At 42.0% G+C, this 144,179-nt stretch overlaps 1 protein-coding gene across 1 annotated transcript; it reads left to right on the plus strand.

Annotated features, from left to right (window-relative positions):
• Positions 1-1,508: 1,508 nt before the first annotated feature.
• On the plus strand, positions 1,509-103,879 carry SHQ1 (SHQ1, H/ACA ribonucleoprotein assembly factor). The gene is made up of 11 exons (XM_044253154.1): positions 1,509-1,757; positions 7,286-7,350; positions 10,831-10,953; positions 11,704-11,864; positions 21,190-21,302; positions 28,195-28,322; positions 37,947-38,101; positions 39,914-39,967; positions 42,356-42,479; positions 61,321-61,441; positions 102,460-103,879. Exons 1-11 carry the CDS (start codon positions 1,615-1,617, stop codon positions 103,037-103,039), a joined length of 1,767 nt encoding a protein of 588 aa, XP_044109089.1. The 5' UTR covers positions 1,509-1,614; the 3' UTR covers positions 103,040-103,879.
• Positions 103,880-144,179: the final 40,300 nt, after the last annotated feature.

Raw genomic sequence — 144,179 nt, forward strand, 5'->3', positions numbered from 1 at the left:
TGAAACAGTTGGGTGAGTGGTAATATTGGAGGGAATTAACCCTATAGTATTTTAGAGGCTGGGCCCAGGTATCAGATTCAGTTGGGTTTCAATTCCCACTGCACAACTCACTGCTGTGTGATCCTGTGCAATCCTGGGGAGGATCCTAGAGGCCTACTTCAAAGAGCTGTCAGGAGGCAAATAGGAAATCATTATAAAGGATTTGGCACAGTGCTGGCACAAGGTAAGTATTCAATTAATTCTATTAATCCTTCTGCTACCCAGGAAATTGATGAACGTTTAAAGAGTACTCTTTCAGTTGTTTCACATATAACCTCTTATTTTGTGTTAATCAAAACTCCCAGAGTTAAGCAGATTGCTTTTGATTTTGAGACTTTTGTTTTACTTGCTCCTGCTAATGTTTTCCTAAGTCCTAATTAATATTCCAGATTCATAAAACTTGAAGGTTGTAAAGGTTTTTGAAGTGATCTGGTCCACTCATTACCCCAGAGATGACTCTCACCCCTTTCCACTGACATTTCGAACCAGGAAGTAAACAGTATTTCCCGAATAGTCTCGTTTCTGGTGGAATAACAGGAAATACAACGAGAGGAAGGCAGGCTAAAGGAATAGGTAGGAAAAGAGGGAGAGGAGTGGGGCCGGCATTGGGAGAATCTGAGGAGCATGGACTAAAGGTTTATGGAGAAAAGTGACAAAAGGCAAGAAGGGATACAGAGGGACGGCAGGCACTAACAGGGCTCAAGGATCAGAAGTTCTGGGTTCTGATCATTTAAGGTGCGTGATTATAAGATACAGTACTGATCCTCTCTGAGTCGTGTTCTCTGGAGTTCATAGTGCAGGTTAGGATGAGGTTAGTGGAGTGGACGCTCCAAAAACGAGAATACTCAAATAAGGAATTCGGAAGGGGAGAGAAAGTAGCCGAAAAAGAGAGGGAGAGGGGAAGGGAGAGGAGGAGAAATGAGCAGAGAAACACGGAGAGGGAGGGAGAAAGGGGAGTTGGTGACCAGGCAGGTGAGGAGTAAGGGAAACCACAGTAACGACGCTGCTGTGGCTACTGCGGTGACTGCTTCCACACAAGGAGCGTTGACAACTCGCCAGGTGCGTTGTTAGAGCTTTACTTGCATAATTTCACGTTATCTTCACATCTCTAAGGGACTAGTATCACTGTCATTTTAAAGAAGCATTCTGTGAAACGTAGAGAGGGTTTGTAACTTTGCCAAGAACTCACAGCTGACAGGTGGCCGAGAAGGGATTCAAACGCAGGTCTTTCTACCTGCAAAGCTAATGCTTGTTAAAAATCATCTCTATGGCTCTCGAAACAGGCTTGATGGGTCTGAAGAGGATTCTTGTCCGGATTTCTCCAAGTTATATTCTTGGTTCAATTCCAGCGGTCGGATCCCCCGGCCCTTTCTCCGTTAACAGCGTCTAGTCTCCATGGAAAACGGCGTGGGGGCGGGACTTCCTGCCCCACGCAGGAGCACTTCCGTCTCGAGCCGGAAGCACCCTGGCTAGCCGGCTGGGTCCCGGCGTGTGGGGACTCGCTGCAGAGTTGGAGTGGCGGTAGCGCGGCGGCTGGGAGCGTGAGCAGCTCGGACGCCGGAGTCCAGCGCAGTCATGCTGACCCCGGCGTTCGACCTCAGCCAGGACCCCGACTTCCTGACCATCGCCATACGCGTGCCCTACGCCCGGGTCTCGGAGTTCGACGTCTACTTCGAGGGGGTCGACTTCAAGTTCTACGCCAAGCCGTACTTTCTCAGGCGAGTTCCCGCTGTCCGACCTCGGAAAGAGCGAATTTAGGGGATGGATTAGTTGATCGATTCATTCATTTTTTACTTACCCATTAGCTACTTAGCGAGGAAAGAGGAAAAGAGCGAGGGAGCACTTCTCGAATTACCGATTGCCCTTTTCCGAGATTTCCGCAGGTGCTCTTGGTGCTGACGAAGTGACTCCGTCAGATGTGCGTTCCAGATGCTGCAGAAGCTCGTTTCCGCCTTTAACTTTGTTAAATCCCCACCGCAAAGAGATTTCCAGCCGCTGTAAAACGTGGCGTTTGGAGCCTTATAACCTTTGCTGTTTCTGTCCCGTCAGCGTAGTTCCCGTACTTTTCCCCCGTTGTTTTCGTCCTGCGTTGGTCCTGCAGCCTCTCCCCTGCCCTGGGATGGTGCGCGCTGACCTCCCAGCTGACCCGTCCGTTCGACTTTTCTCCTTCCCCGTTCTCTTTAGAGTTGTGTCGACGTCTTGGCTGACCGCTCCCCACTTCTTGATATTCTCTCCTTCCTTTGCCTCGCGGACACCAAACGAGCCTCGTTCTCCTACCTTTTCCTCGTCTGCTACTTCTCTCATTTTGTCCTTTAATTGTGGCGGTTGTCCATTCTCAATGAGGGCCTTTCAGCACTTGTTTGCATTTTCTCCTTGCAAAACTGTAACAACCGTAGTAACAGCTAACTGTTCATTCAACTCACGAAGCAAATTCCGTATGCGTATTTATGTGTATCTCATTTCGTCTTGATAGCGCTTCTTGGAAATAGGCATTGATATTAGCATTTTTTTTTTAAGATTTTATTTATTTATTTGACAGACGGAGATCACAAGTAGACAGAGAGGCAGGCAGAGAGAGACAGAGAAGCAGGCTCCCTGCTGAGTAGAGAGCCAGATGCGGACTCCATCCTAGGACCCTGGGATCATGACCAGAGCTGAAGGCAGAGGCCTTAACCCAATGAGCCACCCAGGCGCCCGATATTAGCTTCTTTTTACAGGTGATGCTGTCGGGTTATTCTTTCTATCACCTTATCAGTCCCTTGTCCTTCCCTTGCTTGTTAGGTAAACTCCATTCTCCTAATCTTTCTCATTCAGGTGTAGCTGCAACTCCCTTTCCTGCCCCGTGCTTTCCTAATAAAAACTGCCTCTTGAGTCAAGCTGGTTCCTTCACTGAGCCTGAACCAGTGTTGCTCCGGTTTCCATTAGGCCCTGACTTAATGCACCTACTTGTGTATACTGTACTTTCCTATTTTTTAGTTCCTTTATTTTTTAATTTTGTTTCAAGATTTTATTTATTTACTTGACAGGCATAGATCACAAGTAGGCAGAGAGACAAGCAGAGAGAGAGAGAGGGAAGCAGGCTCCCCGAGAGCCCAATGCTGGTCTCGAACCCAGGACCCCGCAATTATTGCCTGAGCCGAAGGCAGATACTTTAACCCACTGAGCCACCCAGGTGCCCCTTTAGTTCATTTATTAACTTTGGTTTATTTATGTCAGGCTGGATTTTTGGTATCAGGGATATGGTGGTGTCTTGAGTAGTTTACATTCTAGTGGTGAAAGAACAATAAAGGAGCAAGTAAACATATAATTAAAAATTGTGGTAAGTGCTCTGAAGGGAGGAGTAAAGTGCAGTGATAGAAAATGAAAGGGAGCCTTTTAAATGTTTAAATGTTTAAATGTAATGTGGTCAGGGAAAGACTTTTCTGAAGAAGTGGTATTTAAGGCAAGACATGAAGAGTGGGAGTAAGGTGATGTGGGTGGTAGTGAACATTTACCGAATTTTTATTTCAGGTCTATACTTTATGTGGATTATTTCATTTGATTTTAGGACAGTACTACAAAGTAGTTTCTGTTACTTACATATGTTACAGATGAAGGATCAGAGGCCCAGAGAAAAAATCTTAAATGAGATAGGAATGTAAAATAAAAAATACAATAACAAATTTCAAAGTAGAAACCACTTTGCTTAAATTTGGGAGCTTTGATGAAGACCAAATAAAAGGTTATGTATGAAACAGTTTAAAGAGTGTTCTTGGAGCACCTGGGTGGCTAAGGGGGTTAAGCCTCTGCCTTTGGCTCAGGTTGTAATCTAAGGGTCCTGGGATCAAGCCACACGTCTGGCTTTCTGCACAGCGGGGAGCCTGCTTCTCCCCTCTCTCTCTGCCTGCCTCTCTGCCTACTTGTGATCTCTGCCCATTGAATAAAGAAATAAAAATCTTTATATAAAAAAAGTGTTCTTCACATGGGCTCATCTATTCCTTGGGTAGCAGGGGCTTGGGAGTTGGGCACCTGGGTCTCAGCACACTTAATAGTTCTGGGACTTACAGCAAGTTATTTGGTCTCAGTTTCCTAATTTGTAAAATGGGACTGATATTAGGGATCCTAAAGAGTTGATGTGAAGGTTAAGATAATACATGCATTGTTTTTATTACCATGCCTGGTGATTGCCCAGGCAATCAATTGTTCAATGAACAGTAGATATTTATTACAAGGGCCTACTGTTTCAGTTATCTGTTGCTGCATAACCAATCAAACTGAATGTTGTAAAACAATAATTATTTAACTCCCTTGTCCTGGTTGTGTGTCAGGGATTTGGTAAGGGCTTGGCTGGGCTGTTCTGACTTGAGATCTGTAAATCACTTGAGTCATGGTGGCTGGACCTGGAACAGCAAGGGCCAAAGCAGCTGTGGACTGGTGGAGTGGCTGGGGGAGGGCGCCTCTTTGTGTACTCTCAGGACCTCCCTATATGGTGTCTTTGCATGGTCTAGTTTGGGATTCCTTTGGGGAGGTTGAACTGAAGGTTTCAAAGCCAAGTATTCCAGGGGGCAAGGCAGGTTCATATCACCTTTATGACCTAACCTCAGAAATCACACTGTCACTTCTGCTTTATTGTATTGGTTAAAATATTTCGACAATGTGAATTAATTTTTTAAAAACAGTAATTATTTTTTATTTTAATTCCATATATTTAATATATAGTGTTGTATTAATTTCAGGTTTATAGTATATGTGATTCAGCAATTCTGTACATTACATAATACTCATAAATGTACTTTTTTTTCCAATTTATTTATTTTCAGAAAAACAGTATTCATTATTTTTTCACCACACCCAGTGCTCCATGCAAGCCATAAATGTACTTTTAATCCCCATCACTTATGTCATCCATCCCTTTACCCCCTTCCACTCTGGTAACCACCAGTTTGTTCTCTGCAGTTAAGAGTATGTTCTTTAAGAGTCTGGGTGGCTCAGTCCATTGGTTGGCTGGCTCTTGATTTTGGCTCAGGTCATGCTTCAGGGTTCTGCAAACTAGCCCTGCATCTGGCTCCCTGCTCTATGGGGAGTCTGATTGTCTCCCTCTCTCTCTGGCCCTGCCCTACCTTGCTCTTGCTCTCATGCTCTTATCTCTCAAATAAATAAATCTTTAAAAAAAAAAAGTCTGTTCTTTGGTTTGTCTCCTCCATTTGTTCTGTTTATTAAATTCCACATATGAGTGAAATAATGGTATTTGTCTTTCTCTGACTTCACATAACATGATACTCTAGATCCATCCATGTTGTTGCACGTGGCAAGATTTCATTCTTTTCTATGGCTGAAGTAATATTCCATCGTGTGTGTGTGTGTGTGTGTGTACACACCACATCTTTATCCATTCATTTATTGATGGACACTTGCAAGCTTGCTCAGTTTTAAGGGGAGAGGACCTAGACCCCACAGTTGGGAGGAGTGATGTGATACAGGCTATCTTTGAAAATAGAGTTCGCGGGGCGCCTGGGTGGCTCAGTGGGTTAAAGCCTCTGCCTTCGGCTCCGGTCATGATCCTGGGGTCCTGGGATTGAGCCCCACATCAGGCTCTCTGCTCAGTGGGGATCCTGCTTCCTCCTCTCTCTCTGCCTGCCTCTCTGCCTACTTGTGATCTCTGTCTGTCAAATAAATAAAATCTTTTAAAAAAATTAAAAAAAAAAAAAAGAAACTAGAGTTTGCTACAGTATACCAGAGGTGAATAAAACCTCGCTCATCTCCTTGAGAAGTTGGGTGACAGATCTGTGAACAGATAGGATTTCACTCTCACACAGTACGCCTGGGTGGCTCGGTTGGTTGGGCAGCTGCCTTCGGCTCAGGTCATGATCCCGGCGTCCTGGGATCGAGTCCCGCGTCGGGCTCCTTGCTCGGCGGGGAGCCTGCTTCTCTCTCTGCCTGCCTCTCTGCCTGCCTGTGCTCACTCTCTCTCCCTCTCTCTCTGACAAATAAATAAATAAAATCTAAAAAAAAAAAATAATAATTTAACTCTATACTTAGAGTTTAGGAAAAGAAAGTTGGTATTAATAGAGCATATCTTTGGAATGTTTACCTACTTCCACGCACTGGGCCCTTTGCATTATTCTTTCCTTCTCGCAGTAACCCTGGGGTAGAGTCTGTTATTTTTCTCTTTGTACAATATGAGCTTTGAAGCTGATTAACTTGTACAAAGAAAGTTGTAGAGGGGGTAAATGTCAGAGCTGGGATTCAATTCAAATTCCGACAGTAAAGTTAGTGTTTGTCATCATTATAACAAGCGAATTTATGCATTAAACTAACTCCTGTTGGGCTTAGAAGGGATTTTGGTTTGGAAATGCACTGTGGCTCCAGGAAGCATTAAGATCAGGGGTAACTAGGTTGTGAGGCCCTGGGCCTTTGGGACCTGCCAAGTTTTGATGGTGAGGATGGTGATGATGATGATGATGGTAGAATAGGGAGCAGAGGGCAGGGGGGAAAGGAAAGGAACCTCACATTTGAAGTTTGGAATGGAGTGAGAGCTGGTCTGATAGGTGGCATCAGTGAGTTTATTTAGCTGGTGTCGGGCACCAATAGAAGTTTTTTCAGAAGAAAAGCGATGGTCTGGTTTCCATTTTAGAAAAGTTCTTCCGGGGCCTCAGTGGAGGACTGAATGAAGAGAGTAAAACTGGAAACAGAGAAATCAGTTCATCTCTTTTAGTGTGAAAGAAGGGGAAATCTCTGTATAGTAATAATGAGACTTGAGAAACACACTTTTTTTTTTTTTTAAAGCAGTAGTTTGCCCAAAATAAACAATTGGTCTTGTTATTTCTTTATTGTTTTCCATTTTTAAAATTCTTTTTAGTGGAGGAAGGAGCCAGTTAGTCCATCTTTTTTGAGCCACTCCTGTGGCACCAGGTATATTAACAAGTTTCTATTCATTAGGAAGTTGAAAGTACTGTAACAATAGTGATAACTAGTATTTATTGTGGCTTTTTCTTAAGTATTACTTTTTTTTTTTTTTTTCCATTCAGTATTGCTTTTATTGGTGACTAGGGAGTTTCAAACAGAATGATGAGTCATCTGCGATTTCTTGTTTCTCAGCTTGGAAAGAGATGGAAGTTATTTTGTTTATAAAATATTAAAGAAATGCTGAGGAATTGCCTTTTAAAATGGTTGATAGATTTCAATGGCAAATGTATACTCTCATTGATGGTCACTTATTATACTTTGTGCTTTAAAGACTTAATGAAGTCTTAATTTTAAATCGCAGATTAACCCTTCCTGGAAGAGTTGTGGAAAATGGAATGGAACAAGGATCCTATGATACAGATAAAGGTATTGCTTTTGGAATTTTGTTAGCTTTTTTCTTTGGATTCTTCCTGTTAGAATAACTCGTTGTAATCCTTTGAGACTTGATGGTGACCTTTAGATGTATTGCAGATACAGTCTGTCCTGGTCATACTTTATTGTTTCTTAACAAGCGCAATGCCCATTACTCATGGATTTCTTAACAGGTACAATTTTCTCAGTCCTTTAAAGTACTTCGCAGTTTCTTTTAAAGTTACTTAAATACTCTGTTTCTTTTTTCTGGAAGTTTATTTTCTACTTCCCCTACTTTATTTTATTTTATTTTAAAAAAGATTTTATTTCTTTATTTGTCAGAAAGGGAGAGAGAGAGCACAAGCAGGGGGAGGGACTGAGGGTGAAACAGGCTCTCCACTGAACTGGGAGCCTGACCGCGTGGCTCAATCTTATGACCCTGCGATCATGATCTGAGCTGAAGGCAGAGGCTTAACAGACTGAGCCATCCAAGCGCTTCATCCACTTAAAAGTCAGATTATGTGAGGTGATTGGTTAAATAGATGTGGGTGATTTTTAAAATTAAATTTTTAAAATTAAAAAGAGGTGGGTATTTTTCTTGTGTGCTTTTTGAACTTAAAATCTAATAATGTGGAGGTAGGAGAGAAACTGTGCAAAGGTGGCATTTAAAGGCTGACTGAATTTTCTTTTCATGATTGATAGGTTCTTCATTTCAGCTAGCCTTGAAACCATTTATTTTGCTTTTGGAGAAACCACTGGATTTTCCTTTATCCATTGGATTTCATCAATAAGATACTTGTTTATTTATTAAGTGAATATTTGTTGATCTCAGTAAACTAGGGTAAGGGAGGAAGGATGGCATGAAAGAGTTAAATGACAAAGTTGTGACCCATAACACAGTAATTAATGTAATAATGAAATATGATGAAACTACCTTTCTAGGTAGGAAAAGTAGTATCTGCTTTTAATTGCAGGTAAGTTGCATATTGAAACAAATTTATAAAATTTTAAAAGTACCCAGGGGGGGGCGCCTGGGTGGCTCGGTGGGTTAAGCCGCTGCCTTCGGCTCCGGTCATGATCTCTTGGTCCGGGGATCGAGTCCCGCATCGGGCTCTCCGCTCAGCGGGAAGCCTGCTTCCTCCTCTCTCTCTCTGTCTGCCTCTCTGCCTACTTGTGATCTCTCTCTGTCAAATAAATAAATAAAATCTTTAAAAAAAAAAAAAAAAGTACCCAGGGGTTTAGGAGGGTTGTATTTGGGTTGAGTTGTATTTGATATACACTTGAACCCTAAATAACATGGGTTTGAACTGTGTAGGTCCACTTATATGCAGATTTTTTTCAATAAATATAATACCATTCTGTAAATGTATTTTCTCTTATGGTTTTCTTAATAGCATTTTTTCTTTTTTCTTTTACTATTTTTAAATTATATTTAAATTTAGTTAATTAACATATAGTATATCATTAGTTTCAGATGTAGAATTTAGTGATTCATCAGTTGCATATAACGCCCAATGCTCATTATATCACGTGCCCTCCCTAATGCCCATCATCCAGTTACCCCATCCTGGCACCCACCTTTCCTCCAGCAACCCTCAGTTTTGTTTCCTATGGTTAAGAGTCTCTTATGGTTTGTCTCCCTCTCTGTTTTTGTCTCATTTTATTTTTTCTTCCCTTCTCCTGTGCTTCCTCTGTTTTGTTTCTTAAATTCCATATTTGAATGAAATCATATGGTAATTGTCTTTCTCTGATTGATTTATTTTGCTTAGCATAATACCCTCTCATTCCATCCAGGTTGTTGCAAATGGTAAGATTTTATTTTTTTTGATGGCTGAGTAATATTCCATTGCACATATATATATACCACATCTTCTTTTTTTTTTTTTAATTTTATTTATTTATTTGACAGACAGAGATCACAAGTAGGCAGAGAGGCAGACAGAGACAGAGAGAGAAGAGTAAGCGGGCCCCCCGCTGAGCAGAGAGCCCGATGTGGGGCTTGATCCCAGGACCCTGGGATCATGACCTGAGCTGAAGGCAGAGGCTTTAACCCACTGAGCCACCCAGGCACCCCTACCACATCTTCTTTATCCTTTCATCTGTTGATAGACATGTGGCCTCTTTTCCATAGTTTGGTTAGTGTGGACATTGTTGCTATAAACATTGGGGAGCAAGTGACCCCTCCAATCACTACGTTTGTATCCTTTGGGTAAATACCTAGTAGTGCAATTGCTGGGTCATAGGGTAGCTCTATTTTTAACCTTTTTTTTTTTTTTTTTAAAGATTTTTTATTTATTTATTTGACAGAGAGAGAGATCACAAGTAGGCAGAGAGGCAGTCAGAGGGGGGGGGGAGCAGGCTCCCTGCTGAGCAGAGAGCCCGATGCGGGGCTCGATCCCAGAACACCGAGATCATGACCTGAGCTGAAGGCAGCGGCCTAATCCACTGAGCCACCCAGGCGCCCCTATTTTTAACTTTTTGAGGAACCTCCGTACTGTTTTCCAGAGTGGCTAGATCAGCTTACATTTTCCCAACAGTGTAAGAGGGCTCCCCTTTCTCTGCATCCTAGCCAACATCTGTTGTTTCCTGACTTGTTAATTTTAGCCATTCTGCCTGGTGTGAGGTGGTATCTCATCTTTTATCTTTATTGTAGCAAGAGAACAATATATAATACATACAGCATACAAAGTATGTGTTAATCAACTGTGTTATTGATAAGGCTTCCAGTCAACAGTAGGCTATTAGATGTTAACTTTTTGGGGAGTCAGGTTATACACAGATTTTTACCTGTACAGGGGGATAGGCCCTAAGCCCCATGTTGTTCAAGGATCAACTCTATTAGAGTATGGTTAAGTACAATGAAAAAGGTAAAATATTTTAAAATTCGGAGTAGTATATAATGTAATATAAGTTCATGGGGGGGAACCTGGAGGAAGCTGATAAGCCCAGTCAGGGAAAGAAGAAGTATATAGATAGAATTTGAGTATGCCTTAGACTTTGGGGCTATGTCTCTGGCGATATCAGAAAACTTTATTAGGCTATAATTCCTTTGAGATTTTGTGTGTTTTTGGAACTGCTCCTGTTCTTTGGATCAGATATTCAGATTTTTTTTTCCTTTAAGTCCAGAAGTAAATGTTATAAGTGGCTATGGGCTAATTCTAAGCTACTACCTTTTCAGGCAATGAAATTTTAGAGGTTTTGACTTAGACTTTAATATGATCAATAGGTTAAGGGAATACTGTGTAAGACTAAAGTATTCTGCAGCTTTCGCAGATTGATTTCTTGTAGAGGTCACAGCTGAATCAGTGATTCTGAAAAACCCTATTGAAGCCTTTTACTATCCTGGTTTTTATTCACTGACTGTGTAATAAGGGCATAATTTTGGAGCCCTATAAAATAGAATTATAATTTACCAAGATATGTATTTCTCAGATTTATTTGTGAAGTCTTTGAATTTTTAAATAGAGCTAAGTGTAAAATAAATTTATTTTTAAGGAATTTTTACCATTCGATTGCCCAAAGAAACTCCTGGCCAGCATTTTGAGGGGCTGAACATGCTAACTGCTCTTCTGGCACCAAGAAAATCCAGGACTGCGAAACCACTTGTGGAAGAGATAGGTATGTTTATTGCAGTTAAGAAATAAAGATAAATAGAATATTTGGAATGCTGTGTGTTTCTAGGGGGAAAAGAGATATAGCAGATAGGAAATTGGAGGAAAATCCTTCAGGTGATAAGGTAAGGACATCACATGAAAATGCAAAATAGCTCATTTGGTGACATATAATTTAAAAATGAAAAGAACCAGTATTTCAGTCATGTTTTTGGACCAGGCAAAACAGCATCTCAGTCTTTTGCAAAACCATGGCCTCTCAAGCTTAGATCAGAGGTTTCAATTCAGTGAGTTAAATAAAATGAATACCACCCAGGTCAAGAAATGGAACATTTTCAATACTTTGGAATCCTACCCAGAGCCTCCTTCTAGTCACTTCTCCCTCCCTCCTCTCAAGGTTACTACTACCTTCAGTTTGGCTTGCTTTTGAATTGTCTATAATTCAGATGGTATGTGTTCTTTTTTGTCTGGTTTCTTTCACTTCATATTTTTGTGAGATTTATCCATCTATAGCTAAAGTTTGTTTTCATTGCATTTGTCACTTATACATCCATCCTGCTATTGATGGGCCTTTGGGTTGGTTCTATTTTTTTTTTTTTTGCTATTAAAAATAGTGGGCTCCACATATTCTTACATGTCTCTTTTGGTACACGTGGGCAGGTATTTTTTTTCCCCAGTACTTTTTATCCCCCCCCCCCGCCCCAAGTTGTACCTAGGGAATCCAGTACTAAAACAAATTAATATTTAACACGTTCAGGTGCATCTGAGGTTTCTGAGGGAGGAGTAGAAGATGAGGATGAAGAATTCGACTGGGAAATTGAACAGTCCCCCTATGAAGAGGCGTCAGAAAGTGCTCTGAATCCTCAGTACTGCTATGGCTTTGGAAATTTACGCTCGGGAGTGTTTCAGCGGTTACAGGTATGTTGTCTTTCTAAAACACTTTGGCGCATAGGGTTTTACCATTTGGATATTTTAATTTCAGTTGTGCTCCTAGTTGGAGGTTTCTTATGAAGACTGTAGGAGGTAATGTATTTAGAGCACAAATCACAGCTTCTTGTATGTAGTGGTGACACAGATGTTTGTTCCTTTCCATTGCTCTGGCTGTTCTTCCCACTCATACTGTGCTTACAGATGTCAGATGTCCTGTTACTTTCTTTTTTCCCCACTTCATTCAGTATTCTAGACATGAAGTTTCCAAAATACAAAACGGAACTCCTCTCTCCTCATACTTCCTGGAAATCTTTGTTTTATACTTCTGAAAAATGAAAATTATTACATGATGTCTCTTCTGTTTTATAAATATAAACGAGACAGAATGTTCCCAGTGAGAGTGAATTTGTGTCTTTTGATCAAATTGTTTAGTTCTTGGTGTACAGTAGGCACTTTTGTCTATTTACTCTTGGTGGGGGTTGAATGTAATCTCTTGTTAAAACCCGATCATTTGTCAGTTAGGCTAAAAAGGAATGACATCACTCTCTCTTCCTCAAAACACATAGGAAATTCTACTTTATTTAAGACTATGCGGGGAGAATGAAATGGAGAGGAGATTTTGAACTATTTTGTCCCCATGTTTTTTACAGAAAATGCATCTTTACAATGTTATATAATGAAAGTGTGAACCATTAACTTGGGTTTTTTTTTCCTTAAGTGAAAGAAACCAAAATAAACAGCTTTTTTTTTTTTTTTCAACTTTATCCCTGCTTAGGGAGAGGATGTTAAATCTGTCTAGAGTATGGCTTATTGTAGTAAGATGTCTTTGAATATACTAAGAAATGGCTAACCTGTGTTTTAGTCCCACTCCTACTGTTGTTTAGGTTTGGGTTGATGGACCAGTTATTTGACTACAAACAAGTTTTATCTCCTCTTTGTCAAATAGGGATAAATTTGCTTACCTACTTTGTAAGGCCATTTAGAAAACTAAAGGAGATACTACTTTGTGAAAACTCTTTGATTAAAAAAAAAAGGAGTAAGACACTAGAAAGACTTCTGCCCTTGAAAAATATAAGATGTGCTTGAAACTCCTTAAAGAGAACAAAATTGGGATTTACTTGAGCAGATAATGCTGATTAGATACTCTCTTCGAAACCCTTTTCTGCTTTTTTGCTGAATTATGGTCTCTCCATATTCTCTCTCCCTAATCACATTCCCTGGTCATCTCTGAGGTAGTAAGAATAGAGTCTGTTTCGTCTATGCAGAAACTACAGTGAATGGACCTCAGTTGGTTAGCTGAAAGCCACTCTCTGGTCAGTCAGTTGTGGGCTTACCTTCTGTAGCTCTAAATGAATGATAATTCAAGTCATGCAGGCTAGGTACAGATTGTACATTCCAATGGAATGTCATTTCTGAGGCTGGGGAACTTGGTTTCTTGCCACTGCTGTTGAGGAAAGATCCTTTCAAGGGATATCTGCCAGTTTGATGAGAAGCTGCCAGAATGCTGTAAGTGAGTCTAGGCCAGGTCCTTTAAGTCACAGGTTCTGGTATCTGTTGAAGATGTTCAATAAGTAATTGGGGTTTATTTAAAAAAAATTATTTTGAAATACTCTTTATGTCTTTCTGAATGTCTTACCTAAGGCACTAAATCTCTAGGTACCTATCACCCAGCTTAAAAAGTAAAAACATTTCCATAGTTGGAGCCCCTCATTGCATCATGCTGTTTCCCCCTCAGAAGTGAACCACTGAATTTGATGTTTATTATTCCCAAGCACTTGATTATCTAAAGTCTTTTGACTGTTCAAATTTTAATTAAATGAACATTCCTATTCTAAACAGTTGGAGTGCATATTTTCCTTCACATAGGATAAAAAAGAGATCTTTGTGAGATCATGTGAGAACACTCTGAGGGATGACGTAACTAGTAATACTAGTACAGGCTTATAACTCATGTCTGTAGTATCGGGATCACAGAAAGTTCTGGAAATAAACATTATTATTATTTTTTAAAAGATTTTATGTATTTATTTGACAGAGAGAAATCACAAGTAGATGGAGAGGCAGGCAGAGAGAGAGAGGGAAGCAGGCTCCCTGCTGAGCAGAGAGCCCCAATGTGGGACTCGATCCCAGGACCCCAAGATCATGACCTGAGCCGAAGGCAGTGGCTCTACCCACTGAGCCACCCAGGCACCCCTAAACATTATTTTTAATATTCAGTTTGTTGGCAAAACCTGATCTGAACTGATGTCTTTGAGTAGTTTTAAAAATCCCACTTGGTAGGCATATTCACAGATTTTGCCATAGAAATAGTAATGCATTTGAATATGGGGTGCTGCCTCAGATTTAGAGGGGGTTAAATAAAATGTGGAATGTATGTATACCATGTTACTCTTTGAAACTCTTCAAAGAGTCTGAATCCTGAAGTCCTCTCCTGTCTGGGTAGGAAATGTGGACCTCCATTGTCCGTGTATCGACAGCTAACAGCTACTGATTATGTCCCTGTGTGAGGCACTGTGCGGGGCTCCACGTGACTGTTCCATGCTGGTATTGTTGCTCTTATTCATCTACCTTTTACCAATGGATGAACCAGTAGATACCTATAGGCTTTAAAGAATTAGCATATTTTCTTACCTGAATAAAATTAGAAGACTATGGCGTCCTTCATGACATTAGGAATGACTCATTTTTATTTATTTATTTGACAGAGAGACAGCGAGAGAGGGAACATAAGCAGGGGGAGTGGGGGAGGGTGAAGCAGGCTGCCCTGTGAGCAGAGAGCTCTATGTGGGGCTTGATCTCAGGACCCTGGGAACATAACCTGAGCCAAAGGCAGAGGTTTAATGACTGAGCCACCCAAGCACCTCTGTATTTTTTTTTTTAAAGATTTATTTATTTATTTACTTGACAGATAGAGATCACAAGTAGGCAGAGAGGCAGACAGAGAGAGAGAGAGAGGAGGAAGCAGGCTCCCTGCTGAGCAGAGAGCCCAATATGGGGCTCTATGCCAGGACCCTGAGATCATGACCTGAGCCATAGGCAGAGGCTTAACCCACTGAGCCACCCAGGCACCCCACCTCTGTATTTTTGAGAGAGGGAAAGAGCGCGTGTCAGGGGAGGGGCAGAGGGAGAGAGAGAATCTCAAGTAGGCTCCTCATTGAGCACAGAGCCCGACGTGGGGCAGGGCTTGATCCTACAACATGAGACCACAAGCAGAAGTTAAGAATTGGCTGCTTAACAGACTGAGCCATTCAGGCTCTCCCCCGTTCCCCCTGTGACATCAGGAAATATGAGAAGTTTCAAAAATTCTAGGTAAACCAGAGTGCACTGTCTCTTGGATATTAAGGTAGATGTGTTTATGAGTTAGTGGCACAAAAATCTCACGTACTTGGTATTTCTCACAGAACTCGTCTGCATTTGTGACTGCTCTATTTGTGACAGTCAAGCCATGTGGTTAAAAACTGAGTAATCATGTAAGGTTAGTGGTATCTCTTTCTGCTAGTGGAGCAGCTGGGAGAAACTGAAGTGACTGCTGCACTAAGAAATTTGAGAACAGCTCTTCTACTTTCAAATGACGTGTTTAAGAAACGTCACCATTTTCTCAAATACTGTTTTCTCACAAGTTTAAAGTTTCTCTCATTCTGCCTTTGGGTGAGACAGTATCCATGAAGTTTTGCTGATGGCTCATATTTTACTAATTTTTTTCACGGTCTGTTGTTCCCCCCTTAAATGAAAAATAGCTCTGTTTTCTCTGATGATAAAAGCTGTATAAATTCATTACGAAAATATAACAAAGAAAGAGAAGCATTCATAATTCCAAGACCCAGGTATCTTCTCTTAATTGAGAAATTTAGCCCTTTATGGGGAGGTTTAGTCCTTTATATATTTTCCTTCCAACCATTTACATTTGCTTGGAAACTTCTGTATTTCATACTGATAATAAGAAGAAGATTATTATTTTTTTTTTCTGAAACAAATTCTTTTTAACGTATCTCCTACTCTACCCCCTCCCCTTTTTCCTTTCCCTTCTGAAATTGCTGCCAGCCACCAGGGCGCCTTTGGAAAACCGCCCTGGCTGCTCAAAGTCAGGCCTTCACAACAAGCTTTAGGGTGGTAGTGGCTGCCAGGAGCAACAGTCCTAGAGTCTCCGGGCGCCAGCCCAGCAAGCTCCTGGGACTGCTGCTGCCAGCAGCCACAGGATGCTGGCTTGCTGGCCCTGTCCTTCCCTCAGCTGCACCAGGAGACCTATTGGCCAGATGTGCACACAGGTCTTCATTCTCTATCTGGAGATTCTCTGCCCTTGCTGTGCCAAAACTTAACATAAGCCTGGTTTAAATCCTGCATGACTTTTTCTTGGCAATAACCCTCTTCAAATGACTCTCGTAACAGGGGCCATAATGGTGCTTTAGAAAAGAGAGAGAATCACTTCTGTTCTGCTGTAGCTGAACAAGTCCCAACCTCTTATCTTTCTGCCTTTGGTTCATTTATGCCATAGATGGGTTGCTCTGCTCCAGGCTAACTTTGCTTTGTAGTTTGTTCTGGCTTTTCTTGAGGGTCCAGTTGGAACAGGGCGACTGTGTGTGACTGTGTATAAGACGAGCCTGGTGGGGCTTGTGCTGCCATGGACATTAGTGTTTCTTGGGGTACAGGCTACATAGCTACATGTGGAAGTCCTAAGTCTGGAAGCCAGAGGAGAGAGGAGGGAGAGGGAAAGGTTAGCTGCATTCTTACTGTCTAGTTTCCATTCCCCTGAGAGCAGGAACCTTGTCTTTGTGTTTCTTTCTGGATCTCTAGCACCCCAAGCAGGCCCTTGTACAGTATTTGCTGAATGAATGATTTAATACTGAAGGCCAGGAACAGTGCTAGGGATACAGTGAGGAAAAAGATTGACTAGACTCCTGTCCTCGTGGAAGCGTCTAGTGGGGGGATAGACAGTAACCATGTAAGCAATAAATAAGAATATTTCAGATACTGACAAGTGAAGGAAAGGAAAAAGTGATGTGAGAGCCTGGGGGGCCAGGGCAGGGCAGGGGGATAGGGTGACCACTTTGGCAAGGATGCCCAGAAAAGGCCCCTTGGAGGAGGTGGCATTTGCACAGAGTCTGAATGATGAAAAGTGTACTGTAAATGCTAAGACTCAGAATTCTAGAAATGGAAGATGTGCTATGTAGATTTGAGCTGGGGGATTTGAGCCAGAAGGAGAAGTTAGGTGAGGGTGAAGTGCAGGACAGGGGAGGGATTATGCAGAGCTGTGAGCTGTGGGGAAAGTCCATTTTTTTCCCTCAGTGCATTTAGTATTTTGAAATGACTATAGTTCTTTTAGTCCATTTATCCTTTGAAATGTAGAGATACCCACAGAAACTTCCAGGTTATACCCCATTTGTGACCTTATATCTTGTCTAGGTGAAATAATGAAGTGGCATTTTTTTTTTTAAAGATTTTATTTATTTATTTGACAGAGATCACAAGTAGACGGAGAGGCAGGCAGAGAGAGAGAGAGAGAGAGGGAAGCAGGCTTCCCGCTGTGCAGAGAGCCCAATGCGGGGCTCAATCCCAGAACCCTGAGATCATGACCCGAGCCGAAGGCAGCAGCGTAACCCACTGAGCCACCCAGGTGCCCCTGAAGCGGCACATTTTAATCTCTTTTTTCTTTTTATTGCTTTGGGAAGTAAGGAAATGGCAGGGGAGGGAGGTTAGGTAATCTCAGTAGGAAAGCAGCCAGGGAGTAACAAGGAACAGTAGTGGGACAGGCAGACAGAAAGAAAGGAAGCTAACTTTATTGAATCTGTATTTCATACTGATAATAATTGAATAATAATTGAATGTATCAAGCCCTGTACTTGATGCCTTACTCAGATTATTTCATTTAATCCTCATCATAGCTTGTGGTAGACAGAAGGATGCTCCTTTCCACCCCATTCCCTAAGATGTCTGTGTGCCAGTCCCCGGAGCATGGAACATGTCACATTATGAGGCGGAAGGGACTTTGCACATGTGATTAACTTAAGGATCTTGTGATGGGCAGGTGATTGAGCACGAACCAGGTGGGTCCTGTCTAATCATGGGGCCTTTGAAGAAGGAAGTAAGAGAGTCAAAGTGGAAAAAGATGGCCATGTGGCGATGGAAGCCGAGGGAGGAAGGGCATTGTCATGGAGGCCACCAGCCAAGGAATAAGAAAGCCACCCTCCAGGATGGAAGAGACAAAGCAAGTGATTCTCCCCTAGAACCTTGAGCAGGAACCAGCCTTGCCTTTCCCTTGTTTGAGCCTGGGGACACTGATTCTGGACCTCGGAGCTCCGGAACTAGAAGAGGATATGTTTGTGTTGTGACCACTACATTTGTAGTAACTTGTTACAGCAAGAGGAGAGTAGTACCCAGCCCCTCAATGGAGGTGTGACCAGACATGTTCAAAGAAAGGAAGCTGAGGTCTAGGGAAGTTGCACAGTTAGACTAGAGCAGTCTTTGTCTGACTGCAATCTCGGTTTCTCTGCTGCATCACGCTGCTTTCAGAAATGTATGTGTGTGTGTGTGCGCGCTGTACACGGGGGTACGTGCAGGGAGCTCCTTGGGGCAAGGAGGAAAGGGACTGGGTGACTCATGCGTACTGGGGAGGAGGACTTGGGGTTCGTGGGCAGGAAACGACTCTCGTAGTAGTTATCTAGCTGAGGTGAGTCCTATGTGTACAGTAGAACTGGGCTTCTTCCCCCAGGGCCTACGTCAGTACCTTTTCCAGCTCTGTGTCTGGGGGAGCTAATGGCAGGCGGGTGAGCAAGTAGGGAGGAGAGGAAGAGTCCAGATTATCCTGCTTGGAGAAGAGATGTTTCTGGTGGATTAAAATGGAGCTATGAAAGCATTTTCCCATGGAAACATTGCCACAGGGTTATTACACTGTTTGTATCTAGAGTACTCTATTTAAAGTTTATTGTGAATTGAATAAACTTGCGGGTTACCATGAGCATGTAACTACTATTTTTATAATAGTATTTCTATAGGAAAATACGGTCTTAATTTCCCAAAAGCGATTGTAAAGGAACTTTTGGAATGTAAAATTTTATTTGGGAACCATCAGTAATCAGGTTTTTGCCTAGAATGTTTGTAGTTAGAAGTATTAACATGTTCTGGTTGTGACTTCTATAAGTTCTGTGGACCCTTTTGTAGTATTAGTATGTGCTTTGATTAAATATTGATACTACTCGAGCTAAGTGGATTGTGGTAGGAATGAGTGAGGTTTTGTTTTTTATTTTTTATTTTATTTTATTTTATTTTAAATATTTATTTATTTGTTTGACTGAGAGAGATCACAAGTAGACAGAGAGGCAGGCAGAGAGAGAGAGAGAGAAAGAGAGAGAGAGAAGCAGGCTCCCTGCTGAGCAGAGAGCCTAATGTGGGACTCGATTCCAGGACCTTGAGACCATGACCTGAGCCGAAGGCAGCGGCTTAACCCACTGAGCCATCCAGGCGCCCCTGTTTTTTATTTTTTTAGGCACAAATTTTGATTGTGTGTATCCTAGTGTCTCCTTGGCTCCTTCAGTTTAGTTCATTTCTTTGCAGGTAATTTACCTTACAGCTCTCAACTCTGAACCTGGTTATCAGGCACTAACCTCTCTTCCATTTACAAATCTCGTTTTCAGTTTGACTTTACCACTCTGTCAAGTTATTTCCCTTGATTTCTTTTAGCTCATACAGTTGAAGGTTCTTCCAAATTCCATACTTCTCATTTAGGGTAACTGGAATGGGGAGGTTGAACAAAGAAAAAAAGGTATAGCTTTAGGAATATTTTGCATTGTGTAAGATTTCTTGGCTTCATCATTCCAACCAAAAGAAAAAAACTCCATGGTATCCCAGACAGTTTTCCTACTCTACCTGTTTTCTGTAGGATTTGGCCTAGGACACGTGCTACGTATCAATGTGTGTATATCCAGGTAAAGGTTTTTACAGTAAAGCTGAGTATTACTTAGGATTAGATTTTTAAATTTGAAAATAGTAAATCATATACATTTAAATTGCCCTTAAAAATTCTTAAGTCTGCTTATAAAGTAGAATGCACACAGTTTTATATATAAGTTTTATTTGGTAATCCTTATTGAGACCAGCTGACTTAGACCTTAGGAAGAAACAAAAGGGAAGTCTTTGTGTAGATGTTCAAACCATTGATATTCAAACTGTTTTGCCTATTGAAAGAAGATAATTTTCAGAGTGCCTGGGTGGCTCAGATGGATAAGTGACTGCCTTTGGCTCAGGTTATGATCTCCAGGTCTTGGGCTTGAACCCTGTGTTGGGCTCCCTGCTTATCGGAGAGTTAGCTTCTCTCTCTGCCTCTTCCCGCTGCTCGTGCTCTGTCTCTGTCTCTCTCAAATGAATAAACGAATTTTTTAAAAAGATTTTATTTATTTATTTGTCAGTGAGAGAGAGCGCATGAGCACAAGCAGGGTGAGCGGCAGGCAGAGGGAGAAGCAGACTCCCCACTGAGCCGGGAGCTTAATGTGGAACTCGATCCCAGGACCCCGGGATCATGACCTAAGCTTAAGGCAGACAGACGCTTAACCGGCTGAGCCATCCAGGTGTCCCTGAATAAATAAAGTCTTAAAAGAAAGAAAAAAAAAAAGAAGACAATTTGTAGTGATACAAACAGACTTTTATTTAACACTTCAGGAAGCAAAGGGTCTCCATTCAGAGAATTACAAAATGGGGCCAAAGGCGGAAAGCTTTTATAGGATAAAGAATAAAGAACAAGGAAGAGAAAGATAGGAAGTATCTGATTGGCCACACAGTCCACCTAGTTTGGGGGAGAATAAACAAGGAAGGAAGTATAGCGCCCAAGGTTGGCTTGGCCTCTGGAGATTGGCTGACTAGGTGTAGTGCATTTCTGGTCAAGCAGAGTTTTACAGGCATGTAAAAGTTATCTAAATTTTTTTTTTGCTGATGTGGCAGGAGCACCTCCATCTGACTGGCTAGAAATTTATTTAAACATGCTGTAAATAACTTTCAAATTTCTATGAGTAAATGGGGAAGATATGAATTAAATGTTTCTACTTGCTTACACAGGTTTATTGTTTGTTTTTTTTTTTAATGGTAGACTTTTATAGCTATAATATATATTGATCACTTTGTTGTAAGGATTAAATGAGATAATTTATGTGAAAGTGTCCAGCGGGGCCTGGCAAGCAATAGGTGTTTAACAAACATTTGCTGGATTTGAATTGAAATGTCACAGGTAATACGATCAGATGGTTCCTTTGTTTTGGCCTTTTGTGCGAAATTTTTCAGTGATGGCATGGGAGATAGCAATTATTCTTTCTTTTTTGTTTGTTCTTAGGATGAATTGAGTGACGTTATTGATATTAAGGATCCAGATTTCACTCCTGCAGCTGAACGAAGGCAGAAACGCCTGGCTGCTGAGCTGGCCAAATTTGATCCTGATCATTATCTGTGAGTACTGAGTTTTTTGAGGATTAAGGGTTTGACTTGACATTGACTTGAAAATTTTTGAATGACTTTTTAAGTATGCTAGGCATGTGGTTTTGGGATTCTAGAAATTAGTGATGGCTCAGAACCTTAACTGACATTTGAATTAACCTACAAACTTACGCTTCTGTGATCTTTGGAAGGTGTGCTTCTCAGGAGGTCATTCTGGCTATGGAGAACTCTAAATGTACTTCTTTATGTGTTTTCTCGTGAGGCTGCAAAGTAGAACACGGCATTCATGAGAGTATTTTTAGTTCTTTTCAGTAGACTTTTTGTTGCAATTAACGGTATATGGAAATGAAAAGATGTTTCAGTTTCTTTAAGAATTTGAATCTACATGTCCTGCATTTCTTGGCTGATCCAGGGTATTCCCAACACTTGATCTGCGAGCACTTGTAATTGAAGATCTGAGTCTAATTAACAAATAATTATTCATTGTGGTAGGGTATAAATAAAATCTAATTTTAAGTTTGCTGTATTTCCCATCTACTTTAATCACGTCTTTCACCACAGTGTGTCTCTGTCAGGCTTGTATTTGCCTAATAAGCTTATCTAGTTAATGGATAAGTAAATAATCACTTGAGACATTGTGATGTCTCTCATTGGCCATGAATAGTAGCACTTCTTCCAAGTAAGGGATTGTCACAGAGGATAGCCTCTGTAGATGCTAGACTCTCTAGGATGTGAGTCGTATGTTCATACAGGCCTCAATTATTATTCTTCTGAAGCTCTAGGCCAACAATTTCTAAACTGTTATATGTGCAGCTATAAGCATCATATTCCCTTATTTTGTATAGTGCTTTCAGCTTATCAGGTGCTCTCAAATGATTATTTAAATTCGTTTTCACAACAGTTGGGGAAAGAAGGTTAAGGGACTTGTCCAAGGTCATACCACTGCTAAGTTGCTAGGTCTGGAATCGAAAAGAATCTTTCCATTTGTCATTTTGTGTTTCCTTTTCATGTACACTATTTCAGTTTAACTGCTGTTGCTCTTGTGATTAACATTCTATCTCCTGTGACACAGTGGGAGACTAATTGGAATGGCAGAAGTATATCTTGTGATGTGCAAATGCATTGAGTGATGTGTAGTGATAAATGGTCGAACTATTCAACGTCCTGGGGGGAACTGGGTAAGAGCAGGGTATGTTATATTTTGGAGGACATCTGAGAGATTCAGCTGCATTTACATTGCCATTTCTAATTACCTTTATCTCTCCAATTGTGATTTTAAAGGTCCACTGAAGAGTAATTTGAAGAAACCTATTTAAAATCATGCTGAATATTTAAAGTGGGAAATTTCATTGTCAGCAAATTTCTCGGGCCAGCATGAAAACAGAATGAGCTTTACAAGACTAAAATTTCAAGTGGGAGGGAGCTTAATTAGAAGAACTGCCTATCTCTTCTCTTCTCAAACTGGAAGAATAACTGTATGGCCTGAGAGAATTAGGAAATTGGAATTTATACTTAGCAGTGTGATATTATATGCAGTCCTTATTTTTCTCCATCTTCTGTGTTTCTTTATCCAGAAACTCATTTTCTTTCATAATATGCATGAACTGTTCTTTCCGTTTCTCAAGGAGTGGTTTAAATTTAGTCACGGTCAGGTCGGAGAGTGGAAGCTGTGAGGTAAAGGTTCTTTGTGACTTTTCCAATAGCAGTAAGACTTTGGCTAATTGTCCTTTTTGTGTTATTTCTTACTCATTATTTTTATTAGCTGACTGACTCACCCAAATGTGTTAATAATAAATGAAGTGCAAGTAAAATTCTTTAAAATTTTCAATTAAAATTTTTTTGGCTCAGTGCTTTTTAAATTGTTCTTATTGGTTAATACAGTGGAAGAAAAGGTTTACTTCAGTTTTTACCTACCTTGCAGGCAATGCATCGCGTGTATTATAGTACACATTTAGGTATGTAAATGTAATGTACAAGATTAATGCATAATATATATTATGTGAGTGTGTACTATATGACACTTTCAAGTTGTTTGACATATCCTTACTGGTCATGATGTCTTTTCATGGTGTCAGGTTTTTTGGAAGCTTGGGAAACCAATTTTAAATCTGTCCTGAGGCAGAACACAGTGAGGTTAATTCATTATATAGAAAATTCATACATTTCAAAGGGATATATAAATGACTTAGAATAACTATTATTTTTTAAATCTTTTGTCGTAAATTCTAGATGCCATCATGTGATGTTTTTCCCCACTGTGTGACACATACTGTTTTTGATTATCTATATTTCTCCATTTGTAACTCCTTTTGGATATTATTTTTACGCTACAGTTTGTCGAAGGCTTCTTGAATTATTTAATAAGCTTTCCTGTTTTGCTTATCATAGCCAAGTTTTCATATTTCTCTTGCTGAGAGTGTTTTGTTTTTTGTTTTTTCCTTCCCCAGGCAAATTGTTTTTTAATTGTTGGCATCTCTTCTGCTTTAATCAATTCCTAAAATCTGCGTGTTTCCTTCTTTGGGAGAAAAATAGAAGAATTTAGTCAACACTCTAAATATTGTGAGATAAGAAAAGGTACAAAAATGATCGTAGCATTTGGGGTGCCATTTTAAATTGTAAGTTTTCAGTGCTGTGCATTTTTTAAAGAGTTTGGTATACTGATTAGGCTTTTGCATTGATTGAGGAGTCTCAAGACTGTAAGTAGTAGTGATGAAGCTGGGAAGAGGGCCACCTACTCCCAACATGGCTCTTTATTCAAAATGGCAAGCTTAGGAACAAGCATGAGAGTAAAATTTCACCTGTTCATTCTGTCACATGTGCCCTTACTTGTTCAAGTACGTGTTTGGATGAACTGCATGCTGGGTAGGTCACAGACCCTGAGGATTAGCATGAGTATAAAAAGGTCCCTGTGCTCATGGGGCTTCCGTTCTAGTGGGGAAGCAGATAATATTTCGAATGTGGTAAGTGCTCTGAAGAAAAGCCACATTATTAAGGGTTTGGAGAGCGACTCCTCTAGGTTGGACTCCAACCTGTCCAAAATCAAACCCATCATTTTTACCTGAAAAGTCTTCCTGAATTTTCTCTTTGGTGGAGTGTACCATTTTTCATGCCAGTCACCCAGGGTAGAAACCTGGGATTTATCTTTGACTGCTACCTCACCCCACACTTCTAATCTATCCTGAAGTGGTACTATTTATCTCTTTACTGTTTCCTTCACTCAGTGTCTCTCTGGTCCTCGTATATATCTGCCTTAGTGCAGCAGTCGTGTTTGGCATCTCCACCTCTAGACTTCCACAGAGCCATCAGCCATAAACCCGGCAGTATTATGTCTTGAATACTGACAGTGAACATCTGCTTAAAACCTTACTGGGTTCTCCATTGCTTAAGGCATAAACTTCTACCTCCTTAGCACGGCATAGAAAGTTCTTTGTGATCTGGACTGTGCCTGCCTCTGGAGCTTCCCTTTTGCCTCTCTGCCCATGTTTTACACTACAGCAGTAATGAATTTTAGTATTGCTCCTCTTGTACCCCACAACTTCTTGCACACTTGTTATTCACGATACTCCCCTGATAGCTTTTTCTCTCCTGCCCCACCTTGCTGAAATAACTTCTACTTATCTTTTAAGACTGAGTTCTATTGTCATCCGTTGGTGCCTCCCTCCCAGAGAGAGGAAGCCCTCCTCTGTGCTCCCAAGTTACAGCGCATCTTGATTGTACGTCATTCTGTGTTTGTCTCCATTCCTATTACATTCTGGAGCCCTGAATGGCCAGGAGCATCTTACTGATCTTCATCTCCCTGAAGCTGCTTGTGCACTGGGCACTCAGTAAATGCTCGTTGAATGAACAACACTTAAAAATTTGGAAATAAATTTATTTTGTAAAGTAGAACATTAGGTCAACCTCAGACCTCAGACCTTTTTCACGAAACTAACCATGGACAGAATAAGAAATAAACCATCACATTTTAAACTATTGGGACTCTATTTAAACACTTTGAAATTTTTGGAGAAAGGGCATGGAGGTGATAGAGATCTTTTACAAAGTCATGTTTTGTTTAATTCTCTTCCCCATCACTTGTTTCTTGGGGGAAATGCAGCATCTTTTCAGATGGGATCTTCTACTCTTGACTTAAATGTCATCAGCACTCCGGTGTCTGGATTACTTTTTTCTTATCCTCCAAGTTCTTGCTGGGCAATTCTGTCTTCTACCTTGGTCTCTGTCACTGTCTAAATGCTTGTGACTCCCACATGTCTCTCCTGAGCATCAGATTTGTATAGCTAGCTGCCTACTGCACCGGTCTCTGTATGTTATACAAGGACATTTCAAACTCATCTGTTCCAAGCAGAGGTCATAATGTCTCTATACAGCTCTGTTGGTGTCCTGTGTACCTGTCTCATCAGAAGGCACTGTCATCCACTGAATTGTCCAGGCTGGAATGCCAGGCATAAACCTTGACTCCTGGCTCCCTTTACTGCTGCATCCTACGGAATCTGGCTTCTGGCTCTAAGTCACATCCACCCACTTTGCTCTGTGTCCATGGCTGCTACCCTCTTTGAGGCCTCCATGATTTCTGTGCCTTGAGGCTTGTTCCTTTTGACCACTTTCCCGACTGCAGTGAGAATGATATTCCAAGACACACTGATGTCAGACCCATATGTAAAAGCGTTTAAGTGTTCAGTTGTTTTGAGGGATAAAAATCCAATAGAGTTTTTTGACGTGGCTTACAATGTTGTCACTACAACATAGTATTTTCAGCTGTTCTCAGCTCCCAACCCCCCTTAAATGTGCCTTCTTGTTTCCTAGCCTTTGCTAACTATTCTTTTCAGCTCAGGATATACCTTCCCACCCTTCTTAGTCTGGTTAACTGTTAATTACGATCAGCTCTTAGCTTAGATAGTCTCTTCTCCAGGGACCTGTCATCCCAATTTCCCTGTCATCCCAATTTCACTTTGCTGTAGATGCTTGTACTATTAGGTCATAGCAATTATATAGCATTTACTTGTGATTGTTGGACTCTCCCATGATGCTGTAAGTTCCATAAGGACCGTGACTGCCTGTGTCTTGTCAGCCATGTAATCTCACTGCCCCAAATGGAGTTGGAACAGGGTAAAGAGGGTGAAGAGTCAGTGCCTTTTTTTTTTTTTTTTACTTAGCATTTTAGCCATTTACTCATATTACTTATGTTTTTGAAATATCTCTCATGCATGTGACAAAATTGATACTGAGAATTACTGTTTCAAGATCATTGCTATTCAGTTTTGTCCAATATGGGCTTTTATTTCCTCAAGCATAAAAATGGAATGTTTATATTGGTTAATAATGTGGATTCTGGAGTTAGACTTAATTCGGCCCAGATCCTGGCCATATTTCTTTCTGGTTCTTTGACTTTGGCCATGATGTACAAATTTTCTGATCCTGAGTTTCCATTCGTGTAAAATGAGAGTATTAATAGTTCCCCCTGCGCCTGGGGGCGGTGTGAGGATTCAAGAAAATAATGGGTGAAAACAGTACAGTGCTTAGCACATACAGAGAATTCTGTAAGTTATCTATGATACTTCTTTTTAGAAAGATTTCACTGTCTCAGTTGAAAGAAAAAATATTTCAGATCATAAAACTTTCAGCTAGAAAATCAATTTATGATATCAACTATTTCCTTGAGTTTCTTTCTTTTTTTTTTTTTTTAAGATTTTATTTATTTACTTGACAGACAGAGATCACAAGTAGGCAGAGAGGCAGGCAGAGAGAGAGGAGGAAGCAGGCTCCCAGCTGAGCAGAGAGCTTGAGGCGGGGGCTTGATCCCAGGACCCTGGAATCATGACCCAAGCCAAAGGCAGAGGCTTTAACCCACTGAACTACCCAGGTGCCCCTTGAGTTTCTAATTAACTGAAATATAAATGGATTTTTCACCCAGAGTTATACCTTTTGTCACTCTCTTCCTGCATATACAGTTTTCAACTTTGAATGCAGGGTTGTAATTTCTGAATGAATGTCCTCCAGGGGTGTATTTTGAATGTAGCAGTTATTTTTCAAGTTAAAACTGAGAAAGTAGGGGCATCTGGGTGGCTTAGTCGGTTAAACATCTGCCTTCGACTCAGGTTGTGATCCTGGTGTCCTGGGTTGGAGCCCTGTGCTGGGCTCCCTGCTTGGAGGGAGTCTGCTTCTCCCTCTGCCCTTCCCCCCAACTTGTGCTCTCTGTCTTGCTCAGTCTCTCTCTCAGTTAAGTAAATAAAATGTTAAAAAAAAAAAAAACCTGAGAAAGTAAAGTATAGGAAAATAAATTTTCTGTTTTTTACAAAGGTTGCTTTTTTCTTTTTCAGTCATTTTAAGCAAAGGAACTATTAGGATTAGCAGAGTTATGAAAGAGAAATTGCCTCTGGGTAGAAAGTGTGAAGGCACATGCTAAAAAATGTGTATGTGTGTTTATGTGTATAGCCTTTTTGTGGGTATGCAGTATCCTGTGTTTCCTGTTGATATGTTTATTTTCCTTTGCTTGGTGGAGTTAAAAGTGTTTTCCTTTATTGTAACCTTACCAAAATACATGGTACTTACAAAACTAGCCCAGGTTCCATGCTTCAGTCAGTCCATTGTGTGTTCAGATTTGCTTCTTCGCCCCATGCCACGGCCGTGCAGGAGATGGGCTTTCAGGGGAGGACTGGTCTTCTGTGTACCTTGTTTCCGAAGAGAGCAGAAATGTCGGCTATGCCTTTAGTCAAATGCTTAGTTTTCACTTTATGGTGATGAGTGTGACCACAAAGAAAGTAAATACAGTGCTTGTTTCCTTGATCTGTACTTTGAATTAATAATTTGTATTTCTAGTACAAATGTGATGAGTTTAGATAAAATCTTAAAAAATGAAAACCAGCCCAGTTCTGTGTAACACACTCGTTCACTGTTTTCTTTCCAGAGCTGACTTTTTTGAAGACGAGGCTGTTGAACAGGTTTTGAAGTATAATCCTTGGTGGACTGATATATATTCAGAAATGATGGCCTCTTTGGGAAAGAGTCAGGAGCAAGAAAATCATGCTGCATTAGGTAAGAAACTCAAAATTAGACTCATTTGTTGACCATCTTCCCTGTTATTAAGCACACAATGCTAATTGCCTCATAGAGGGAAGATACTGTTTTGGTTTGCTAATTTTAAAGACTACATTTAGTCTTTACCCTGGATTGGAAAATGCCACTCAGTGATTAGACTTGTCTTGGAACAGTCTTTTGACATATGCTTTACTTTTGAATGATTGGGGTCCTTTTTAAAATTTTTTATATTTTAAGTAAAATTAGGCACATGAACACACAGGACATTTGTAATAGTTAAATAATCTGCTTGAAAGATCTGAACATTTAGGGATATCTGGTGGCTCAGTCGGTTGAGCATCTGACACTTCATGTAGGTTTGAGTCATGATCTCATGGGTTGTGGGGTAGAGCCCCCCTCACCTGGCTTCACATCCAGCAGGGAGTCTGCTTGGGGATTCTTTTCCTCTGCCCCTCCCCTCACTTGCATGCTTGCATGTGCATGCACACACACTCTCTCAAATAAATAAAAAATCTTAAAAAGAAAAAAAAGATCTGAACATTCCTCTCCAGTAGGGACATTTGAGTATTAGTAGTAGTGGAAAAGATCTCGTTTTCATTCCTTTTGTTTTTTTTTTTTTTTTTTTTTTTAAGATTTTTATTTTATTTATTTGAGAGAGAGAGACAGTGAGAGAGAATGAGCGAGGAGAAGGTCAGAGAGCGAAGCAGACTCCCCATGGAGCTGGGAGCCCGATGTGGGACTCGATCCCGGGACTCCAGGATCACGCCCTGAGCCGAAGGCAGTCGTCCAACCAACTGCGCCACCCAGGCGTCCCTTCATTCCTTTTGTTGAATGCATTTGATCTATCCTCCCCAATTTTTTCAGAATATTAATTATGTACGTTAGAATTTTAAGTTTCCAGTTAATCAAGAATAGAAGGCCCATGTGTTCTCTCATACTGATTTCACTTTTCTTTCTGTATTCAAAATGAAATTTCAATGTTTAAATGAAAGGAATACATATACATGATTTGGAATATAGAATCTCCTCACTCCAGATTCCTCTTCCTGAAAGTAATCACTGTTAGTAATTTTGGGGTGTTTTCAGTGCATATACCCACATCTGAATATTTGCTCTAAGAAATTCATACACGTAGACTCCTATGCACTCTGTTCTTCCCTTGCTTTCTCCAGTTCGTAGTCTATATTCTCTTCCGTATGGGTACTTAGGGCTCTACCTGAGCTTTAGTGCCTACCTAGCATACTGTTGTGTATACAGGTGCACATATAGCCCTTGACTACTGATGGACCTTTAGGTTATTTGCAGTTTTCTGCATTGGCCTTCTTTGGCCACTCAGGCTGAAGTTGCTACAGGGATGTTGCAGAGCGGTATTTTGATTCTCAGTGTAGTAATGCAGTAGTCTGTCATTTGCTCTGTTTCCATTGTTTAGCATAGTGCCTGTTATATAACAAGTACTCAGTAAATATTTAGAGAATAAATAAATGCTGCTGTCAATATTTTTGTAGTTCACTTTTGTTAAGAGTTTAGGTGATTTCTACCAAGTTTAAAAATTGCTACTTTAATCTTTTATAATTGACTCTACTGCAGAAGAGAAACTCATTTATAAATAATGACTCTTGTTACATTGTTTTCAACAAATCCTTGGTTTTATATTTGAGTTTAAGAATCTTTCAGAGACTTCCTACATTATATTGACAAATTTTCAGGTAGAGTCTTGCTAACACAATGTAGATAGGTAAGTATCTATGCCATGTAGATCTCTTTGGAAAGCTTGCTCACTCTGAAATCCTCAAGGTTATCTAGTGGTCTCAATCAGTTTCCCCAATTTCAGTGCAATATTTTAATGAAGTGGTGTGGGTGGATATTGGTGGTTGTGCAGTTGAGTTTTCTGCCCACAAGGGTGAGCTAGTTGCCCTAAAAATCAAGAAAAGGCTTTCCCTTTGATTTAAATTCTAACTCGCTTTACTTGCATCAATTGTAGCTTGTCCTTGGTCCTGTTTTCTGTGAGAGCCAACTTTTGAGTTAGGTTAGTTCTCTGTGTATATAATTTTCTCAGAAGATTAAGCCAGGTCATCACTTTAAAACCACTACCCCTCCCATTCCTTCATCTTCATCCAACCTAGGGCGTGTACCCCAAGTAGTGTTTAAGGAGCAGTCAGAATCGTTCTATGAAGCTAGTAATGGGGATTCATTTTTTAAAAATCACCTTTAAAAATAGCAAGGACCTGTGATGTAAAGTAGAAGAACTCGAGTTCTGTGTCGTTGTATAGAATGTACCTTTTCTACATCTGCCAAGTAGAGGGTTAAGGATGGGATAGAAGCTAAAGATGGCTCTTGGGCATTAATGCCTTGCTCCACTGCAGGCTAGTTTGTGATCTTGCATCTTTCCTGCGTTGCTGCCTACCTCATAGAGTTGGCTTGATGATCGAATGAGATGATGTACTTAAAGTCCCTAGCATGTTGTGAATATTAGAGATTATTATTGTAGAGTAGAAACAACAGCAGGAGAGCCAGGAATCGAATGGCTTCTCTGTAAAATTATAATTGTTTTACATTTATAAAACTTTGAGGGGAACTTTTTTGTTAATGAGATTTTTCTTCCTTCCTTCCTTCCTTTTTTTTCCCCCTTCCTTTGTTCAAGTATTTGAGACACCTAGAATTGGGAAAACAAGTTGAAGTGTGGTGGTGAACCAGATTATAATATGGGTGAAAGGGAATCAGCCAAGAAATAAATCTTGAAGTCCTCAGCCAATCAGCAAGTGTGCTACTGCTGGATTTTCCCCTCCACTTCCTCTTTGTTCTGTGCCTCCCAGGTCTCCTTCCTTTCTGTGTCACGGCAGTGGGGTATTTTCTCTTTTATGTTCCCTCATCAGCCATTGCCAGGCAGATAGAACAGTGCAGGTGAGGGCTTACCTTTGATTCCTCCCCGTCATAAAACAGTAAGCTAGATTGTTTTGAATTCCAGATAAGGCTTAGATGGTGAACTTTGCTGCCTGCCTTTGCCTCGGTTGTGATTTCTGTCATTTTCATTGTAGCCATGAGTTCCAACATGGAGACTTTTATTAACGTCTTCAGTAATGATCCCAGTCTTCCTCCCACAAAGGCTTGTGAATGGAAGTATTAAAACGCTGTGCTCCCCCTGAGCTCTGGTTTCATGAGGACGGACTTAACCACATTTCCCATGTTGTCTTTCAGCGGTTAATCCCAGCCCAAGAATCTTGGCACATGGTTGCTTGGTATGACACCACATAACATTTTTAGTCAATGAACTTCCTAGCAGGGACATCTGATTTGGCACCATTGAGGCGTTCAGTGTTTGTAGAGCTAACTGTCAGTGTCAGCTTTGAAAGTTGTAGCACTGCAGGGCTACCCGCTTAAGCAAAAGGTTTGAATGCAGCACATTTTCTTCTGGTTCCCTTGATCTCTTTCCAGAAAGTATACAATATAGTTGGCAGATTAGCATTCCTCTGAGAGGAGCCAGATCAAGGATTATTTAATTGTTGACCTGTGGAAGACAGAGATATTTGGGAGGGGGATTAAGAGAGAAGGAACGATTTAAAAGTAACAAAACTAGAAAATGTTCTGTAGGTGAAGTAAGAAGGTCACTTCCTGCTTTGATAGGAGCCCCTTTGCAGTCATCAGACACCTTGATTGGGGTTTTTAATGTTGGGATGTGGTCCTGGGCCATTTGTATCATGCTAGGGCACCAGTTTCTTCCCCAAATGAATTGAGCTTTCAGCTGCTTTGTTTGACTGTAGAGTATTTATAGAAGTATAATTAACCGAAATGTTGTGAACTATATAGCAGGGCTGCATTGTAGTGTAGCGAAGTCATACAAATGCTTGACAAATGTTACTCATGGTGGCAATCATCCAAGTATTGTTGGCGCTGCATCTGGACTTCTTCCCATTGCTGCTGCTTGGTTAGACCTGATTGTGGGCAAACTGCCCCAAGTTCCCCTTTGACTGATAGGATTTACAACTCCAATAAAAAAGGCCTTGGGGAGCTCAGACTTTTGGTTTCTCTAATGATTTTCCTTTTTGTTGATATTGTTATTTATCATCTCTGGTTTCTTTGCTTGAGCTTCGGAATTTAAATATATCTGTGTATTTATCAGTGAACTTTTTTGGCCAAAATGGGACTTGAAAACATCCAGAAAAAGGTGGTGTGTTTTAAGGAAGGCTGGGGGCACCTAGCTACAAGACTTTGGAAGAAGACATTCCAGTAAGCTTTTCTTACCTATACCCCCCGACAGTGACCTGTAATATGGGGAAGCCCTTACTTGTGGGTGATGGAACATCAGAACCTGCAATTCCCAGGTCAGCCTTTACAAATTATTCAGCCTACATACAGGTATGATTATTTAAGAATGAAGGAATAAACATTTAGATGAGTTAATGTGTTATTAAGTGGTTCTGGGCATGCTTACCTTATGATTTAGAATTATCTGGAAGCCTAGGATAAAGGCTTTTCTCAAGTGAGATAATATCATCATGAACACCTGGCACTTTCTTATTAGCTAAAGTAATGAGCATCTCAGAAACTATACCTCAGGGAATACTGTCTCAAACATTATGAAATACTAGGGGACTTAAAATATTTTGCTAGGTATACTTTCTTTGGCAGTGAATATGTTCCTTCTTAGATTTTCCTTACAGAAGATTGCTTTAATTGAACTGAGAGCTTCCATTTAAATTAAAGGATCTTTATATGAGCCCTTTAATGAGACAGGTAATACTTAAGGCTTCACTGGACACCTTCCTGCATTAAGTTTAAAAGTATCCACATTTCTGGGGCACCAGGGTGGCTCAGTCAGTTAAGGGTCCAGCTCTTGTTTTCAGCTTAGGTCATGATCTCAAGGTCATGAGATCGAGCCTGGCATCAGCCTCTGTGCTGGGTGTAAAGCTTGCTTGAGATTCTCTCTCTCCCCCTCCCTCTGCCCCTCTGCCCTTTCCCCTGCCCGCAGAAAGCCACATACGCATTTCCTTACGGCCAGCAAATTAAGTAAGTTCATTTTCATAGTTATTTCTCATTTATGTAAGCAATGCTTCTGCACATTTATTTCCTTTTTCTTATCATACTTTTTAATCATAGGATTTCTAACATCATGGAAAAAATGATTACATAAATATATTTAAGACCTATTTTTTTGCACTAAGTAAATTTTAATGAGTAAAGGAGTATTGCTTCTAGTAATTTCCAATAACTGTATTTAAGATTCTTTCCCCCAGAGGATGGACTGTAAAACAAGGAAGCCTTTAAACAGAAAGAATCCGTGTTAAAGCGAAGCCTCCTGAGAGAGGACTGAAGTGGGTTGGGGAACTCTGTGAGAAGGGGCCAGCATGTGTCAGTAATCATATTCTCCCTCTTCTGGCTTTTACCCAGTTGTGAGGAGCAGAAGGACAGTTTTTGTTGAGCAGAGAAAGAAAAGGATAGGGTAGCTAGCTAGCAAGAGTTTGATCTGGGAATATTAAAAAAGCAATTTAGGGATGCCTGACTGGCTCCATTGGTAGAATGTGTGACTCTTGATCCCTGGGTCATGGGTTTGAGCCTCATGTTGGGCATGGAGCCTACTTAAAATTTAAAAAAAAAAAAGCAATTTAATAATTTTGGCGTCCTAAGAGCATCTCAAACAGCCAGGTATCTTTTATTAGTCCCTCTCTGCTACGAGTCTTCTTGAGTTGGAGCTGGGCATAGGAGTGCTCAGCTAGTGACTGCCCTACTGACTACCTTTTTTTTTACTTCTTTGCCACTGGGGGTACTCATGGGACTGGATGAGAGATGAATGGAAGTGCTGTGTGCACTGGATCAGGTCTTTAGAAGGGAGGCGCTTGCCATCTTATTCTGCTTTCCCATTGCTTAGAAAATGGTACAGACCTGGAGCAGCTTTCTTAGATGCATAGATGGAAGTCGGATGATGGAGATGCTGATGCTTCACCAGTCCTGGATCATTCACTCAGAATAGTAGCGTGGGAGAGAAACTTCTATCTTATATAAGCCACTATATTTCAGGATCTTTTGGATTGCAGTTTAGCCTGTCCTTACCTAAATATAATGGGCAATTCTAAACCCTGGAGAAAGAACCTTTTAAAGTTATTTTGGAATTAGGTTGATAGGAAGCACTGGAACTGGAAACCGGACGCTTCTCTGTATCCGGCTTAAAAACTTTTGAAGTGAATTTGAAGGTGATTGTCTGATAGGGCATGGAAGAAAAATTAAGGATTACATTGTGAAGTAGGAGATCTGTAACATTTTTATTTAGAGGTAACTGAAAGTATGTATAATGGTTGAATTTCTGTAGAAATCTCTCTAAGATAAGTAGTAGGCCATGTTTTACTTCCACTAACTATGTACTTGTTTGTAGTTAGCTATTAGTTTTTCTGTAAATCTTGCTTTAAGACAAGCTGTATTTGGGCACGTGGGTGGCTCAGTTGGTTGGGTGACTGCCTTTGGCTCAGGTCATGATCCTGGAGTCCCAGGATTGAGTCCCGCATCAGGCTCCCTTCTTGGCAAGGAGTCTGCTTTTCCCTCTGACCCACCCCCTTCTCATGCTCTTTCTCTCTCTCTCTTTCTCTTTCATTCTCTCTCTCTCAAATGAATAAATGAAATCTTAAAAAAAAAAAAAAAAAGGCAAGTTGTATTTTACTTCGTATGTATGGTACCCAGTAGCACTCATGTTATAATGCTTGTTGGCTTGCCTGTATCGTAGACATCAAAGGAAACTTAGAAGGAATTTCAGTCTTACACTTGCTTACCTCACCAATGTAGACACAGAGTTTTCCTTTTTTTTAAATCATTAACGTTTGTTAAGTGCTCTAATTTGTTTGGTAGCCAAACAGTGCTTAAGATGGTGTGTGGAAAGAAATAGATTTTCTCTGTCCTCTCAGTAATTTACTGGAAATGGGGGAAAAAAAAATGTTTACAAGTCACAAAAGCTGAAAATGCTTGGAAGTAATTTTTAGCAAGAAAAGCAGCACATCTATTTCACAAAATTGGTGGTTCAGTACAGTGGGGAAAGATGGATTCTTGACCAGACTGTGTTGGCACAATTAACTATTCATCGGGAATTAACCGAAATCTTAAAACATGAAAAAGTAGCTTCCAGAAGGATTAAAGACTTACGTTTTAAAAAGGAAACCATAAATCTTAAATGAGAGGGACATCTGTGTGGCTCAGTCAGTTAAGCACCTGCCTTCAGCTCAGGTCATGGTCTCAGGCTCCTGGGATGGAGCCCATATCAGACCACTTGCTTAGCAGGGAGTCTGTTTCTCCCTCTCCCTCTGCCTGTCCCCCTCCTGCTCTTGTGCACATGCGCATTCTTGCTCTCTCAAATAAATAAATAAAATCTTTTAAAAAAGGAAAAAAAAGAAAAGCTAAGAGGCTTCATGCACAATTCAGGAGTTGGGGAAACCTTATCGAAGTCTGTAAATTCAAAATCTATTTTTCTTAAAAAAGATGCATTTATTTGGGTACATAATAAATCAGAAATTCATTGGCAAAAGATCCCATAGAGAAAGTCAGTGGAGATGTTGTAGATTTGGAGGTATGACAAGGGTTCATATCTATAACTGTGAGTTCTTAAAAATTTGACAAGACAAGCCATCCCATAGGAAAAAAATGGGCAAAACTCAATTAAATGGTTCATTCACAGGTTGCCAACAAACCTGTAAAGTAATGTCCAAGTTTAGCATTTGGAAAAATACTAACTGCAGTAAGAGTGATCTATCACTGTATTAGGTTTTTCTTCCTGTATAACAGATTACCACAAATTAGAAACTGTTCTAATTTGACTCAGTTTCCATGGCTTCAGATTGGGCTTGCTTAGCTGGGTCTTTGCTCAGGATCTTATAAGGCTGTGGATAAATTTGGGCTATCTTCTCCTTTTTTTTAATATGTTTTGGTAGCTAAGTTCTTTTCTGGAGCTCAGGGTCCTTTTCCAGGCTCACGTGATAGCTGGCAGAATTCGATTCCTGTGGCTGTAGAACTGAGGTCCCCATGTCCTTGCTGACTGTCAGCTGGGGGCCACTCTCCAATCACCCCCCTTCTCCTCCTGCCACAGTTTGCTGCCACACAACCATGTAAAAACATGGTGAGTTTTGGTCAAAACCAGTGGTGAGTCTCTGGCTCCAGTCTACTCTTAGTGGGATGTAGTCATGATAGTGACCGTGCCATCATCATTGCCATATTCTTTTGGATAGAGTAAGTCACAGCTTCTGCCCACATTGAAATGATGTGACTCAGTGGGTCTCATCTTAGAATTCTTCCTACCATAGTCACTTCCTGTCTGTTAAACTGGAAATGAGTAGGAGAGGCTCTAACATTATTGCTGGATGTGAGGGATGTGTGTAGGAAAGAGAACTTGTGTCCATGACCATTAAAAAGAAGGAGAGTTGTAGCCTTCTAATGAAGTATTTTTTTTAAGACTTTTTTTAAAGATTTTTATTTATTTATTTGACAGAGATCACAAGTAGGCAGAACAGCAGGCAGAGAGAGAGGAGGAAGCAGGCTCCTCGCTGACCAGAGAGCCCGATGTGGGGCTCAATCCCAGGACCCTGGGATCATAACCTGAGCCAAAGGCAGAGGCTTTAACCTACTGAGCCACCAAGGTACCCCAAAGTATTTTTTTTAAACAGGTGCATTTTTTAACCCAGTAAATCTACTTCTAGGAATCTATTTTATAGAAATCTTCAGTATCCAAGGGCATGTGGTTAGAGACACTTAAGCAGCGTTAATAACATGGCAGAAAACTGGAAGCATAGTGGATGCCCATCAGTAGGGGGAGTGGTTGGATAGAACATACTACACCATGGAATATTCTACTGCTTTACAAAAATTAGCTAAGTACCAAATGACTTGGAGAGATTTGCCAGAGATACTGAGTGAGGTAGGTTAGGTGGAGAAAAGTGATCTAATTCTTTGGTGGAGGTGGAGGGGGGAGATATAAATTACCTTGTATATGTTTGTGTGTCTGTATAGCATTATATGGTAATAGGTGAAAAATATGAAATGATATATACTAGATATTTAATGTAGAGAGGGCTGTCAGTGAAGATGGAGAAAGGGTGACAGGCCAAAGAAGAAGAGATCCACTATTGAAAAGAGCTATCCTCTTCCCTCAAGTGAAATATGTGTGCTATAACGCTTTGTTTTTGTGTATAAAGAATATCAATATACTTTGCCCTTAACATTGACTATTATATGAGAATAGTCCTATTTCTTTGTATAGACCTTTCACAATGAATGATGAATATTTTACAGAGTGCTTTACTTAGCTATTATGTTTTCTGTTCTTAAACTGTCTTATCATTATTTTAAAGGTAGTATCTCCAGCATTTAGATGTCTTGAATACAGGACAGTGTAGCAAAAAGGAGGCATCCTGGAAATAAGGAAAAGATATGGGTTAGACATTTCTCCTTTATTTAGCTCTACTAGGGTTTGAGCAGATGCACAGCCCTTAGTAAAACTGTGAAGTCTAGTTTAAGAGTTCTTTCTATATTCAGAGTTAAATAACTCCTATTTCAGTTTCTATAATCGAAGTTCTAATTTTGACAAATCCTCCTCACTGGGGGTTTTACAAAACTGAATGGAACATTTAGTTTTTAAATGCATTTTTTCCCTAGTGTGTTTTTCTGAAGAAGAGAAATACCAGCTGCGAAAATTTGTCAATAAATCTTACCTCCTGGACAAGAGGGCTCATCACCAGGTGTACTACAGTTTGATTGACATCCTTCTGGCGTATTGCTATGAAACTCGTGTCACTGAGGGAGAGAAGAATGTAAGTGCCTGTATGTCTCTGCATTGTGGCGTAAGTGACTGGACTAAATGAACTGTAAGGCATCCCTCCTCCTGTGGAGAGTAAGAGCTGTTGTGATTAGTTATTCAGGGGCTGCTCCTGGCAGAGCTGCACGTGCGTGTTGGTGGTGAATTCCAACATGAACGCATAATGCCTGCTTGGTCTTTTTTCTTCTCTCTGGGCATCAGTGTCTACCAAGTAGTGGATCGAGGCAATAAAGCTGAGGGTAGAGAAGGGTTATCCTGAGCTCTCATCTCTTTAGGAGATGACTTGGCCAGAGAAGAGAGCTGTTTCCGCATGACACTTGACATTGACAAGAGGTAAACTTTATCATTCCTGTTTACATCCTTTGTCTAAGCTGTCCATTAGCAGATGCAAGGTATAGCTTTTTACCAAAAAAAGGGAATCTGAGCGTTTACCTGCAGGTGTCCCTCAATTTATACAGTAGTTATGCTTCTGAAAATATTAAATGTAAATCACATTTTAAAAAAACTTGAATTGTATCTTTATTTGCTATTGAAAGAAATCTTGTAATAGTAAAACCTTTTATAAAGTACATTATTTCTTAAATGATCATTTTTAAGTAATATAAAATTTATTGTATCTCTTCTTAACTCACATTTGATTTTGTAAATGAAGAGGTAAGTAAGCTTCTTTCTTACCTATATCAGTGATTGTATATTTAAAAAAGACTGCATAAAAAAAGTCTTTCCAGTTAATGTGCCCCTGCAGCTGTTTATAATTATACTTGCTCAAGGGTTATTTTCCAGCTGAGCATATGCTTTCCTTTTTTACAAATTGCACAGATAATTTATATCAGTATAAAAGGAGAAATATACATATGAAGAAAATAATTAAAATTTCCTGTAATCTCAGCCAATCAGAAATAGCTAGTGTTAAGAGGGGATACATCTTTTCCAGTCTTTCATTGTGTACTTGTGTGTATGTGTATTTAAATTGGGTCATGATGCATATTATTTAATCTGCTTTTCTCAACATCATAGCGTTAGCATAGTATTAGAATTATAATTTGATATGTGCCAAATTTTCTCTTGTTATGATTCTGAAAATTTCAAAGGTGACTCTTGAGATTTGCATTTGACTCAAAAATGAATATTAATGAGTGTATCAGGAGTATAATATTGCTGGAAATGATTTTTGTTTCCACTCATCTTTTAAGGATACTGTAATTGAGGAAAATATTTTCTTTGACAAAGAAAGTACTTCACATTATTGCTGAAGAAGATGAGTGAGAGCATTTAGTTATGCTCAATGAAATTTACCATTTTTGATTCTTCACATATTTGACATCATGAAGTCTTGGCAACTTTAAGACCTCTAGAATGTGCTTATTCTCTCACAAGCATTTTCTGAAAGGCCAAATTCTTGAGCAGCTTTTTAAGTGTCACAGTCAGCACTTCAACATTATCTTTGAGTCCTTTGGCAGATTAGAATGTTTGGGAGGCAAGTAACTTAGTTGAGAAGGACAGAAATTGAGGAAGCATCGCTTTGCTTTAATTTTTAGTTTCAAAGCCCCTGCTTATTTGCTCTTATGTTCTGGTGCTCTTATCAGTGGAAGAGCTTTACTTTGTGAAATCCCAAGGAAAGTAGGCAGAAACTTGCCTTTGATAGCTTCTGCAAAGCAATTATTTTTTCCTCAGTCATGGCTGCTTCTTAGTTCTGCTGTATGTCAATGCTACTGAGATACTAGTTGAATAAATGGGTATGTTTGCTTTATTTTGGAATGACTTTACCTCTGAAATGACAGTATTCTTTTCTCCAAAACAAATAAAGGTTGAATCTGCATGGAATATTAGAAAACTGAGTCCCACACTGTGCTGGTTCGAGGTATGATTTTCAGTCACAATTTTTTAGATTTTGTTTTAAAAGTTATTTTTCTGTTACCATTCATTTTGGGTAATTCAAGGAATTCCTTGACTTTTTGAAAGTGGAAACTTTATTATGCAATTTATTTCCCATCTTTTTAGTAACATTCTCATTGCATTTGTAACTCTAATGCTAATCATAGTATAGGAATGAAGCTAGATAAGATGTTGCGGAATTTGGGAGAAGGAGAGCACATTTTGGAGGAAGAACCACACATGGTATGTTGGGGAGAACAGTTAGGGTGGAGTTAGAGCATATTTGTAAGTTGGCATATATTGGGGCTCAGAGCTCAAAATTGGGCAGCAAACCTAAGTCATAATTCTATTAGCTGCCATTTCCTGACCATCAAGGACCGTGTTAAGCGTTTTATATATATTATCTCCCCTGTTCCTTCCGATAAGTCTGTGAGATAAATATTATTGCTGTTTCACAGATGAGGAAACTCAGATCATGTAGTTTAACTTATCGTAGGCCCTACAGTTAATATGGTCAGAGCTGATAATCCTTTTATTATAGTAGTCATTGTTTTTATATCTGTTTCCTAGAAAATAGTTGTGTAAGTTTTATCAAAGGATGCTATTTTAAAATTTACTAGCTCTGAACGAATTGTTCAACATCAAAACCATAATTAAAAGTAGAAACTTGAAGAATGTGTCATGTTAGGGGCACCTGGCTAGCTCATTCAGTGGAGCATGTGACTCCTCATCTTGCAGTCATCTGTTCAAGCCCCGCGTTGGGTAGAGATTACTAAGAAAGAAAGAGAAAGAAAGAAACAAAAACTAGCATTAAAAAAAAGTGTCCGTTTAAATAGCTGATAATTGCATCAATTAAATCAACTAGGTTTTGGTTTTGGTTTTTTTTTTTAAAGTTTAAATCCTAGATACAATAGATTGTTAAGTTTTAAATCAAGGTTGTTTCATGGCAACACTTTGTTCAAATGATGGATAAGATGTCAAAAGGAATTTAGACATTCACCTTTGTCAGAGAATTTTGCTCCTCCAAAGAATGATCCATGAACCAGCGACTAGACCAGCATCCTCCGCTGGGAGCTGGTTAGAAAGACAGAATCTCAGTCCAGACCCACTGAAGCAGAAACTGTAGCAAGGTCTCCAGGGATTCGTATGCATCTTAAAGAAGGAGGAGCACTGCTCTCTAGACTTCACTTGAGTTCTCCTTATTGCCATGATCAGCATTGAATGGAGAAACCGGTTTTTGTGATGATTGCATTGGTTACTTAGGTTGAAAACAAAGTAGTTGGTGACTAAGTAATTTTGTAGTTGAAGTTATGAAAGGCTGCATGAGTAAATTCACCCACTTATGATTTTACTTTGAAATTTTTCTTGTTTTTGAGATAACTTAGAATTGCCAGAGATGTTAAGAGCTATTTTTGGCAGAATTTTTAGAAAGTTTGTAATTCTTTTTAGATATAAACTGTTTTTTGTCAGATACGCGGTATTCTTAATCAGAACTCTCACTCATTAAGGATTAATACACATGGAAATTCTTCTGCTTCCTTAGTTTTACTTTTTATATTCTAAGTTTTATATGTAGGTTGCATTTTTTTTATACAGTTTTAATCAAAATCCAATTAAAAAACAATTTTGCACAAAACTGCCTTTGTCTAGTGGTGTCAGTAAGTTTTGGGTTGCTGGTGGTTTCTGTTTGATACTTTTTAAGATAAAACACTTTTTTTCAAGGCGCTTTGGTGACTCAGTGGGTTAAGCTTCTGGTCTTCGGCTCAGGTCATGATCTTAGGGTCCTGGGATCAAGCCCTGCATTGGGCTGTCTGCTCAGTGGGGAGCCTGCTCCTCCCCCCACCCCACCTACTTGTGATTTCTGTCTGCCATGTATTTACCATGTATTACTCATGCCCAAAGCACCAAAAAAAAAAGAAGAAGAAGAAGAAGAGGGAGACCGTGAACATACTTTGCTGATGAGTTCCACATCTTTCATCTACACTATCTTGAATGGTCCTAGAGGACAAAAACATGAAACATACATCATTTAACAATGTCTTTTATGTGCATCTGCATTTTGTTAGTGCCATGTGTTTTAGATTCATATTTGTAATTCTTAAAAGACTTTTTAGAACTTTCCTGCTGCATATGTGATTTTTGAGAAGCATTGTGATACCTTGATAAAGTATGAGAAATTACAAAGACTTCAATTAAGTATTTTATTGTAAGGTATATAAAAAGAATCTCATTTCATGGTTTTGTATTTCTGTCTTGCATGGCTTCATGATGATCCAAACTTAAGAGTTTTTAATTGAGAGTAGTTTCGTATTTCGTTGTGTCCTTTAGTTTATGTAATATGGAAATGATTACTTATTTAAACTCTACTTCACAGACTTGGACTAATGTTCATGAAATCCTGGTATCTTTTGGAAGGCGAGTTTTGTGCTACCCACTTTATCGCCACTTCAAGTTGGTGATGAAGGCCTACAGAGACACTATAATGATCTTGCAACTAGGTAAGATAATCTGATGCCTGCAGATTCGAGAGTGGAAAAGTTACTAGTTTGTGACGATGTCGTGATTTTTGCTGTTCTATGCATAAATGAGCAGTGAAAATCATCACATTCAATCACTTCTCCTTCCAGGTATATAAAATAATAGTTCTCTCCAGATATACAATCACAGTGAAGTGTGGTACTCTTTCCTGAGAGGTGTTGGACGGGTCAGTGGATGAGATACACACAGTATTCCACACGATTTTGTGTGATAGTAGATTGCATCATTCAGTTTTGGGTGCCTGCAATTTTCTGGGCACTATATTAGGACTGTGGGTGTAATAATAATAAGGTATATTTCCTGTTTCTGTGCAGTTTACAGTTTTCCTAGGGGGACTGTTGACAAGCAATATCATTATAGAGTGAAAAGAGCTCTGCTGGGGGACATAGTGATCATTGGGCAGGGGCCCAGAACCTGGACTTGGGAAGTCAGGAAAAGCTTTCCAAAGAAAAGCACAGCCACTCTGAGGACTTTTGACTATTGCCAAATCTAACTTGAAAAGACAAATATTTGCTAGTTTTAAGAAAATGGAGAATTTTGAGTCTGAAACATATTTCAGAGTGACTGTAACAGCATCACTGGTTTAAGTATATAATTTCCAAGGTAATGACTTTGAAGGTAGCATCCATTTGTATGGATTATTTCAGGCACATTTATTTAGAAGTTGCTTTCCATCCTTTTTGGTTGTTTCTTATATTCCTTGGGGAGGTTTGGTCATTCCTTTGTCCTTAGATAAAGGTGCTTCTGAGGCTTAGTTTTCAGACTTTAGAGTAAGAAGAGGAAAGTAAGGAAGCTTTTTCCTTTACCACCCAGGTGACATCATTGGCTTAAAAGGAAGAATCCCATCTCTAATGTTTTGTCCCTCTTAAAGGTATACCTCTGTTTTTATTTGACTTTTGTGTAACCTATTGCCTTCTTATGCTGGGGGGAAAAGTCATGTTTGAAATAGATTCTTTTAAGGTAGATAATAATTCTAAAAATGAATTATAGTTAAATGAAAGTTACCTTTTTGTTAATCTACTTGGATTAGGTTAGCTCTGTTTTAGGATAGTTGTTCTAAAGATTGTAGAGCTACTACCTTTGAAAAATTGATCTTTCTTAACTTATTGATGGGAAAGAAACTGCTTTGTGTTTTCTCATGTTATTTCCTCTTGCCTTCTAAGATATTTCTTGAATTGCAAAAAATTACCTTGAAACATCAACCTACTATAAATGACTAGTTGTTGAACTAGAGTTATGTGTCACCATAATTAATTTCTTATTTAAGTCATGTTAGATGATCTGTGCATTATTCATAGGTTTAAACAATGAGAATGAGTTTGCGATTATCCTGTTACATCATGGTTTTCAGATGGAAAACTGGCAAAACCCCTATGTCTGTGTATGTGTTTACGTGTGTGTTCATGAGTGTGTACGCAAGCTTGTGCACACTCACATGATTGCTACCTTTTATTCTGGGAAGTAATCTAGTTCTCTGGACTTTTATTTGAAAAGTAATCAGTTCTGTGATTGCATAACCAGAAATAAATTTGATTGCATTGACTTACATGGTAATCAATTATTCAGACAGTTTTTGTAGGTGAGTTTTTGTAGGTGAGAATTGAAATTGAGATATTTTCATCATTGTCAGTCTGACAAGAAACAATCTTATCCGCTCTGTCTTGAGAGCTCCAGGAAACCTTAGGTAACACACAGGAGGTCTGTCTGTTGAAAATGCATCTTAAAACTCTGTTAATGGTACACAGCATGTTCTGTGGCTAATTTGGGTCATGGTTAGTGCTGAAACAGAGCTGAGTTGTCTAGAATTCACACCATCAGCTATGGGGAAGACAACTCTAGATGAGGGTTGTAACCTGTGTTTGTACAGGTGGATGGCACAAGGATGTCATTATTGCCATTGAAGAATCAAGTTTGTTTGGATACTCCATAATCGAAGCAGGGGGAGCTCTTCTGTGGCATTTAATATTTTCCAAGAATGAAATCGTGCCTGCTTATAATTCCAAGTGCAGTCACGGTGATCACACTTTTTATTAGGTCAGTTTAGTGCTTCCATTGTTTGAAAGTAACGAATAACTCTCCCCCTTAAGAAATATTGATATTAACTGGAATGAGCTCTCAAAACCAGTGTAGCAAGTCTTCAGAATCTGTAGAATATTTCATTATAATGGGTTGACTAAGGTCTAAGTTTTTTTTTGTTTGCTTTGTTTTTTTTTTAAGGTCTAAGTTTTTATTTCATTTTGTTTTTTAAGTTTTGAGTTTTTTAAAAAAACATGAATTTGCTTTTCCTGACTTCACAGTAGCCTTCGCAAGAATTCTTTTGTGGGCCCTGGGCTATTCTCAATGTTGTGTTCCTTCTCCCTCCTCTTCCTCACTTCCTAAAGACTGTACATTGATCTCTCGCTGTTGCTACATGTCTAATCCAAATTCCTTTAAGGGCAGAAAACCTGCTTTACCCCTTTAAGTACTGTTCTAGTGCTTAACACAGTACCTTGTGCATGGAGTTTCTGCCCCTGGACAGTGATCTTGGGCCGCATGATCATCCTCCCTTTTCTCTGTCTCATGTTTTGAGCACCTCTCACTTTCTCCCCCTAGTTCCATTCTTTTGGGAAGAAGCGGGTAGAGTCCTTGATGGAAGCATTGCTTAGCTGCGGTACCCACTGACAATAAATGAAAAAAGAGATAAAAATAGCAGCTTTTCTAATATGTCTTGAAATTTTACTCTGTTTAGAAGTGACATAGTTTAGGGGCGCGTGGGTGGCTCAGTGGGTTAAAGCCTCTGCCTTCAGCTCAGGTCATGATCCCAGGGTCCTGGGATCGAGCCCCACGTCAGGCTCTCTGCTCCACAGGGAGCCTGCTTCCTCCCCTCTCTCTCTCCCTGCCTCTCTGCCTACTTGTGATTTCTCTCTTTCTGTCAAATAAATAAAAAAACTTAAAAAAAAAAAGTGACATAGTTTAATATTTGATTATATACTTCATACAGTTTATTATTCCTACTGATATCTGCATTTACTGATATCTTTATGACGGCATTCCTCACTCTGCTATTGCTCAGCTTTTGAACATATAATGCAGCTATTATATTGAAGGTGCCGAACATCATGGGAAACAACTTCGTTTTTTCTCTCAGTTCTCTCTTTGAACTCATTCTGTCTGTTCTTTTATTGTTTCTGGATGGAATATATATCCTATAAATATCATACCACATACACACCTACCTGTCTTATATAATAGATATTCTGTAAATTTTTATATCACTTTAAATTACAAAAGTCTCTTTTAAGTACTTAAAATGTCCCCTTTGAACTTGATTAAAAAAGTAAATCTTCCTTTCCCCATCTCGGGCCTGCCTCAGGTTGGGAAGCCAGCCCTGGGGAGAGGGGGGCCCCACTTGGCTTTTGCAGGAAATACTGCTTGCTTCCAGAGTGGGCCTTCCTGCTTCTTGATGGGGAGCTTTTATCAGGTGTGGCTCAGACACTAGTCTCTGTACCCTACAATTTCTAGGGGTGGTTGCTTATACTTTCTATGGGCACCACTTAAAACTCCCTTTCTTTTGGTTTAGGGTAACAGGAAAGTAGCTCTCCCTGCGCCACCACCCCTTCCCGCCTGCCCAGGGTGGTTGAAACCCCATAGCACTACAGTTTTATCCAAAGAGCTCTTCTGGACCTCTTTTGCTTAAATTCCTAGGGGTCATAAATCATCAGATTTTTGTTGGTCTCTGTAAGTTTAACATAGAGAGGTTAGCGTCTTTTCTTAAAATATGCATATGCTTGTTATTTGCTTTGTCCTTTGTAGAGCTCATTGGAAACAAGGCCCCAAGAATCCTGTCTTACTTTGCTAGTACAGTCATAATCCCCACAGCTCCCACATTCACAATTTCCTGTGGGCCAGTGCTGGTCTCTATTCTTCAGATACCTTATCTCATTTTGTCCCGTGCATACTCTAATCCTGTGAAGTTAGGATTGCTTTCCCGGTTTTGTAGGTAGAAGACAGGCTTGAGAAGTTCAGTCACTTGCCCAGGGTCAGAAAGCCATTAGTTGGTAGAGCCTGGATTTGATGCCAGATCTGTTTGACTCAAAGTTTGTAGCTTTTGAAGTGTTGAAATGGTTATAAATGAAATTATATGAAGCCAGGAGTTTATTTTGGAGTAATGCACGGAAGTTTGGGGGTAAATGGGCAAGGTGCAGGTGAAACAAGGTTGACCACACCTTGGTACCTCCTTGAAGTTGGGTGATACATAGATGGCACTTCACCATCTTGTGGTCTCTTTTTGCACATGATTCTGCTTCATAAAAAGTTTTTTTTAAGTGTGGGCTCTTAACCACTATAATTCAGTGTTTTAAGTTTATTCACCATTTTGTGAAAAACATTGTAATTCTTGTTCAGACAGTTGTATAATTTTTTTTTTTTTTGGCTAATGAAAACACGTTTGAAATAAGTTTTTTTGGTTCTGTGTTTTTTGTTTTGTTTTATTTTTCAAAGATCTTATTTTTAAGTAGTCTGTCTGCCCAACATGGGTTCAATCTCAAACCCCTAGAGATCAACAGTCCCATGCCCTACTGACAAGAGCCAGCCAGGTGCTCTGGGTTCTGTTTTGTTTTTAAGGCTAACAGAAATCTACCTTTCTATAAACGTTTGGGGTCTGATGACTAGAAGCTGCATGACAGGCTGTAACCCAAGGAATAGCCTTCACAATATTAATTCTTGTTACCAACTAAAAGCTGGGTTTGTATCATATCATTAATATTGCTTACATATTAGACTTTATTGGGCTTAATAATCAGTTTTTTACAAATGACTGTCTTACTTGATATATCTGTCTACTTGCTGTAGGTAGATATAGCACAGTCAATGTGGAAGACAAGAAGAGCCGTAGCACAAGGCTTGGGTGCTCCTTTTCTTTAAGAAAAATAATTGTCCAGGGACGCCTGGGTGGCGCAGTTGGTTAAACGACTGCCTCCGGCTCAGGGCGTGATCCTGGAGTCCCGGGATCGAGTCCCACATCAGGCTCCCAGCTCCATGGGGAGTCTGCTTCTCCCTCTGACCTTCTCCTCGCTCATGCTCTCTCTCACTGTCTCTCTCTCTCAAATAAATAAAATAAAATCTTAAAAAAAAAAAATTTAAAAAAAGAAAAATAATTGTCCAGGAAATAGGGATATGGCAGGTGTGTTGTGTGAATTCTGAGTTCTCATGCAACCTTGGAGATGAATTGGTTTTCAGCATTTGAATTCTGTTTAGCCTAAAGTCAGTTTAGCAAGTTATTATTTTTTTAAAGATTTTATTTATTTGACAGAGAGAGAGAGATCACAAGTAGGCGGGGGGGGGCAGGGCAACAGGCTCCCACTGAGCAGAGAGCCCGATGCGGGGTGCAATTCCAGGACCCTGAGATCATGACCTGAGCCGAAGGCAGAGGCTTTAACCCACTGAGCTACTCAGGTGCCCCTAGCACGTTATTTGTATTGACTTGTAGAAATTACCCCCAATTTGAAAACTAAAACATGAAATCACTAAGATTTTCCAGTGTTGATATTTATCTGTATTTAGACGTTTATTTGTTTTTATTTGTTTTTAAGAGAGAGAGTGTGTGATCTCCTGCACTAGAGAGGGTTGGGGGAAGTTGGAGGGGGGCTGAGGGGGCCCGAGGGAGAGAATCTCAAAGCAGGCTCCACCCCCAGCACAGAGTCCAATATGAGGTTCTATCTCACAATCCTGAGATCCTGACCTGAGCTGAAATCAAGAGTTGGATGCTCAACCAACTGAGCAACCCAGGTGCTCCATCTGTATTTAATTTTTATGAGTTCCCTATTATGGATATTTTAAAGAACTGTTAGACCTTCTAATTTTTACTCCTTAAATACATTATGAAAAATTATTTTTCAAGTTATTCACCAGCGTTGAGTGCTTACTGTGTCAAGGTGCCAAGCTGGGTCTGGAGGTATACTCGTGAACAGGGGAGGTGCAACTCAGCTTAAATTCTCATGCAGGGGTGTGCAATTATATAATAGTTATATATATACATATGTACATATGTGTATATATATATTTTTTTTAAATTGCATTTGTTAGAAGTTCAGAGGAGAAATACATGGGATGAAACTATAAAGTTAAGGTAATGGACTAGCCTTCAAGTTGTTATTTCAAACATGTAACCTCATACAGAGGGGAGGCTCGGCTCTTTTGACTTTTGATTCCCAGTTCCTACTCCAGTTTCCTGTCATTCTAAAGTACTTGTTATTTGGTTGATGAGTTCATGTATTTATCCATTCAGTGGTGTTTTATCAGTACCCACTAAAACGTGATTTATTATGTGCAGAGTACCCCGTAAATAAGAGAGCTATGCAAAGAACGGTTAGACTTGTGTACTCTGCTCATAGGGGAGCTAAGATATCCGTCAAAAACAAAATACCTAGTAGACAATGGTGAGTACCATGTGCAAAATGTGGACAAAGTAGTTCAGAAAAGGAGAGGTGCTATTTCACCAGGAATTCGAGAAAGCTTCATTGAAGGCATGAGATTTGAATTGGGACTTGAAGGATGAGTGGTATTCTGGCACAGGAGGGTGGGGGGTTGTATTCTAAATACTATGAGTGAACAGCCTGAAGAAATTCATGGAACAGTGTGGTTTCATCAAAGACAATTTCGAGTAGATAGACTCTGATCCTGAGACCTACCCTACAGCTTCTGTATCTAGTTCCCTTTCCTATGTGTCTTAACTGGTTTCCCAGAATTTCTCTACTTCTTTGTTATTATCCTTTAATTCTCTGCTCCCTATCCAGGAGGAAATTCTTACTCTCTGTTCTCTTTCTGTCCTGAATTGTTCTTGAGCTTTTTATTTCCTAGTCAATTCCCCATTGCAGTTAAAATGTTTCTAAGAAGGGAGCAATCCTAGTGCTTTCAGGAAATTTAAATAGCACGAATTCAAATAAAATATTGAAGTGCCATTTGTGCCTGTTTCTGCTAACCACTTATATCCCAGCTAGGAAAGGAGCCCCAGAGCATGTGCGCTGCAGCTGAAGTGAGTAAGAGGAGGACAGGGCTCTGCCATGTGGTCATGACTGAGCCAGTCCTTGGCCTCTCTCTCCCTGGATTGTCCTGCCAGGTGGCAAAGTAAATTCCTTGTACTCTGTTCTCTTCCTCAGAGCCAAAATCTGTTTTACAGTTTCTTAAATTGTCAGCTTCTTTCTATTCATCTGTATTATTTGTCATTGGACCTTTGTGGATTTATACATACACTCCTGTATAGAAGGATATTGTATATGAGCATAAACATTAAGGTGAGGAAAATAAAATTTCAGTCATCCCCATAGAATTCCTTTTTCCTCTAATAATCCTGTGAACCACTAGAATTTTAAAAAGTTGCTCTCACGGTAATTTCTGGGTTACATTTGTATAAAACATTCTTTGTTCTTTTAAGATACTCTGTAGGGGGCAGCATTTCCTGTATAGTTTACAAATAATAAATTGCCTTTTAATTGCCAGAGGTGATTAAGAGCCTATGGTTATTCTGCTACCAAAAAAAATTACTTGAAATATTTGTGTTAGTGTTCTTTGGAAATTTGAGTTACATAGTAATGCTTATTGGTGGGTATAGCTCAAATTCAGCTGATCTGAAATATTTATTCATAGATAGTCATTTGAAATGTGCATTACATTTCCAATACTATTTAAGATAAGTTTTGTTAATTTCTGCAGTTTTGGAGCAGAGCAATCTGGAAAACCAGATTAGCTATGTGGTTTGATACTATGGCTTAAATATTTTTTTTCTATAGTTAGTGCCTCATTTAATAAATCTAAAGTTAGTTTTGAGATTGTTTTTACTGATCTGAATTTTTAAGGAAGTAACTTTAAGTTTACTTTTTACTTAAGGGGATAAAGGCAGAAAATTGTATATATTTAAGATAAATTTGGGAGAAAAAAGAGGAGAAGTTTTATTTGACTGTAATGAATCTAGATCCCGTTGCAGAGTAGTAGTGAAGGGCCTGGATGAAGTTCATTGAATAGTACTTCATATATTATCTGGAAAACATGGAAGAATTATATTCTTGCAATTTAGAGTTCCTTTAAATAGGAATTAATTCTGAAAAATCACAAGCTGGAGACATTTATGCAACATACATAAATCAAATTCCTTTTCTGTGTGGGTATCATAAAAGAATCAGCAAAGAGTTATAGGAATATATATGAGTTGGCCTTAGCTTTTAAGGAGTTTATTATATAACAGTAATGGTAAGACAAAGGAAAGATTCAAAATATGAATATAAGATACAAAGGAGGAAGTCCCTTAGGAAAATAACTGGACTCACAGGCCAAATCCAAATGCATCTGGTGTGACCTCTGAGCCAAAAATGCTTTTTACGTCTTTAAATGTTGAACAAAAAAAATCAAAATGGTGTTTGATGACACAATGTAAATTATATGAAATTCAGATTTTAATGCCCACAAATAAAGCTTTATTGGATTACATTCATGCTAGTTCACTTACATATTGTTTATGGCTACTTTTGGGATATGATGACTGAGTTGAGCAGTTGAATCATATTATATAGTCTGCAGAGCCGAAATACGTATTCTCTGGGTCTTTACAGAAAAAAATGTGTCTACCCTTGCTCTAGATGTATGTATCTAGAAGGTTGGAAGAGAGATTTTCAAGAGTGAGCAGAGGTCTTTTGCTGCCTTCTGTCCTAAATACTGGCCAGTGTTGAAGGGGATCATTTCAGCTTTTTCCTCTCCTCCCCATAGGGTGAAATGTAGCTGATCTAGCCGGTAGCCATAAGAGTGGGTCTCTCAGCATTAGGGGAAGTGAACTGAGATGCCTACTTTTCCAAATGGATGAGGGAGTGACAATGGCAGGGCTTAAGACAGTGGGGAGTAATGAGGCCTGTGTGAGCTGGAGACATACATGCCCCCCATCTGTAGCCTGTTGATGCCATGTGGATCTGTAGCATTGCCATTTTGGGGAATTGCAAAGAATGAGAAAGCAGTGATCTTTAAGAAAAAATTTTTCAAAAGTGGAAGAATTAACAATGAAGTAGAGGTTATAATTAAAACCCTAATAGCCATGGCATGGCTGAGTGCACAAGTCCACCTGTGTGGACCCTAAGTTTTTCCATTTCGACTCTCAAGCATTCCTAGTGCCAGCCGGTTTCTCTCGCACCCTCTTGCCCCTGCCAGTTTCCAGCTGCATTGAGCGCTTGCACCAGACCTCTGCTCTTTCAGTCCCAGCTTGAGGGTGAGTCTCAACCTTGTGTGTTCCAGGAGTAGCAGAAGGAGGTAGGACATATCTTGCATTACCTAAGTAACTATGCCCAGGAACCTTAAAAAACAAAAACAAGGTGGAACCCTTACTTTTCTTTCCACTTACCTGTGTTGCTCTTGTCAGCCAGAATCTGGTCAGGGTAGAGGGGATGAGGCACAGGATTCCAGTACCATACCTGTTTGTGACACCAGCAGGGTGCTTTTGAGTAGAAGGGAGGAGGGCTTGATATGGAAGAAGCAAACAGCACTGGCCTAATGAAGGAGGCTTCATGGTATTACTACTTAAAGAATGTGTAGGGCTTAGAAAAGAAAAGAAGGAAGGTATTCCATGAGAAAGTAGAAGGTAAGGAAAGCAGGTAGAGGAAAGTAAGAGGTCCAAGAAATGGCCAGTACTCTAGTTTGTCTGGAAGACTTGGGTTGTGGAGGGGGACTGTGGGGAAGAGGTATGAATGGTGTATTGGGGCAGGATTGTGGAGAGTCTGCAGTGCCTTGCTGAAGAGACTGGGCCTTATGCACTGAGGGACCACTGCAGAGCATGGTGTTGGTCTGTGATGGGCTCACAAAGTCAGATTTATCCAGCAGTAACACAGAGGATAGAGTCACTGAGGGGGGTGAGATTAGTGGCACAGACAAGAGAGGAGACTACGATTCTTACCTGAAGCCAAGTAGTTTAGGGGCAGATGATATGGTCTGAACAGGAGTGCTTGCAGTGGTGTGGAGAAGGAAGAAGTATGGGGGCAGATGTTTCTCAGGTAGCAAGGGAGAAGCACCTGGGACCCTTGATCCGGTCTCACTTCTTGTCCTTCTTCCCTTGTCATCTGTAAAGTTTACATGGTCATTGGTTCATTTCCTTCCCATAGCAGTTCTTAAGAATTCTCTCCTCTTTTGACACATGGAAACATATTCAGATTAAGTATCAAACACCAGGAGCAAGCAGACCCATGACCCCCATGACTGACCATGGGCTGTGTAACTGTTCCACACAGAACACTTGTATCCACACAGAACACTTGTTATCATTTTTACATTGCAGAGAAATTAACCAGAACTGCACAAAGATTATGTATATGTGACTTTTTTTACACTTGTTATCATTTTTACATTGCAGAGAAATTAACCAGAACTGCACAAAGATTATGTATATGTGACTTTTTAATGATCTTTCTTTATCCTTTTAGAAATTGGGATCAGGGGCACCTAGGAAGCTCAGTGGGTTAAGCCTCTGCCTTCAGCTTAGGTCATGGTCTCAGGGCCCTGGGATCGAGCCCCGCATCGGGCTCTCTGCTCAGCAGGGAGCCTGCTTCCTCCTTGTCTCTCTGCCTGTCTCTCTGCCTACTTGTGATCTCTCTCTTTGTCAAATAAATAAATAACCTTAAAAAAAAAAAAGAATTTGGGACCAGAATTCTAAGATCTTAATTTCATAATCAAAATTCTTAAGGCACCTGGGTGGCTCAATTGGTTAAGCGTCTACGTTCAGCTCAGGTCATATCTCAGGGTCCTGAGATTGAGCCCCACATCGGGCTCTCTCTCAGCAGGGAGTCTGCTTCTCTCTCCCACTCTACCTCTGTGTGCTCTCTCTCTCCCAAATAAAAAAATCTTTAAAAAAATTCTCATGTAATCTTTTAATGCACAATAAACTTCCATGTAGATATGGATATGCAATCATTTTTACTAAATTATATTTACTATGCATTGATTAAAATGTAAAGAAGCATAACTCCGTTTTATTGATGTGCACACCATTTAGCGGTGAATGTGCACTCACTGTAATACAGGGAGGGTTTTAAAAGGGCTGGTTGTTCTCCCTTGGCATCCTCATCAGTATATCAAAGCGCTGGAAGGGACTCATAAGGCTGTTTGGACTGGGTTGATTTTTTTCCTTTTATGAGCTGTTTGAGGAATCCAGTTGTCTTTCCTCCTATATATTTCTTCTTTCTGATTTCATATACAATTTTAGTTTGTCCAGTTTGAAACTAAACTAAATCCAAAGAATGATTCAGAACTGTGAATATTAAGTAATAACTATTGGAAAAACGGTCTCATAGTTTCAGTTAAAACAACATCAAGATAAATTTATTTGAAGTTGAGCTACCAGGTATTGAGATACAGGCTGTATTCATAGTGGAACAGTTGAAGTAAAATTTTACCTGTAGAATTACAAAATTTTAAACACGATTTTATTTATTTTATTTATTTATTTATTGTTTTTAAAAGTAGGCTCCACACCCAGCATAGAACCCAGTGTGAGGCTTGAATTTACAACCCCAAGATCAAGAGCTGAACTGACATCAAGAGTTGGATGCTTAACCAACTGAGCCACCCAGAAACCCGATCTTTTTTTTTTTTTCTTTCCACAATTTAGGTTTAGATTACAACTGTTTCCAGAGCTGTTTTCCATGACTCTTTAGTTTCTTAACCTTTCTACCTTTGTGCTTACTATATAGGTGGGTTTATCTTATTTTTTTTTAAATGTTCTGTCTTGAATTTAGATGCCCAGCTCTTCAAAAGAAATTGAAATTAGTTATGCTACCATTATGCAGTTTTGATGACATCCTGCGACATATTTCTAGACTGAAGGAACTACTACTTTGACAGGTAACTTTAAGGCAAATGGAGTTAATGTCAAGGCTCTCCTTCTGAACCAGCAAACCTTGCAGGAATTGCTAGAGCAGGAAAGGCAAAAGGCAGCCTTGGGTTAAATCCATTATTTGAACTTTTGATGGTATAGTATTGTAAGAAAGTTGGCATAATTGCATTCTTTCGTGTCAGGAAATAGACATAATAAGGAGGCACAAACAAATTGGATATTCCACATTTGTCTTGGCACAAGGTAAATCTATAGATCACATAGGTGTTATAACTAGACACTAACTGAGCAATTTGACCAAGTGTTTCTGAACTTAGACTTTATGTACTCCAGACTATATTAACAACCAGCCTTACAGAAAAGGGTCCTACAGTTTGCTAGATATTGTTCTAGATGAGGGAAGAAAGGTGAAAAGCTGCCATGTTCTCTCCTGTCCAGGAGTTTGCCACACCAGTGATAAATACTGACACAGTATTTATTATATAGTGACTGGGAGGCAGAAGGACTTATTTTCAAGTCCTGACTATTGCTCCATAGCTGTAATCTAGGCCAACTCCATATCCTTGAACCTCACTTTCCTCATTTATGAAACCAGGAAGTACCTAATTGATGGGGTTAAATGATTTAATGTGTGGAAGGTACTTGATGCAGAGCAAGTGAGTAACTGCTAACTCCTATATTAGACGGGTGTGCCTGGCATTGTGAAAGAACCCAAATTAGCGGGAGGGAATGTTGGAAGCCCGTTTCTAGAAGCAGTACTGCCTGATTTGAGACTTGATGGTGAATTAGGTTTGGACTTGGGATTATGCATTCCACGCAAAGGGAACATCTACAAAGTTTGTTTGGACTTGCAGTTATGCATTCCACACAAAGGGAACATCTACAAAGTTTATGTTTGCTTTGTGTTAATTTTGTTTGTGGCTATAATAATAAAGTATGTAATTCTAATAACTAAAAATGTTCAAAAATGGATACTGGATCATAAATTTGTGCTCAAAATAGCAATTCTTACTGCTTCATATGTGTTTAATATTATAACTCTGAAATGTAAGAGCCTAAATAACCATATGAGGAATTTGAGAATAAAACAGTGAAATATTTGTTCTTAAATACTTTGAGAAGTATTCATAAAGCCGAGCTTAATGTATGTTTGTGTTAATTGTTAGGGACTTGACTTTAAGCTACTTTCTAACAGGGCCTGGTATTGACTTTGATTTCTTAATTTTGATTAATTTGACACAATTACCCTTCCATTTTTATGGTCAGTAATCTATGAAAATTAATGTTAGAAGTAATTCAAGTTATCCCTTCTGATAATGTGGTCTCATCAGAATCCCAGAAATCTAACCAATATCTATCATCTTAAAATGATAGCAGTGTTGGCTTTTATTTTGAGTTGATTTTATAAATAAAGATCAAGCAGTGCTTTCTTTCAAGTATTCTAAATAACCACTTCTTTCTCCTTTACTCCTTTTGTCTTTTGTCTTACATAGCTCACAACTTTAAAGGGTAAAACTAGACACCCAGAAAACCACAGCCACATGGCAGCTATAATGTATCAGAACTTGAAAAGAAATTTAGCTCTTATTATATAGTTAGCAATTTATATTATTTTTCTTTTTGCTGGCCAAAAAATAAAATAAAATCAAATCCACCATTCTGATCATTTCTTAGTGAGGGGAGCTATTTTTTAAGTGCTTCCAACCATCAGCTGGTCTGTCAGTAAGACATTATAGCCAAACCTGACCTGCTAGGAAGATTTCAAATCGCCAGTGGATTCTGATTTACAGTAGCTCAGTCTTGTCTCTGTTTTGAGATCTATTAGCCTGAAATGCCACATCTGTCAGAACAGGACAGATGTGGTATTAGTTTTCCTTCTGTCACTCTCTTCTTTTTTTTTTTTTTTTGAAGATTTTATTTATTTATTTGATAGACAAGAGATCACAAGTAGGCAGAGAGGCAGGCAGAGAGAGAGAGGAGGAAGCAGGCTCCCTGCTGAGCAGAGAGCCCGATGTGGGGCTCAATCCCAAGACCCTGAGATCATGACCTGAGCCGAAGGCAGAGGCTTAACCCTCTGAGCCACCCAGGCACCCCTCTCTCTTTTTTTTAAAGTAGGGTCCATGCCTAGCATGGCACCCAATGTGGGCACTTGAACTCACAACCCTGAGATCAAGACGGGAGCTGAGATCAAAAGTTAGATGCTTAACTGACTGAGCCACCACATTCCCCAGTTTGCTTTCTCTTTAAAGGAAAGCTGGAGAAGGTGTAGCCCCAGAATGTGTTAAATACTGCTTACTGCCCACCTGCTTGTTGCCGGCATGCGTATTTTTCTTTATGTCGTCATTATGTTTCTCTGTGTTGTTATTGTACAGTCATTTTCCCTGAGGTAATACATTCATGGTGCTTGTCACTTATAATACCAGGATACTAATTTTAAACTGCCTTCATGAGTGAACAAGAGATCTGGGTCCCAGAAGCCTTTCTTCCATGGTTACAGTTGGCTTAAGTAAAGACTGCGTCGATCTGGAGAATCCCTAACTCTGGAGATTTAGCATCTTGGAGAGGCCTGTTGGGGCATTGCTGTAATGAAAACAGTTACCGTGGTTACTGTGCAAGCACCTTCTTTTTTCCTGCTTTGGACCAGGCAGTGAACTGGCTGAAAACGGTCACTTGCCTCCAGTGCCTTTGAGCAGGAAAAATGTCCTCTGATTTAGGCCTTTTTTTTAATACCTATGTGCTATGTGCTGAGCGCACAATCGGATAAAGGCCCACGGGAGCCAGGTGCTTTGTGTCCCGAAGGCTTCTGGCCACTGGCCACGTGACAGCTTGGAGCAAGGCCAGTTTTTTTTTTCTTTGCTGATAGCTGTTAGATAAGTGGTTGACAACCTGAGAGAAAGAGCAGTCAGTACAAAAGAGACTAAAAAAACCCGCCTGCCTCACAAGTCTCCTGGTTCTGTGGCTATAATCGTCTATGGTGATTTAGTGGGAACAAAAGAGACCCAAGTACGACCTTGGGGTAACAATACACATTGTTGGAAAAGGGTGATTTAAATGTACTTATTTTCCTCGATTGTCAACTGCCAGTAGCCTAGTTATCTCTTACCTTTTTTTGTCACATAGCATACTGTGAAAATAGTTTGAATGAGACATACCGTGAAAACACAGCTTTCCAAGAGCGCACAACTTTCCCTTTCAAAACTGCCTTGCATGTGATTTTCTAAAATTACCTGATCTAAATATTGCTTCTCAGTTGTTCAAAACTACAATTTAAAGAGAATTTAAATATGAATTAAAATTTTTTAGCATACTTTGCTGATATTTCAAGGGTTGGCTGTGTAGCTGTGTGTGTCTAACTTTTTGTTAAACAAATAAATGTTTGTTGTGGGGAAATCTTGAAAAGGAGAAAGTACAAAGAAGAGTAAGCAACTGTAATTTCACATGTAAAACAGTGGTGGGCACATGTCAGGCACTTAAGTGCCTTTTCAATGAATGCAGAGATACACATTAATATTGTTTGGGTGTAAATGTATTTAAATGGGTTTTTTCCTATGTGTATTTGTCTTCTTTTTTTTTTTTTTTTTGAGAAAATAGGAGTCAAAACATACCAATACAATGTAACTTCTCTTTAAATTAAAACAATTATTATTTTTGACATTTCTTATATTATTATTTTTCTTTGGTGATAGTGAAGATGTGAATTTGCCTGTGGCCTTTAGCAAGGGGTCAATCTTACACGAGGCATGTCTGCTAAGGGAAGCTATGTCATTTCATTAAGGTAGTGGTTGCCTTGTATTTTCATTAAACACATGAGTGACCTTACTTCCATACCCTTCTTAATAAAAATCCCTGGAGTTGGGCCTCTTATCCCTGCTGTCCACTACTGCATTCAGGCCTTCATACCTCATCTTTCATATATCTGTCACCCCAGCCCTTGATACGCTCTGACTTTCTCCCAACTCAACCTGCTTCCTCTTCCTCATTTCCCTGCTTGAACCACCTGCTCCAACCAAATGATCTTTTCCTGTTGTTCCCTAAACCCACCCCATTTTAAGTCTCCTTTTCACTCCTTTTCCCACTGTCCTTCAAGCCAGTATATCTCCCCTTTTTCTTCACTCCGTTATTTGCTGTGAGGTCTTGCTCCAAATCCTGCATTTTTGGTAAGGCATGACATCTCGAGGTGCAGGATTCTGGGCTGTCACACTGTACACAGGCTTGTGAAAATTTCAAGTAAATACTTCTGTGTGTGTGTTTTTTTCTTTTGTTTGTTTGGTGGTGGTGGTGGTTGTTGTTTTGTAGAGACCTAGGATTAACTTTTAAAACTTTAAGTTGGTGGTTATAAAAGTAAACTACTCCTTGAACCCTGTCCCCCAAAAAAGAGAGAGAGAGAAAGTAAGAAATTGGCATGTGCTTGCCTTGATATTTTCTTCTCTTGGCAATTAAAACTGTTAAAGAAATTCTACACTTTAGTTAGTTTTTTTTTTTTTTTTTCCTCTTGGGATAACATGGCTAACTTGGTTTCATCACTTCTGTGAGTTTTGATTGTATTTCCTGCCTCCTGTCATCAAACTCTGCCTTCAACATTACATACTTCGTGATGAAAATAGGCGTGCCGTGGGGAGAGTCCACACTAGTAATTTGATACAGTTAACCTGGGCCACACTGATAGTCACAGTTCTGGTCTTAACTTAACCAAATGTAGTTTTAGGCCTTCTAAGTATTTGTTTCTCTAACCCATTGAGCAATGGGGTTTTTATTGGCATTCTTCCCATCTGCATGTGAAGAAGCCGCATAGTTAAAATTTTTGAAAAAGGCATGGCCCCTGCTTTGAACTTAATTTCTAACTCTGGAATAATAAAATGTGTTGGTGACAGAATGGGCCAAGAACGTATGGGTAGCCACAAGCTGGTCAGTTTAGAATTTGGGTCCTGTGAGTATCTTACTACCTTGAACCTTAGCTTCTGCTGCTGTGAAATGAGCAGGGAAGTCTCTGAGGAGGATCACCTATTTTGTTTCCATGTTTCTTTGCAGCAGTCAATAGAGAGGTCCAAAGATAAGGAGGTGAGCCCAGGCTTCCTAAAGTGTGAAGTCTTAGGCTAAGCCGTGAAGGCAGGGTAAGATGCCATTAAGTTGAGTGGAGAAGAAAAGGCAGCTCTGGGTATGGGAGCCAATTGAGGAGAGGACCTTGAAAGCATGTGCAGCTGCAGGGACTTGAGGAAAGCAGTCTGTACAGAAGGGTGTCAGGGGATTAGAAGGAGATTCTGCAATATGAGGAAATAGGAAGATCTTACAATCAAGGCATGAAATGATGAGAGTACAGGTGAGGATAGTGTACCAGGAGTGGAGGGGAAAGGACAACAGTGAGGGATGTTTCCAGGAGGAATCCTCAGGGCTACCGTTTAAGGTCCTGGGATGAAAGGAAGTGCGAGAGTGTGAAGTAGACGATCACTATGTCATTCATTCATTCATTCATTCTTTTTTTTTTTTTTTTTAAAGATTTTATTTATTTATTTGACAGAGAAAGAGATCACAAATAGGCAGAGAGGCAGGCAGAGGGAGAGGGGAAAGCAGGCTCCCCACTGAGCAGAGAGCCTGATGTGGGGCTCGATCTCAGGATCCTGAGATCATGACCTGAGCTGAAGGCAGAGGCTTAACCCACTGAGCCACCCAGGTGCCCCCATTCATTCTTAAAATAATGAAATTATAAATTTGATGCTGCAAGGTTCTGTTCTAAAACATGGGGCGCCAGGATGGCTCGGCTGGTTAAGCGTCTGCCTTGAGCTCAAGTCACGATCCCAGGGTCCTGGGATCGAGTTCCAAGTCAGGCTCTCTGCTTATCAGGGAGTCTGCTTCTCCCTCTGCCCTCTCCCTCTGTGCTTGCTCTCTCAAATAAATAAATAAAATCTTTTTTAAAAAAAAATCAATAAAACAGAAGTCCCTGCTCTTTTGAAATGTATTTTCTAGTGTTAATTGTGTTAAAATTTTAGTGGCAACAGTTTTGGCACCTTGCAATGTCATTATCTAGCTCGTGATTCTTTTATCCTGTTTAAAAGTCAAGTGGGAAATGTCGATGAAAGCACATCCAGGATCTTCAGGAAAGTGATATACAGTATTTTTATGTTTGGGGACTGTAAAGATAAGAATGCAACTGTTAAACTGAGAATGCTGTGTTTTACTGATCAAAGGAAGTGACAATACTCTAGATTTAGTAGTAATTTGCCTTAAGAGTCAGTACATTTCAGGGAATGTCCTGAAGTTCGGGACACCTAGGGAATTGTTGAGTTGTCCAAGGTTTCTTTTGGAGGCTTTTGTTGGGATTAAAATTGGGTTCATTTAACAACCAGGAGGAAGTAATTAGATTCAAGGAGAGTTTAGTACTTGATGGCTTTTTTCCCAGTGATTTTGTCAGCTTATTTTTGAGTGAGTGCTGTGATATTTTAGTTTTCAGTCTTGTGTTTTCTTCAGTTCTTTAAGGTGCAAACACTTAAGTTAGTACCAGATAATTGTTTAACAAAAAATGTTGACATAAAAAATAAAGAAGTTTAAAAACCAGAATATAATTTTTTCATGGTGTTTTGAAAGCTTAAATTAGAAGAATATTTTATAATTAAAACTGTGGTGGATTTAAATATTCATTTCATGAGGAAAAGTTTCCTCTTATTTGCTTAATGTACTTAGTTGTGTTTTATACTGTTTTTATAGTAACCACAATTAATTAGCTATAGAAGTAGAGCATAAGATTTATTCATAATTCATAATGGAAGAAATAAAGAGCTTTGGGCTTTATAGGACTGATAAGATTTCATGCAATAAAAGAATGTTAAAAATATTTTAAAATCATGGTTAAGATTTTGACCTGCTACAAATGTATTACCTTGCAATATCTGAATTTTTCAGTTTAAGATAATCAGATGTGTTTTTTTTTTTCAAGAATGATTTCTTTTTTTTTTTTTAATCGTCTTTAGGTAAAAGTGCAGTTTTAAAATGTCTACTGGATGTTCACAAAATTTTTCAGGAAAACGACCCCGCTTATATTCTGAATGATCTCTACATCTCAGACTACTGTGTGTGGATTCAGAAAGCCAAGTAAGTTTTGAGTTACTTATGAATTTTACATGCTCATATTTCTGGAATGCCTCTTGACCCAGGAGGAAGCAAATGAAGTAGCCTGGGAGGTAAGTTGTAATGAAAAAGAAACCCCATCTAGCTACCAAACATTTTAAAGAAGATCAACATGGGGAGCTTTGCAAATTTGCTTCAGGAGGAGGTACAGATGGTGAAAAGTTAATTTTATTGGGAAACATGGTTCTAGCCTAGAAAACAGGCATGCAGACAGAGGGTTGTGAGTATTCATTGCTGTGTTTTTGGCTATCCAATATGAAATCTCAAGGTTCCATCCTTGAGTATCCAAACTTGTGCCTGCAGATTACTTACAGTGGGGGATGTGAGTGAGTGTGTGTGTATGTATGTGTGTGCATGTGGGCATCTCTGCAAACTTCACGGGACACAGACCTAATCAGCTGTCATCCCATTGGCTAACTGCTAGCTTACAGAATCTATTCTTCAGAGTATAAAAAAAGACAACATTCAAAGCTTCATGACATGATTCTTGGTAACTAACACACGCATCTAAGGGACCGAATACTCACCAATGTGGTATAGGTAAGGTTTGCCCAAAGTATTTACCATCGCCTCCTCTGTCAGGGAACCCTATGGAGTTTAAAAAGGCAGTGAACTTTCATTTTGTGAAGAGGTTCAACAGCTCTGCCCACATTATCCATTTCGGTAGCAGAAAACGATTCATTGAGAGCACACAAATAGAGCTCCGGATGTCGGTGTCTCTTAGGTGCTCTGGAAAATGATGGCACGGTGTCATTCTGGACTTAGAAGAGCAACAGTCGTGGTCATTGTCGCATTGCTGCGATTGGTCAGTGAGTGCATTAGTTTACCTCTAGTGCCTGTTCTGAGTGAGCCACTGTGTAGAATTTATTTTTGTTTTCTGTTGGGAAGCAATTACATACAGAGTGAAATAAGACACAACTTAGGGCTCTGTGTGTTGTATGGAGGAACCAGTGGTCTGCTCACATAATGCCTACCACCATGCAGCAGGTGGCAGCGGTGTTTGTGGTGGTAATCTCTGTGTCGCCAGATGGAAAACTGCATCTTTAACCCCTGAGGTCATCATGGCACGTCATCAATTCATTTCATCCTCCTGCTAATTGAGCTTATCAAGTACCCTGCTGCCATTTCCTGTTGTTTTCATAATAAAATTAAATTGAAATAGACTATTTGTATGGGTTTTTCTTGTTCCCTTCAGGGTGAGGATTTTATAAACATGTAATGAGCATTGAGGTTTGTGTGAGGATCCCATTTCTGTGAGCACCTCTTTTCTCTGTGGCATTCCTTATTAACTAGAGAGAAGATCGTGTTGCATTAAAGTGGAAGGGTGTGTGTCCTCGTGTCTTTGTGGGGATTAGCACACCTCCTTGCACATAAAATCCTTTTTCCCTTGGTTTTAAGTGGCAGGAAATGAAATGCAATTCCTAGGTCCCTAATAATTGTTATAATAACAGTCGTTTTTTTCAAAGAGATGTAGTGTATTAGGAAGTGAGACAGGACAGGGAAACCAGCAAGAACTCTTCTAATTACTTTAGAAAAATTGTTTCGACTTTACCGATTTGTTCACAACTTTCTTTTCCCTAAATAGGCTATCTTATTTTCGTTTTGTGTGTTATATTTTAACTGTGGTGGAGCCTGGCTATTTTTTTCTGTCCTTGAAATAACATATTTGTTCATTTCCCTGAATTTTATTAAATTTTCTAATTTAATTTTTAATTTTTCAAACACAACACATTTGAGCTTTCCAGTATCATGTTTACCAAACTGTCTTGGTTGTAAATTAATTATACAGCAGTGAATGTTCTTGATTTTCATTATGAATTTCTTCCTCACGTTTCACCTGGTGTCTTTCTTTCCCAGTTAGTTTATCAGTGAAATCTAGCTTCTTATTTTTATGTTTTCAAATAGTTCTGTATTTTCCTTCATCTCTACTTGATGTTTTTTATTAGAATAATAAAGACCAAAATTGTATTTAAAATAGCAGACAAGTACTAAATTATAATGAGCACGAAACAGCGTTTCCTTTTTACAGTCAGACGTTCACTTGAGCAAAAATTTGCTGGAATGTGGATAGCAAAGTCATTCTTACTTTGAGTTAATGAAATTCAGGCTATAGTTAAATCCCAAGTTGTACTCTATACTGTGTAGTTATTTTTCCTTGTGATACCGGTGTCTCATAGAACATATTCGCAGATTTTCAAAATGGAAGGTCCTGTATTCTTATTCTGAGTGACAGATGGCAAATTATTTCTCTGGAGAGAAACGCTCCCTGCCATCCTTCACTGTAAGCTTCCCTGGAAATTTCGAGTGTGGTGGTCAGGGCCGCAGATGCTCCCTGGGTGGCCGCCGGAGAAAGGGATTTGCTTGAGGTCATGTAGCCTCTAAGAGGTAGGTGTGTGACAGTCTCCGGGTTTCTGGGTCTGGATTTTATGTTTTCCCAGACAGGCCACCTAGACCACCAGTTTTCTTTACCCATGCCATGTGGGAAAACACACACACACACACACACACACAGAAAGAAAGAAAGAAAAGAAAAGAAAAAAGCCCTTCCTTTAGGGAGCTTTTTCTATAGGAAGAAGAATTAATGACTCACTCATCTTCCTCCTGGATGTTCCCATAGCACTTGGTTTAAGAACATATGGGCACATCTCATGTCTGCCTCTTTTGTAATAATTGAAGTGCTTAATCTCTTTCCCCCTCTGAAGTTTTGGGTCCCTGTGAATAAGCACCTGTGTGGCCCCATCACAGTCCCTTAGGAACACAGTTTTCATTAAATTCAAAGTTACCTAGTAGAGCCAACTGAAAGAGCATTTTTCATCATTGAAAACAAACAAACATAGCACTTTAAAAACTATGCATTGGCTCTTACTTTTTTTTTTCCTCTTATTTTAATTGACATTTTCAGCTACATTCAGTAGATTTTGCCCTTCCCTGATTTCTTTCCCGGTGAGCTGCACTTACCAGTAACAGAGATAGTTCGGACCCTCTGAAAGTTCACAACCTTTTATGTAAGTGGGGAGAGAAAAGCATGAGCTGTAAAATAGGTTCCATGTTTTCCTCCCATCGGCTGTAAGACTTTAGAAGTCACTTCATCTCTTTATTCAGTGCAGCCCACATTAGTATTTTAATGTTTCCTCTACTTGTTTTCCAGTGCATTTTTTAAACCAGTGAAAATAATACTGCACTTAATCATTCTGTAACTTGTCTTATCCTTGTAATAGCACCCTGGAAATCATTTTCCTTTATAACATAGTATCTATAGCATAGCATTTTTTAAAAAAATAACTAATATTTTTCTCATTATAAAAGAAGTATCTGCCCACTGAAGAAAATTTGAGACCTTGTGGTTTTAATGCATTGTGTATTTTGAAACACGAGAGATCAAATAGGGAATGACATTGTTTTTTGCTACATGGAAAAATTTTGGTTGTTTCTTTTTAAAAAAATGAAAATTAAAATCTAAAATACTGGCTGTCTTTAGTCTAAGTTTGAGCTAGTCATGAAGGTGTTAAATCACACCTTTTCTCCTTCGTACAGTTTTTTAAAGGTAGTAGGTTATAGGGAAAAGAACAAAAATGTCTTTGATGTGCTTAGCCATTTTACGTTGAACTGATAGTTTACCCTGATTAATACATTGGGTGCATTTATTATTTTCACTGCTTTTTAGCGTATTTTGCTCCACTCAGTCTTAGTTTGTGGTCCTTTGGATACAGAGGTGCAAAGTCAGTGGAGGGAAGCCATTCTATCACTGAATAATTCTAATTTGATAAATCCTGCACCTTAGTTTCCTCAGTTGTGAGTGACCATAAAGCCATTTCAGCTCTGGAATCTTAAAGTTTTAGAAAACTTGGGACCTCATCTTTGCTTTATACTGTTTCTGTTGCTTTCTCTGTGTATGTGCTTTTGTAGAGGAAAGGGTCATGTGCCTGGGAACAGCATAAATCTCTTCCATTGGGCCCTCTCTTTTTCCTGACTTCTCTGCCAAAAGTCGTGGGTGTGGCAGTAACTCAGGTGCCAAGGTAGAACATCAGCATTGAGTGTAGAAGCATAATTATTTACGTCTTCAACCACTGACTGTGAAGCCTTACGCTATGTGCTAGGTACTGAGATGGGTGATAGGGACACTCAGGTGGGCGGGAGACACCCCATGTTCCAGCTGCTCTTGTAGGGGGGAGTACAGATGGAAGGGGAGCACAGTGCTGTAGCCTGGGAGCGGCTGCAGTAGGGAAGCGTGGATGCTGTGGAGGCACTTAGGAAACCACACTTCTGGCCTTGGGATAGAGGAAACAGCTTCTGGAACGAACAGTTGAAGCTGAGAGTTAAAAGAGGAGTTAAGAGTTGGTCAGATGCAGATGGGAAAGCAGGAGCAAAGTGTCTTTCACAGTAGGGACAGAAGCATAAGGTTCTTTTAAAGAGTTCAAGAGCTCAGGATGGATGGATCATAGGTATAGGCATGGAAGAAAGAAATGAGGCCAAGGAGTTTATGTAGAGCTTTGGCCACTTAAAGATGGTTGGCCTTCTGTCTGGAAGAGTATGGAGCAACTGAAGAGGTTAAGCCGTGCAGTTTCTGGGTGAGTGATGTGATGAGATTCAGATTCTGTGAAGAGCCAACAGGTCCCCTTACAGGGAATGAATTGAGTGGGGCAGAGCTCAGACTTAACCCAGAAAGCCTCACCAGCTTGCAGGTGATGCGGGCAGAAGGCTTAGACTGAGCCAGCGGGGTGAGCAGAGAAGGAGACTGGTCAGATTTGAGGGGCTCATGGGCCAGAACTTAGTAATGACAGGATGTCAAGGAGAGTGAGAAGGGGAAACGTCAAAGAGGAGATCCACATTTTGACTTGGCCAGTTAACATACTTGGTGAAAGTACACAAGAGTGGAGAGAGGGCATAGGTTGGAAGAGAAGACAGAGGGAGGGAAGATGAGTTTTAGAAATGTCAATTTGGGGTCTCTAAGGAATGTCCATAAAGAAGTAGTCAGGAACATTTGGATCACAGCTGGAAAAGATGTATGGAAGAGAGTTTGGACGAAGAAGGGAAATAAATTAATAGCAAAACATAAGCAATGGTATCTGGTTGCATAGTACTGTTATACATATGAATATCGGAATAATTGGGAATGGATGCATTCCATGCTGGGACAAAACCATCATGCAGAGGAGTAGAAGAATGAAACATGTAAGCATCATGATGAACAGATTTCCTGGTTGTAGCTGTGGAGTGTTGGGGGTGGTGAGAATGGGTGTGAGGCTTTTTTCATTTAGATAAGTTTTATCTATCCTTGTAGTATCCCTTTATTATGAATAAGAGAGAGTTCACAGTTAGCTTGGGGTCATGATGTTTTGGTAAGAGGACCACATATTTCTCCATTTGGGTACACAAAGCAAATGCACTCGGACTTTTATAGTAAAAAATAGGAGATTAATTAGGAGGTTATAGGTCATCTTCTGGAAGCCAGGATTGGGGAGGGCAGCTGGGCCTCATGAGCTCAAGTCCTGAAGAAGTGAAGCAGTCAGCTTTTATGTCTGGTGACATGTGGTCACTCGTGTTGCTCCTTCCTGCAAGTCCCTGCCACCCTTCTCTCCTGATGCATGTGGAGAGTTTCTTGCTGTCTTGTAGCTGAGTTCACGTGCACCTGGTTTCAGGAGAGAGAAACTCTGAAACCCCTTGCTTGTAATTCCCAGAGGAAGAATGTGATTGACCTGGCCATAGGTCCATGTCTTTTCCTGGTCCAGTTGCCTCGATCCCAGTGGGGATGCTAAGGTGGCACACACATGGTGCCAGGGCCCACTCTGTCACGAGTGAGTGGCCTTCTCAGAGAAGGGGACATGGAGGGCATGCAGGTACCTTAAGAGGTCACTGCTGTAATTCTGTGATGCTATTTTGAGCCATAGCTGAGGAAGAACCTTGACACTGCTACCATTCCTCATGGCACCGATACTCAGAGTAAAGACACAGTACTGAAGGTGATTTCAGGTGTACCAGATAATAAAACCACCTAGAGGGCTAGGTTTTACTTTTGTATGAGAAATTGCTTCTGCAATAAATGGCAAAACGTTCAAGCGTTACATTAGCTGCTAATGATTAGCATATAGAAATTTCAAGAAACAATTGTGCATAATTTCAAGCAAGTTAAACCTCTCTTGAATTGAAATCATTCTTGGTAAGGTGCTTATTCTGGCATGTCAAGTTGCTCTTTGGTTTTACTGTTTATTTTTAATTAAATCCACAAATTCATCCTGGATGGGAGTGGGTTTTATCTCCCTAAGAAAAGATTAGTGCATGCCAATATTCATTCATTTGTATCCCTTCCGTGGGGTTTCATATAGAAAGGATTTACTTAATGGTTCTTTACCTTTATCACCAGTAGTTCAGCAGTGCCCACTGGGGACCGCTGCTCTTCATTAGGCTTCTCTTACAAGAAATGTGCCAATAAATCATAGGATTATGAATGTTCCCACAGATTTCAGGCTAAAATAACTCTTTGTAAAGATGTGAATGCTCCCTGTAACTATGTATTGAGAAAACTAGCAAAAGAATTCTGTATCTGAATGTTAAAATTTCGTGGGGGGTTTTTATTGTGTGTGTGTGGTTTTTTTTGTTTTTTGGCTTATTATGTTTTCTTTATTTGTGATTTTCCTCCTACTGTTTTTTTGAAGGTAAGCTTTTTATTTTAGAATAGTTTTATTATTTCTAAAAAAAAAAAGAAAATGATGAACGTGGTACAGAATTCCCAAATAACCCACACGCAGTTCTCCTGTGATTAACATCTTACATTGGTAGGTGTATTTGTCACCATTAACGAGCCATTATTGATATGTTATTATAAACAAAAGCCCATAGTTTATTTAGGTTTTCCTAGTTTTTACCTAACAGCTTTTACTATTCCAGGATAGCATGTTTTGTTTTGTTTTTACTAAGAACTAGAACTCAGTAATGTTCAGTGTCTTGCACATTTTTTGATTATCCAAGAGTTTGAAAGGTATTGAAGGGTAGTGAACTATTACTGAGATGATGAGCTCCCTCTGGAGCTTGATACATACAGATACTCGAATCGTCAAGAATCCAGACCTTGACAACAAAAGGTTTGGCATATTTGAGAATTTTTAGAAATTTGGAAACTTAATTCATGTATCATTTTTACTTGTACTTGTGCTGTGGCCATCATGATTATGATATTTTAATAAAAAAAAAAAAAACCAGAAGTGTGTAAATACAGTTGGCAAGGCTTTATATTTTTCCATTAATTTTCTTAAGGTAGAGATTAGAAGAGAAAGCATACCTGTGAGTTCTGGTAAAAAAAAAAGATGGAAAGTTTCAGAGGTGAAATAGGCAGGTCCTGAACTGGAAAACGCATTGCATATATGGTACAAGGAGGTCTGCCTGCATCAAGCCCATTCTGGAGCTGTGATTGGGTATTGGTGTTAGGTTTGTCTCTGTCCTTACTCATTTTTGGTCCCGGATACTTGGCTCTAGTCTTCTCAGATCCTTGGTTTTGGCTTGCTGGAGCCAGGGCTTTATAGATTAGCTACTATGCGAGCAGACTGGTACTTTCCTTTGCCTCCTTGTTTGGAGGCGTGTTCACCCACCAGGGGTCTTTGGAGGATGCTCACAGGATCAGGTGAGTTTGGGTGGGCTTGATGTAGTCTGGTTTTGTAAACCAGTACTCTCTGCTTCATGTAGAATTTTCAGTGCTCGGATTGTCTTCATGTCTCATTCAGAGAAGAGGCTTACATTGATTAATGGGGCGTACGTGTGGTTATCACACTTGGAAAGTGCTCTGTTTAAGGAGAGCTTTGTCAAGAGCGTCCTTTGAATGGAGTCACAAGAAAGCTTTTAAAAAAAAACTGTCAACTTCAAGTACAATTTCCTTTTTCTTCTGTGTATTATGATTGAAACCCAATCCTTGTTATAACATAATTATCCCCACCGAAGCCAGCAGGGAGTCGCTGCCTTAATGTAAGGGGTGTGAAGTCCCCTAAATAAACAGAGGATTAATTACACTCACAGCATGTTGTGAAGGTGATGAGATTGATTGTGATCATTTGACTTGTCCCATTTCCTGCTCTGACTACTTTTCTGAATAAATAGAAGCTGGGAAAATAATAAATAGAGCTTACAGGGTGTGTTGTCGGGACTGGGGTGGGGGACAGGCCTGCTTGAGGTATGGTTCCAGATTTTAAGTGATACATGATATTTATTTTAGATAGTTTTATCAGTGATTATTCGCTTACTATTCTCAATTTAAACAGCTTTCTAGGAAATGGTTTTTATCTTAAAAAAAATAGTAACAGAATGTTGAAAGAATTTGACAGACTGTATTTTAAATCGGTGGATGTCAACAAATTTCTGATTCATTTTTAAATGTTTTTACTTAGTGTGGCCTTTTGAGAGGTTTAAACTGAAGAAAATGGTAGCTGTTAAGTGTATTTTCTTTTCCTTATAGAAGCTCTGTGCTTTGCTTAAAGTTAATGATTAATTGGTACTGTCATAAAGCACATCATGTTTTCTGTTTTCATTTTTTTTTAAAGATTTTATTTACTTATTTGAGAGAAAGAGTGAGAGGGAGAGAGCGTTAGTGCGTGAGGGGCAGAGGGGGAAGCAGGCTCCCCAATGAGCAGGGAGCCCAATGCGGCTTGATCCTGGGACTCCAAGATCATAACCTGAGCCGAATGCAGAGGCTTAATCCACTGAGCCATTCAGCACCCCTTATGTTTTTATTTTATGTTTCTCTTACTTCCTTTTCCTGGAGAGTTTTATAATGTAAAATTGTGATTTCAATTTTTACATTCATTCTCCAAATCTTTTATTGCATTGGCCTCCAAAGTGAATTGCACTTACCCCATGGAGCACAGAGAACCATCTTCTTGTAGTGGAGGGAGACTGTAATAGGCATATCTGTTTGTTTTAAAAGGAAGAAATTAAAGTCATTAGTATTTAACATACAATTGTTTGCAAAAATCATGTTTGATGGCTACCAAACATTTTTTAGTGATAGGATACTTGATCAGAAGTTTGGAGGAACAACCATCCTTATTTCCAAAGAGAAGCACATATGTTTCTTCTGAATGATGGCAAAGGAGGAGGTGTCTTGCCTAGGCACATGGGAGTTGGGCTTTAGGAACTCTAGTTGGTCTGTGCCAGCTGCTTGAACTGAGTTGAAGGCATAGAAACCCATGTGCTGGAGCTTTAGATGTGTGTGCCCACGGTGAAGTGCTCACTCCCTGTTTCAGTTGTCTTTTCTGTTTGCCCAGTGAAGAAAAGGAAGCCTAACTTCTCATCGCAGGGCCTTTGTCAGGATGGCAACAGGTACTTTCCTGAGCACAAACAACTGGGCCTTATGCAGTCTTTGCTTTGGGGATTCTTGTATTAATTTAAAACAGTGAAGAACAGAAACCCAGCTGTCATTTTGAGGTTAAAAAAGAATGAAATTTGAAATAATCATGTGTCTAGGAGTGGGGTGTGGTAGAGGTTTATTCTTAAGACATATGATTCCATAAGGAATGATTTTGTGCTTTGGTTGTTAATTACTGACTCAGGGACAGAGGACTCAGAGAAGTCTGGACTGTGAATGTTCTAAAGGGCAAAGGTCATGTTCAACTTGGTACCCTAGCACCTTAGTCAAATGCATGCTGCTTATTAATGACACTCAGTAAATGGTCATTGGGCTGAAAATTTCTGTTCTAATTCAGTTAAAAGCTTCAGTGAAAAGAAGCAGCTTTACCTTCTCTTTACACAATACTAAACCTGTCTCTTCTAGGACCTGCAGTGTGTGTCCTATTTTTCATATCCTAGCATAAAACAAGGATATATGCTCTTTACTTACAGAGATGTTATGTATGGGGATAAATGATAAAGGAAATCTGTAACTTCATGCTTGTTTACTTTAGGTTGGAATTCAGAATGAGTTGAAGGTTATAAGAGAGAGCGTGTGGGTGTTTGGATGGGCAGTTTGGATGGGTGGATGTTTAAATCTGTATGCCACCTGTTTGTTGGTGTGCAGCATTGGCTCAGAGTGTGTTGTTGGGAAAGTCATAAATCATCCCTGAGGAGTCGGGCTCAAGGGATCTCTGCCATCCCAGGATCTGTACCCACCTGTTGTCCCTGAGTCTGGAGACAGTGTGTAAGCTGGTTGAGAAGGAAGAAGGTATTTCAACTGTCAGTTCCAAGATGTTCCCCAGACTGTCATCCCCAATTACACACATGACCAGGAGACATGTTGAGTGATCTGTGACATGACTTAAGGAAACAGGCACAGCCATTTGATTTATTCCTTTTTCTCATGGGGAGATACACCTATGAAAAAAGTTTTGTAGATCATACCACATCTATCTGAAATATTTATAAGTCTTTGTTAACTATCCATACCTTATTTATAATTATCAGTTATTTAATTATTAAATATAATTATTTATAATTATAAATGTTTCCCTTCTGTGTGGCTCATTTGTTTTAAATGTGGTTAGAGTCCAATTGAACCCCACATTTATTGAGCACCTGCTTGGCCGGCATTGTACTCTGTACTGGAGGTAAGATCAAGGTCAAGATTTCTTCATCAAGGAGCCCACTGTCCAGGGGGTTTAGTGATGTTCTGCTGTCATGAAAAATCATAACCGGAAAGCTAGATGGGAAAAAGCAGTATGTATAAAGCTGTGTGAGCTGAAGTGGTGCAGTCACACTAAAACATAGGTTCACAGAGCAAAAATCCCAGAAGGAAGCTTATTCATGCTGGTAAAAGATTATCTTTATTCATGGGCACCTTTTCTGTTTTATACTTACTAGTAAACATATATTTTTTTCTTCCAGATGTACATTTTAAGAAATTACAGAGGTAATAAAAATGCTTGTTAAATATTTTTTTTCATCAAGTGTAACAGAATATTAGAGAACTAAATTAAGTAGTGGCACCTGGGTGGCTCAGTCGGTTGAGCATCTGACCCGTGATTTCAGCTCAGGTCATGATCTCACTGGTTGTGGAATTGAGCTCTACGTTGAACACGCTACGTTGAACAGGTTCCCTGTTCAGTAGGGAGTATATGTAGGATTCTGTCTCTTCCTCTCTATCTCCCGCCTCTGGCACATGTGCATGTGTGTGCTCTCTCTCTGTCTCTTGAATAAATCTGGGGGAAAAAAAAAAGAAAAGAACTAAATAAAGTAAAAAGTGCAGTGGTCTGCATGCAAGGCTCAACTAAATAAAGGAATGAAAAAAGAAAGCCCTTGTGCCCTGAGTGACATGAAATAAACAGAATAATTAGATAATCCATCAGTGCTGGTTTGCGATCTCGCAGATATGAACTTTGCATTTAACTCAAGTGGTAATTTGACATTATTTCAAATGTGGAGTTTCTCTCAGTGTTTTTATGCTCCATTTTATTATTTATATGAACTTGCACAGCAGGAAAACGACCACCATTAGAAGTCTACTGTGCATCTGTTCTTAGTCTTATAAGAACATGTCAAGGAATAGAATACACTTCTATTATAACATATTTGCCCTTTGTTTAATTATACTTTTGTTAGTCTTGCAGTGGATATGTTACATCATAGATCTAAAATTCTGTGGTGGTCTTTAAAAGACAAGAGTGCTGTGTGAAAGTGATGTCTGCTTTGACCACCTTATTTTCTCCAGACTTGTTTTGCCTATAACCCCAAGCCACATACATACCCAGAATTCTTCTTTGGGGATGTCATTTTTTGATATCCTACTAGAACCCAGAGATGTTCTTTGGAGCAAAGAATAAAATACCTTTGCACGTGTAGTATTAAGTATCCTCGTGTCATTTCAAGTAAGCTCACCAGCCAATTTAGATTTTATTTCTATCCTTGGAGTATCCTAATGATTCAGGAAAACAAGGGTTTAGTTCTTACTGGGAGAAATTGCCTTCATTTTCTACTTGATATTTTAAATTACAGTTGTCAGCATATGTCCTATATTCTTGTTTTAATGGACACAGCAGTTAAAAGGATTTCGCTTATGAGCTGTGTAAGCTAAAGCTATCTGAATAGAACTATTGGCAAAGGCTCTCCACTCTATTAAATAGTGGATTAATTATAAGAACCAAGCTTTAAAAAACTGAAGAAGCTGCAAAGCTTGTGTTCTGAAGACAGCAGCACTACACGTATTTGTGTTTCAGAAGCTTTATTATAATCCATGATTTCAGGTAGAATTTCAAACCTAAAATGTTCAGAAGATATATACTGAGTTTATCTTACTGTATTATCAGAAAGATCCAGTCTTGCTCCAGGTTTGTAAGAGAATGTTTTGTTTTTGTTTTTAAATGAGAGTTACACGGATCTTCTCATCATCTGTGTAGGGCGGTGTAACATTGTTCCACGGATCATGTTGTTTTTTCAAGGATCCTCTACCAGTCTAAGATGGGCTCTCCCCCTGAGGCTTGGGAGTGAGAGAAGAGGCCATGAATCTACTTTGTTTCACATCTTTCAGGATCCGGTTATCCTGCTATCCTGCAGTGCTGGCCAGGGGGGTTGTGACTGCTTTAGGCCTGAATATCTTTTCTTCCAAACATTCATTCATTCATTCAATACATTGTTATGAGGTCCTACTATTTGCAGCATTCCCTGCCAAGTTTCTGAGCCTAGGATGGTAAGCAAAAAACAGACATGCCCCCCTCTTCGAGGAACTTACAGTCTAAGGGAAGAGAATTGTTAATCAAATAATCACCAGTCCAAAAAGTGAAATCCAAACCTTGAGAAGTGCTGCAAAAGAAAAGATGGGTGGCTGAAACAAAGAATGTGTGCGTGTATGGGAGGTGGGGTAGGAGAGGTCACGGCCCAGACTGTACGATCCCTTTTAGGTAGTGTTTGGAAGTGTAATGTTTCTCCTTGGAGCAGTGGTCAGCCAGAGAGAGAAGTGGGTCGTATGGTGGGGGAAGGTGCCTGGGATAGTAGTGTGAATTGCTTGCCGCCTGAGTGTAGTTTGCCTGGGGAAGTAGCATGAAACTCTAGCACGGTTCTGGGGAGAGAGGGAGAGGACAATGGAGAGCGTGATGCCTGGTTTATGGCCGCACAGCTGCATGGATGAAGAGCCCTAATCAGTGTAAAGTAATTCTCTCAATTTTCTGTTAGCTTTTCTTAGATTCCTCTGTATACAGAACTTAGCCTCTTTGTGGGTGAGCTTTACTTTAGTTCCTAATTCAGGGTAAGGGTTAGTTTTTTTCTTTGTCTACGTTATTGTTTATTTAAAGGAACTATTGGCTCAGATGTCTGTTGAAGGTTACCTTTTGTGTGCCTTTTTGTGTGTTGGTAGAGTTTAGTTATTTTTTTAAAATATTTTCTGATGATATATAAAGTAATACAGGAATATATAAAATATATATGTACACTCTAAAGAAGAATAAGAAACTGAACATGCATGTAGCCACCACTAACCTGAAGAAATAGATTACTAGGGACACCTGACTGCCTCAGTCAAAGGAGTATGTGACTCTTGATCTCGAGGTTATGAGTTCAAGTCCCATGTTGGGTGTAGAGATTACTAAAAAAAAAAAAATAAACTTTTTATTTATTTATTTGACACAGGGAGAGCACAAGCAGGGGGAGAAGCAGAGGGAGAGGAAGAAGAAGGCTCTCCAATGAGTAGGAACCCAATGTGGGGCTCCATCCCAGGACCTTGGGATCATGACCCGAGCTAAAGGAAGACACTTAATGGACTGAGCCATCCAGGTGCCCCTAAAATAAATAAGCTTTAAAAAAAAAAAAAAAAAAGAGTAGAGAAAAGAAATAGTTACCTGGAAGCTCCTATGGGACCAATCCCATTCATGCCCGCCCCCCAACCTTGTAACTACACCCTGAATTTTGTGTTAATCATTACCTTGCTTTTCCTTATGGTTTTACAATCTCTGGGTATACCCCAGGTTAGTTTTAGTTTTCCTTGCTTCTCAGCTATGTAAGTGGAATCCTATAGTGTGTGTGTTTTTCTATTACTTGCCTATTTCACATAACACTGTTTTCTTTTTCTTAGATTTATCCATGATGATGTACAGTGGTGTAGCTTATTTATTTTTTTTTCCCCTACTGTGTCCTTTCTCCTTGTCTGGATACATTGCAGTTTATTAATCCATTCTCTAGATGGTTTGTTCTGAATGGTTTCTTTCCCGTTTGGGTTGTTAGGAAAACACTGCTCTGATCATCTTTGTGCATTCTTCGTGGTGCACTTTTATATACTTTTTTAGTAAGCTCTGTACCTGAGAATCGAATGCTAGGAGTTAGGGGATGGTTGGCAGGGTGATGTCAAACTGTTTTCCGAAGTGGTGGTACCAATTTATTTTAATTTATTCACGCCCCCAGCAGTGTATAAGAACTTCCCTAGTTCAACCTTAATGCCAGTACTTGTTCGGATTTTAAGATTCGATAATCTGCAAGGGTGTTGAAAGAGTTCCTTTTGTCATTTCCATTTTCAGTTTTTTTGATAACTAATGAAGTTATCCGTTATCTTTTCATGTGTTTATGAGCCATTCGTGTTCCCTCTTCTGTAAGACGTCTGTCTCTGGTATTGCCTCTTGCTCATTAGTGCTTTCTTTCTCTTCTTGATTTTTAGGATTCTTCTGGTATTCTGGATACTAGTCGTTTATTGGTTAAATATGTTGCAAACATTTTCTCTCAGTTTGTAGTTTATCTTTTAGGTTCCTTGTAGTGCCTTCCTAAACAGAAGTTTTTAATTTTAATGTTGTAGAATTTATCAGTATGTTCCTTTAGAGGCATGCTTTTTGTTTCTCATTTAAGAAACTTTTTATGATATGGATGTCATAAAGATACTCTCATACAGTATCTTCTGAAATTTTTATTCTTTTGCATCTAGCATCTAAGCCTTTAGTCCACCTGGAACTGATTTGGTGTATTTTATGAGACAGGGGATCCAGTTTCATTTTTTCTCATATGGATCACCTTACCCCAGCTTCGTTTATTAAATAGTCCATCCTTGCCTCATGCATCCTGCAGTGTTCATTCTGCCGTCCATCAAGTTTACGTATATACGTGGATCTGTTTCTGGGTTGTCTGTTCAGTTCCACTGCTTGACTTGTCTGTCATGTGCAGATACCATACATTCTTAATTACTCTGGCTTTATATCTTAGAATCGGCTTGTCAAGTTCCATGAAAAACATTTTGATTAGAATTGCTTTGAGTCTGTTAATATGTTTGGGGAGACCGAAACACTGAGTCTGTTTCCATAACATGATATGACTCTGTATTTAAGTTGTCTTTGGTGTCTTTCAGTAAAATTTTATCATATTTTCCTTAAAATCTTTGTACATCTTTGGGATTATTGCTTTAGATTTTTTGTTGCTGTTGTAAATGATAATTTTTAAATGACTTCCAAACTGTTTAAGGCATATAGAAATGTTAATTTCACATTTTTATATTGATTTCATAATTGACTATTATGTATAAGTTCCCTTCAGTTTTCTATATAGGCCGTAGCAGTACACATAGTGACAGTTCGGTTTCTTCTTTTCCAATCTTTTTTTTTTTTTTTTTTAATAAAGATTTTCTTTATTCATGAGAAACAGAGGGAGAAAACAGGATCCCTTGGGACAGGGAGCCAGATGTGGGACTTGATCCCAGGACTTGGGGAGATGACCTGAGTCAAAGGCAGACACCCAACAGACTGAGCCACCCAGGCACCTTTTTTTCCCCAATCTTTATATTCTTTCTTTTTCTTTATTCTTCATCTTACAGTAGTGGCAACACTCTCCAGCACAATGCAGAATAGGTAATGGTGGTAATGTACTTCGCTATCTTGTTCTTTGTCTTTAAGAAAATGCTTTTGATGTTTGTTGCAGGCTTTTGTAAATGGCTTTTATCAAGTTAAGGAAAGTTCCCATTATTCTTACTTTCCAAAGAGTTTTTGATCCTAAATGGTCATTGAATTTCACTGCATATTCTCCCTCCTCTTTTGAGATGCATCTTAAGGTTTTTCTTCTTTAATTTGTTAATGTAATGGATGGTATTTATAAAATTTCTAACTTGGGCCTTGGATTCCTGGGATAAACCCATCTTGATTGTGATGTATTATTTAAATATGATTCTGGATTTGATTTGCTGACTGTGATTGTGTATTGTGCACACCAAGAAACATAGGGATGGAAAGAGAAGGAGGGCTGCGAGAGGAAGAAAGAAGATGGAAGGAAGAGAAAGAAATTAGGATCATAATTTTCCATTCTTGTACTCAGCTTTTTTGTTCTCTGAGATTATTTCTGTAAAAATTCACCAAAAAAGGCATCTTGACTTTTTTCTTTCTGAGAAGATTTCTAACTATTCAATCAAATTTTCCAGTTTTTTTAAGAACTGTTCTAGTTCGTTTCTTTTGAGTTGGTTTTGATAGGTTGTATTTTTCTAGAAATTTTTCCACTTCTTCCAAATTTTGAAAACTCTCTGACTTACAGTTATTCTTATTTTCTCTCACCTGTTTTCTCTATAGTAGCTGTACATTATTTTATTGTAATGATTGTATTATTGTCTTATTGTAATACTTGTGTTTGCACTCTTTTCTATTAATCTTGCAAGAGAGTGTATTTGATTAGTTTATTAAAGAACCAATAATTGTTCTTTTGATCTTCTAGTTTTGTTTGTCTTCTTTTGCATTACTTTTTGCCATTATCTATATCATTTTATTCCTCCTATTTTGGGGCATTTATTAGGCTATTATCCCCCTCTGACTTCTTATCTGGATGCTTAATTCCTTAACTTTGAGCCTTCATTTAAGCCTATACATTTTCCTACAGGTGTCTGCTTTGTGTGCACTCGCAAGTTTTGAAATAAACTGCATTTTTATTATTATTCCATTGCAGATATTTTCTGATTTTACTCATGAATTGTGGAGAAGTGTTTCTCCTTTCCACATGTATGGGTTTTTAATAGTGATACCTTTGTTACTGATTTCTTTATATTTGTGTCAGAATTTTACTATTCTTTTGAAACTTGTTGAGATTAATTTTATGTCTTCTATGCAGTCATTTTCATAAATTTTAAAGCTTGAAAATAATGTGTGTCCTTTAGTTGTTAGTGGCTGTGTTCTGTGTCCATTGGATGAAACTTGTCTGTTGAGCTATTCAGACGTTCTATATCCTTGTTGATTTGTTTTGTCTGTTTCATGTATCAGTTTTTGCACTGGAAGAGTTCTTTCAAAGTCTCCTACTAAGTTGGTGATCATGTCATTTTCCTTTAGACCAATAGTCAATATTTACTTTATATTTTGAGGCATATAATTCATTGTTATTAGTTTATAATTGTTATAATCTCCCTGGCTAGTTGAAATGTTTATTATATAGTGGCTTTCTTTATCCTTAATAATGTTATTTTTCCTTAGTTTATTTTGTCTAATATTAATATGGAGATCCCAGCTCTCTTTTGGTTAGTATTCGCCTATCTCCTTTCCGTTCTTAGAGGAGTTAATTTTTCTAGACATGCTTCAGTAAACTTTTGGTGACTAGTTCAAATTCTGACATAATTATGAAATCTTATATTTTTTGTATGTGAAAAATATACTCTCAGCATCTGATATAAAGCTGTGATGGGTCAGTAATTTGGGAACCATTTGTGACTTCAGATGTCTTGGGGGTTTGGGTCTTATTGTTAGGCACATTGATATGTCTGGGTTTCCTGATTCAAGTGTGTCTGTCTTTGACTCCCCACTCCACACTCAGTCAGTCATGAAGTCCTTTTAATTCTTCTGTATGGTGTCTTTCATTTAAATTCCTCTTTTTGGTCCTACTTCCTTTCCTTTAATTCAGGCCTATATTTTCTTATTGTTGCCAGAGAGTTCTGTCTCTTCTCCTTGCCACCAGAATCTCATTCCCCCTCTTGCTTTTTTCTGTAATAATGCCAGTCTGGTCATTCTGAAATGCCATTTTGATCATGGCTGTCCTCAGAAGTTCTCAGTGGTTTCCCCTTGCAACAAGGGGAGTGCCTGAGCTAGGTTTAGAGCCCCAGCTTTATATCCTCTTCCTCGTCTTTTATGCTTCATCCCTTACTCCTGCTGACTGGGCTCCCTGTCTCTGTCCCGCCAAACAGATAAACTCACCATTTCCCAAGTTTGCCATAAACTTTAGCTTTTCCTTGCCTTTGTGTATTCTGTTTTCTCTATTGGAAGTATGACATTTTGCCTGAACCTCTTTCTCCTGACCCCGGCAAAGTCATCTCTCCACTGGAAGGCTTTTCTTGGTGATGATCATCTTTAATTCTGTCACTTATAGAATTGAAATTCCTGGCACAGTCTTCTCATTTGCAAGGCTTTATTTGAGGATCAGTTCCCCCTGGACTGTTGCCGCCATGTGATTGCTTGACCTTGCCACAAAGAGTTCCAGTGCCTAGAAACCCACTGATGAGTGAGGGAGCCTGTTCTATTCTGAAGCACCTTAGATGGGTTAAAAGTCCTCCTTTAAGTTGGACTGATATCCACTTCCACCATGTTAGTTTTAATTCTGAACCCATATAGAGTAAGTCCCATTCTCTTTGCATATGTGCTCTATCCCTTCTAAGGCTTCCAGATCAACCTTTTTTTTTGTCTTGAAGTTACTCTTCTAGGTCCAGACTTCAAGTCTTTGGCCTTCCTGGTCTCTTTTTAGACAAACTACTTTTTCAGTACTGCCCTCGCCCCCCCTTTTTGGTCATTGTCCTTTTTAAGTATCCTTCAGGCTAAACAAAATACTCCATGTCTGGCCAGAAAGTAGAGGGGAGCCTTTGAGCTGTTGTTTTCAGGGGGATTGTGGACATTACTGTGTTCGTGTAGTGTGGGAGCTCATCTACTCATCGCTGGAAACCCCAGCACACTATTCTTAGTTTGCCATTAGCCAAAACCCTTAACATTTTAGCAGACGTTGTTTAACTGTAATTCTGCTTCTGGGCTAGTGGTTGAAGAACTTTGCTTTTGTCCTTGTTTATTTACACCTTTGTGGATTTGGTTTATTCCATTCTCCTGTTGAATCTTTTTGGAACTGGAATCTGCCATTTGCTGTAATACTGTTTGTAAACTTGACTCTTGAAAATCCCTTCAAAAAAAAAAAAAGAAAAGAAAAGAAAATCCCTTCAGTAATCCTTTTCCGAGCACTTACGATGTGCCACGCACAAGGCAAGGCCCTGGGGGATTGAAAAGGGGTTAGATAAGGCTTCTGCCCTTAAGGAATTAGAACACACATTCTCTGCTTTCACCTCTGACAGTGAATGAAATGCTCCACGAGGAAGTCTGTCACCACAACTTTGTGCTCTTCCGCCAGGTACTTTCTTTCGGCTTGAAATTGATCTTCCCTCTTGAGGTCAGATGTGAATCCCATCAGCTTTATAACCTTATCCCCGCTATGTTCTATGTTCTGCCTGTAGAGGGGCCATGGGAGATTTTGATGTGTCATCCTGAAACCCAGGCACCTTCTCTGTACACGTCTCCCAGGCTCAGGCCAGTCGGGGAGAGGGTGTCGGTTCTCATGCACCCATGTCATTTCCTGAGCCTACCATTTTACCTCTTAACTGCCTGCTGTTCATGAATTTGGGGTTCACTGTCTTTGGATTCATTGCTTTTCCTTTTTCACCTTTTGGAAGTTAAGCAGGATATACTTGCATTTTTTCTGTCTTCTCTGTGGATGTTAAAGGCTAGAAACATCATTCTTATTCCGTCAGTATGTATTTTTTCTGTGATCAGCAAACTGTCTTTTTATTCTTATAATCAGTGTCCCAGGATTTGCCTTCCATAATAACAGCTCTCAATTTATAGTTCTTCCTGAACATTTTTCTCTTCTCTTTAGTCTCAAGTTTACTGAACAGACCAACAGCCCTTGGTCAGACAGAGAAGCAGACTCCTTGGAACTTCTCAGATACAGTCTGGCCCAGGCCAGGCCCTGATCTTCTTAAGCCACAGTCCACAAAGCCAAATCCTGCTTTTAATTTGAGACGGTTGAGGTCACAAAGTTGAGCCTGGCCATTAGAAATGTAGAGAGACTGTAGAGTACCATGGTTGAGAGTATGGGAGCCAGCTGGCTGACTTCACCTCTCTGCCTGTATGGCCTTGGACAACTCCTTTAAACTCTGTCTGCTTCAGCTCTTCGCCGAGTAGGGCAAGTCAGATGAGGAGACTCGTGCAGTGTGATCAGAGCATGTTCACACAGAGTAAGTAGTCGATGAATGGTTTGTAAACAAAGTGCCGGTGATGCAATGCTTGCTTACCAATCTCACGGGCTGGATTAGGCAATCAGTCTGTAGTAATAGTAGCTGACCGCACGTCAGGCATTGTGCCGAGCACTTTACAGTCATTATCTCTCTTCATTTCACGGGTGTCATGTGAATCTGGGCTCTGTCCCCATTTTATGATTGCCCTGGGTCACATAGATGGAAACTGAAGCTCAGAGAGATGAGATGAGCCAAGCCTGTTTGTCTTCAGAGCCTGGGCTCCTAGCTACCTTGCTGTGGTCAGTCAGTTCCCTGTCATCTTCCAGAGCAGGTGACACCACCCTAGCCCCCATAACACTGTACATGCTGTTGAAGTTCCATTCCCAGCAGTGCGCTCATAAGAAAGATCAGGATTCGGGGACGGGGGACTGGTGTGCTCTGTGAGGCTCAGGGCGTAGAATATTATGCTGGGAACTAAGGACGGACGTGTGGAGTCTAGCGGGGCACAGAGAGAAAGGAGGGGGTGAACTAGGCAGGGGCCCAACTGGAGGCAGATCCCCATGGTCACAGTGATGTGCTAGGTGTGGGGGCGGAGAGAAACTGGTCACACTGGTGTGGCAGATATGGGTGGGGTGTACAGAATATGTTAGAGAGTTAAGTCTGCAGAATGGGAACATTCACTCCAGCGGCCCTTGGGTCACATGTGGCTCTCAGTGAGTTTTTGAAACTTTGAATGGGTTGTCAGCACTTAAAAATTGGATGATGTGATGTAAAAGTCTGGATTTACAGCTGCTCTGGAAATACCGGAAGTTCTGGCAGTTGCTGGGCCCACATCCCCACATGGTAACAATTGGCTGGAGCTGAGGCCAGCTGCCTCCATTATGTGGAACAAGTGCTCTCTGCTGTGGCATAGACCAGCCCCCCTCTCCAACTCCCATCTGCACGGATATGAGGGCTGCGGAACTGGTGACCTCCGTGGAATGGACAAGGGGTCTGATACTGCATCAGAAGTTCGTTGTGCTTGCCCCCTGCCAGATTGCAAGCTCCGTGCGAGCAGGAGCCACGCTAATGCTTGTGCCCCGCTTCATTGCCGGGGCTCACCAGATGCTCCACCGATGCCAGGCACTCAGGAACCAGGGTGTCTGGGTGGCAGCAGTGACCATGTTAGCGTGGGATGCATTTGGAAGCTGGGACAGGCCCCTAGAATGCTGAGGAGGAAACACACTATACAGTTCATTTTGATCCCCATTTTTAAGGCAAACTTTGGATGACCACAAAATAGCAAATAGGCGGCTTAAAAAGGAGAGGGTGGTGTGTGCACCTGTCCGGGGAACACTGCTGGTTGTGCAGTGCTGTGACCAGTGCCTCTCCTGCTCATGGACAGCTACTCTGCTGTTTTCTTCTGCCGACACAGATCAATAGGAACGCATAAGGAGGGTTTGTGGCACGTGCTCGATTGCCTCGATCAGCAGGACCACAGCACTACGGAGATCACAGCCTGAGCTCGGGGCTCTATACGGTTTTGCAAAAACCGGTAAAACCGAATTGCTTTTAACCAGGGATATGATCTTTCTCCTGGCTGCTCGTGGTACCCCTCACTGCAGTTTAGCCTGTGTTCTTGTTTTGTTTATTTATTTACTTGCCTTTCTTCTGCACTTGGCATCCCTTGGGGCTCTGCATGAATGCACCTTGCCATAGGGAGCACTGGGAAAGAAGAAAGTCAGACTGCCTCTCCCCTCGGGCTCCAGCTCCAGAAAATCAAAGCCAAGCCGAGGCCGCTCTTTGCTGCCTGCAGCAGGGTCAGCGGTTTGTGTAATGTTTTGCCCATCAGCTTAGCTCTGCTGATTTCTGATGTTTTTGAGCAGGGGGATGAAGAGCGGCCTTTTTCAGCAGGTGGGACCTGCAGCTGGGATCAAAGCTCCCCGTCCGGGCTCCCGCTGACAGCAGCCCCTGCTTTCCTGTAAACCGCTCATGGTGCGGCAGGATTTGTCTCTGTGGAGTGGGGTCGCTCCAAGAAAAACTGGCGCAGATGCCCTGAGAAGGAATGGAAGGAGAGAAGCACTTCTGTCTCGCCCCGTGCAGGGAGCATTTGATAACATCATTTGAATCAAACCATAATTGGGTTTTTGCAACCAGTTCGTGTAGGAACATGAAACACTGTTCAGCCAACAGGTTTGGTTCTAACAACCGTCTTAACTAGAGGTTTAAGTTGTACTGTGTATCCCTATATTTAGTCAAATAATATCTTTGAGTCACTTTTTCATTCTTATTTTTAGTAATCAGTAATTTTTCTAGGTAATAATTTGGGTCTGATTGGGACTTTTTGGCAGTTCTTCAGTTCTAATTATAGAAGACTTTTTGCTTGTATGTCTCGATGATAAAGTGAATGCAGGATTTTAAAGAGCTGGCCAACAAACTGGTTGAGTCCTAATTTTTGAGAATCATGGCTACCACCTAAAAATATGGAACAAATTACAGTTCCCGTCCTGACAAAACTACCCCAGGAGATTTAATTTGCATAACTCTTTTGACAGGAATCGGATCCCACGCCATAGGAAAGATTCTCCAGCGGTTTTACTGGCAAATGTCCTCTTCTAGCATCTTGTTTTATGTCATAAATAAGCTCTAATTACCCAGATGGTATCACTGCTTCAGTGTGAGCCAGGACCTGGTGGGTCTGCACCGCAGAGGCTCTGGCCTTCCTTGGGGCTAACCCTCTGTCATGAGGCACATGTTCGCTTTTGAGCGCCGGTGAAAATAGGGACAGCTGTACAGTCCTGTTTAGCTCATGAGGCCAAGGAGAGGATCAGATGGACTCCTGCATCTCAAAGCCATTTGAAAACCCTCCAGTCTGGTGCCAGTATGGAAGGTTAGCACTCAAGACCGTGGTCAGCCCTGTGACCTGAGCTATGTCTGGGCCTCATCTTTGTCAAAGAAAATTAGGGCTTCCGATTAGATCTGTGTGGTCCCATTTTGTGCACATAGTTACACAAGGCTATTTTAATTTAATTAATTGAAATTAAATAAAATTGAAGATCTAGTTTCTCAGTCACATTGGCAGCATTTCAAGTGCTCCGTAGCCATGCGTGGCTAGTGGCTCCTGTGTTGGACAGCACAGAGAGAGAGCTCTTCCTGATTATGTAAAGCTGGCCTGGACAGCCCTGGACTCCTCTATCTCTCAGATATCTTCCAATCTGGGATTGTGGAGATCGCAGCAAGGTGGCTTGCTTGGTCCTTACGGGAGAATGAATTGCGCCTTTAATGTCATCCCTGCCACCCAGACATAGCAGGGGCTGAAATGTTGTAATCTATACTCCTCGTTGCCTTGGTGGCTGAACAGGAGGTCTTCCTGTGGCATCTTTTACATTTTCTTAGATGAGAGAAATTAGCTGTAGAATGATAGGTTTCTGAGCCATCATATAGTTACATCTAGCTTAAATTTGTAATATGAAGTGTTACAAACTTTGGGCAAGCCAGAATTTTTGCTACATCTCTGGGTCTTCTTTTTAGAAACAAGGTGAAGGTGACCTGTTGTTATTTCCCCTGAGCACGGGACAGTGTAGGTTGGGTCTCAGGTGGATAAACGTACAAGAAGGAGTAGCTGAGGCATGCGTACATAATATGGAGATTAGAAACAGCCACGTGGCAGTTGCTATCCACGGGGCTTTTAGGACAAGGGGCAGGGGTAGATGGGAGTGTTGTAGTGAGCTTAATAGCTCAATAGACTAGAGATTCAAGCCCAGAGAAATGAAATAGGTAAAAAGCAAGAAAAAGCTAGGTCCCCCAGTTCAGGCTATTCAAATATATTGGATCCCTTTTGTCACCTTTCAGTGAAGCCTTCCTGAAGCACTCAGAAAAATTGAACATCGCCTGTCCCTAGTACTTCTGCGCCACCTTTTTAGCTGTTTTTTCCTGTGGCACTTATACTCTCTGGCACATCATGTATTTTACTTACTTTGTGTTTATTGTCTGTCTTTTCCTAAGAAAGAGTGTAAGTTCCAAGGATCCAAGGATTCTTGTCTGTTTTGCTCAGTGCTTGGGCACATTAGCATTTTCCATGAATACTGAGTGAATGAATGAATGAGAAAAGCAGATTGAGAAAGAAAACGTTTCTGAGAATGAGCCTTATGATCAAGAGAGGCCATGGTGATGAGCCAAAAGGTCCATCAGAGCAGGGCTCCTTGCACTGTTTTACCTGGAACCATCACTGGTGAATGAATGCAGTTTAGAGGTTATATTTGTGCTTTATGACAGAGGCCTGGCTCATAATCAGGCTGCCCTTAACAGAATGTGTGAAATGAAAGCAAATGCTTAGCTCTCCAGAGCTGACTCAGGAATAAGACAATCTTACACTACTCCCTTCCCTTTTAGGGGTTTGATCAGATTGAGTGAGCAATTTTTTACACAAAAAAGTAAGGTGGTGATAATAATAATCACTTTGACACAGTCACAACCCTCTGGAATAGTTGTATCCATCAGACTTCTGTGTATCCAGATCCCCTGTAGAGCCTGGTAAAATGCTGTCTGATGACGAGGTCCATGGTGGGGCCCGAGACCTGCTGCTGTGACAGGTGCTGAATACTGCTGCTCTGCTGGTCCAGGGGTTACCCTTGGAGCAGCAAAGCTTTATTAAGGAGAGAAATTAAATCTTAGTCATGGCATCAGTTGCCTTCATTAAAAATAGTTCTAAATTCCCCTCGAATAGGCTAGGGACTGTCATTTCAGGATGCTCTGATAGATGCTTTCCACTTTCGTTCAAGTAGTTATTGAGGTAGCATAAGCAAGCATCAAGAAAATCAACCTTCCCCAGTTTTGGTTTTTCTGTAGTTGAGCACTTGCCAGCACTCTTGTCAGGACAGCTTTCAGTTCCAAGGCTTCTAAGGCAGTTGTTGAATACCCTAAGTCTTAGCAGACTTACACTGGTTCCTTACATGTGAGATGTGGTTGTACCCAGTAGGGGGGTGTGTGTATGTTAAGCCATGGATCTAGCTGCTTCCAGAGGAGCCTGGATGGGAATTAGAAGTCTGTTTTTATGGTGCAGAGAAGCTCGCAGTACGTGACTCTCTCTCACTGTGAGACTCACTATGCCTTTAAAAGAATTACTGTCCTGGAGGATTTAGTTTTTTAAGATTTATTTGTTTATTTTAGGAAGAGAGGTACAGGGAGGGGTGGCGGTGGAAGGATAAAAATCCTCAAGCAGACTCCTGGCTGACTGTGGAACCCCACTCGGGGCTTGGTCCCAGGACCCTGAGTACGAAATCTGAGGCGAAATCAAGAGTCGGATGCTTAACTGACTGAGCCACCTAGGTGCCCCTGCCCTGGAAGAATTAATGAGGGGAAAAAGGAGCATCCAAAACCATGGACATTTCAGAATTTGAGCCTGAGACTCAAACTCCCTTGTAAATCAACGATTTTATCTTTTGTGCATCTCTCTTTTCCTGCCACATTCCAAGATAGAGTACAGTTGACCTTTGAACAACGTGGGGGTTAGGGCTGTGGAGCCTGCCCCCCTGAGCCCTTGCCTCCATCTTCATGTAGTCAAAAATCTACATATAACTCTTAACTCTACCAAAACTTAACTACTAATAGCCTACTGTTGACCAGAAGCCTTACTCTTAACGTAAGCAGTCAACTAAACATATTTTGTATGTATATGTATTACACACTGTATTCTTACAATAAAGTGAGCTAGAGAAAAGAAAATGTTACTAAGAAAATGAGAAGGGAAAATACCCTTACAGCTCTCTATTGTGTCGGTGGGCCTGCACAGTTCAAAGCCATGTCGTTCAAGGGTCATTTGTGTTTATTGTTTGTGGAATGTTGTCCTTCTGTCCTGTAGTCCAGGGATGTAGCCATGGACCTATCAGTGCTGTTGGTTTGTACCATGATTCTGTGGTTCCCATGTCACCAAAACCATCCCACTTTTCTCTCTTGGGTTGCTCTCATGGGCTTTAAGAGTGTTTGCATGTAGATTACCCTTTGTGTAGGAAACCTTCTCTGCTCTTGCCCCCCCTCTCTTCACCATTCCACCCTGAAATGGCTGTCCTTCCTCTGTGGCCTCAGGCTAGGACTGGATTATAGTCAATTTTCGTCATTCGCTTAGTTATGTTCTATAAAGTTGCCACAAACCCTGACTTCCCAATCTCAACCTTTGCTCCTAGGGGAAATACAGGGTTAGGTTCCTGTGGGCTTCTGGTCACAGCATTTTCATCAAACAACAAACAAAGGTACCTTTGTTCTATCTATGTTTCTGTTTACGGGTACCTTTTATATTGCAGATTCGTTAACAGTGACCCTCATGGCCAACAGCAAGGTAACTCAAGCTGGAACAAAGCTTATCTAAGACAAATATTTTCTTTCATTAGACACATTAGAGCCTTTCAGCACTGAAGAATACTAAAGGGGTGCCTGGGTGGCTCAGTTGGTTGAGCATCCAACTCTTGGTTTCGGCTCAGGTCTCAATCTCAGGGTCGTGAAATTGAGTCCTGCATTGCACTCTACGATCAGCATGGAGTCTGCTTGGGATCTGCTCTCTCCCTCTCCTTCTCCCTCCCTCCATGCTCTCTCTCTCTCTCTCTCTCAAATAAATAAATAAATAAAAAAAATTTTTTTAAAAAGAATACTAGATAGTAATTTGGCAGTATGTTCAGGGACCATTTTTAAAGAGTGAAATTATCATAAAAAATCCTAAAATGCAAACAGTGTGTCACTTGCTAGACTGTGAAAAGGACACTTTTTTGACAGTCTGAGAGCTGAAACAAGAAGTCTGGGAAGGTGCTCTTTGGCAACTAAAATGTTCACCCTCTGCGCATATTTGTGAATGAGCATAAAAATGCTCATTGCCTTTGAGGTTACAAATAAATTTTAGCGAGTAGGCAAATTCACAAATAAGGAATCAGTGAATAATGAGAATCTACTGTACCTTATAGATAGACTAAACTTTGGTATAGGGAACAGCACAATAGGGATAGAAAAGAAAAAATACATGTCTTTCTTGCCTTAAAGAATTTAATATTTGGAATTTCAAGAAAAGCATTGAAGTCATCAATCTGGGCTTAGAATTAGGACTTTGGACTTCTTGCCCCCATTTTAAAATACAGAATGGTTTTTGCATAGAATTCTCTTGTGGGAAGAGACTGTGCTCAAAACTCTCAAAGCCTTGGGGCGCCTGGGTGGCTCAGTGGGTTAAGTCTTCGGCTTGGGTCATGGTCCCAGAGTCCTGGGATCGAGCCCTGCATCTGGCTCTCTGCTCAGCAGGGAGCCTGCTTCCCCCACCCCTTCTGCCTGTCTCTCTGCCTACTTTTGATTTCTGTCAAATAAATAAATAAACTCTTAAAAAAAAAAAAAAAAACCTCTCAAAGCCTCTGAGCCAGACATTCCCAGGGCATCCTGTGCCAATCATTCTCCTTACTTCACTATGATGTGATGGCTTGTTTCTTGCCTTCCACAGACTGAGATGATCTGATCTTCAGATCAGAGGCTGCATTTTGTATTCACCATTCTATGCACCAAACCTGGCATATAGCAGGTACTCAATAAATATTTGTCAAAGACTGACCTTGAACCCGGGCAGTTGAACTGAAAAACTGTAGCCCCATCTCCTTGCTTCTAGTTCTGGTCCTCAACCCCTTGTGCACAATTCTGAAACCCAGAAAGTTCTGAAAGTACACGTATTTTGGGGGCAATTGACAGCAAAACCTGACTGACCTGAACTTACCTGCCGTGAGACTATAATCTTTACTTAGTCCACTTGGAGAGACTAACCATACATTTTACGGCAGAAAGATATGAGTGTATTTGATTACAGGTTGTTGCAGGGAGTGTTAGGTCGTATATGGCATAGTAGTAGAGATCCAGAATTACTTTTCTGAATTGGAAAACAAACAGAAATTTTAAAACTCATATAGGTCCAAGGGTTTTAGATAAAGCATTGTTGACCTGTGGTGGAATTTAGGGATTTTTCTGTAGAAGTTTTATTTGAGGAAATGGATCATTTATTTAGAAGCAAATTAGCCAGAGGCAGAAATGGTTAGTCTCTGACTGATGAGAGGAGAATGAAGTGCCACGATCTGAAGGCATAACTCCTGAGGGGACAGCACTTGGTGTAAAGTCAAGCCCCAGGGTTAGTTTAAAGAGTGCTCAGTAGTTCTTTTTGTCAAGAGGAAGCTTACAGAATGAAAGCCGAGGAGTTGATTTCTCTTACGACCTTAACATCAATACAGGAAATATTTACTTGGAGTGTTAATCTACAGGTGCATGTGGGGCGCCTGGGTGGCTCAGTGGGTTAAGCCGCTGCCTTCGGCTCGGGTCATGATCTCAGGGTCCTGGGATCGAGTCCCACATCTGGCTCTCTGCTCAGCTGGGAGCCTGCTTCCCTCTCTCTCTCTCTGCCTGCCCCTCTGTCTACTGTGATCTCTCTCTGTCAAATAAATAAATAAAATCTTTAAAAAAAAAAAAATCTACAGGTGCATGTAATCTACACATGGGCAAAGTTGATTAGAAAAAGAAATCCCTTGACTTTGAGAAATGATTTGAAAAATCTGACCATGATGTCCAGTTCTATTATTTCATGGAGAAATGTGTTGGTAAACTTACTCTCCTGGTAAAAAAAAAAAAAAAAAAGAAAAGAAAATGTTAGCATTGAGGTAGAAGATCCGCAAGCAACTGAAGTCAGCCAGAAATACCTGTTCAGTTTCCTGATCATAGTAATAATAAAAGAAGGATCTGAAGACTTAGTCTTGTTGTTTCCCGCCACCCCAGGTGGGAAGTTTTCTCTTGTTACTGCATAAATGCAGGTACAGAATGAAGTCTTCTAAGACTTTTATGCGCATTTTTTTAAAGAAACATCTGTTTTAAGAAAATAAGCTTTATACTACTCAAATTAAGTAAAATCGCTCACTTGGAATAAAATATTCATCCAACTGGTATAAAGACTTTCGGGGGTTCATCTTCAGGTTTCTGATAGGTATGAAGCAGTTTTAGGGGGTTGGAGGCAGAACTAAAAGGAAAATTAGTAGAAATTATTACTTTTTATTTCAGAAAGTACCAGGATTGGTCTGTAGATCAAATGTCTGGGGAGGTGGGATGGGGGAAATGCCTTTAAAGATGTGATTTTAAATGCCCCACAGACTGGCTTTCACCACTACCTGGGGAATAACCCCCATAGCAGTGAGCTACGTACTTCTGCAGAGAACAACTTTCTGTGTGTAGTTCGCACGTTGAAAGAGATGACTAATGGATCTTTCTCTAGGCATATTTTGAGATTCTCTTTGTATTTGGTAGAACGTGCCATGCCTTTTAAAAAGACATTTGCAATGAGGAGTGTTGCATTAGAGGCCTGCCAGTTTGCCCGGAGGAAACAGGATCTGGCCCCGTGATCTGACCCCCCATTAGGACACACTCCTTCTCGCGGAGGCTCCGTCTACTTTTCCAGAGCAAATGTCAGAAGCCTGTGACTTTTTTTTACCGGGACACATATTTGTTGTTGTTGCTGTTGTTGTTTTAAGCTAATTTTTGTTGAAGTACACACAGATTATAAGTAGATAAAGAATGAACTCAGCTGTGGTAAAATACCAGTGTAACTAGCACCCAAATGAAAAATCGTGCTTGAGGGGCCCTCGATGCCCCTTAGTGCACTGTCATTCTCTGGCCCCTGCCCTGTAACCACCGTCCTGATGTCACCATCTGTTGGTTTTGCCTGTTATAGAAACTGGGTAGGGTGAAATGATATAAGAGTGTATACTCTTCTGTGTGTGGCTTCATTCTTTCATGAAGCGGTTTTGTTTTTGAGGTTTATTTAGTTTAGAGAGAGGGAGTGAGGAAAGAGTGGAGGGGAGGGTCAGATGGACAGGGAGAGAGTCTTAAGCAGACTCTGCACTGACTGTGGAGCCTGACTCAGGGCTCGATCACAGGACCGTGAGACCTGAGCTAAAACCAAGAGTCAGAGGCTTAACCAACTGCGTTATCCAGGTGCCCCTCTTTCAGCGTAATTTTTGTGAGTGTTCTGACTCAGCATTAATCTTAAAGGTCTCTTTGGGGCAACTTTAAAAAAATCCAGCAGATTGGTCTGAGGACATCAAGTCTAAGAAGGTGTGCAGCTAGTTGTGTAGTCCTGTAATTGTGTAAGGAGTATGAAGCAGGGGCATTGGGGAGGTTGAGCATTGAGTAAGCTCTAGGTGGCATATTTCTGAGCACTTTCCTCTTTGCCTTTGATATGCCAGAGGGACTTCTTCCCTGCAGGGCACAGCTTTCCAGGTCCAACAAGGAGCAAACCTAGTGGGTCTGCATTTAGGAAGGAGCTCGGTGCTTCAGCTCTGTCTTCCCTGCAGAGGGGTGACAGGTTCATTCACTGCCCTTACTCCTGTCAGTGAGCTGTTCTGATGGGCACAGCATGGAGTGGTTTTGTGGAAGAGCGGAGGAGGGTACTGCAGGCCTGCCCCAGAGGTGGCCATTTAGCGCTGTGCCTGATCCTTGGGAGGAGTGGTCTGTCCCAGAGCTGTGTCCCGTCCTGTTGTTCCTGTTTTCTCCCCAGGAAATCAAAGGTTCCAGACTTCCTTCAGAGGGCCTTTTAACCATGGTTCCCAGCAAGTGGGAAGAGGCAGTGCTGATGTGATATGTCAGACAATTAATAATTCTGGAAGAGCCGAACCAGGGAGCAGGCAGTGTACCACTGTCATTCATTTTATAGAACAGGCTTGTCATTAAGAAACCACAGAATGGTTTAAGATTAACTGCTTCATGCCATGGCGATGTGTATTTAAGAAGACATTCCACCGTGTATCATACCAGTGAGTGGATAAATATTTTGAATTTTCAAAGTTTTTGACTCCTGTCATAATTTGGAGAGCTGCATGCTTCAGCCTGTGGATGTGGTCAACGTACCAGCACTTAAGTTATTTTCCTGTCTCAGTATTGTCAAAGCGGCAGAGCTTACTAACTTTATATTTTGTAACCAAGGAAAATTTTAGCATTTAGAACAAGCACACAAAGAAATAAACACATTAAATCACTTAACCCGACCTTTCCTTCTCAGAGCATGCCAGGAAATTTGGAAGCAGTCATTTTCATTCTGCTTTCAAGATGGGAAAAGGGAGACAAAAAGGACATGTTTGAAAAACTCTATCAAAACTTCCACTTCTGTAGACCTTAAAACTTGTCCTGTTTCACCAAGTTCAATAGTAGATCTGAGTATAAGTAGTGGAGGGCAAAGGGCAGAGCATACTACTCGGTGTTCTGTGGCATCATGAGTGGGTGTCAGGGGAATGAAGGTACTGGCTTCTCAGCCCTCAGGCTGGCGGGGATGCAGACCCTGTGTCACGCCAGGCAGATGGCATCATCTGTGTGTCTCATGACGTGAAATTGTTTCTGGAGTGCTGCTTTACACAGACCGCTTTTCTAAGACTGAGGTGGGATTTTAGCTGAGTACTAAATAAGACCCCCGCATGGGAAGACCTAAGGGAGAAGTGTACCAGAAGAAGGGTACAACAAGTGCAAGGGCCTTGAGGCACGAATGCATTAACAAATCCTCAGGATGGAGAAAGGGCAGCGAGTGGAACACAGTGACTGGGACACTAATGGCGGGGTGACCTCACTGAGAGGCGGGCACGACCCAGGGGCCAGATCTCTGGGGCTTTGTCCTCACTGGGGAGTTTGGATTTTATTCTGTTTTGGGAAGCCACTGTAGGTTTTTACACTGGGAAACATCATGATCATAACAGAGAAATATAAAACCATGGTGTTTGGATTCAGAGGGGAATTAGAAACAGATTCAACCCATTCTCTGCATCTTACTGGCGAAGGAAACTTTTCTGTGCCTTGCTGCTGTTGATATTTTTGGTGGTGTCATTTTTTCATCTGTAAAACCAAGAGGTTATATATGATGCTTTCTGATTTCCGTTCAGCTCTAAAGATCTTGATCCCAACATACCCTTCTCTATTAGTGTCCTAGGACCACTGTAACAAATGACCACAAACCAGATGGCTTAAAACAACAGAAAGCTGTTCTGTCAAAGTTCTGGAGGCCGGAAGTCCTCCACAGGGTTGGTTCCTTCTGGAGGTTTCAGGGGAGTGTCTGTTCTATGCCTCTTTCCTAGCTTCTGGTGGTAGTGAGCAATCTTTGACATGTCATGGCCTGTAGATACGTCACTCCAGTCTCTGCCACCATTATCACGTGGCCTTCTCTGTCTGCCTCTTCATTCAGTACTATGGTAAGGACACCAGTCCCCCTGGAGTCATTGGATTGCGGACCTGCCCAAACCTGGGATAACCTCATCTTGATTTGATTATATCTGCAAAGATCCTATTTCCAACTAAGGTCATATTGACAGGTTCTGGGGGATAGGACTTGAACATATCTTTGTGGGGGACACATTTCCACCCATAATACCTTTGTTCCACCACCTTCATAGTAATGCTTTTTCCATCTTGTTGACTGACCTCTACTTAGTTTAATGGAATCTGAACAGCCATTTCACCTGAACAGCTAAGCGGTCAAAATACTGCACCTCTGTTACTAAACAACACTGTCTGCCCTTTTCACATAGATGAAATGTAGAAATACTGTCAGAATTGTTCAAATCTGACATACCCAAAATGTCTTGCTTCATGGAATCATCAGCCTCAGACCCATAATCCTCACTTTCCCATATTCTTTTCTGTCCAACAGAAGTGGGGTTTTTTTGGTTGTTGTTGTTTGTTTTGTTTTCATTTTTGTGTATTTTTTACTTAACCGGCTATTTGGTTTCATTCAAATTGCATATTTATTCTTTGCCTTGTACCAGAAATTATTTAAAGTGCGTGTGTATGCGTGCGCACGTGTGTGTGTGTGTGTGTGTGTGTATAAAACAACATGGTGTTAATTAAAGGTGTGGTCAAAGAAGGAAAAAAGCAACAAAATGAAAAGGGAGGCAAGACAGAGCTTTGGATACATTACATCATGCCAGGCAGGTCACAGATTTTACTTTCCTAATAGCCAGTATGGAGAGGGGGGCCTTTGAGTTTCACACTGCCCAGAGTTTTGTGGGGCCAGTTTTGAAATAGACTCTGAACATCAGTTTGGAGGATTGCATTGAAGCATTTCAGCGAAAGCAGTTCTGCTGGGAGGCAGGGGGAGTAGAGGGAAAGGTGGCAAGTTGATGGGACTCACATTTCCATCTCTGCTAATCTGATTCGGTCTGGCATAAATGCAAAACCATTTCGGGGAGAGATTGAGTCAGTTTCTTTCAAACAGTTCTTCCCTTCCCCCGGCCAAAGATTTTATTTATTTTAAAGACAGAGATCACAAGTAGGCAGAGAGGCAGGCGGGAGGGGGGTGGGAGTGGGGAAAGCAGGCTCCCCGCTGAGCAGAGAGTCTGATGCTATGTGGGGCTTTATCTCAGGACCCTGAGATCATGAGCTGAAGGCAGAGGCTTAACCCACTGAGCCACCCAGGCACCCCTCAGACAGTTCTTTATGAACATTGTACCTTTCTTAATCTGTTTATCATCTTCACCCTTCCACTTCTTAGATGGGTATCAATGAAGAAGTCAATAGTAACCTCTCTGGATTTGGGTAAGCCTTCATTCACCTTCCTGGGGCATGCTCTAACGTATGTGGGATTACCATAGCAATTTTTTTTATATGGAGTCATTTACTTTGCTCTAAAGTGTGTGCACATTTGTGTATCTAGTGCAGCTACATAGGTGTGTCAATGCCTTATTTCTGAATATTCATTCAAATTTCTGTACTTAACAGAGTTACAAAGAGAAGTGATGATAGTCAAAACGCAGAAATAGTCACTAATGATCAAACCACTCAGTTTAGTCCCCATTCTAGCATATTATTTCCTTCCTAGCATCCTACCCACCCATCCAGCCAGTGTTTTTTTGTTCGACTTCTTGTTGGTTGCTGATACTGTACAGTGCAAATAAATTGCAGATTGGGCAGAAGAGCAAGGGCTTCACAAGGGCAGTGAAAGTGATACAGGAGTTGTACTTGAGGGAAGCACACAACCACTGACGTTGAGGCTTGGAAGCGTGGGATTAGTTAATAGTTGAAGAAGGAAATTCTACAGTAATAGGGACATTAGTGGGAAGTCTTTAAATGCCAAAGGAACCGTTTGAATATCACATGATTGGAAGACCCTTGAGAAAACTGTTGATGCCTTGGTGATTATTTGTTCTCAGATTTGCTCTTAAAAGGCTGACCTAAAGTGATGAATGTCATATAGCACTACACTGGAATTTTGTTAGAACAAAATTATTAAAAACAATATTTGGTTCACTCTTTGTTCATTGGGGGAAATGGCACATAGTTGCAGTTATAACCTACATATTAATCATTAAGTATTTTATGAACTTGTTGGTGTAATTTGTAATTTTTTTTTGAAGGTGAAATCGTAACCTTTTTTTTGGTTACTATTTACTATTAAATTTTGGTCTTTTATGTTGATCTACCTTAAGTGACCTTTTTTGGTCTTAATTTATCTTCCATTAGTGAGCATCTCTCCATTCTTTGCTTCAGCCATAAGGGGTGTAGTATGTTGGAGAGTATCCCCTCAAAATTCCCAGAACCCGAATATATGACCTTATGTCGAAATAGGGTTATTGTAGATTTTAAGTGATAGTAAAATGAGGTCATGCTGGAGTTTGGTGGCCCCTTAATCCAGTATGACTGGTATCCTTTCAGGGAGAGGAGAAGAGACACAGAGATACTTCCAGAGGGAAGATAGCATGTAAAGAAACAGACACAGCAGAAAGAGTGCCTTGTGATGGCAGAATTTGGAGTGATGGGTCTACAAACCAAGGAATACCCAGGGTTTCCAGCAACATGAGAAGCCAGAGGCGTGGGACAGGTTCTCCCTCAGAGCCTTAGAAGGGACTTCTAGCTTATAGAACTGTAAGAAAAGAAATTTCTGTTGTTTTAAGCCCCAGTTTGTGGTAGTTTATTAAGCCCTAGGAAACTAATATAGGGCGTTTTTCAGAAAATTATTCTGCTATTTCTTGGACTATGTGTTAATCTTCATAGTCCGGCCCAGAAAGGTATTACGTCAGGTTGGAAATAGGTAGAAAGTGATTTCACTGCCTCAAACTCAATATGGCTTAAATAACTTGCAGTATTTTTGGTATTCAATATGTAGCTTCTTGTTTAAAGAAATGGATTTTTTCTGTTAATAACCGAGCTGGGAGCAGTTTTCACTAATATAGTGTAACAGCATACACTTCTCTCTTCACCTGTGCATCAGTCGTACTTGTGTTTCATGGTAGCTTTCAAGAGAAGACTGTCACTAGCAACTTCTACTTAAAACTAAGGCATTATCTTTTACATCGGGCTCCATAAGTGTGTTTTGTACAGAGGATTTCTGAAGTTTGAAACTGGTTCTTTTCAATAGACTGGGATTATGATTATATGCCATTTAAAAGGTATTGCCAGCAATACCTTTTAAAAAGAAAGTTGTAGTACTGTTTGTCCCCAGACAGAACCTGGGGTGCGTGTGTGTGTGTGTGTGTATGTGTCCTTTAAAATTCAAAGGCCAAGTCAGTGTATTCCATCATCCGGTATGAAATGTTTGTTGAATTGCCTCACTGGCACCCTGTCTTACATTATCAGTTGCTGGCTCTAGTGTCAGTCTGTCATGCCTGGCAGGTTAGTGGGTTTTGGCAGAGGAAATGAAACCTAGTCAGTTACTCCGAGATTTATAGTAGATCTGCTATTGCAGGAAGTGGTGAAAAGTTGATTGATAGTTGGAGACAAAATTCTACAACAAGAAGCAGGATGTATGCTTTCTATTTATACCCAGGTTTCCCTACATTTTAGGGCTCCTTTTGTACTTTGTTTTGGTTCTTTCATAAGGCCATGCAGTCCCCTACCCTTTAACACAGTCACCAAGATATGAAATAATTTGAGGGGATTCTCTGTTAGCTTAGCCATGGTAAAGGCATGTACTTCCCGCTGTGACTGTTACTCTGTTGTGGTACTTGTATTCACTGGAACTTGTCAAAGAGCCATTTTTTATTTAAAAAAAAAAAAATCCTCCAAGTAAGGTATTATTTCACATCTACAAACAGAATGAACGTGTTTTTTTTACAAGTTACATGGTAGCGTTACATTTCCAAAAACTTTCTAAGGAAAACTTGTTTTGAGTATTTTATTAAAATATGACATCACTGTGATCCAATCATCATGTCTCTTTTAAAAGATGAATCTCTTCACTCCTGGAGGAATACATCCTTAACCAGTATGTGCTCTTCACTTAGATATAGAACATATACTGTAAGTACAATAGTAACTCAGCGTATTCATGACTTTGTATCCTAATGTACCTGGTCTTTGTAAGCATTCTGATTAACTAATGGTGTCACTCAACTGCCAGAGCTTTTTGACATGAACTAGCTGGTCTGTTTTGAGTGTGACAGTGGAAAAACCACTAACTACGTTATTGTGGTGCTTTCTGAAATGGAAAGGGACATTGTGGAGTTAGGTTCTAGAATTTACAAGGAGTGGCAGACTTAGAACCAACTCTAATTGTACCAGTGGTTGAAAGAACAAAAAGTCTCCTCTTTCATGGCTTGATTTTTTTTTCTCCAAATGAATAGTTTTTTTTTAATTGCAAACAATGATTGCTATAATAATTCTATTCAAAATAATTGAATAGAAACAAACCCAACTTTCATTCCTTGAGCTGTTTGGTCACATTCTACATCAGTGATGTTTTGAAATTTTTAATTCCTTATTATTCTAGCATTCTTTAGGTGGTGAATTCAGAATGCTCGTCCATAAACTTAAGGTTTCTGTCACAACTTTAATATTAATTTAGGAAACTAGCCAGCTTGAGGTAGTAGTAAAAGTGGGATTAATAAATAGAGATGAGTCTGGGTGAAGAATCATAAATGAACACAGCATTCATTTTTTACATACTTTATTTTTTCAAAAAAAGATTTATTTATTTCAGAAAGAGAGAAAGAGAGCATTAGTTGGAGGGACAGAGAGAGAGAGAGTATCTTGAGCAGACTCTGTGCTGACCATGGAGCCCAATGTGGGGCTTAATCACATGACCCTGAGATTATGACCTGAGCTGAAACCAAGAGTTGTATGCTTAATGTACTATACTGTCAAGGTGCTCCCATTGTTTTTCTTTTTTTTTTTCTTTCTCTCTCTTTTTTTTTTTTTTTTTTTACAATTTTATGTAAACCGGTCGCTTTAAATGTGATACAGCACTTAAAATGAGAAACAAACTGCAGGAGAAAAATTCACATTACCCAGTAACAGGCACGGGTCCTGTTAGGATCACATGGCTCATCTGAGCCTCTTTCCTGCCTGTCAGAGTGGATCCTTTTTAGTCTCACATTTGTGGGGTAGGCTGGGTCTGAAAAGAGCCAGGATTACAGGTGAGAGGCTTTGAAATTCCAAATTTGTTCTGTTACACACGACAGATACAGTAAAGTAGACAATAGCAAAGATCCAGATAGTTTCATCTTGAGAGTTGACACCTCTGCTCTCTTCACTGTTTCCACAAAAATTATCCAGATGTTTTCTTCCAGTTCTAAGCCTCTGTCATTCAGGCTCAGATGTGTACTTCACTGAAGCTTGCTAAGCTAAACCATCAATGTTTGCAGACTTCTGTGCCTGTACCTGTCAGAACTTGCTCATTTGGAAGATGTTGAATAAAGCTCCAGCTGGGGAGAAGTGAAGAATGTGGTCTTGGGACTGGAAACTTCAGAGCCCGGCGATTTGTGGGAGGCCCTGTGGCAGAGGAGGGAGTGCCCTGGGGCTCTAAGGCACGGGTTTCTGATCTTGACTGTGCCTCATTAGCTGGGTGAACTTCAGCAGGTCTCTTACTCCTCCAACCTTCTCTTATGTCATCTGTAATGTGGACAGAGATGAAACTGACCGAGAGGTTGTCATTTGGAGCAGATGTTTTTGGATCATCATCTTTTGTATATTGTTGGAAGTATTTGTTGTGGCTTGTAGGAATGTGAGATGTATGGTCACTGAAGTAAGAGCTTTTATTTCAAAATTTTATTTCTAATATTATGATTTAGTGAGAGGCATGGTCTTCTTTCCCAGATTCCTTGCTCTTTCTCTCTTCAAGCTGCAGGTTGTCACCCTGAGAAGATCTGCTTCAGTGAAAAAGATGGCAGTGAACTAGCTCCTGGGCTGACAGGGCCGTAGGGCAGAGACGTCTCAGACTAGTCCACTACCTGGACCAGATTCTTTACCAGTGGTCATCAGGGTTTCAAAACAGATGGTGGGTAAACACCATCGACACCCTCCTTGGACGTGGATGTAAATTACATTGTAACCATCTTACTCCATAACTGTGCTCCTCGAGATGTCTCAAACTGGTGGGAGCATCCAGAGTTTATAACCCTCTGGTGAATCATAAGCTGATGTCAGCTGATCTTATCCTAGTTTTTCTCTTTACCCTAGAGAGGTAAGCTTCCTTTTCCTAAGCTCTGGGGATTCCAGCCCTGACACTTGGGGGTTTCCTTGCATACGAGAAAGTTGCCCTCCATGATCGCTGTTGCCTGTGGCCATGCCCCTCACTCACTGCGCCTTGCACCTGTCCGTGGATGCTGCCTGCGCTCACGGAGGGCCAGCAGTGGGGATGGAGCTACTTTGCACCAAGTTTCATTATCACGGCACATATTCTGAGACCAAAGGGTCTCAGATACATCAAGGCACTTAGGTGAAAAATACCACCTTTTTTCACTCGTTTCCATTGCCCCACCAGTCACTTCAGCTCCAGTGAAATGAAGCTTCATTTTCTCAATGTTATGGGATGGACAGCTCTTTCAGGAGTGAACTTGCCTTGTGAACTCACCCTCCTCCAGTGTGTCTCAAAGCTGCTAAAGTTCTGTATGCTCATTTCTCCTTCGAATGTAGAGACGCGTAGAAGCCATGTCAGTGTGCTGACCACTTTCACTCACTGCCACCCATTTTCATCATCACTTCCGATTTTCCTCTCTGGGAGAGTGAAGACAGGGTTTTTGGACTCGGAGTATGCTTTTCGTTGCTTCTTTCAAAACAAAAGGAAAAAAATTAATTCATCCAAGTTAAAAAGTTTATATTTAGTATAAGGTAACATTACAAATTTAGAAAAATACTCTCTGATATAACACAAAACGGTGTTCCGATAAAAATAAAAACACTTATTTGTGGAGCATAACAAATAGCATGGAGGACATGGGGAGTTAGAGAGGAGAAGGGAGTTGGGGGAAATTGGAAGGGGAGGTAAACCATGAGAGACTATGGACTCTGAAAAACAATCTGAAGGGTTTGAAGTGGTGGGGGGGTGGGAGGTTGGGGTACCAGGTGGTGGGTATTATAGAGGGCACGGATTGCATGGAGCATTGGGCGTGGTGAAAAAATAATGAATACTGTTATGCTGAAAATAAATAAAAAATAAATTTTTTAAAAAGTACACTACATCAAAAAAATAAAAAGTACTTCATGCTGCTCTCTATAGTACTGCATTTTATTTTTCATATATTTAAAACTTTTGAATAGGAATTAACGTTCACAGAGGTTTAAAAATAATATGCAGTGAAAAGCCTCCCTTGTGCCATCATCATCCTCCACCTTTCTAGTCCCTGCCCCTTCCCCCCACGTAAGCTAGTGTTTTCTGTAGCTTTCCAGGTTTATTGATAAGTATACAAGCAAATAGATGTGTTTATATTTCTTTCTCGTTTTTTAACATAATAGATAGCATATACATACGGCATGCCTTTTGCTGTTGCTGTGAAACAGGATATCTGGGTTAGCCCATGAACAGCTTTGTTCCTTACACAGCCGTAGACTCTTCCTTTGCTCAGAGAGGAGAGTCCGTAACTTGATTAACCAGTCCCATATCGGGGTATGAAAAGCAATGATGGAGTATATAACCTTGGCCTCTGTCCTGTAGCATATGTGTTTAATTTCCAGATGTGGTATTGCTGGGTCAAGGGTGTGTACATTTTCAGTTTTGTAAGTTATTGCCAACGTCTCCTTCACAGGGGTCAGACCTGTTTAATTTCTCATCAGCAGTATAGGGAGGTGCCGTTTTCACAGTTTGGCTAGTCATGCTAGGCTAGTGTTTGGATGTTTGCCACTGTGATAAATGAAAAATGTATCTCAGTGTGACTTTAGTTTGTACTTCTCTTATTTGACTGGAGTTGATCATCTTTTCATATGTTTTACAAGCATTTATATTTATATTTCCTTTTGTGGGAATTATCTGCTTATGTCTTTTGTCCATTTTTCTGATGAACTGTTATAGCTCATTTTTAGGAACTTTTTGGGGGAGATTAGGCCTTGCCCTGTGACATGAGTTGCCAGTATTTTTCTCAATTTTATATTAGCCTTTTGACTTGATAATGTTTTGTTTTGTTGTTGGTGGTGGTGGTTTTGATCTTACAGAACTTTGGTGTTTGTTTTTTTTTTAATTGAATTTGTCAGTCTTTGTTTTTCTTTTGTGACTTCTGGATTTTTTTTTTTCTTTTAAGATTTTATTTATTTATTTGACAGAGAAAGAGAGCACAAGCAGAGGGAGTGGCAGAAGGAGAGGGAGAAAAAGGCTCCCCACTGAACAGGAAGCTCTATGTGGGTGTCGATCCCAGGACCCTGGGATCATAACCTGAGCCAAAGGCAGATACTTAACCGACTGAGGTGCCCCGTGGCTTCTGGATTTTAAGTTGTAGTTAGAAAGGGCTTCCTCATTCTAGGGGCATAGAGGGAATCTCCTGCATTTCCTTGTAATACTATATTTGCTTCATTTTTTTTTTTTTTTTTTACATTTATAGCTTTGATCTATTTTGGGATTTATCTCAGTGTCACGTGAAGTATGGATCTAACTTTATTTTGTTTTTCCTGGGCCAATTAATCAGTAGTCCTAATATTTCTTCAAATGGCTTTGAAGGTCCAAAAAGTTAGCAGCTCTAGCAGAAGCCTTAAAGGAAGAATCCCTGACAAAGGCCCAGCTGGGCCTAGACCTGGAAGAGCTGGAAGCCGCAGCACTTCTTGTGCAGGAGGAGGAAACAGCATTAAAAGCAGCCCACCCCATGTCCAGGCAGCAGACCCCTTCCTCCAGTCCTGAGGCCAGTGATTCCGAGGAATCAGACAGCACCACGTCGTCTGAGACTGAAGGTTCAGACTCCGAACAAGGGGAGCTCACAGGCAGTGAATCTGAGACAGCAGATCCCTTGCAAGTTTCCTCTCCGGAGGGAAGAAGCGCCCTGCTTATTGTTGCCGGTGGGGTGTGCAGAAACTCAGCCACCGAGACATCAGATGGCAGTCCTGGAAAGCCACCTGCCTCTTCCCAGGCTCTTAGAGGGTGCCGGCCGCTGATAGAGGAGCTTGGAGAGCACCTGAACTCGACTGTTCAAGTTTCTGAACCTGAGGACTCAGCTGCTGGAAGGCACAGCACCATGCAGGACAGAGTTGACCGGCAAACACCGAGTGATGGACGCCAAGCGGTTTTCCCCACCATTGAGAAATAGATAAGATTGGTTTCCTTTACTGAATGATAATGCTTCATTTTCACTTTGTCCTTTTTCTTAGTGTGTACAGCAGTGTTTTTCGGTGAGCTGATGTTGATAGCTGTTGGTTTCCTTGGTACAACTTTAAAAATAAAGTTTTAAAGTATTTTTGCCGAAGTATAATTAATATGGAAGATGAAATAATAGTTGGGCCAGAATCTCTAGAATGCAGAGCCCATTAACATGGTTTTCTTCAAGATTTTATTTTTAAGTAACCTCTATACCCAATGTGGGGCTTGAAGTCACAACCCTGAGATCAGAAGTCATAAGTTCTAACAGCCAGCCAGGCACCCCCATTAATATTTTTGGTAGCCTCACCAAGCGATATTTGACATACAATAAACTGCACGTATTTAAAATGTACAGTGTGTAAGTGTTGACATATATATGTGCACAAAATGAAATCATCACTGCTGCCAAGATTCTGTTGTTACCCATCATTCCCAAGTGTCCTCATCTCCCTTTGTTACCCCTCTCCCCTACCCCCACCTACCACCCACCCCTCCAAATCAAAGCACTGATTTGCTGTGACACCGAACATTAGTTTGCGTCTCCTAGGATTTAATGTAAATTGAATTTATAGTAATATGTACTCTCCCAAAAATTAGGCTTATTTCACTCACTGTAATTATTTTCAGATTTGTTGGTGTAGCATGTATTCAAAAGGGCATTTTTAAAAAGGTTTTTCTTTTTTCCCGTATCTGAGAAATATTTCATTGGATAGATTTTTCCATTCACCTACTGACAGACATTTGGTTTGTTTCCAGCTTTGGGTTGTTACAAATAAAGCTGTTATGAACATTTGTGTGCAAGTCTTTGTGCGGACATATGCTTGCATTTCTCTTAGGTAAATATCCAGTGGTGGAATGGCTGAGCCGTATGGTAGGTATATATTTAACAGTTTAAGAAACTGCCAGACTGTGTCCCAACATGGCGGCACCGGTTCTCGTTTCCACCGGTAAAGTAGACTTCCAGGTCCTGCACATTCTTGTCATCACTGAATGTGATCCGTTTTTACCATTTTAATAAGAGTGAGGGGTATCTCACTGTGGTTTTAATTTGCATTTTTTAAGACTTCTGTTGGTGAGCCTCTTTTCAGATGCTTATTTGTCACCCACAAATCTTTGTCTGTTCAAATCTCTTGCCATTTTTTTTTTTTTTTTAAGGCTGGGATGCTTATTTTCTTAGTTTTGAGTTTTGAGAGTTCTTTATAAATTCTGGATACATATCCTCATTATGACACCTTGTAACCTTCAACTGGGTGCCACACATTGTAAATTTCACCTTGCTGAACATGTAGTCTTATCTTCTTCAGCTTTGTTTGAGGATGCAGTTACTTGGAAATAGTTTGATCTTCGTGCGTCTTGCTTGCGTAATTTGTTAGGCAGGTATGGAAGTGTTCAGTCTGGATGAACTATTGCCTGGTACTGAGGAAGGATTTTCCCATGCCTCCGAAATTACAAATTTTCCAGTTCAGGTGATAGAAAAACGGCACCTGTGTGAACACTGACCGCTGTTCCCTCCAGTGCTTTCAGACGGTGCTTTCCCAGGGATGACACGCTTTCTGCAGTAAGTACTCTCATGAGTACCAGACGGGCTCTCTCTAGATATCTAGCCTTCTCTGAGCTCCCTCTTCTCTGGTCCTCTGTCCTGCAGCTGCCGGCTGCCTCAGTCTCCCCCTTGTCCTCCACTCTGTCTCCTCAACTTGGGAGTCCACTGGAGTCCCTCCTCATACAGCCTGGATAGTGTCTGCACGATGACGTGGATCATTGTGTTTGTTTCTCATCCCCCAGGATCACTGTCTCTCATTGCCTAACATCCAATGTCTTAAAAACCATTGTTACACGTTACATGTAACATGTTACATGTACTATTCCTCTTTTTCTTTTTTGGTTATTTTGGGTCAAAGAGTAAATCTGGTGTTTATTACTCCATTAATGTTTTAAATGTGAGTTTTCCCACTTGAGTGTAAGCTCCCAGGGAGCGGGTTCTGTGTCGTGTCTGGTTACCACTGATCCATCAGTGCCTGTATCCTCAGCGCTCCATAAATATTTGCTGAATGAATGAACAAATGAAATAAACCAATTTGCTCTAGGGAGGAAATGAAATGAAATCTGATCGGTATTAATCTCAGTAGCATTTTTATTTCAAGAAAGGGTATGCTCCCTTTTACTCTAGGTTTATATAGGTTGCAAGTATTTGTATTTCCAATACAAATTTCAGTTTGTATTAACAGGATAGTTGGGGTGACTGTGCCATTTGACACGCATGTTAATTCCTGAACGCTCTTAACAGCTTTGTCGGAATGTGTTGAAGACTTTTCTCTGGTCCCCTGCAGAGCTTCAGAATCCCTGTGACCATTGAAAATGCATTTCTTCTTGGTGACACTTCACCTCCAGCCAGTTTGAAAAGTGCATGATCTGTTACCTCCTTCCTTCACTTCTCCTATCATCAAGTTGAGCAGATCCACTCTTGTCTAAAAGTTTAAAGCCACAGAAATTCTTTCTACCAACTCTGTCCTTAGTTATCTACACAAGACCTACTTCTGTGAATCTTGCCATGGGTGGAAAAACCTGTTAGTCCCTTCTTCAAAGAATGAGCAAACACGATCCTCCCTGGATATCCTCAGAGCAGAGGAGCTCCATAAACAACTCCCAGGAGTACCAAAGATGATACGAATGGGCGCCTTACTTTTCAACTCCGTGTCTGCCGTGTTTCTTTTGCCTATGCTCTCTTTGTTCACACAGGGTTAAAGCTTTGTGATATCACATTACCCTGTCTTTGTTTAAGATGAGTTAACACTACACCACGTCTGTAACAAGTCCAAAGGTGCTGCCTTTTTATTTATTTATTTTTTAACTTGCCAACCTGCCATGCCACTCTATCGAGCTCCTGTAACCAAATGACTTGCCCAAGAACCCTGGGTGATGGGAAAAACAAATATGTTGGGGGGAAAGCAGGAGAGGACCTCAGCCACTGGTCGGAGCTCAGTGGAAAGAATTAAGTCTTTGGGATTGATGAGGGGAGGCGGTGAGTTGCAGAGCTAGAGCTCAGGTATGACCGGTCCACAAGGGGGTACACCCAGCTCCAAACCTCCTCCTTCCTTTTGAAACTGGGAATAGAACTGTCTTCTTGCTTATCTTAAAAGGGTGATGAGACTGTATGTTCAAAAACACTTTATGAAGTGGGAAGTACTAAACGAGCATGAGGGTTTAGTACTCTTCTCTGACTTTCCAGAGCTGAACAGGGCTCTGTTGAGCTCCCCGCCAACAGGTTACTGGGGGAGTGCTGGGCACTGTGAAAATGAGTCAGACTTGTTAATCGCTCCAGAGGCATGCCAGTGGTAAAAGTCTACACAGTTCAGCAGATTAGAGAGAAATATTAATTATGTCAATGAATCACATCATCTGGGTTCGCATTATCGTTGACCTAGTTTTCTATGTTCTGTCTCTCCTCTCCCATTATCCTTGAAGAATAATCCAGAGCCTTGCCGTGGGCGTGATGGGTTTTAGGTGCCAGTAACTCTGCTGATATCATCTTTCACTGGCACGGGATTAATTTACAAATGAGATTGGGCTGCTCCCAACCACTTTCTAAGTTAGTTGAACAGCTGGGGGGCGGTTTTCACACCTGCTAGTGGAAAATCCATTTTGGTCGTATGGATCAAATTCTATAGTGAAGAACTGGAGGAAGGAAAGAGAGGGTCAAGTTTTCTCCACCGTAAGACTTCATAAAAAATTGTTTTTATCAGAGGGGCCCTGGATATCCATTTTGTTACAAAGAGATTATTATCTTATAACTAGAAATTGCCCCTTACAGTCAGTAGTGACAAAAACACCTCTAAAAGAAAACAGACATAAAGACAATGTAGGAGTTAAACCTTACTGAAAAATATACAGAATCTTCATAATGTATGACTGAAAAATATACAGAATCTTCATAATGTATGACAAAATATTTGAAGATGCAGAAGTCCCCTCCTATCAACTGATGGATTGTGTAATGATGCTGCGTGTCGGGTGAATTGAATAAAACTTCATAAACAAATCTAACTGTTTGGTCAGGCATCTCCATTCAAGCAAATCAAAAACTGCAAATGTTTCCTTAACATCATTCCATCTGAATCCCCGACGGCCTTCTTGTTTGTGATCTGCTCCCTTTCCCGGCCATTCTCCGAGCGCCTTATATATAGTTTCAATCCATACCAAATGAAGGAAGCATTGATTAGACTTGATTTAAGGCAGCAAGTGATAAATGCAGCTGGAAATTGATTCATGCCTCTCAAGTGACTGGGGCACAGCCATCTAGAGTTGACACAACTCTTGTCTCAAGGCTGGAGAAAACAAACAGGGAAACACATGTCAGACAGATAAATGACTTCGCTGTTTTGAGCTCTCCGTGGAGGCCATTTGTTTTCCTAGATAAGGAAGACTGCTCTCCAAAGTCATGAAAAGATAAGCTAGAGAAAAAGGATGAATGTGGAATTGGATGCCTGAGCCCTTGGAAAAAAACCCAAACAGAAAGGATTTGCCTCCGAGAAGAATCTTGCTAGGAGGCTCTGCTCTGTCCTCTCCTCTCATCCCGGGGCGCTGCTGGCTGTGTTTGCCAGGCCAGTTCCACTCCCGCCAGGCCCGCGTCCTCAAGGCCCTGTCTCGGGGATCGTAAGTGATGGCAGTGGGATGCTGTGGTCCAAGTTCTTTCCAGCAAGACAGTTTCCAACTGCTCTCTTTCGAGTGAGCAGTCTGGGGGAAAAAAGCATCAAGAGCCCCACTTAATGAATTGTGGCCTGAGGGGCCAGCAGTCTGACGACAAGTGACAAGTTTTAGAACCCTATCCCTTCCAGAATGCAATAGCCCTCTGGCAATGCAGTGCCTCTCATGGAGCCTCCCGCATGGTACAGGGTTAAATATTTACTGCATTTTTACTCTGTTTTCTCACCTCGACATGGTTGCTCACGCATTGCTTTCTCTCCTCCCTCTTAGTTTGCATAGATGGACATTTCACCCATCCTTCACAGCCCCATTCAAATGTTACCTCCTCTAGAAGGTCACCCTTCATTCTTCCTGGCTGGAAATTATTTCCTTCCTCTGAACTCCCACGAAATCCAGGCCAGGCCCTGCTGGAAGAGCCTTGAATCCAGGGAAAGCTAAAAGGATCAGAGTGGGGAAGTGTGATGCCTGTGAGGCCATGCCACAGAACATCAGTTTCCAGAATTCTTGTGTTCAGACTTCTGTAAAGTTAAAGTTACAAAAAACAAAACAAAACAAAACCCACCGTGCAATGCAGAGGGCTGCTGACATAAAGCTGCCAACACTTGATTTTGTATATACAGTTGACCCTTGAATGACACAGAGATTAGGGGTTGAAAATCCACATACAACTTTTCACTCCCCCAAACTGTAGCCTGGTGTTGACCAGAGGCCTCACAATAGCATAGTTAACACATATTCTGTATGTTCCATGTATTATAGAATGTGTTTTTATGATAAACTAAGCTAGAAAAAATGTTATTAAAATCATGAAGAAGAGAGGAGTGCCAGGTGGCTCAATCGGTTAAGCATCCTAGTCTTGATTTCAGCTCTGGTCATGATCTCAGGGTTGGGCTCGGTGCTCAGCACAGAGTCTGCTTGAGATTCTCTCTCTGCCCCTCCCTTCATGCATGCACATGTTCTTTCCTTTCCTAAATAAAATCTTAAAAAAAAAAAGTCATAAAGAAGAGAAAGCATATTTACAGTACTGTATTAACTGAAAAAAAAAATCTATGCGTATTAGTGGAAATGCCCACTTCAAACCCATGTTGCTCAAGGGTCACCTGTATCCAGGTATCCTCACCCAGCCACTGAAACCTTTCTATCATAAAAGCATGTTTACATCAAAAGAGTAAAAGGAGGGACGCCTGGCTGGCTCAGTTGGTTAAGCAGCTGCCTTCGGCTCAGGTAATGATCCCAGCGTCCTGGGATCGAGTCCCACATCGGGCTTCTTGCCCGGCAGGGAGCCTGCTTCTCCCTCTGTCTCTGCCTGCCATTCTGTCTGCCTGTGCTCGCTCTCGCTCCCTCTCTCTCTCTCTCTGACAAATAAATAAAATCTTTAAAAAAAAAAAAAAAGAGTAAAAGGACATTTCAGAATTGAAGTCGGTTCCTCTAAATTGAACATACTTAGCTTCAAGGACAACTCTTTTCCTTGAGAACCAGAGTTGGATTCATTGGAATTTTCCTGTCATGTGGTGTATTTGCCAAGCATGATGTCTGACTTGTCTGGGTGCCCCCTCACAGCTCTTCCTCAGCTGGGGAGCAGCAGCAGCCTCTTGTGTTTTGAAGACAGTACACCTTTGAATTAGAGATGAGACTAGACTTTACTAACAGCTGTCACATGGTGAACTACTGCCTTGCGCCAAAGTCTATGTGAGGCCTCTCATGTCAAGCAGGAACTGTCTCCACTTCGTTCTCTAGGCACAGACCCGCCACTGGAGGAGGCTCTGCTCCTAGCTGACTGCACCATGGTTGAACTTGGCTCAAGGGCAGGCTGAGGCTTCTGCTGACCTGGAAAGCTTTACTAAGCCAGGGGTTCTATGCTTCTGGTAGCATACTTGGACCATCTGAGAAGTTTTATTTATTTTTTTTTTTAAAGATCTTATTTACTTATTTGACAGAGAGAGAGAGGTCACAAGCAGGCAGAGAGGCAGGGGGAAGCAGGCTCCCTGCTAAGCAGAGAGCCTGATGTGGGGCTTGATCCCAGGACCCTGAGATCATGAACTGAGCCAAAGGCAGACACTTAACCCACTGAGCCACCCAGGCGCCCCCATCTGAGAAGTTTTAAATAGATACCAGGCCTCCTCCAGAGACAGTGGAATCAGGATCTCTTTGGTGTCTAGACGGGCAGGAGCTGGGATAATCAGATCTGTGTTCTCAGAAATTTGCACTGGCAAGTGCAGCGTGTAGTAGGTCCTGGGCAGCGGTTGCTGAGGGTGAGAAATGCATTGAGAAAAGTCACAAAGCAGATCTGGAGTCAGTCCTGCAAACTCAGGAAGGAGAAGAAAAATGAATTAGAAGAATCTATGTAGTGGAGAAAATACCAAGGAGAGGACGAAGACACCAGCTGTTCAAGGAAAGGTGAGTGGCTGGGTGCCCACGGATGCAGACACAAGTGGAGTTAAGTCACATTCCTCTCTGAAATGAAGATTCAAACATATCTGCCCCAAGGTCCCAGAGAAGCCTGAGATCCTCGTATTACCATTTCATGAATCTCAATTTCTTTCGACTTGACACTGTGATGGTTCTTGCTGGCAGAGTTCAGAGGGCATCTGTTTCCCACATTTCTGATCAAATTGGAGGCCTGATTGGAGGCTGATCAAATTGTTCTTAAAAATAACGGGAAAACTGACCAAACTCCTTCAAACAATAATAAGGGTTTATTAGTTCGTGAACTGAGAAATCCAGCCACAGAATGGATTTCAGGAGAGGCTTACCCCAGCTGCCCAATGATGGAACCAAAGCCCTGTTCCTTGTAGTTTCTTGGCTCTACCATCCTCAAGGGTTGATTTCATCACAATTTTGACACTTCCATGTCCTGAGGTGGCTTCCAGCAGCCCCTGCTTGTTAACATTAATCAGAAAAGTGATTATCGGTGTCCTAGCGTCTCCAGCAAGTGTCCTCGGGTTCAGTCTGATTGAATCTGTTCAGAATCACTCACAGTTGGCCTATAAAATGGAATGTACTGGTTGGTTTTGTCTCAGTTGGGGGCCTGCATGATGCTGGGAGTAGCCATGGCAGTGCACCACTCAGCTCTCTCTCCAGGGTGAGCTGACAGCTTCATGAAAGGGATGCTGTGTTCACTGGGAGGCCACACTCTTTCCTAACCACAGGCTGCTCCTAACCATTGACGGGCACAACCAGGTGCTAGACCTGGGCCATTCCCGCTCAATGTGGGTTCCTTCCATAGGCTCTTTGCTCTAGGCACCCTGTTGTCCATCCAGACTTTCTGAGGTTGCGTGGCTGGCTGTGTGGGGTCTCCCTGTCCAGTCTTCCTTCCTTCCTCCCCCCCCCCACTCAAATGCTAGTTCTCCTGGATGCCCTAGGCCCTCCTCTCCTCCTTTCTTCTCTTTCTCTGAGTTTGCACTTAAAATCCTTTCTTGGCTTTTGCTTCCCAGAGGACCCACCTATGACACCTTAGTTTACCCTGAATGAGACTGATTTTCACAAAGAAGCTCAGCTCCAACATACTTTGCCCCACAAGTGCCCCCTGGGGTGGAGATTATTCCCCTGAAACAGAAGAGGAGACCAGATTCCAGGCCGAGTGACTTCGCCAGTCACCCATGTAGCAAGGGGCAACCTTGCGTGCAAACCCCGTCTTCCCCCTTTACAGCTCCAGCTCCTTCCCAACACTAGGTGCTGCCCCTTGTAGAGCCTGGTGAGATGGCCTGAGTTGCTCAAGTTCATCTGGCTTCTCTGGAGGTGGGGGAGGGTGATTTCCAGCGTGTGTCCCCTCCAGGGGGCTTTTGTTGAAGCATTCACACCTGGGGGGGCAGGGACGATGGGCTGAAACTGTCACTGTCTTTCCTACCGCGGTGACTGCGGGATCCACTGCACCTTGTCGTGCTTGGACACCTCACAGGTGACACGTCCACAAGAGCGGCATCCTTTGCACGGTAATCAGCCCGGCGCGGTGTTTAGCAAGGAGGAGAAAAGGCACACGCCGCTGGAGCGGGCCGGAAGAGCCCGAGCGCGGCGACAGCAGGCGGCCCCCCCACCCGAGGCGATCGCGGTGCCCCTGCTCCCTCGGGGCCGGGCGTGGGTGGGAGCGCCGGGCGTTCCGGCGCGCCGCAGATCAATGAGGATGCCTGTTCTCGGTTATGCGAGCCCACCCCCTCTAATCCGCCGCATTGTCCACTGACGTGTCTAATTATGTGTCTTACAACCACAGAACTCCCCCCAGAGCGGCGGGGCCCTTCTGGCGGAATGAGGAGCATGATTGCTCCATCTGTTCCTCGGGCGCCGGCGGGAGGCGGCGGGCGGGCGCGGGCGGACTGCGCGTGCGCGCGGGCGGGGCGGGGCCGGATGGCCGCCGAGCGCAGGTGCTTGGAGAAAGGGGATCCCAGTGGCAGGTGCGGTTGCCAAGCTCGCCGCGGCGGAGTCACTGTTTAATTACTGTCGACTGAGGGGGCTGTTTTATTTAAGAATTATAGGAGACAGGTTCAGATGGAGTTTTGAGCCGAGCTCGAGAAGGTAGCAGGCTGGAAGCTGCTGGGGAGGGGAGACACCTGCGTCTTTAATTGAGACTGGCAGGCTCAGAATTTCCTGATACGTAAAAACAATCACCTGGAATACGGGGAGGCGCTAAGAGGAAGTCAGCACGACCCCGTCCTCCACCCTCCTCCCAAGCGGACTAAATTGTTCTTTGGCGAAGCAGATCCCCAAATCACAAGCTTGTCATTCCCCTCCCAGTAACACTGTGTGTGCGAGATCTGGCTCCAAGGGTCCATGAAAGTATCACCTGCAGAGGACGGCAGAGAAAAGACGACCAAAAATGGGCTCTCCTTGGAACCTGCCACCGTCTGCTTCCAAGTGCCTTGTCCTTTACAGTTTGCAAAGTGCTTCCTTCTATCTTGCCTTCCTTTCAACAGGACAGGCAGGGGTGGTCCCAGTTTAAAGTGAGGAACCCGAGAGCCACTTAACGCTTTTACCGGGTGGGCACTCAGGGCACTGGGGCCACAGGAATTATGAAAGATCTTCCAAGAAAGGATGAACAGTGGAGGGAGTTTGGGGTGGGGTGTATCCCAGGGGGAAGGATGTGATAGCAACCAGACTGCTTGGGATGATTGAGACAGGGTTAGCCCAGCTACAGGATTGGGAAGTAGCTTACAGAAGGCCATCTTACAGTTGTGGACCCAAACTCAAGTGTGGATCATATAAAGAAAGAAAGAGAGGAAGAAAACCCAGTACCACAATAACTGAAAACCGACCGAATATTTACTGCAGTCCTTCGTGAATTTCATAGCAAAGTAGAGCAAATATTGTAAAGTCTTCTCCTGTTCTCTCTTGCATAGCCTCAATCTGTCACTCTCTGTCACTGTTTTTTCGTGGTCACTGCCCAGAAAGAGTCACCTTTCACCCTTCGGACTTCCTTGGTCTCTTTCAGACTCTACCCTCTGCCCTCACAGCTTCCATCCCACCATTCCTCCCTCCTTTTTCCTTTCAGTGGCTGTGATTTGGATTCAACAGTACCTGCCTTCCCTTCCAATATGAATTCCACTTGCCTTGTGGCTCCTCCCACTGAGATGGGTTCCGGCGGGAGTTGACAAACTAGCACTCAAGGACCGAGTCCATCCTGTCATCTGATTTTGTGCAACCTGCAAATGGACTGTGTTTTTAAAAATATATATATTTTAAGCAATTGAACAAAAATACTTGTACAAATTTGTTCTCTCTCTTATGTAAGTACCTTCATAATAGCTGTAAGTTGGCCTCTTGGCCTACAAAGCCTAAAATACTTTACAATTTGCCTTTTATCAGAACAAGTTTGCCAACCTCCCAGGTTAGGAGAAATAGGATATGGATACTTCTCCAGTAGTGTCTTGGATTCCAGGCCTACAGCTTCTAGGCTTTTCCAATCCCTCCTGGGGGAAGTTTTACAGAAAGGTGGAATGGGAGGGATGAGACCCCTGCATGGCAGTCTGGTGGGAGGGAGAGCTTAGGGGAAGGGGACAAAACCTTCCTTTGAAGGAAACCGATCCACAACTGTCACAAGGGCCAGCCCGGGCCATACTTGTTTTTTTCAGGCATGGGTTGCCTTCCATTTACCTGGTCATTCCTAGGTCTAGGAATGGTAGGGTTCCTCTTCAAGATTCTCTTTCCAAAAACTGTGGCTCTTTTATGGTCCCATAGTAAAAAGGAGGCCAGCCCAGTATACAATCATCTGAGAGATTTCATATTCCAGAGATGGATGACCTAGCAGGTCAAACCTGTCTTAGTGGATTATTTTCCACCAAGAGGTAAATAGCCTGCCAGAGATGCCTTCCCAGAACATGTATCATATATAACCATAGAACACAGTCTTCTCCCACTTTCTGGTCTCTTTCTATATACATGAATATACTCTTACTGCCTTTTATCTTGGGAGACCTTCTCCTGTTTTTTTTTTGTTGTTTTTTTTTCCTTTGAACGTTTTAAAAATCTTGTCATCCTAAGCATCTTTCCTATAATCACCTGGGCTACCTTTTTGTCTTTCTGGCCTCCTCTCAGGGAAACCATTCCTGAGCTCTGTAATAATGGTGCTTATTCCCTGCCTATCTGAAGGGCCGAAATCACCCTGTAATCTCACCATAGAGAGATTACATGACCCATGGCCCAGTCTGGCCAATCAGAATATCCTATTCCTCTGAACACAGTGATTGGTTCAGGTGTGGGCAGATGTTCCAAGGCCAGCCAATAAAATTATTCTTCAGAACTTGGGCCAGATCTATTAGAAATGATGCTTTTTCTTCTCAAATGCTAAACTGGAAGAAAGCTATTTTTTTTGAGCTGTTGATGGTTATCTTTGTAATCACGTGGATAAAAACTTTCTGGAAAAGGAATAGCATATACAAGAAAGCAGAGATGGAGAGAAGGAAGGAGATGGGAAAGAGAGAGAAGAAGATGGAGATACAGATCTGACATCATTTCACATTCAGTGTCCAGCCGTTCCTGAAACTTGTTCAACTCTGGATCATTCAATTACCGAAGCCAGTAAATTGCCCTTTTTATTTTTTTATTTTTTATTTTTTTTTTTAAGATTTTATTTTATTTATTTGAGAGAGAGAGACAGTGAGAGAGAGAATGAGCGAGGAGAAGGTCAGAGAGCGAAGCAGACTCCCCATGGAGCTGGGAGCCTGATGTGGGACTCGATCCCGGGACTCCAGGATCACGCCCTGAGCCGGAGGCAGTCGTTTAACCAACTGCGCCACCCAGGCGTCCCTAAATTGCCCTTTTTAAAAAAAAAATTAATCTGACATGGGTAGGGTTCCCTTACTTGTATTCACATGCTTCCTGAGCAATGTAGGGTTTTTGTCACCTCCTTCGAGATGTTGAACACCTCCCCTTAGCACCCCCAGCCCTTTGTCATATAATTTTCATGCCCTAATGTTCTGACTCTGGACTTCAGGCAAGCTGCTTTGGCCTCTGGGGATGTTTGCACCTGTGATGCAGGCCCAGTGGGGCTTTTCCTCTCTTTTGCAGCTCTTGAAACCTTTCTGCTATCATAGGAACAAGCCCCATGTACCCGTGGGTTGATATGTAAAGCCCAAGTGAGCTGTCCCAGCTGAGGCCCCAGCCACCAGCCAGCTTGACCTGCTCTGGAAGCCAACAGTAGCCATAGAATGAGCCTGGCCCAAAAACCACCCAGCTGAGCCCAGCCCAGATGTCCAGCCTGAGGAATTGTGAGCTCAAGAAATGATAGAGGTTTTAAAGCACTTCAATTTTAACGTTGGTCTTTAGGCACAAAAGATAATACACAGCAAAACATGCAAAAGACATTTGCAAGGTGCTGAAGGAGTGGCCTTTTCTGTGGCTAGGGAGAACTAGGGGCTGTGATATGGCGCTTGAACTCTGGCTCTTGGCCACCCGTACTTTAGCAAGGAACCCATGGCACTTTAATGAGTCAGAGCCCATCTGTCTGTGTAGACTGGGAAGTCTGTGCCTGGCACTGTCAACCAAAGCCATTCTGGGCAGGACTCACTGCAGGCGTCATGGCCAGCACAGAACCAGGGATCAGATGCACACCTCACAGTTTGCAGTTGCCTCTGGTCATGTCCTAGAGCTCTGATAGGAAGAGTCAGAAGGTAGTGGCTTGTTAGACATTTGTGGGATTCATAATCCAGCTGCCATGTTTTCCTTCTGCAAGCTTGACTCCATATGCTGGTTGTAAGTCTTTGTGTACTTTTATTCTATTATTAAGGGTGATTTGCTAGATAGAATTTTTTGTTTTCTCCTTCTATGACACAGCTCACATCAAATATTGAAATACTGCTATGGCTACTAGGGATGGCTTCATTTACTGAACACTAACCAGTGTCTGGACAAAGGGCTCTATAGGCCTGACCACATCTCATCTTTCCTGCACTAAGGGGGAGAGGTGCTGTCCATCCCATTTTATAGATGGAGAAACTGCATCCCTTGCTCAACCATACAAAGTTTTTAAATGTTGGTGTCACAAGTCAAGGCAGACAGTAAGGGCTAGAGGAGTGGGGAGACTTCCTGGGAGACACACTTCACCTACTTTGAAGACAGATCAGGATTTATCCCCTACTACCTCTCTGACCTTAGGCATCTTACTAAACTTCCTTGGGCCTCAGCTGCTTCTTCTGTAGATTGGGAGTCATAATCTCACCTTTCCAGGTGTTTGGGGGCAAGAATTAAATGAGAAATATAAAGGTCCTGGCCCAGCATTAGGCCCACAGTTGGACCTTGATCCCTTTTCCTCCGGCAGAGGAGACTAGATCCTACCATCTGACAGTGAATTCTGTCCAAAAGAATGTAAATTCTGTGAGAATGCGGGGTTTTTTGTTATTTTGTTTACACTGTATTCCCTGGCACCACAGCATGGCCTGACATGTCATAGGCACCCAGTGCTTCTTGAATTGAGTTCTGTATTTCTGTGAGTCTCTGATTCTGTAAGATGTGACCACCAGTGATTCTCAAGGGCTGGTTGGTATGAGGAGGTAGAGGGAATCCAGGAGCAAAGCTTTGCAAGGATGTGAGTGGGGAGGAGCCAGTCTTATCTCATTCAGCAGCCCTCCAGGAGCCAGGCAGAGTGGTTTGCAGAGTCGATAAAGATTTCTTGCCGCCCGGTGTGGGAAAGCAGCTTGTTTGTTGCTGGAGATGCTGGAAGGGGGTCTTAAAAGCAATCAGTGGATGTGGCATCCCCACCCCCTCCCCACCTACCCCCCTCACAAGCTTGTCCTCGCCTCTGCCCGGGAGCCCCCACCCCTCTGCACAGTGGCTGGGCTTGGAAAGAATCCTTCTTTGATGCCAAGTATCAGCAGGGCTCTCAGAGGGTGTGAATTATTCATCGACAAACCCAGCACCCATCTGTCTCCAGTCCCGCTGCTGGCATCTCCCCGGGGCCCAGAAGCTGCCCAGGGCACCTCCACCCCAGGCCTGCCGGTGGGTTCCTCATAATGAAGATTCAGCTGCCCTGAGGCTTTTGCCTTAATTGGAGAGATGATGGGGTGAGCAAGAGGCTCTAAAGTGTGCGTTTGAAATCAATTTGCTCCTTGAAGTGGCATGAAAACCAAAGTCGAAGAGATGCCCACTGTGAGGGGATTTCCCTGGTGCCACTCGGCTCGGTCTCTGTTAATGGCCTGTGTTTAATGGTCCCTCGAATCTTTTGCTCTGAAGAGGTTGGCAGGAGCTGTGATGGGATGGAAGTGGCTTTGTGAGGAAACCGGGCCCTGCAGGGGTGGCTTCACCCATAGGGCGTGGCCTCTGGGAATGGAGGCAGGAGGACAGGGTGGCCCCGAGAGCTTGCACATGTGGCTGAAGGCTCAGGGGAGACTCCAGGGGCTCCCCAGGGGGGATGCAGTAAGCTGGCAGAGATGTTTAAAAAGAGGTTAAGTTGCTGATGAACCCAGCCAGCTTCCTGAAATGTCTGGAGGAAGTAGGTGACAGCTCATCTGTAGGACAAGAGGCTGGAGGAAGGCATGTGGGCTGGTGGTCAGCAAGTCCCTTAATTCTCAGGGGCAAAATGGCTTTTTCCTCCATTGAAATAATAAACCAGGAATTATTTGTGTGCATCTTTAGTGACCAGCGACTGACTTTCAAATCGGTGTATTCAGGGTTAAAAAAAAAATGAGGTCCTCATTGGAGGCTGTATACCATAGTAGAGAGTTCTCCAAGAACCAGTAACAGTTGTGACTATTGCCATGAAGCAAATCATTTTCAGATGTTCGTGGGCCCTAGTTACTCTTGGTTTTAGAACCTAACCCTATAGTATGTATCATATCAAACATTATAATGTGCCATTATCATATGCATACATATGTTTATATATAATATACATATATACATATTGTGTATTATATTTATTATATATCATAATGTACCCATATCAGAGGTAGGGAGATTGATATATTAATATTTATATATTTAAAAAAATAATTTTTAGAATTTGCTTTTGAACATACTTGGCTATGAATAGTAACTCATTTAATACACTATTGGCTCTGTTTTATGAGTAGTCGTCATGCAAACTTAGATGTTCACACAAAGCGAGGTAACCAAATCATGAATTGTCATCAGATGTAACAAAATCTTTATGAAAACTAAACTCGGTAGTGAACAAGGTGGACCTAATGTTTGTAGAGATTTAATTAAACATTTATTCATTTTGGCTTTGCATATTTTTCTATTTCAAGCTGATACCTTTTATTCTTTTCTGGTGTCCAACGTGTTTATGAGACCTGGACTGTGTGACCGTGTGGTGTGCGTGTGTGTGTGTGCCCCTAGTGGATAAAACACCCTTGCCTGGGTGAGGGTAGGGGGATGGGGAACTTGGAGGAGGTGCTCTCACGGTCTCCAGGCTACCAGAGTTTTCTCTCTCACAGGTCTTACTGGCTGTTTCCCTTGGTTGCAGAAATAAGCTTGGCAGGGTCTGTGCTTAGGTGATGAGTTCTGCCGCCCATGTGCAAATCAGCAGGTGTAGGTGAGGAAGACCTGAGGCACAGCCAAACCCACTAGGCCCTGCTAAGAAGTCCAGCGACAGTGGACAATAGTCAAGAAATAAAGAGGGAAGTCTTGGTACTTTCACATGGCCTTGGTTCATGCATCACTTTACTCAGAGAAGGAAGAATAAGGAACTGTTTCCCTGCCCAAGCAGAAGTGGGGGGAGGTCAAAGACAGAAGGGACATGAGGTTTGTCATCACCTTGTTGGTGGCCCCTCTCTGTTGACATAGTTACCTCTTGGCTCTCAACAGCAGCAAGCATGCAACACTAGCACGGGCCTGACTGGGTTGTGGATGTTAGGGACCCTGGAGAATCATGGCCATGGGTCTCAGGCAGGCCCTGACCACTTCGGGAGTCCAGCAGGTTACTGAGGGCACAGGAGGGATGAGGAGGACTGAGTCTGAGCACGTGCGTTTGCTATTGGCTTCCTAACCTTATGCCTCCAGCAATCATGTGCTCTTTTCAGCTGCAGAAATGGAAAATCCAGAGAGTTGAAACGATCTATCCAGAGTGTCAGAGGCAGAATTTGAGCTCAGAGTACTCACACTCGAGCCCTGTTCTGTTTCTTCCACATCCTGCTTGCTCCCCGAATTCCTAGCAATGTTCGAACTCTCAAGACTATGTTGGTGGAATTTCTGATGTGCCTCAAAGGTAGATCATTTGTCCATGCCAGGCAAATTTTTCCTTCCTGAAGCCGAGAAGGGAGAAGTGGTAGATGTGTCAAAGGCTGCCAAGGGGCTTCTTTGTTGGGCAAAGAAGCACAGCAGAAGAGTCAGGTGGGGGCTAAAAATCTGGCCCATGGGTCACCTGCCCGTCGGCCCCTGGTGTTAGACTTTGTCAGACCGGAGAAGGGTTGCTTGCCAGCCCTACACCCCTGAGGCCCCATCCACCAGGTGGATGTCCCTTTCTAAGTTCCACAGAGACCTGCTTTGGTTGGGGTATTTCTGGAGGCAGACCTGGAGAGAGATACTGGCATGCAAGCAAGTCTTCAGGGAGGGGGCCCCAGGAAGCACTGGGAGGGAGTAAGGGAGGCAGGCAAGGGGTGCGAACCATTCAGGTGTCCATCACGACGGTTATCACTATAGCTGCAGGTGGGGAACAGTAGAGAACATTGCCCGAGTCATCCCAGTGCCCCCTCCGTTATCATGAGGGCTGTTCCCCAGGGCTCCTGCACCGGCCCTGCAGGTGGGCTGTGTGTCCCAGGTGGTAGAAGGCCCTCCTTTATGGTCACAGTTGTTTCTGATGAGCTGCTGTGGTGGCAGGTGCATGGACAGGGCATCCGGGCTTGGTGGGGATAGCGTCCTCCAGAGGCACCCTCTAGGTGAGCCTGACTTCTGTCCTGCTGGGTCTAATCCACTGAGCGTGTGTCTGTGACCTAGACCCCATCCATCAGCTGAGGCATTCCCCTGTGACATTGTCCTCCCACAGTCTAAACTGGGATTACTTCCAGAGAAAAGACCCACAACACAATCATGACACAAAGCCTTCCCACCTTATAATCAGGTCTGAGAGTTGTTCCTGGCTCTGCTGTGTGTTTCTCTTCCCATGGCCTGGCTTCGTTTTCTGCTTCTTTCTCTGCCTCCCCTCCGCCTCTGGAAGCCCGTAAGGAAATCCAGGTTTCCTGGCTTCCCGCCTTCCTGTTTTTATCCCATGGACCTCCGGAGGGTTGGCAGGAGAGGGAGGTGGCCGCCCGGAATGGCTCCGGGCTCCGGAGGAAGGCTTGCGGGGGGTTGGGGGGGATGCCCAGGGCCCAGCTGGGGGTCTGGGGGCTCATCTGAGAGCCGTGTCTGTCACACAGCTGTGCTGTCTCTTCCCTGGCTGGTTTACTGAGGGCAGCCGATGGAAAGGATGGGAGATTCAAGCCACGCTTGGCATGGCCCCCACCAAAGCCAAATTCTTGCCTCTGCCGCCTCCCCACACCTCAGAATCGCGTCCTTGTCAGCACTGTCCTGGCCACCTGGTTCTGCGATTCCGCTTGTTCCCCGGGCTTTGGTGTCACCCCGGGAAGCACAGAAGCAGGAGGCTGGCCGAAGTGTAGAGCTGGTTCAAATCAGAAACCTCCCAACATAGAACTGGGACTCCTTTCATTTCTGTCTCCTCCAGTTCTGTCGCTGCTCGTTGTTCACTGGAGTTGTTTGATGTCACTCTCCAGTCCCCGTTTACCGTGTTGGTCTGGAACAGAAGCGGCTCCTACGGAGGGGACAGTGCACCCCTGTTGCTTCATTTGGCACCGCCGGTCTAATGAGGTGTAAATCCCACAGCTGCCGCTCGGGGCGGCCGACGTAGTAATTTATATCAATTGGTGTGATTAGAGGAAGCCCTCAATCATCCTGTGGTGTCTCGTTGCAATCTGTCATAGTCCTAATCACATGAGCTCCACCCTGAGTTTGTGCCGGGAGGAATACACTGCTCTCCGGGGTTCCGCTCAAGAGCCCACATGTCGGATGGAGAGATGGGCCCCAAGAGGTAAGTCACATTCCTCCCATTTGCCTAGGAGGCAGCCTGGCCAAGTGGACCCATGTCTGCCTGCAACCTGTTAGCCTGCCTGCACATGAACTTTCTGGAACACTGGGGCTCAGCCACACTTTGGGCCAGGAAGGGGCACAATGAGACCCCCATGCTCAGAGCCTCTGGGTCCTGAGCAGAGCCATGGGCCTGGGAGCCAAGGGTGCCACTGCCCTCTTCACCCTCTGCCAGAGTCTCTGTGGGTCAGGCTCTGATGCAGGTGTCCCGGGATGGGTAAAGCAGACCCACCCTTGCCTTCAGGGGATTTCTATCCCAGTCAAGGAGACTGACTTTCACCCACTGTACATGATGCAGTGGTTAACTAAAGCTGTTAGAAGTGCCAAGAGGAAGGCCTACGGAAGGCTGCCTCTGAGTGTTTACAGGCGATCTGACCTAGTCCAGGGGGTTAAGAAGATTCCCTTGAGGAAATGACTTAACAGAGACCTTAAGGAGAGGAGAAGTACAAGAGAGGGTGGGGGTTGTGATTCCATCAAAGGAAGCAGCTGTGTGTGTGTGTGGCCCAGCCTGGTCTCTGGAGGGTAACATTACCAGATGGGGCTGGGGGAAGAGGAAGAAGCTAATTTCATCTGCCACGATGAAGACTTAGAACTGTTGAGAAAAATTATCCAAAACATAGAAATATGGGAAAAAGGAAGAGTATAGATTCTCAGTATCAGGCTAGAGCATTATCTACCAGGCCCACACAAGGATGACTCCATTCTTTGTGGGACCGTGCCTTTGATTTTGCTGTGTACTGATTTGGGCTGATCTCTGGGAGGTCACACATATGTGCGTAAGTGGTTGTCACCCTGCAGGGAAGCCAGAGGTTTCTGTCTGGTAGAGAAGGTAAGCCGAGCAGGTATCACTTCACCACCCTGAAGGACTTTAGTCGGTGTTGTTTCTAAGTTGAAAGATGAGCAAGTGAGTTAAACCTTTCTTCTGTCCACCTTTTCTGTAACCCCCTGTCATCAAATGCTGTTTGAACCAGATCTACCATATCCCTCGCTCTCTCATGAATGAGTTAAATAAATGTTTGCCACATATTTATTCTTTATGGATCCATCCACTTATGGATGGATAAAGAGAATCTGGTATATATGTTTATATACTATATATGTACCATATGTGTATATACACGCACACAACTGAATTACACACACACAACGGAATATGGCACAGCCCCATAACAGAAGAAAATGCTCCCATCTGTGACAACATGCATGGACCTTGAGGGCATTACGCTAAGTGAAATCATTCAGACAGAGAAAGACACATACTGCATGACCCCTCTTACATGTGGAATCTTAAGCAAACTTACGGAAACAGTGACCAGACCCCATGATGGTTGCCCAGGCAAGTGGTGAGGGGGAGTGAAGTAGATGAAGGTGTTGAGGAGACACAAATTCTGGGTTATAAGATGCATAAGGTCTGGATGATGTTATGTCCGCTTACTGTGGGCACGATTTTGTAGCATTTACAGATACCCCATCAGTATGTCATATACCTTAACTAATACAGTGTTCTATGTCTACTACCTCTCAGTAAAACTGGAAAAAAAAAAAAAAGGAGTTGGGTTTTTCTCCTAGGAACATTATTCTTTGAAAGAACTTTCTCCTACGAGTGATGAGAACCTGGAGGATTTGAAGCCAGCAACTGCCAAGGTCACATTTGCCTGGGGACGCTGTGTTAATGTTCTTCTGAGAAAATTAAGAGACTGGACTCCTACTTTTTTGTCAGATGGGAGCTTTCCCTCTTGGGACAAATAACTGGTTTGGTTGAAGACCAGTCTGCTGTCTTTATTATCCAGCGCAGGTTTATTCTAGAGCCCTTCTACAGACAGAGGAGATGCTAATCATTGTGATGTCCATTTGGTTAAGATTTAAAGCCGTGGATAATAATTTATTGTAATGGGATCTAAACTAATGAACTCCACTTACCATTGAAATGTTTTAGAAAGCTTTCTTTTCTCCGGGGTCTCCCCGGGAGGCCGAGCTCTGGCAGCAGTGGAACCACTCCGCCACTGGGCACGTTGTTCATCAACTGTGTCAAGTGTCAGAAGATGGGGCCATCTCTTTAAAGTGCTTTAAAAAAAAAAAAAAAAAAAAAGGAGGGGAAAATACCAGCATTCATTTCCATAAATTATTGAATATGAATTTAAAATCATCTAGTTGGAGAAGTGTTGAAATTACACATGCTAATTGGCAAGTCAGGGAAGTGGTGTTGGCGCCGCAGAGAGCAGAAGAGTAATTGTTGTTTCTGCAGCGTTGGTGGTCAGATGGGGGGGGGAACGCCGTGCAAGGTAGGGCAGCAACGCAGATCCAAAGGGGTTCTCAGGAGGAAAGGTGCCAGCAGTGAGACGAGGACCTTACCTGTGGTATCTTCTTTAGTTGTTCTTGCACTCCTCTGGGACCATTATCTCTCTAGAGGTAGAAGGCCCAGCTGGAGGTCAGTAGTAGTAGGTGGACAAGGTGACTTTTGAATTTAGATGTTTGGGAGTCCATGTCAATGTGCCACCTACAGTAGTAGGTGGCCAAGGTGACTTTTGAATTTAGGTGTTTGGGAGTCAATGTCAATGTGCCCACAGGCCTGCCTGTAATTTGTAAACATTCTTCACTTCTGTTGTTGCCTTCTCAGTGTTTATACTGCAGCGTGCTCAAACCAATACAGTAGAAAGAGCATGGCCTCCCCACAGCCAGCCCTACTCCGCAGAATGAATGCTCATCAGTTTTAGGCAACTCACAAATAATTACATGGGGAAATTATGATCCCTCCTTCCCTGCCTCTTTGGTGATATTTCTTCCTTTGTCTTGTAAGTATGCATCCTTCAAGTTTTTCCTCCAACATCATCTACTCAGGAAAATCTCCGCTGGCTCTAACACTTAAAATTTCAACCTGTGGGGCGCCTGGGTGGTGCAGATGGTTAAGCATCTGACTCGATTTTGGCTTGGTGTTCGTGAGATCGAGCCCCGTGTCTGACCCTGGGCTCAGTGTGGTATGTGCTTGAGATTCTCTCTCCCTCTCCCTTTGCTCCTCCTGCGCATGCTGTATCTTTCCCTTTCTCTCTTTCTTTCAAATACATAAATCAATCTTAAAAATATTGCAAACTGCCTGAGCTCTGACTCAGTATTCTTGTCTATCACCTTATTCTATTTTTTTCTTTTTCCCCCCACAGCATTTACTAACTTCTAACTTAATAGATAATTTATTTGTTATCTTATTTTTTATTATTTGTCTTCCCTTAATAAAATTTAAATATCAAAAAGGCAAGGACCTTCACTTTATTTACTGGCAGATTTCTAGTGCTTAGAACAACACTTAGAATGTAGTAGGTACTTATTAAATATTTATTGAGTGGATGAATGAATGAATGAATGAATACCTACTATATGGCCTTTTATAATTTAATGAAAATCAAATCCAATGAAGAAAGCAAACAATATTGTTATGCACACCCATGTTCTAAGTGTTTGCATATATTTTCTTTAATTTTTATAACAATTGTCATTATCGCCATTTTAAAGATGAGGATACTGAGGCCTGGAAGAGTAAAATAACTTGCCCAAGGTCACCCAGCTAGTACTTTTAAATCCATTTTGTTGAGGGATAAATCTCACATAACAAAATACGCCCATACTTGACGTCCAGTGGACAGGGGATCCACCCATGTACCCATGTACCATGTACCCAGGTGAGGTGTGCCACCTTCCCTGCCTCTGGAACTGCTATCCTGTGCTGCTCTGCAGTCCGTTCCCCCAGCCGCTGGGAGCCCCTCATGTTTTCTGTCCTTATCCTTTTGTTTTTTCTAGAATGTGGTATAAAATGGAATCATACAGCAGGTACTTAATTATGGTCTGTTGCTCAGCATAATAATTATCAGAGATACGTCTGTGTTGCTGTGTGGATCAACAGTTTATTCCTTTTCTTGGTGCTGAGTAGTATATGATTGAATGATTATACCACAAATTCTTCCTCCGTTTGCTTGTTAATGAACACATGTGCTGTTGTGGCTCTTAGAAATAAAGCTTCTGTGAACATTGAGGTATGTTTCGTGCAGACGAACATATGTCTTCATTTCTCTTGGGTCAACACCTAGAAGTGAAATTGCTATACTGTATGCTCACTGTCTGTTTAACGTGATCAGAAATGGCCACATGGTCTCCCAAAGTGTTGTACCACTTTGCATTCTCATCAACAATACAGGAGGGTTTTTTTGTTCCCCTTCCTCACTGGCATTTAGTATGGTTGGTCATTTTACCTTAAATTAAACTCTTTAACTTCAAGCATTGAAGTGGGTGTCCAGCGTGGTCTCACCATGGCTTGACTTATCATTTTCCAAATGATTAATGATATCGAACACTTTTCATGTGCCTCTTGGCCAATAGTACATTTTCTTTGGTGAAGTGTTTGTTCAAATCTTTTGCCCATTTTTAATTGAATTGTCTTATTATTAATTTTGAGATTGTCTGTTTATTAATTTTTTCTAGTCATTAATTAATTGATTGCCTTATTAATTTTGAGATTAAAGAATTCTTTTCATAAGCTAATTGTTTTTGTTAGACATATGTAATGTGTGTGGCTTTTTATTTTTCTGCTGCGTGGCTGGCCTCTTCATTTCCTAAATGGTGTCAGAACTGTTTTTGAACTAAAGTCTGTCCACCCTTCCTTCCTTCCCATTTTCTCAAGTGAGGTTCATCTCGAGGAATAAGATGGACAAGTTTAACAATTAAATTTGCCACCTTTGAGGGGTAACAAAAAGAAAAAGAAAAACAAAAACAAAAATAAAAAAGAAATAGTAAAAAATAACCAAAATAGCTAGAGGAAAAACAAAATCTTGGCCTGTGTTTGTGCTGAGAGTTCAGAAACAAATTACCTTAATAGGAGGCTGAGGGAGGTAGAGAGAAAGTTAATCACTAACCCAGGCTCAGCGTTATTTTAATTAAGCATAATAAGAATAATGAAATTATGCACCTCCTAGGATTTATGGCTTAGCTATTTGTATGGCACCAAGAGGATTTCAGGAACAAATAGGAATGATGGAATCCCAGGGACTACTCCTGTCTCGCTAGATTGCCCTTCCACACCAGTGTGGGGTGCTGTGATGGGCTGGACGCAGCAGTATGGGTAGGGGCTCTGGAGCCCTGGTGTGGGATGTGGGGCAGACCCTCCACTCCCTGTGCCCCCATCTCCTTATATAGGGAGGATTTGACACAGCAATGTGCTACTGAACGTTCAATGCCTAATACATGCCTCTCCCCACCAAAGTACATAGATATGTATATATAAACTCACACATAGTGCCTATTTATTATACATTTTACTAATATTAGTGATGTATACTAAGCAATTTAGTACAAATAAATATAATATTCTATGCAATTATGGTGTATAAATATACTTAACAGTTTAACATAAATTAAACAGATACTATCATACATTCCACATAGCCTGATGATTTTCACAAAATGCTTTTGGTGATGTTTGCCTAACTCCCACCTCAGTATCCCACTAGGAGTTGCAACTGACAAATGGATGCAGCTCCAACATGAATATGGGTTGATAATTTTGCTTATGTTGAAGAGTAAGATGGAAGTGAAGCAGTGAAGACATTTGTTTTCATCAGTGGCATGAGTGACTTCCTTGCTGAGCTGGATAGCAGTGTTCGAATACAGCAGGAACCTGTCCTTGGTTTTTGTGCCATTCACAATGTGACATCTATATATACGATGCACTTAATTATTGCCATTTTCTCAATCGCTTACATATGTCTAGACCATCAACACAACAACGGATCAAGCTCTGAGTCAGAGTGTTTGCCAATGTCTATGGTGTAAATACACCTGCTTTGACCTAACTTATGCTACCAGCGTGATGTCACTGAATGGGGATTTGGGACGAAATGTGCAGTTGTGCACCGCTCTGTGATTTATCTACTATGTGGATACATGATTGTAGTAAAATACTTAGAAAGGGGTGGCTTTGAGTATTTATCACCTTTATTTTTGATATAATTTATTTAATAAAAGTTTAAGTAATTTACGTTATGATAATGATGGTGCTTATTGACCATTTTATAGTCATCTCTCAGATATGGATGAGCCAGTGGCTGTGCAGCACAGGAGATCCAATCCAGTATTTGCTCTCCGGTGAGATTTCCAAGAAGGGTCCATGTTTCAGACCTTTCCTCTCCAGAGTCTGTCTCTCCCTGCTAGGGCCAGGCCTACTCCCATTCTGGAAGGAGCAGGAACATAGTGAGGTTTTAGTCTTCTTGGGCTGCCATAACACAAGACCACAGACTGCGTTATTTAAATAACAGGAATATATTTTTCAGTCCTGGAGGCTGGAAGTCCAAGGTCAAGGTGCTTGTAGCATTGGTTTCTGGGGAGGCCTCCCCTCCTGGTTTGCAGACGGCTGCCTTCCTGCTGTGTCTTTACTTGGCCTTTCTCCTGTGCACCACACTCCTGCATCTCTCTTCCTCTTCTAGGAAGGACACTAGTCCTGTTGGATCAGGACCCCACCCTGATGACCTCACTTAACCTTAATTAGGTCTTTAAAGGCCCAATCTCCAAACATAATGTCCTCGGAGGTGAGGGCTTCAACATATGAAGTTATGGGGCAAACAATTCAATCCCTAATAAGTAGTTTCCATTCTGATGGGGGAGAGGAATAGAAGCAGAGAGGTAATGAGGCAGTACTTAATACCAGAGGTAGGTCTGGGGAGCTCCTTTCTTGGGGTCTGTGGAGCATGGTCAGGACCAGAGGCTTGCCTGAGGGAGAGAGTGTACCAAGACCAAGGCAAGACTGAGAACCCAAACCTGAGGGAGATGGGGTAGTGCCCTTGGCTCTCCCACTGTGCCATGGTTAAGACCCTTGCCATTGGAGCCCTGTTGCCCTGAATGGGAGTGGAGAATAGAGGTCAGGTCCATGGACACTGAGCCAAGCTTCCTGGGCTTCAAGTCCCAGTTGCACCATTTACCAGCTGGGTAATGGTGGGCAAGTAACTGACCCTCTCTGTATCAGTGTTTCCATCTAAAGAGTGCAAGTAATGCTAGTACGTTCCTCCAGGGTGGCTATGAAGAGTAGATGAAGAAAGAGATATATTTACAACTAGAATATAGACTTTAGCTCTTAGTGAACATAGCATTGTGAGTGATATATCGGGGTTAGCAATCACAGCTGCAATTAGAGTCCGTTTCCCTCTCTCAAGTGTGTGTCTTTTAGAGGATGGATCCCTTGTCTCGTCTGCCTCTGAACCCTCTGCACCTAGCCCAATATCTGGCACTTACTAAATACGCAATACGTGTGCTGAATTACAAATAAATACCAAAGGGTACTGGAGTGATTAAACAGTCAGGAAACAAGAATATTCATTCATATGTGGAATCATCCAATTATTTAATCATTTATTCATTTAACCAATAGTTTTTAACAGCTTTATTGAAATAGAATTCACACAGCATACAATTCACCCATTTGAAGTGTGCAATTTGGTGGTTTTTGGCATATTCAGAGTTGTGCATCCATAACCATCACCAGTTTTAGAACATTTCGTGACTTTGAAAAGAAACCTAAAACCTATGAGAGGCATCATCTTCTCCCAGTGTCCCAGGCCCAGGCAATCACCCATCGACTTTCTGCCTTTGTCTATTCTCAACATTCCATACAGGTAGGATTGTGTAGAGTGTGGTTTTTATGTTGTTGTAGGTATTGGTACAAATGATTTTTAAACGTCTTCAAAATACTGTGAGATACACCAGAGAATCTGCCATAAAAATCTTATTGTCCAGGAGACTCATGTTCAGAGGCACCTAGTGGCTTGGTCGGTTGAGAGAGTCTTGATTTTGGCTCAGGTCATGATCTCAGGGTTGTGAGATTGTGCTCAGTATGGAGCTGCTGGAGGTTCTTTCTCCCTCTGCCTCTGCCTCTCCCCACGCTTGCTGTCAATCTCTCTCTAAAAGAAGTAAATAAATAAAATCTTTAAAAAAATTTAAAAAGAGAAGACATATGTTCACATACAGAACTGTACATGATTGCTCTTAGCAGCTGGTTCCTAATATCAAAAAAATAGAAACAGTCGCATCAGTGACAAATGGTTAAACAAACTGTGGTCTATCCATGCAACAGAATCCTGCTCGTCAAGATAAAGGAACAGGGGCACCTGGGTGGCTCAGTGGGTTAAAGCCTCTGCCTTCTGCTCAGGTCATGATCCCAGGGTCCTGGGATCGAGCCCCACATCGGGCTCTCTGCTCAGCAGGGAGCCTGCTTCCTCCTCTCTCTCTGCCTGCCTCTCTGCCTGCTTGTGATCTCCTTCTGTCAAATAAATAAGTAAAATCGTAAAAAAAAAGATAAAGGAACAAAATATCAATACACGATAACAACACGAATTTCAAAATCCTTATGCCAAGTGTAAGAAGTCAAACACCGTGTGATTTCATTTGTACGAGCTTCTTAAGAAAGGCAGAGCTTTAGTGCCATGAAGCGGATTAGTGGTTGCCTGAGGCTGGAGTCCTGGGAGAAGCCCAAATACCAAGGGCCTTGAAGGTGCTTCTGTGGTGCTCTCTCTATCCTGATTGTGCTGGGGATGACACTGGTGCACAAAATTACCGCAATTCATCACACGCAATACTTAAAATAGGTGAATCTCATTGTACTTAAATAAAAAAGAAAGTAAATTTATGACAATAATAATAATAATAATAAATAATAAATAAGGTATAAACTATAAGCTACTATTTATTAACTGGTACTTAATAAGGGCCAAATACTATAAGAACGTTACAGCATTATCTTTTAATTCTCATATTAACTGAATAAGGTAGATGCTAGCAGCTATGGATCAAATTGTGTCCCCCCCACCGCCAAATTCATTTGTTGATGTAACCTCCAATGGTATTCAGATATGGAGACTGTGGGAAGGAATTAGGGTTCAATTAGGTTATGAGATTGGGGTGCCCATATGAGATTAGTGCCCTTCTTTTTTATTTTTTTTTTAAAGATTTTATTTATTATTTATTTGACAGAGAGAGATCACAAGTAGGCAGAGAGGCAGAGAGAGAGAGGGAAGCAGGTTCCCTGCTGAGCAGAGAGCCCAATGTGGGGCTCGATCCCAGGACCCTGAGATCATGACGTGAGCTGAAAGCAGAGGCTAACCCACTGAGTCACCCAGGCGCCCTGAGATTAGTGCCCTTCTAAGAAGAGGAAGAAAAAAGATCTTCTCTCCACATGCATGCACATAGGAAAGGTCATGTGAGGACACAGCAAGAAGGATGTCATCTTTGAGCCAGGAAGAGAGGTCTCACCAGAACCCAGCCAGGCTGGCAGACACCCTGATCTTGGACTTCCAGCCCCCAGAACTGTGAGAAAATAAATTTCTCTTATTTAAGCTACCTGTTATAGAATGTCAAGGAATCCTGTTATGACAGCTTGAGCTAAGACTACAATAATTCCCATTTTACAGAAAGAGAAATTGAGGCACAGAGAAGTTGCTCTTTGGTCAAGCACATCTGGAATCTATCCAGACTTGTGCTAACTATTCCCTAGTTTCCTTGAAGAACCACCCCTTTCCCCACTGTCAGTGAATGTGCTTAGGAGGTGGTTCTATCCCCAACTGAGACTTAAAGCTCATGGCTTGACCCAAGCTCATCAGCTCATCAGGATCCTCTGACCCCAGGGATTGGCTCAGGGTTCAGCAGAGACCCCAACAGAGCCACTGAAACATAACACAACTACTGGGACTGCTAGGGCTGAGACACTTTCCTATGCACGGGATCCTGGGAGCATGTGTGGCAGGAACTATGGCAGACACGTTGCCTCCATGAAGGGAAACTGCATCAAGGATGGACCCAGTGGTCTGGAAGCAGAGCCATAAGAGATGGAGAAGGAGAGAACAGACCTGAGCTCCTGGATCAGACCAGATTGAATACTGGTCTATCCCTGGATTCTTCAGTTACACTGCCCGTATATGCCCTTTTTTGCTTAATTCAAGGGTGTATATTCAAGGTCACATGGCTAATATGTGTCCAAGGAGTGTGGGTTCAAGCCAAGGTCTCATTCTACTGTGCCCGCTCTTCTGGCCATTGAACTCTAAAGGAGGAGAGAAGGAGGGGTGTCTGTGGGGTACAGGAGGGTGGAAACTTGGAAATATTCGGCCGCTTTGGGAAACTAGAGTGGGGACTTGTTGTGAACTGTGAACTGTGTCACTCACAAGGTACCCTATCCCTTGGAGCCTCAGTTTCTCCCCCTGTAAAATGGGGATAATGAAACATCCACCCCAAGAATGATCATGAGATTTACACAAGATAATGAAGAAAAAATGTTCAGCACTGCATTTAGGAAGCTCTCTCCCACCCACCGCCAACCCAGTAAGTACTGTTATTGACTTGGAACCCCCACAGCACCCATTAGTGTCTGATTACAACGTGAATGTTTTATCTTGTGTTGTTTTTACTGAAGGAGACTGAAATTTTTGAGTTATTGTACTGATTTTAGCAAGACTGGCCTCCTCTCTGGAAGCTTCAAATTAAAAGCTGCAAAGATCAGAGGGATCCTTGGGATCAGAGGGATCAGAGGCAATGATCCCTGACCCTGTCCTCTCCCCAAATTTTTGTTGCTCCTGGAAAACACTTAATGGATCTGTCCTAGGCTGTATGGCTTCATGAGCCAGAAAGGGGCAGGAAAAGAGTCCCAAGGGTCAGAGCATCCTGTTTCCAAACACCACCCCTGAGCGGGAAAGCCCTGGGCAGGAGCAGCACCTACAAGCTGGAGAAGCAGCATGGAGGGAGCCTGTTCTTCTCCTCAGCTCCGCCCCCGCTGCCCTGCTTCTCTAGGGTCCCCAGGAAGTCTGTGTGAGGCTGTTTGTGTCGTGGACTGCCACAGATGCTGAGCAGAGTGACAGTCCTCCTTCACCGTGGCTTCCCAGGCTGCACCTGGGGGTGGCTCTCTGTCCCTCCAGGACCCGGCTCTGCATCCTACCTTTCCCACTGCGAAGTTTTGTGACAAGAGAATTCATTGCTCAAAGCCCTGATTTTCTCACTTGCCAGATGAGAACACTGTCAGGCGTCGGGGCCACTTAGGAAATGAGAACTCTGGCCTTGCAGTCTCCTCTGCCCAAGTGTTTCTATCTTCCTCCCCTTCTTTGCTTCTTCTGCTCACAGCGTGCTCCCCAGACCAGCAGCCCCAAGCTGCTGCAGGGAGCTTGTTGGGGGCAGAGGGAGAGATGCAAACGCAGGGACCCCACCCCAGCTCTACTGCATGGCACACTGTAGGGCTGAGTTCAACAGGCTCTCAGGGGGCTTCTGATAACATCAGTGTGGCAGCATTGTCCTAGCTAAATCTCTGTATTCCCATCTCGGCTGCGGCTGCGCCAGTTAGGTGACCAAAAAGGTGTTTCCTAGCCTCTCAGGCCATACTCAGATCTCTTCGTTCTGCCTACAGCACATCTAGGATTTAAATTTTTAAAAAATATTCAGCACACTTTCAGTTATTTCTTATTTTACTACTTGCTGAACAAATAAATAAATCTGTGGTTATTTATGGAAACAATAGCTTTCCATTATAGTTAAGAGTATACACGCTGAGACCTGACCTGAGGTGCAAATCCTGGCTTGCCCATCTGGTTACTGTGTGACTTGCTTCACCTCTCTGTGCTGCCTTCATTCTCTCAGTGGCAAAATGAGGCTAATGAATGTACATACACACAGGGTGTTGAGAGGATTAAATGAGTTAATCCATGTAAAGTGCTTGGCTCCAGGCAGTGCGCATTTTAGCAACTAATAGAAGCCCTGCGTTAAGTATTTCACATTCTTTGTTTATTCCGCTTACCTTATGGATGAGATAAGTATTACTGTTGGCCCATTTCACAGATAAGAAAACCAAGGTTCAGAGTTAAGTAGTTGGTTGAAAGTCCTCACCCAGCTAGGATATAATCAAGCTAGGATTGGCACTGAGTTCCAAAGCCTGGCTATGCTATCTCCCTTCTAGCAGACAAAATGTCCAACAAGAATATTCTGCAGATTCATGTAAAAACTTGCTGGTTGAAGCTGCAGCGTTGTCTGTGTTCTCAGATTGACCCATAGCCCAAGGGTCAGCTTTGCTCTATGGAAATTACAAAAAAAGGAAGGCACAGGCTCTGTCAGCTGTTCTAGCCCACCTGTGGGAATGGGTCTGGGTGGATGGAATTAGCTTCATTTGTGTCTCATTTCTCAAGCCTGATGTTTGGCAGTATCTTCCCATCTTTACATATCTTGGTGGGAATTAAAAATGAATGTGTGTGATACAGTGAGTCCAGCAGCAGACCCCGGGATGCCTTCTGGAGCCCCTTGACACCGTGATCCAATGCTGGGCAAATGAGTGGTCAAGGTGTCTATTCTAAAGAATGATATTTTATCAGTGACAAAGGGCCTGCTTTGAGCCCTCAGCTTTATGGACCCTTTAAGACCAAACAAGCAGTGCTTTATTTCAGCATGCAGACACCGGAAAGGAGAGTCTCTCAAGGTCAGGTCATCCTCAGGAAAGGACAGCACACAGCTTGACAAGGTCATGACCAGGAGATGTTTACCTTGGGATTCAGTTATCATGGGCCCCATGGGCTCAGAACTCCGTCCTGCCTATTGCAGTGTTTCTGGGAGGCTGACAACAGCTAACCGAGCGAACCAATGAGTGTGGCCTACAGAGCTTTCACTTCCTGGACACCTGCTGCACACCCTGCAATTCATGGGCCATGTCTCTGACCCTTACTGCCCAACTGCCCTGGTGACAGGCACTTTCCCTATGAGACACTGAGGCACAAGAGGTGATGTGACCTGCTCAAGCTTCCACAAGTGGGCAGTGGCAGATTTGGGATTTTTAACCCAGCTGATCTGGCTCCCAGGCCAATGCCAAGTGATTTGGTGACAAGAAGAAATAGAAATGTCCAGTGGATGGGAACTTGTAGCTCCCTGTGAGGACGAAATACAGCCTAGAGTCGCAAACTGAGGACGAGTGTCTAATCTGCCCTAAGAGGTGTTTTGTTGGGCCTAAAGAGTGTTTTTGTTTTTTGTTGTTTTTTTTAAATGTTTGAATTCATTGCTAACTTTTAGAGATAGGGAGTTTTCATACAGAATACAGATTTCTAGCTTCTGTTGCTAAAGCAGATATGGGAACAGTCTGCTGGATCTGAAGACAGCTGCCCTCTGTAGAAGGAATTAGAGCCTTCCAGAGTGCCGTAACCTGCACCCCACCTGGGCCTGCCCCACAGGAAGTCACCTAACTCCACAGCACCACGGAAGGCCATATCCAGTAGAGGGAGGGTCTTGGATACCAACGTATACAGTTACCAGCCTGTCATGTCTTCATGAGTATGTTGGTTTGCTTGGGCTGCCGTAACCACATACCACAGGCTGGGTGACTTAAATGGTAGAAATGTATTTCCTCTCAGTTCTGGGGGGCTGCTAGAAGGCCAAGATCAGGGTGCTGGCAGGGTTGGTTTCTTGTGAGGTCTCTGCTTGGGTTGCAGATGGCTGTCTCCTCCCTGTGTCTTCACGTGGCCTTTCCTCTGTGTGTGTGTGTCTCTATGTTCATCTCTTATAAGGACTCCGGGTCATATTGGATTAAGGCCTGCCCTAATGACCTTACATTAACTTGATTGCCTCCTTAAAGACCCTCTCTCCAAACAGTTACATTCTGAGGTGCGGCAGGTTAGGCCTTCAATATTCAAATTTGTGTGGGGACACAATCCAGCCCATGACAATCGGATAGCGATTATCTCCCACAGGGACAGTCCCGCTTTTGTAGAGTCCAATGTTCAGACCACGCTGGAGGTCTTCTTGATAACGAAGAATATACAGTTATGAATGTAAAATTAGGTGCCGGGAGCAGATCTGCTGGTGTCCTGCCCACGACGTCCCTGGCATTTCCATATGTTCTAGCCATTTCCGCTGCCAGGACCTCTTTCTTTCTCCAAAGCCACTTCTTGCCCACAGGAGTGCTGGGGGAATAGCTCCCACCACCACCACTATCCTCAAAAGCCCTCAGCCAGTGGCTACCTCGCCCCTGAGATGGGATGGCTCTGTGGTCCGGTTTGTACCCTGTGCATTAACCGTGTCTTTATTTTCTGTGCTGCCATTGTTTTGACTTCTGGGACCTTGCTGACCCTGGTGGGAACCGCCCTCCCAGGGTTAGTCAAATAGTGAAAAAAAACTCACCCTGGAGTGTGTCTTTCCAAATGCACACCAACCGCTCTCTAGCTTATACCCCCACCATCTCCTTTATTGGGTTCTGAAACTCCAGGTCCTGTCCACTCTCCATGTGCCCTCACCCTCTGAGGGCCAGGTACTGGACAACCAGGGACAACCCTATGTCCCAGAGCCCTTTGGGATTGTTCAAACCGGCCTAGCAGAAGCCTGCTCAACTTCCCTCCCCCTTTCTTGGGGCGCCTGGGTAGCTCAATGGGTTAAAGCCTCTGCCTTTAGCTCAGGTCATATCCCAGGGTCCTGGGATCCAGCCCCGCCTCGGGCTTTCTGCTCGGCGGGGAGCCTACTTCCCTTCCTCTCTCTCTGCCTGCCTCTCGGCCTACCTGTGATCTCTGTCTGTCAAATAAATAAATAAAATCTTAAAAAGAAAAAAAAAAAAAACTTTCCCTCCCCCTTTCTTTCCTGCAGAAACCACAGTAAAGGCCATCCACACTCCCCCCATCCTCTGCTTCCTGCTTGAAACTGGAGCTTCCTCCTATGGCCCATCACAACGTGACATGCCCTGTCCTCTTATGAACCATGGGTGACAAGCTGTCTTTTCAATGGCAGTCGTCCACTGATCTGCTGTCCTTTCCATACCTAAATAATAATAAAACCTATATTTTAAATCACCCCGTCCCCACAAAGGCCCCCACAGGATTAAGCTCCAGGTGCTCACCCAGGGTGCTGGCCTGTGTTGGCTGACTGCCCTCACTGGTCGCCCTTCCCACTTGCCGGCCACGGTTTCCTGTCCCTCCCAGGGAACCCAAGTGTGCCTTCGTCCTTGTCCTGGGGTTTGCTTCCCGGGGGACCAAACCAAGTCGGCACACATGGGAATGTTCATGTTCAGTACAGAGAGGAAATCGAAATGGAGATGGTGGCCTTCCCTGATGGCTGTTGCCGTGTCTTACACTGGCACATTTCACAAAATCGTGTGGTCACACGAACGCATGTGACGGCTCTTGGAGGGTCCCCCTGCTCAGACTTCATTAGTTCGCAGCGAAGCTGCCCCCTGAGGAGGACCTCAGCTCCGTGAGTGCCAGACAGGTCTCAGCTCCGCGGCCGGCCCGTAGCCGGTGCTCTGTGAATAGAGGGCTAATGAACGAGTAGCCTACCAGGGTATGCCACTGGGCCGAGCAGACTCGGTGTACCCACCCCTCCCCTGGATGGTGCTTGGATTTAAAGCGTCCTTTAAATCCTCATTTTTTAAAATCCTCTTTTTGAAGGCTTCCACTAGTGGCAGCTAAGCTTCCTTCAAAGGGACACAATTTCCTTTACTTTAAATTTTTCTTGAAATATGCAAATACTTTCATTCCTACAGACCTAGATGTGATAGTATCCTTTAGAAACACCTTGCAGTTTGCTGATCTGACGTTGTTTGGGATGACTATGTGGTTTAACTCCCAGATGGTGATTCTGTCTTCCTCATTTCCAAGTTCTCTGGGGCACTGGGACGGATCGGTGGGACATCTATCCCCTGCTCCCCTCCCACACCCCACCCAGGTATCAGTGTATATGGTATTGATTAATAGATAATGTGGAGCTGCACAGACCCAGCTGGAGGCCCCTCAGTTCCCTGGCAGAGCGATTTGGGCAAGTTACTTAGACTCCCGAGCCTCAGTTTTCTCATCTGTAAAATAGGGATAATGCTGGGAACCACCTTCCCAATTAATGTGAAGAGTCCATAAGATAATGCGTGCAGACCTTTCAGCATGTCTGATCCATAGTTAGAGCTCCATAAGGGGATCCTATTTATGGGACATGTAATACTGTAATACTATGCCAAGAGACTGTTAACCCCATCAGCCTGTGTTTCAGTGCTAGCCACAGGCCTGGGGCAGCATGGAGTTGATTCTATGACATTTTACCAGTCTCTGGGAACTTGTAAGGTAGTTGGGCAGTGCTTTGTTGTGAACAAGGCAGCATACATGATGTGCTTGGTTTGCTGTGAGGTGGCTTCTAATGCCTCTCTCAGGGCCCCATCCCCTCCTTCCCAAACAGTGGGCTTCCTGAGGGAAACTGATCCCTCCTGTGGTCAGTCTGTCAATTATATACTGTTGGCCTGGGATGTACTTTTTACCACCAACAGCTTCTGGTAACACAGAGGTAAACTTGGAGGATCCGTAGAACAGAGAGGCAGAAGAAGAAAGAGAGACCAAAGGAGTGAGAGAGAGCAGTAGAGAGCTCTCTTGGCAAGCTAAGTACAACGAGGATGTAGTCTGTAGGAAACTATTTACAGAGATGAGTAATGTATGTGAAATATGAAACAAAGAAAGAGAAAGTGAACCAGGGAGAAAGTGAAGAAGAAAGGAGCAAAAGATAGCAGAAGTACAGGAAGAGGGTACATGAATTCAGCAGGATCTGACCTAAGGACAGCCAAAGCCCGGAAATGGAGTAAATAACAGAATTGATAGGCATACATACCATTTTTCTGTTTCTATGTTTGCGGCAGACATCACTAATCGATCACAGCATTCTTTCAAATGATCTGAAACCCAGCTTCAGCATCCTCACTCAGAGAGCCAGGTTATCACGACTCATCCACTGGAGTCGCTGTTTGCGTTGAAACCTCTTCCTGTCTGGGTTGTAAGCTCTTGCCTCACATTTAGGGGGAAAGCTTAGATTCAAAGAGCAGGCCGAGGCACAGAAGACACAAGAGCGGTAGTAAGTAAGAGGTGTTAGAACTGGTGGGTTCCTGATGGAAGGATAGAAGAATGGGCTCTTCACATTCCCAGAGACTGAAGCTCTGTCTCCAACCCTGCTCCACTTGCCAGATAACCCATTTCTCTGGCAGGCAAGTAGAGAGAGAAAGGGGCCACACTGAAACCAGATCCAGAGGCGCATATATGAAATCTGTGAAGATGGAACATAGGGAGAAAAATATTTGTTTTAGTCATTTTTGGCAGTGCTTGGAAAACAGTAGGTGCTCAATAAAAAATTATTGGAAGAATTGAACAAGGAATGCTCAGCGGTGGCAAATACAGGGGAAAGAACTATTCGTGTACCACTGTGGGGAGTGGTGTACCTTTTCTGGAGGATGCAATGGTCCTACATAAACCCTTAAAAATGTGTAGAACTTTTGACCTAGAAATTCTATTTCTAGGAGTTTATCCAAAGGAAATAGACCATGGAAGTGTATAATATTTCAAGAATGTTCATTTCAGTGTTGTTTTTAATATTGCAAAAATAATGAAAGTAACCTATATGTCCAACTGCAGGGTATCAGTTAAATGAACAGCAGTATATTCAGGATATGGAAAACTGCACAGAGATTTCATGGGATCTTGTCTAGGGATGACATGTGACTGTATTTATGATATATCACCAGTGAGTACAGCAACTTACCAGAAAGCAAGTACTTTAGGAAAAAAAAGAAATAAATATATTTATGTGCACTAAACAGTCCTAGAAGTACATTGGCCAAAATGTTGAAAAATGTTTTTCTGTAGGTCCTTAGATAATAGGTGGATATTTTTTCCCTTCTACTATTCTATATTAAAATTTCTTCTAGAATAAACAAATTACTCTTACAATAATTCACGTGTTTAAGAGTGATGGGCAGGGACATATATACCTGGTCATTTTACACCTAGATATACACCTGTCCACATAGTGTATGTGACTCCTTAGATGTTTGAACTCTTTGAGCTACTTAATAACAATACGGAAATATCTAATATTTGATAAAGATTTGATAAAGATGAACACTAAATAGATAAGTACCAGGTATTATATTAAGCTGTTTTCATATTTGCCTCTTTTAACTTCATAGCAGCCCCAGGAGGGAGGTTCTGCTTTTCTCTCCCTTTCTAGACCTGATTTAACTGAGGATGGGCCTGAGTTACCCAGCTCTGAGGGGTAGGGCAGGACACGAAAGCAGACAGGATGTCTCTAGAGCCCCCATGTTCAACCTCCTTGCTACATTGCTTCCAGTAAAACAAGATCTCAGCCAGAAATTTTTGAAATTTTAAGATCAAACCAAGGGGTATTAAGAAATCCCATTAACAATAATTTTGGGAGCCCTAAATTAAACTAGATTCACATTTTTGTGTATATGTGTGAGCTCATGTCAGGACCAAAAAAAAAAAAAAAAAATGAGGGAATTAAAGTGTCTTGAAAAGATTCCTTTTTGTAATTAAGCCTTCCTTGCCTGCTTTCTGTTACCCACGCTGACATATTATAGCAATAAACAGCGTCTGAGCGTCACGGCGGCTCCTGTGTTATGTCAGTGTGTGAAGGATGAGAGATCTTGCCCAGGCAGCTCCCTGGATTTGTCAGCAGTTTTCTGGGTCCCACATGCGCATCCTTAAAGTGGCCCACGGTGCTGGAGATCCATCTGGATACATGCATTTTTTGTCTCTGGATGGCATCTGTAGTTCTGGAATCTTCCTGAAGCAGCTCGGAGGGATTGGGCTTGAAGGGTGGACAGATGGAGGAAAGTCCTCTCTGCCATCGGAGCTGATCCCTGTGATGACTTCGTCTCCCCTTGAACAAACCAGAGCGGCCATGGAGGGAAGGCCACTCTGTTAACGCCCCGTTCAGGGCAGCCTCTTCTGGAAACCGGGGTTTCTTAGGTCAGAAGTGAAGGGTCAAGGGCTATATTTAGGAACTGGGAAATGTACGGCTGCAGGCTTGCCAGAGGGGAGCATTCATGTGCCCAGAAGAAAGAAAGTGTGAAGGAGGGAAAAAAGGGCTTCTTCAGATCCTGGCTTTCGCCTTCATGAGCCTTGTGACCTTGGACAAGGCACTTCTTTGACCTTCAGTTTCTTCATCTATAAAATGAAAGAAATGCTTGTATCATAACTTCCCTTCCTGTGGCTTCTTCTGTACTTACCTCTTCCCTCCCTTCCTTCCTCTTCCTCCTTCTTCTCCTCCCCCTCTGCCTCTTCTCCTCCTCCTCTTCCAACCCCCTCTTTCTTCTCTCCCCCCCTTCTTCTCCTCTTCCGTCTTCTTTTTCCTCCTCCTCATCCTCCTCTCCCCCCTCCCCCCTCCTCCCTCCTTCTTCTTCTCCTCCTCCTTCCTCTTTTTCTCTCTTTTAGGAAGTGAGTAAAATGCCACACACAAAGGAAACACCCAACAATAACCAGTAAAACAGCATATGCTCATGGATATGGCTCAGGGCTCTGGAACCCAACAAAGACAAAAATATGGTAGAAGAAATTCTATGATATTCCTCCCCCTGAGAGGTCACATCTTTGTCCCTGCCCTGCGTCTGACTAGGCTCTCTGACAGGCTTGAAGCAATGCTGTGCCCGCTGTGGGCTCAGGCAGCTTCCATGTGGAGCCCAGAGCTGCCCTGTTAGAACACTGTTACCCTGAGATGGCTTTGCAGGTGGGAGCACACCTCTTCCCTCCGGTGACAGTCCTCACTGAGCCGCCCAGCCTCCCTCCCTGCCAAGGAACCAGTGCGAGATAAGCCGTCTCAGAACCCCCAGATGAACCCCTCCCCCAGCTAGACACCCAAAGTGACCCCAGTCCACACTGCATGGAGCAATGCCCTGCCCGCATGGTGGTTGTTTTAAGCTGTTACATTTTGGGGGTAATTTGTTACACAGAAGCAGATAGCTGGAGCATCGGGGTTCATGTCCCTCCTTCATCACTTGCTAACCAGCAGTTTGATCTTCAGCTATCACCTCCCCAAGCTTCCATGCCCTCGACTTCAAATGCGGACAGGAACATCCCTGCCCTGTAGGAGCTTAGCGAACGTTCACTGAGGCAACTCCAGCAAGGGGCTTGGGGCAGGGTCTAGGATCTAGTAAACACTCACAAATGCTTTCTCTGGTACTGTTCCCTTCCCAGACATTGCCAGCGGGACAACACAGCAGTGGCCAAGGGAAGAGCTCAGCCCACGTGCATTTGAGGGCAGTGGGCCTGGGCAGCTGTCTATTTTTCCCAGTAAATAGAACTGTCATAATCATACTTAATCCTGTTCTCAGGAAGGTATTTAAAATTGGAACTGTCATTTATTTGGTCTCCTCTGAGAAAGTTGCCCTAATGAACCCACGTCATTTGCTAGGGAATGAAGAGACCCTTCTCATATCCTTAGCTCACAGAACTCAGCTCCCCCCACCCCCCTGCCCCGATGTGTTAGTGCCCGTGCTGTCGGGGCCCATGCTGTGCTGTCGGCACAGTTGCCTTCTTGGTTTTCTTTCTCTCTTTCCTCCAGGGGCTGTTCTTGGAGGAAAACTGTTGCTGCTGACTTCTGGCTATAGGTGAGGACCTAGGATGTTTGTCTGGCTCTGTGACCTGAGACCCTACCCCCAAGACTGTGCCTGCGTCCTCTGATGCAACTCACAACCTGCCTTGGCCTCCTTTTACTACTGACTAAATCTTGAGAAAGGTGTTCTGTCAGGCTGTTTTGCTGGATAGTTTCAGAGAAGGCAGGGCCTGAGGGAGAGGCAGCAACAGAATACTGTTGGAAAAAGACCACAAGGGTGCCAGGGCAGCTCAGTCAGTTAAGTGTCTGCCTTTGGCTCAGGTCATGACCTCAGGGTCCTGGGATCCAGCTGAGCCTTTCGTTGGGCTCCCTGTTCAGTGGAGAGCCTGCGTCTCCTTCTCCCTCTGTCCCTGCTTGTACTCGGGCTCACGCTCTCCCTTTCTCATAAAAATAAAGAAATAAAATCTTTTTAAAAACTTCTAAAAAAAAATCCACCACTAGCATTTTGGGGTCATTCCTTAATTCAACAGCTATCCCTTCAGCACCCTCCAAGTGCCCAGCCCTAGGCTAGGCATGGTTCTAGACATGTTTGGGTATGATGCTCTGCCCCTGTCCCTAAAAGTTATCTGACATCAACCCAGCAGAATGTCTAGAACAAAAACGAGAGCCAATCCCCGGTCTCACTGAGGCAGTAAAGCACCTGGAACATCCCTATTCGGCGGTGGGAGTGTCAATGGGTCTAGCCACTTTGGAAAGCAGAAATGGATACGTGCCCATGCCCATGCACCAGAAGATACGCTCCGAATGTTCCTAGCGTCACCATTTGTAAGAGCTGCCAGCTGGCAACCAGCCAGATGCTCAGTTCCACAACAGAGAGCCACTCCAGAGTACTATGCTGTGACTAGCCTGAACATACTGGAAACACATGCAGCAACCTGGGCGAATCCCGCAGGTGCAGTGTTGCGGGGCGCAAGTTATGGACAGAGCAGTAAGTCCTGCAGGATCCCATTTATGAGCATTTGAGAACAGGCAAAACTAGTTTATGCTGTGAGTCCGAGCCATAGTTGCCTTTGGGGGTTAGTGAGTGGCAGGGACAGGACAGGATCTCCCGGGGGGCTGATCAGGATGGTCTGTGTCTTGAGATCTGCGGTTGAGCTGTTGGTCCCATGGATGTGTTCATCTGGCGAAATCGATCCAACGGGTAATGTGTACCTTTATAATGTATGCTTTTTAAAATGTAGACTTTTATAAAAGGTTAGAAACACAATAGCCAACATTGATCAAACTGTTTTGCTCCTTAATCTTGGTTTCTTATCTATAAAATATGGATAACACAGCCTTCATCTTAGCTCTACAGAGACTTCATGAAGGTGAAAAGGTTAGGAATTACCTAAAAATGAACAATGGCTGTTATTATTGTTATTTTTGTTACTAGCAATCTCTTTATCTTCGATCTCTCTGAATGCCTGTGGTTTTTGTTGTTGTTTTTGTTGTTTATTGTTTGTTTGTTTTTTTTCACAATCTGCGGAAAATGTCATTGTTCTTCAGCAGAGGAAGAAATTTTTAAAAAACAGCCTTAAACAAGGTCTTTCTGTGGGTTGAAGTTGTTTCATGATAGGTGTCAAGTCCCTGCAGAAAATGAAAAATAGCTCCCTCTTTTGAAAATGCTCATTTTCTTTCTGTGTTCTTCAAATCCCCTTTCCTAAATGTTCTCTGAGGGTAAAACTTTTGGGAGAGAAAGTCATACCACCTGGAAGAAATTTCCTCCCTGCCTTTTCTCCACACTTTTAGAAAACGTGACCCAGAGCAGATTCTCCAATTCCTCAGGAACCAAGAACATGTCGTAATAAAGTTCATCACTCTTGGCCAGAATTTTCCCTCACTTTCACAGGACCGTGTGTCTTGAAAGGGTTTAGCAATGGAGACCATGCTCACCATGTCCTAAACGCGATCTTCAGCCCCTGGAGAAATGCCCCATGCTTCATTGCTGGGAGCAAGTCTAAAGCTTTTACACTGTGGATATTACATTTCATCAACTTAGAAAGTGTAATCCTGGAATTAGCCTTTGGCAGCTGAAAAACAGACCAGCTGGTCCCAGCTGAGGGAGGAAGAAGGCCATGGAAGGAGGCCTGGGCTGCAGCGCCGGGAGACCCGAGGAAGCATCAAGCCTCGACCACAGTCCTTGCTCTGTTCCATATGCCCCGAGAGACAGAGCCAACCTGGGGCAGGGGCAGAATCTGCAGGGTCCAGGGTGGAGATGCCTGAATATTCCGCTTCTACACTTGGGCAGATGTGACTCCAGTGTCCAGGCAAGGTTAATGCGGCTTGGTCACAGACTGAGAGAGGGTGGAGGCTTTCCTGCCCCCACGGGACACCGGCCATCCAGCTCTTCCTTACAGAGATGGGACTCCAGAGGCCTCAGGGAATAGCTTTGACAGTTCAGGCCCTCCCCACCAAAGGTGAGACCGATTAGCTCAGAGAGTGCCTGTGTTTGTGAGGGCCAGGAGAAACCAGAATTCTCCCATCTTGTGGGTGGTATGGCA

The sequence above is a fragment of the Neovison vison genome, chromosome 6, assembly GCF_020171115.1.
Source record: "Neovison vison isolate M4711 chromosome 6, ASM_NN_V1, whole genome shotgun sequence".
NCBI classification, from domain to species: domain Eukaryota; kingdom Metazoa; phylum Chordata; class Mammalia; order Carnivora; family Mustelidae; genus Neogale; species Neogale vison.

What these genes read in the sequence shown, in the direction of transcription:
- SHQ1 (XM_044253154.1), top strand. Translation starts at nt 1,615, where the DNA reads ATGCTGACCCCGGCGTTCGACCTCAGCCAGGACCCCGACTTCCTGACC. An exon ending in GCCAAGCCGTACTTTCTCAG is followed by an intron (nt 1,758 to 7,285) that starts GCGAGTTCCCGC and finishes TTTAAATCGCAG; the next exon opens with ATTAACCCTTCCTGGAAGAG. An exon ending in ATCCTATGATACAGATAAAG is followed by an intron (nt 7,351 to 10,830) that starts GTATTGCTTTTG and finishes TTTATTTTTAAG; the next exon opens with GAATTTTTACCATTCGATTG.